We start from the raw sequence: 140838 nt of genomic DNA, 5'->3' as shown, positions 1-140838 counted from the left end.
GGGTGATTTTCGATGGAATGAGGGGGAAGACCAGTCCAGCCTGATGAAGGCCCCATGGCCCTAGTGAAGGAGATGAGATGTGTGACCTGAGCACCCTTCTGGGCCAGTCCCCTCAGGAGCGAGGGCCCCAGGTCACGATTCCCAAGGCATTCAATCATTCACTCACACACCGGTCTATCAAGTGGGGTTTTGAGTTCTTGCTATGTGCCGGTAGCTGAGGACATGGGAGTGGATATTGAGTCTGGGACTTAATGATTCCAGGAAGGTCAGATAACCACCATTTGTCTTGCAGGTTTTTTGTTTCTGCTCAGGACAAGCCAGGCTTGTCCCCATTTTGCAGTCTAGGTATCAAAAGTTGCCTCCTTGGAGCAGGTCCAAAGAGTCTCCGAGTGGGCGGGGTGCTCAATTTTCTTTTGCCCAACGGGAAGCTAGGAGCTCGATAAGGACTTTCCGGGAAGGCGGGTTGTGTCTGCGTATTGGGGGTTGGGGGTGCCCCCTTTCCCCGCCCCCTCCCCGCCCCGTGGCCGCCGCGCGGTTGGGCCCGGGGCGGAGCTGGCGTCGCCTAGGGGCGGGAGGGCGGCTGTGGGCCCGGCGGGGCAGGCAGGCCGACGGACTGGCGAGCCGACCGGCACGGCAGGGGGCTGGCAGGCGAAGGGCGAGCCGGTGCGCGGGGAATGTGACCCTGCGGCCAGAAGAGGACTGAGCGCCGTCCCAGAGGCGACCGGTGAGTGAGCTCCCGTGCCCCCCGCGGCCCAGCCTTCCTTCCACTTTCATTTCTTCGGCTGTCCTGGAGTGGCACCATCCGGAGGCGACCTCTGCCCGAAGGCAGGCTGGCCACTGTCCTCAGGCCGGGGTCTAAGACTCAGATCTTTGAAAGTCAGGGTTGGGGGTGGCAGTGTGGAGGGGGCGTGTCTCCGGGAGCGGAAATGTCAGGCCGGGCCCTCTGGGTCCTACGACCGACCCGTGGGGCTCTGAGAGCCGGGTTGAAGGTGGGGGTATGCGTGTGTGCGGGGCAGGGGAAGACAGGGTGCGTGGGGAGCTGGACGGGAGGCCCAGCGCCGCGCCGGCGGGGAGAGGAGAGTCTTCGCCTCTACTTTTAGATCTCTGCCATGTAGAGCGTCCCAGGCTGAATTCTGAGGTCAATCTGGGGCCATTCTTTGGCCCAGATGCTGTGCCAGGGTCAGGGAGTGGAGATGCGTCCTGGCCCAGAAACAGGCTGGGTCACCCTGTGATTTTCCTTTGGGAAGCCCAAATGCCCACCGAGGGAGTGAGCAAGCCACTGGCCAGCCACTCTAGGAATAACAGGACGTGCAGCATTAGGAAGTAGGGTCAGGAGGATGAAAGTAGTGGTTATGAGGGGGCATGAGGAGAGGTAAGTGGCCTGGATGGGAGAGTACCTCCCCTGTCCCCACCCCCAAGCTTACATTTCCTGGGAGTGGAGGAAGGAATGTGGGATTCTAGCTTACTGGTCAGAACACCCAAGTTGCTGTGGGTCAGGATGTTGGGGGCAGGAAGTCTGGGCTGTTTGGTGGGCAAGATGCTTCCCCCTCTCCCCCCACTTCCCTATTCTTCCCTATCTCCACCATACCAGTGACCAGCCAGTGCAGGAAAATGGTCCTTTACTCTTTTGTCACTAGCTGAGCCCCAACATGTCCCAGTTCTCAGTTCTGCTTGTAACTTGCTGTGGAAATGCAGGCTCCTCATTCTGGGGCTCAGTGTCCTCATCTGTGCAAGTGAGTTGGGCCAGTTGATTTCTCAGGGCTGTTAGGGTCTAAGCTTTTTGTAAAAGCTGAGCACTGACTTTGAGCCAAGCCCCGTCCTAAGTTGTGGGTCAGGTGGGGACAGCAATGACCAAAGAGCAGCCTCTCTCCAAGAAGGAGCTCTGGGTTCAGCAGCTGAGGCAATGGGAGGAGGCAGCATTCCTCCTGAGGATGTATGGTGGGGCAAGTGGAGGGACCAGCATGGCAGGAGGGGAGTAGGGGCTATGCTCAGGGATCAAGAAAAAGCCCAGGGTGGTTGGTGTAGGGAAGTGGGGTGTGAGGCAGGAAAGGCAGGGTGTTGTTGAATGCGAGGGTAAGGACCTGTTTGTAACTGTCAGTAAAGGGGGCCAGGAAAAGGTGGAAAGCCCCAGAACACCACCTAATTGCAGTATGAGTGATTTTCGAAGCACCTTCACCAACCAGAGTTTAAGAGATTCAGCAAGTAAAGTGTAGAAATCTCCTCCTCTTTGCCTACCCTGGGGACTTGTTTGGGTGGGAAGTTAAGTAAGGAGTTGGGATGGATGAGATGAACTTCTGCATCTTTGAGGTTTCTTTCAAGAGGACAAGATCCTGCCAGAAGGCCTGTCCCTACTCTCCAAACTCCTCTCATTTTCCTTCACTGTCTCCATCCTGGCCTGCCTGTTATGAGTACAAGGAAGGACCCTTGTTGCAAACATCTCCACTAGTTTGATTGTTGCTAGAAGTAATTCGCTCGCCCATCCCCATGCCATATGTGCCATGCCTTATGGTTAGACTCAGTTTTCACCTGTTTCCCACTCTCCCTTCTCCAATCCTGTCCCAGACTTACCAGAGATGTGAGAAGGGAAAATGCTCCAGTCAGCAAGTCAGAGGTCAAGCCCAGGCTTTGTCTGTGGCTGTAATCAAGGCTCAGTGCAGGGCTGAGGACTAGACCTTGAGCTCAAACTTACTAGAGCCCAGGTCAGAGTTCAGTCTGCAGCTAGAACTAAGTACTTAGCTTACACTCAGCCTTAGTGCTCTGTCTATGGCTAAACCCCAGTCTCAGCAGGTGCCTGGGTTTGCATTTCCTAGTAGCTCATAGATGAAACAAGATAACCACCCTGACAGTCTCAGAAACTTGGCTGTGTGGGGGCCAAATCCATGGTACTATAAGGGGTCACCCAGTAAGCCACTAATGGTACTGGGACCACAACTCAGGACTCTTGCCTCTTAGATCACTAACCCCACCCCCAGCCATACACACACACACACACACACACACACAAGGTCTCTTCTGAACCTGGGATCCTTCTGTTCTACAAGGCAAAGCAAATTTCTCTGAGCTGTAGATGGGCCGAGAAATGACTGGGTAGAAATGACTGTACTCTCCTACCTACCAGTGCTAGACTCATAGTAGGTGCTGTAGGAATGTCTACTAAGTGTCAGGGGCAGGAGAAAGGGACAATGGCCTGTTCAGGTTTGGGGCAAGAGGAGGCTGGCTTGGGAAGAGGGCTCTCCTGCCATTGTCAGAGGAAATAGCACCCTTCCAGACCTGCCACCCTCTTCCTCCAGCCTGCAGCCATACTCAGAGGCCTCCCAGCTGGCTCACATGAGGGCCTTTTCCTCTTTCAGAATGAAAAAAAAAAAAAAAGGAAAGGACATTTTTAGTAGAAAAGTCCCTCTTGCTCCCTGGGAATCCCCGGTGGCTGGATGGAGTACGGGATATCCCAGAGGAAGCTGAAGGCCAGGGACCTCCCTCTGCCCCCAGCACAATACAGCTGGGTTCTCCCACGCTGTACCAGCTGGCCTTTGGGGATCCCAGAGGTCATCTCATCCAGGCCCCTATCTCCTGGGCCTGGATGGAGCCTGCAGCAAGCCTCTGAGATCACTCAACAGCAAGTCTAAGTAGCACCTGTTTGGAGTCCAGGCCTGAGATGCAACGGAAAGCAGAGAGTAAACAAGATGGGAAGGCTGTGTGAGTCTAGCAGGGGAGATTGAGGTAGCCTGGAAAGGGGGCAGGCGCTGGACCTTCCGGGAGAGGGTTGAGAATCCAGACAGAATGTGCAGAGGTTGAGCAAGGGCTGCGAGGTGAAGAGGGTAGGATGTATTGGGAAGTCAGAGCCTAGCTGATGAGGCTCTGACAACCAGGTTCCCCCATGTCCTTGTTCCTGGCATCCTCAGGTCTGAGCCCCTGGACACCAGCCTCAGGCCTGACCTGGCAATGGCACTGTGCCTAAAGCAGGTGTTCGCCAAGGACAAGACGTTCCGGCCACGGAAGCGATTTGAGCCGGGCACTCAGCGCTTTGAGTTGTACAAGAAAGCACAGGCCTCTCTGAAGTCTGGCCTGGACCTGCGCAGCGTGGTGAGGCTGCCACCCGGCGAGAACATCGATGACTGGATTGCGGTACACGTGGTGGACTTCTTCAACCGCATCAACCTCATCTACGGTACCATGGCTGAGCGCTGCAGCGAGACCAGCTGCCCGGTCATGGCCGGCGGGCCCCGCTACGAGTACCGCTGGCAGGACGAGCGCCAGTACCGGCGGCCAGCCAAGCTCTCCGCCCCGCGCTATATGGCGTTGCTCATGGACTGGATCGAGAGCCTTATCAATGACGAGGAAGTCTTTCCCACGCGTGTTGGTGAGCACTGCTTCGCCCAAGGGTCAGGCCTAGCAGAGAGGGAGGGAGCCGCTGGGAGCCCATTCCACAGATGAGGCATGTGGTGCAATTTGGCAACAAGGGGTTGTGGGCTGATTTTCCCTATTTTGTAGAAGAGAAAAGTAAGGTTGACACAGGTTAAGAATCTTGCTCAAGGTCAACTATTTGACTAGGACTGCCTGACTCCCAGTTTGGGGCTCTTCTTGTCTGAAGTTTAAGCGTGGACCACTGTGGCAAGACCCCAGACACTATGATTCTCAGAACCTTCCAGAACAGGTGCCCCAAGATGTTCAAGGCAGGTTCCCCGCTGGCTGATCTAACCTCCAGCCTTCTGGAAGGTCCTGCTGACCCCTGATTCCAGGAGAGGGAGGAGGCTTGAGGTTGGACTGCCTGGATAGTATCTTCCCCTCAGACTGGGGCTCTGAGGGTAGAATTTTTCCTTGTTAGACTCAGGCCATGGGGCCTTTCCTTATCTTAGCTGGGCAGCCTGGTGAGCCAGGGAGAGGAAGGGAGATGAGTGATGTCACCCTGGCTCTGCTTCCCCACCCAAGCAGGAGGGGGGTGTCAGTCAGGGTGCTGAGCAGACATGACACTGTGTTCATCACAGATTCTCACCTGCACCTGGGCCCAGCCCCTACCTCGCCTTGTGTTTATCCCTGTAAGGCTGTGGGGAAAAGCAATGGGTGTGGCAGGGGGGCAAAGCCCAGAGGGGAGAAGTCTGAACGCTGAAGGAAGCTGGGCCCTGAGTCACAATTCAGCATCCACAGCTCCTCCCCAGCCAGTGGCCTGTCATTTCTTGCACTGTCAAGCCCAAGAATGAGTACTTGATATTACCTAGGAGGAAACTGAGACCAAGAGATGTACAGTACACTGCATTGGGTGGGGTTCAGAACTGGGGCTCAGGTGTCTTGGGGTCCAGGGTCCTAAGTCTAGGTGGGCAGAGTAATTCTGAGGGACCAAGGCTGGGTTGGCAGGGCTCAGCCCTACCTGAGAGCAGTGAAGAAGAGGAGCCAGGTAGGCCAGGCATGGATCTGACTCTGGGCTCATATTCCATCCTAGCCTGTGCGCCCCCTGGGGTGTCTTAACCCTGGGCTGACTTTGCCACAGCAGGAAGGGAGCATATGCCACAAAGATCTCCACCCTGGGGAGGGGGGGCTGTGTGGAAACTGGGCCTTTAACACAGAGTCTGAAGCTTCCTGTGGGCAGGGTCTGTATCATTTATCTCTGACAGGTGCAAAGAGGGTTTGAATCCTGCCTCCAGTTGTGTGGCCTTGGGCAAGCAGCTTCATCTTTGTGCACCTCCATTTTAGAATGGCAGTCAGACCCATGAGCCGAATTGTCATAAGGATTAGAGGCAGAAGATACAGAGGGCCCTGCACAGGACCTGGCTCCTGGATGTTTGTGTTATTGAATATTTGAAGGCATGAGTGATACCTGAACTAGTTCTTGAAGAATTAGTATTTTCAGGATTGGGGGGCTGGGACTACTGTGTCAATGTTGAAAGAAGAAGGACTTGGGGTTGGGGAGGGCTGGAGAGGGAGGTCAGGGTTAGATCATGAAAGACCTGAGCAGTACCATGCTGGGAAGTTAGGACACAATCCTGAAGGCCCAGGTTTTTTAAAACAGACCCAGATGTTGATGAACTCCCCTTGGAATCGTATACAAGGTGGTATGTAAGTGACCCTGCACATGCACACATTACTGAGGAAAGTTCGGATCATACTTTCATCATAGTCTGAGAAAGCTGGTCAGTGACCCCCTACAAGATTGCACAGCTGGTGGGAAGATGGGGAAGATGAGGAGTATTTCAGCTGGGAAGGGACACAGTCAGATGTGTGCTTCATTAGAAAGGCAAGTATGGGAGAAAGTGAAATCACTCTCTCCATTTCCCAAAGGGAAGTGTACTGAGAAGTGTGCTGGGAGAGAGCTAGGCTGGTGACAGCTGCCTATGTGTGGGAGAGCAGTGTCAGGCAGAGTTTGTCACCAACATGGTGATCTCACTCTCCCTTCTGCACCTCCTCAACCCCTAGGAGTTCCCTTCCCCAAGAACTTCCAGCAAGTCTGTACCAAGATCCTGACCCGCCTCTTCCGAGTCTTTGTCCATGTCTACATCCACCACTTTGACAGCATCCTCAGCATGGGGGCAGAGGCACATGTCAACACCTGCTACAAGCACTTCTACTACTTCATCCGGGAGTTCAGTCTGGTGGACCAGAGGGAGCTGGAGCCACTGGTGAGGCCAAACTCCCTCTGCCCTCCCCACCAAGGCTAGCCTCTGAGTTTTCAGATCCAAGGGCTACCTGCTTTAAGAAACCTCCAGTGCCCAAGTGGATAAATTCAGGGAAGACAATTCATTTAACAGTGGATCCTGTACTTAAATAGAGAAGTATCACTTCATAAACCCAAATATGCAGCCTGGAGTTAGAGTTAGCGGGTGGGAAGAGGCCAGGCTCAGGGAAAAGAGCAGCTGGGCCCTGTGGTTTGGGGAGGGCTACCCAGCAGGCTGAGCTCTGACTGATCCTTCCCCACCTTGTGTCTCTACAGAGGGAGATGACAGAGCGGATCTGTCACTGAGCCCAGGCCTGGACTTTGTTGCCAGTCAGATGGACCATCTGAACACAGGATGGCTGGGGAGGGAGGCCTTAGGTGTCTGGTGGTAGAAGACTCTGAAGGCCCAGGGAACCCTCCACATACCCAAAGCCTCTGGACTTCTGGTTCTCAGGAGTCTGCCTATATGTCCCCCTGACTGCTTGTGAAGGGAGAAAGGGAAGGCTTCCAGTGGGCAAACAGAAGGAAAAGGGAGTTAAACCTCTGGCATGAAGTGTGGAAGTGGTATAGGATAGAGGATTTCTTCTGTGATGCCTGACTTTTCTATGGTGGTTCCCAGGCTTATTTGAAGAATGTGGATGTGGCTGAGGTGATGGCAAGGAGGGTATAAGTGAGTGACCAGCCTGTATGTGAATGAGCACAGATGCCAGGGTGTGTGTGTGTGAGATTTTGACTGTGGGGTATATCTGTGGAGCAAGCTGCCTTAGACCCTCCATGGCACATAGTAAGCCCTGCATAAACATTGGGCAGATAGATGGACAAATGGGGAGATAAAGAGATCGGGGTCATCAGAGCTTGACCATTGTAAGAGGGATGACAGGTCAATGTCCCCATTCAGTGTACATGACCATGTGTATAAGTACACAAATTGTGATTGTACTTGCAGCTCTACATTTGAACCTTCCAGGCTACCGTGTTCCATCAGCATGAGTCTTGGGGAGCTGTGGGGAGGTGGGTGGGGGAAATCTTTTCCTGACTTCCTGCAGACACAGGTTCTGATTTGCTCAGCCAGAGATGCCCAAGAACTGTCATTTCATTCATCCCTTTGTCTCTAGGAGGGCCTGATTATAGACAGCCTCCTGGGGCTTGGGAATGATCCCTCATGTCCACAAAGGTCCCCTGACCCTTAAACTTGGAATCATACTCAGTCTAGCACTCAGAATCTACAGACATGGTTCCTCCAATCTGAAGCCCAGAACAAAATAATCCTTCAGCTCAAGGAGCTAGTAGAACTTGACTGGGAACTTGAATCTTGTCTCCCATCTCAGACATTGAGGATCATGTAGCTGGTGAATGGAATCTTCCAGGCTTGGAGAGCCCTTACTTAAAAGTACCTACCTTGGCCAGGTACGGTGGCTCACACCTATAATCCTAGCACTCTGGGAGACTAAGGAAGGTGGATTCAGGAGTTCAAAACCAGACTGAGCAAGAGCAAGACCTCATCTCTACTAAAAAGTAGAAAAATTAGCCAGGTGTTCTGGTGGGTACCTGTACTCCCAGCTACTTGGGAAGCTGAGGCAAGAGAATCACTTGAGTCCAAGAGTTTAAGGTTGCTGTGAGCTAGGCTGATGCAACAGAGTGACACTGGGCAACAGAGTGACACTTTGTCTCAAAAAAAAAAAAGTACCTTCCTCCTTTCCTCCCATCCCCAGATGGTTGGATCTCAGAACACAGCTATCTCCAAAGAGACTGGATGTTCATTCAGCACTCCATTACTCAGTAACTCCATGCCTGACCCTCTGCCCAGACCCACATACGGTGAAACTGAGGCAGAAGCTGGGTTCTGCCTTCCGAGAGCTTCCACTCAGGGAGTCCTGGATGGAGAGCCAAGAGTGAGATCATCCCATCTCACTCTCTTAATGTACACAGGAGGAAACTGAAGCTAGAAGAGGAGGGCAACCCTGTCCAAGCCTTCACAGTGAGGCTTTAGTGAAGCTGGAGTAGAAACCAGAGATCCTGACTTCCACCTGGGGTCTGTCGATTGCTACACAGAGATGCACATGGAAAGAGGGTTTGACAGGATACTCCAGGACACAGCTGTTCCTGCTTTAAGCAAGGATTTCTAGCCTGATGCCAGAATGCCCCATTACTCCTTAGGTTGGCTGGGGTTGTCTCCTGAGCTAAGCTTCCAAAGTTGGACCCAGCTTGATGGCTCAGAAGCTGCCTGCCCTCTGGGGAAACAGAAGGGGCTTTGGACCCAGCCAGGTGGGCCTGGGACTTCTACATCTGCTGTCTCCAGAATTGGACTGGGAGCTTTGCCAGAGGCTCTGGAGTGAGGAGAGGTGGAGATTCCACCGAGCTAGACTGTGGCAAGGACTGATTGGGGGGGAGGGGGAAAATTATTTTTATGAAACAGAGGGAAGACTTTATTGTTATTTTTTTGTAAAATAAAAGAGGCGAACGAAAGCAGCCATTGCAGGGAAACTGTGTCTGGGTGCCACATGGATCCTGGCAGACTGTGGCAGGGGCTAGGTCAGAATGGGGATGGGTGGGCCTTTTGTCCTGAGATCCTGGACTATGTAGAGGGCTGGTTGATATGGTAATGTTTGGCTCAGCTCTCTGCAGTGGGGACTCTAAGGGCTCTGGGAAGACCAGGCAAGGTGGGACCCTTAGGGTGGAAAGGGCCTTCCAGGAATTCAATCTGATGGGAAACTTTGCTTGTTTTAGCTCAGATCACCTGACACTGGCTATTCTCATTCCACTCCTTTAATCTTGGTGGTTTTTTGAGCTATGGTGGCAATACAGTCCTAACCCTAATTATAGGAGAGGAAGCTATTCTCAAAGAGGAATATACTGGCCTGGCTCAGTGGCTCATGCCTATAATCCCAGCACTTTGGGAGGCCAAAGTGGGAGGATTGCTTGAGTCCAGAAGTTCAAGATCATCCTGGGCAACACAGCAAATCCCTATCTCTACAAGAAAGTTCCCCCACCTCACACCAGAATTAGCTGGGCATGGTGGCACCTACCTATAGTCCCAGCTATTTAAGGGGATTAGGTGGGAGGATTGCTTGAGCCTAGGAGTTCAAGATTATAGTGAGCAATGATCTTGCCACTGCACTCCAGCCTAGGTGACAGAACAAGACCCTGTCTTGTTAAAAAAAAAAAAGAAGGAAAAGTACTTGTTACTGGCTGGAGCTAAAGTGGAGTTGGTAAGACATAGGGCTGATTCCCAAGCTTACTCTCCAGGAAATACCTGCATCTCTTGGCTCGAGTCTTGCTGTCATTTCATTGCCCCTGACCCACAAGTTGCCTTAATAGGAGTTGAAAAACAGCTTGGTTCTTCAGTGTCAGGAAAGGCCCACCCTTTGCTCTTTCCTCTACCTGCAAAGGGGCCAGCCTAGTTTTGTGCAGAGGCTCTCCTGGGAGGGAGAGGCCTGGGTTCTAGCCCTGTCCAGCCCCTAAAGTCTAGTCCACAGCAAGTCCTTTCCACCTCTAGACCTCAACTCTCCATCTATTTCATGATCAGGAGTAGAAACAAAGGATTACCTGATCTCTGCTCCTTTATTACATACAGTCTGTAAACTGTTAATAACAATAGATAATGCTCATTGTGTGTCAGGTACAATTCTAGTGTTTGACATACAATAGCTGTTGAGTCAAGTCTGTCTTTGGCCAACTGCCTACCTCTCTTCCCTCCCTTGCTCTAGAATCTGGAAGGTCCTCCACTCTGCTACCCTTTCTTCTGCCTCAACTGAGAAGGCCCAAGGCCAACATTCCAAATGGGTGCTGTTTGCACATCTCCTATGATAGATCGTTCACTAACTCATCCGTCACTGGACAGCTCAGACTGTTACAAAGTCCCTGCTGTAGTATCATAGTCATTTTGAAATACACCATGGCAGTGAGAATAGATTCATATCTGAATTTTGTGGCCCAAGGCGTGCACTTTACATGGGAATGCATGTAAATACATCAGGAAGCTGACACAAGACTACTTTGAGAGACTCAAGGAGTGATAGTTAGAGGTAGAGATAAAAGAGAAAAGACAGAGCTGGAGCCTGAAGAATGCAGAGAAAATAGCTGGGGGCAAAACCTAGCAGGATAGGGTCCTAAGAGAGGTAATATATTAGAGGTAGAGTGGCAGCAGCTTGACTGGGAACACAGACTGGGCTTTATTTTCCCATTGGAGCAGGGAATGAGGAAGTAAGCCATCTTCTCCACCCTGGAGCAGAGCACCTACCTGTTGAGGAAAAGTTGCCCTACAACTCTTGGCTCCCATGAGCACTCTAGCTTCTTTGAGGTTTCCTTATCCCACTCTCCTCCTTACCCCTCAAGGAGCTGTGGAATGTATAGTGAAAGGAACCACAAGCATAGCTGGACATACACCTGCTTTGGGGAAGCCCTCCTTCTTCTGAGCCCCACAAAGCCTTCATCCAATGTTAACTGAACTTCCTTGCCATGTGGGGGACATAGCAACTTTGAGAACCTGGAACATAGGTCTTGATTGACACAGGACCATCAAGCTATTGAGTCAGGGGACAAAGAGGGAACAGCATGGCCTCTAAGGATGTGAGGCTTGGGTGAACCTGGAAGGGAATGTCTAGGAGAGGTCCGGATATATAGGGCCCTCAGGTTGCAGAGAAGGAAGAAGCTTGGAAGAAGACTCTTCCTCTCCAGCCTTCTCCCAGATTGGGAAATCTAGCAAAGTCCTGCGCGTTCTCTAATATTTCCAACCTCCTTCCATCACACAAATAAACAGATTGAGCCCAGAAGGGGAAAGGGAACAAACGTTTGTCAGGTGGATGATAGGAAGTAAGTCCAAGAAGCTCTTTAGCATTGCTCAACAGACCCTCACAACAGTCCTGAGCCAGGCAGGGAACGGATGTTTACTTCCATCTAAGAGGGAAACACTGAGTAAGAACCTGAACTAAATCCAAGTCAGCACTCTCATCTCCTCGGTGCATCTCCACCCTGGAGAGGCGTGCGTGGGGGGACGCTGGTTAAGGTATTAATCTATTTACAGTTGTTTTTCTCCAAGAAAATTCACTTTTTAAAGTTTTTTTGTTTGTTTTTTTCGGTTCTGAAATACTGGGGGTAATATTTTAGTCATAGTGAAATTCTGGGCACCAAGACCTTTAAAGAAATTTTACAGAATTACCTCCTGTTTTAGGAAAGCAGCATTTCTCCATATGTAAAAGGTATTTCTTCCTGGCATGCAGAAGCGCTCAGTAAATATTAATTACACTTGACGCCTCCCTACCTTCCCAGCCCTCAGTTCGCGAGCCCCACCGGCTTGCTAATAATCTCCCCGCCCCTCTCCTATCGCGCCTGCGCAGCTACTTAGCTCGTCCCGCCCCTCCACTGGGTAGCGATCTGGGCACAGGCACAGCTCCGCCCTCCACGCCCCTCTCTGGCCCGGCCCTCAGCGTGGCTCTAGCACCGCCCCTTCCGCGGTCTCGGCGGAGCAGTCTGCCGGTGCGGGTGCGCTACCGCTCCCTCGGGGAGTCTGCGGAGGTGAAGGCGAGTCAGCGAGGTATCCCTCTGAGCCACCTCGGGCGGGGGTCTGGGAATGAGTCCGTGTGCCCGGGAGGGGGAGTCAGGGCCTTCAGAGGGGCCCGAGGTCGCGACCCGATTCAGTTACATAGGAACAGCCGAGGGGGCTTTTTTTAGGACTGTGCTCAGGGCTCCATTTGTGACCTGACGGGTTGCGGTCAGTGACCGGATCAGCGGGTAGCGAGTATCTCGGTAGAGGCTCAGCCTGTGCCCAGGGTCGAGGCTCTGGTCCTGGTTTGAGTCTCAGCTGTGGGCTCGAGGCTTAGGCAGTTCAACGTCGTGAGTAGTTTTTCATACGAGGAATTTATGAAATCTGTGTACTACGTTATTTTAAAGTTAACTGCTTTCATTTGTTTTTGTAGTGTTTAAAAGCTCCTGGCCTGTGCAAGTGGCTGTCCAGTGGGGAGAGGTAATAGTGTCAGGCTGCCTGTCAGTGACACATCCGAGGCCAGTGCGGGTCACAGAAATGAAGTGTGGTTGGAAGAGCTTGACTTTGGGGTCAGGCAGTCCTCGGATCAGATCTCGTTTTTGCCATCTCCTAGCTGTGTCTCTGGGCAAGTCACTTCCCTTCTCAGAGCTTCAAATTCTCTTCTATAAAATGGGCATAATAGGTCATTGTGAAGGTAGAATAGGATTATATGTAAGTCACCTAGTGTGGCACCTGGCTTGCAATGGGTGCTGAATACATGGTAGCTGTGATTTCCAGCAACAAATGCATTTTGAACAGGGATACTTTATCAAAGATGCATTTTGAACCTGGGCAAAGAGCTGATGTGACCTGATCCTTGAAAGCCTCAGTGGGATTTCCCAGGTGGAACTGGGCTTGCAGGATGGGAAGGGAACTAATGTTTATTGACCACTGCCTGTATGCCAGGCAGTGTGATGGGCAAGTGGTGTATAATGTCTCACTGGGTCCCCACCCACCAGCCAGGTGCTTTCAGCCCCTCTCAAGAGAGCTAGGCTGAAAATGATGTGAAGAGGAGACCCAGGGTTAGGTTTTATGTGAAACAGAGCCAGCTAGAGACTTTGGTGCCCCAACTGCTCCCACTTCTGTTCTTCTCTTCCTGTAATACATAGAGTTGTTTGGGCTCCTGACTTTGTCTGGAAATTCTGTTACTTTAGTACTTTAGCAGATATGGACAGAGCCTGGCAACTCGGGCTGCATGAAGCCAAACCATGGGGGAGAGAAATTCTATGAACAGGAGATGTAGAAGCCAGTATATGTTATGAAGTACATGTAGTCTCCTGTTATGTGGTCCCATAATACTTTTTAATAACTTGGTTCCTTTTGCATCCTCTTATTGAGTGCCCCTGTGATATTCCTGGGACACTCCTCAGAAACCTCATTGTCTACTATGTAGTTTGGACTATTCAGCCTCGCAGACAAGTCCCCATAACCTGTTCCCAAACCTCTCTCTGGCCCTCTTTCCCTTTGTTTCCCCAAACCTGTACCCTGTGCCCCAGTCAAAAGAGACATCTTTGTTACACACTCCCTGCCTGTTCTTGCTCCAGCCTTTGCTTGCATTCCCTCTTCCTGGAGTTCATTCCTCCTTCTCATCTTTCAAGGCTCATGTCTCATGTGACCTCCTTGGTGAAGCTTTTCTGACACTCTTGCTGGATTAGTTGCTCCCATTCCTGTCTTCTACAGCAGAGGCAAGGGACCATGGCTGTTTCCTTCCTCCTCTGCCTGGCATTTGGCTGGCACATACTAAGCCTCTGCAGTGTTTGTGGTTAAATGAGTCAGTGACATTTTTTATTTACACACTTTGGTCCTTGTTTTATGACCTGTCAGGTTCAGAATGAGACTTTGTTTTTCCACCTCTTTGTACCTAAGGAGAGCCCTAGTTTAGATCGATGATGCCCTAATTATAGGCATCAAAAGCAAGAAGGTGCAGACATTCTACACAAGCCACGATTCTTCATGGCTGTATGGTTTTCAGGTTCTTGTCTCACATTTACTGTGAGTTTTGTTGAGAAGGAGGTCGCTCTATTGAGAGATTCGCACTGAGGGTCATATCACACAAGCAGGGGAAAGCTCACAGGTGGTTTACTAATCAGTAACTCTGCCCTTGGCCTTGGGAAACAGTGATCCTTCCCATCTGGGACCAGCATCAACAAATTTACATTTTTCCTTGCCAGTACTCTCAGCATATGGACCAGAAGATTATTTGTTGTTGTTTTGTTGTTGTTGTTATTGCTGTTTTTTAAGAAAGTTATTTGTTGGGCGGTGCCTGTGGCTCAGTCAGTAAGGCGCCGGCCCCATATACCGAGGGTGGCGGGTTCAAACCCGGCCCCGGCTGAATTGCAACCAAAAAAATAGCCGGGCGTTGTGGCGGGTGCCTGTAGTCCCAGCTACTCGGGAGACTGAGGCAAGAGAATCACTTAAGCCCAGGAGTTGGAGGTTGCTGTGAGCTATGTGATGCCACAGCACTCTACCCAGGGCCATAAAGTGAGACTCTGTCTCTACAAAAAAAAAAAAAAGAAAGTTATTTGTTGATCATAGAAAAAGATACACGGCTTAAGATAGAAGAAGCTTGGGAACCATCTCATCCCTTAAAGAAGAGAAAGGACCTGGGGCCGGCGCCTGTGGCTCAAGGAGTAGGGCGCCGGTCCCATATGCCGGAGGTGGCAGATTCAAACCTAGCCCCGGCCAAAAACCAAAAAAAAAAAAAGAAGAGAAAGGACTTGATCAAGATTACACAAGGAATCAGCAGTGGAGATAGTTCTAGAAGTGAAACATCATGACTATTTTTTTCCTAGTTTACCACATTGTTAATATAACATCTGTCACTTATTGCATGTTTACTATATGCTAGACACTGTTTTAAGTGCCTTTAATTCTTATAGACTCAGAAACTGAGGCAGATCACTTAGATTTATTTTGTAATTCCACAACTCTGGTTTGTAGTATGTTTTAATGGCAGTCCCCTTCTAACCAGTGAGATAGAACAACTCTCCAAAGAGCTTATTCCCAGATCACCTACCTCTGTGAGGGAGAGACGCCTGTCCTCCCAGTGATATCTCCCAGTATGCTGGAAAGAGAACCCTGAGAGGAGTCCAGAGTGTGCTGGAAGGATGAATAAAGGAATGAAGCAAGCCCCTATGAGTAATAGTGGATCTTAGTTTGGGAATATTAATATACTTCAAAAAGTGCCTGTTGATCAAGTGAGGCAGTAAATGCATAGTTTTGGAATAAACTCAGTCTAGGTTCTTTCTGTAAAAATTCCTAGTCTAGGGTGGAAAGATTGGATTCGGTAAGCACATATTGAGCTCTTGCTATATACAAGACCCTGGTATTGAGAAATGTACACGGAGGAAAACAACACATTTCCTGCCTTCCTATAAATAATTGTCTTCCCAGAACCTTCTCCCTCTAGTGTAGTTGGGAAGATAGATAAGTACATAAATAACTGAAATCAGACTGACTATGGTAAATGTAGTAGGGAATGTAAACAAAGTGGGAGTTTGGGAGAAGAGAAATCAATCCCAACGTGACCAGAGGATTCCTGGAGGTGGAGAATTTATGCTGAGCCTTGGAGAGAGTTTATTCCTGGGAGAAGGAACAGCTTGAGAAATAGTCTAGAGGCAGAAATGCACTGGGGTGTGTGTGAGAGAGAAAATGCACAAATGTACACACATTGGGGTAAGGGAGGGGAGATGGTGAGGAGGAAAAACAAGCTGCAGTGGTGGATTGTGACCAAAATATAGAGAGGGCAGTGGGGAGAGGAGGAGAACGCCAACATTTACTGAATATCTCCTTTGCATTGTGGCTTGCAATATGCTAGTATCTAGACACTTTAATTTATTTAATCTGCACAGTCTTACAATATGAAGAAACCAGACCTTGGAAAGATTGAAGCGGCTTCCCCAAGGTCAGGTAGCTAGTTAGTGGCATAGCTTGGTTCCAAACCTAGCAGTGCTGGATTCCAAGGCTTGGCTCTTTCCCTTATCACACAGCTCCAGATGCTGTGTGATGGAGGTTAGTTACTCTGACTGCGGGATGGAGGTTAGACTGGAGCAAAGAATGTCCCAGAATGGGGACCTCAATGAGGTGCCTTCAACTGTGAACTACTGGCCAGTATGGAAGCTACCTGGTCTAGGTCTATTAGACCAGGTTTAACACATGAACATTTTGGCAGCTCCTGCAGTACCATAAATCAGTGCATTGCCATTGTTAGCTAGCAGAGTCTTAGAACCAGTTTACAGAGGCTGTGGACACTTGTGTTTCAGGCACAGATTATAATGTGAGATAGTGGAAGTTTATTACAAAAGTGTGTGTCCAGGGAGGCGACCCATTTGGCATATCCTGGTCCTTCGTTTTCTCACCCTCAGATGTGGTAAGAATCTGTAATGGAGAAAAGAGCATTACACTTGAAGGCAAGAGGCTGGCGTTCAAGTCCTGGTTGGCTCATCATCACTTGTGAGTCCTCAATTTCAGCTTCTTTTCCCATAATGGGGAGTATTTTGGTTCGCCTCTGAGGCCTTATCTCTTGCTAATGACCTCTATTACTTCCTTCATCCTGCTCGGGGCAGTACAAGGAAGTGGCTGAGAATATGAACATGACTCAGAAAGACTGGGTTTTAAATTCCAGCCTTCCATCATTATAGGGAGACTGCAGTTAGGCGAATATACTCCAGAAAATTACTGCGTGGGTTGAGTCCTGGCTCTGTCACTTGCTAGGCAAGTGACTTGGGCAAGTTATTTAACCTTCCTGAGTCTCAATTTCTTCACCTGTAAAATGGGGATACAAATATTACCTACCTTGTGGGGCTGTTATGAGAACTGAGCTAACTTATAAACCTGACAGTGTCTGGCACATGGTAGATGCTCAATGAATGTTAGATTTAGTAGTAATGATTTCAACAATTATATTAATGCCCACTTAAGTACTATTTTTTTTTTTTTTTTTTGTAGAGACAGAGTCTCACTGTACTGCCTTCGGGTAGAGTGCCGTGGCGTCACACGGCTCACAGCAACCTCTAACTCTTGGGCTTACGCGATTCTCTTGCCTCAGCCTCCCAAGCAGCTGGGACTATAGGCACCCACCACAACGCCCGGCTATTTTTTGTTGCAGTTTGGCCGGGGCTGGGTTTGAACCCGCCACCCTCGGCATATGGGGCCGGCGCCCTACTCACTGAGCCACAGGCGCCGCCCCTTAAGTACTATTTTTATAGAAAGTATATTTAAGGGCCATTTTCCTTACTCTGACATGGTTGCTTTCTCTTTCTTTCCATTTTCCAATCAGAAACTTTGAAATACTAGATTGTTCCTTTACAGGGTTGCGAAGCATGTCATGACAGAAAGTACCCATAGGAAAAGGGTCAATAGAGAGTCAGTGGCTTGTTAGAAAGTCTTACCTGACTTATTTTAACCTGCCTCTTTCCTCAGTAAACAGGAACAAAGCAGTGCATTTATTCCCTTTTGCCCATCGTTCATCAAAAGTGCTAAGCAAGGCCTCTCATTCACTTGCCAAAAAGGTCAATAAGTGTATCTCTGGAAAAGTAATGCCTAATTTGTTTCTTCTTTCTCTCCAGCTTAAACCCCTCTGGCCTTCACTTAAGCTTTTTCTTCTTGTTCCATTTTCCATGAAAATGAAGAAGTTTCTTCTGATTATAAAGGGAGAATGAGATCAAGATTTTCTCATGAGAACCTTTTCTGTACTTAAAGCCAGAATCCACTTAGGCCTCATCTCCACTTCTCCCAGCTAAACAGCCTTGATGTCTTTTACTTCACTCTTAAAACCTATTTTCCATTGCTTGGATCATATTGGTCATGCTGCTTTTCCTTCTTTTCATTTTTTCTACTTCCTGGCTGTGACTGAGACTGTACTCAGTCTGCAAATAAGAGCCCAACTAAAATAGCTTAAGGGAAACATAAGGTCAGGTGTTTTCACTCATTCATTAATGTTATAGAGTGATTGTCCCATGCCAGGGCCTGTGCTATGTGTGGGGGACCCAAGGATAAAGCAGACATAGTCTCAGCCCTGTCCCTAGCTCACGGTGTAGGGGGAAATGGGTGAAATAGTCTCTTTTGACTGGACTGCATGTTAAGACTTCTGTAGAGGAGTGGTGAGACATAATGAAGGAGGGGTGGTCTGGGAGCAAGACTAGAAGCCCTGAGTGACGGCACAGAGGCTCAGATATTCCAGAGGCAGGGGACACCTATTAGAGGTTTTGGAGCAGGGAAGTGACAGACACAGATCTAGCTTTTTGGGCTAAGGAGTTGGTAAACTATGGCCCCTAGGCCATATCTGACTTACCACTTGTTTTCATATGAACTGCAAACTAAGAGTGTTTTCTTACATTTTTAACTGCTTGGGGAAAAAAAATCAAGAGAAGATTAATATTTTGTGACACATAAAAATTATATTAAATTCAAATTTCATTATCCATAAATAAAGTTTTATTGGCATATGGCCACAGTCATTCATTTACATATTTTTTGTGACTGCTTTCAGGCAAAACCAAGTAGTTGTGTTGAAGACCATGTGACATAGAAAGTATAAAATATTTACTGTGTGACTCTTTACAAAAAATATTTGCCAGCTTGGAGCCTGTGGCTCAAGCGGCTAAGGCGCCAGCCACATACACCTGACCTGGCAGGTTCAAATCGAGCCCTGGCCCACCAAACAACAATGACGGCTGCAACCAAGAAACAGCCGGGCGTTGTGGCAGGTGCCTGTGGTCTCAGCTACTTGGGAGGCAGAGGCATGAGAATTGCTTGAGCCCAGGAGTTGGAGGTTGCTGTGAGCTGTGATGCCATGGTACTCTACCCAGGGCGACAGCTTAAGGCTCTGTCTCAAAAAAAAAATTGCCAACACCTATTGTAAGCAGCAAAATGAGACCAAATGAAGTTAAAGTTCAAAGGGTGTTCAGGGTTGTCCCTGGAAATGCTGGGCAATGAGGAGAGGGAATTTCACTCAAGTTTTCTTGGGCCCTGGAAATAGTTTCATTGGGCTGCAGGATTTGCTTGGGAATAAAAAGCACAATAGGGAGGACCATCCAAGATGCTGATGTCTCTATTGGGAATTAAGGAAGTATTTTGTGGATGAAGTAATTCATTCCAATTTCACTGGAGTTCCCTTCTTTGTGTGTGCCAGATGCTGTGTTAGATGCTGGTAATGCAGACTTGAAAAAGATATGTCCCTGCCTTTACAGAGCTCTTGGCCTTGTGGGAGTGCCACATATCAATGTGTACAGCCTACTCTACATGTTAGCCCTGTACACTGCAGGTTCCACTGAATGTTGGATGAAGAGCAGAGTCAAGACTGCTGCTGTAACTTACAAGGCTACCTTCAGTAATCCTTGAAGGACAAATAGGAGTTATTTTTTCAGGCGCTATACACCAGGCTAAGGGAGAGCCTGGCAGTGTGAACATTTAGAGTTTATGAGGATGGAGGAGAAAGAGACATTAGAAATGATTTAAAGGTTCTGTAGCTGGGTAACAGGCAGGATGACATGATCTGATAAAGAAGAGAAAATGGAGGAAGGAGGCAGTGAGTGGGGGTTGAGGGCAAGTCCGGTTTGGGACATGTGGTTTGAGGTGATGGTGAAACATAGCCAGCTTACCATTAGAAAGCCTTCTTAGAAATTTTGGCACAGAGGCCCAGAATTCAGATTTAAACTTCATTTTCAGAGTTTTTCCACTGAGAAAAGGGGAAGTGTAAACTTATTTTGTAGAGAAGGTGACAAAGCAAACTTGACTTGTGCTGGTGAGAGCCCTGGGATTAAAAATAGCAGTGAATATACAGAAAATGAAGTCATCAGATTGAAAACTAGCAGGAATCATGCGTTTGGCACACCACCTTGTTTCCATTCAGGCCACCTTCTGCTCTCAGCATCTACTTTATGTTTCTGGCTCTGTTACTTCTGAACTGTGAGACTTGGACCTGGTCACTAGGAGACACAACCAGTGTTCACTCATCTCTAAAAAAGTGGGCAGCAGAGAAATGTCAGCTTTTACCTTCTGCGTGAGACTCCTCAGAGCAAACAGAGCTATCCATCTCTGTCATCCACGTCTAGTTACATCCTTTTGGATCTGTAATTCCACAGTGGAATTGATCTATGTGAAAAATTTAACTCAGACCCTTGTTAAATATTCTGGTGTTTAGTGTCAGCATTTTCACATACTCAAATGTCTGATTTTAAAGTCTGTTTTGGTTACTGTAACCTTGTAACGCATTTTAAAGTCAAGTAATGTGAGGCCACCAGGTTTGTTCTTTTTGTTCATGATTACTATGGCTATTTGGGCTTTTTTTTTTTGGTTCTGTTGAATTTTAGGATTTTTGTTCTAATTCTGTGAAATAATGATGGAATTTTGATAGGGATTGCATTTGGGCAGTGTAGTTATTTTAATAGTATTAATTCTTCTGATCTGTAAGCATAGGATGTTTTTCCATTTGTTTGTGTCATTTAAAATTCTTCGGTGTTTTTTAGTTTTCTTTGTAGAAATCTTTAATTTCCTTGGTTAAATTTATTCAATTTATTCACAGGGTTTTTGTTTGTTTGTTTTGGTTTTGTAGCTATTGTAAATGGGATTGCCTTCTTGATTTCTTTCTCTGCCAGTTTGCTTTTGATGTATAGAAACACTACTGGTTTTTGTACACTGATTTTGTATCCTGCAACCTTATTGAATTCATTTATCAGACCTAAGACTTTGTCGGTGGAGTCTTTAGGTTTTTCTGCATACGTCTGTCTGTCTATCTTATCTGTCTATCTATGTGATTATCTCATTAGCAAATAGAGATAATTTGACTTTATCTTTTCTAATTTAGATTTCTTTTGTTTCTTTCTCTTGCCTGCTTGCTCTGGCTTGGACTTCCAGGACTGTGCTGAATAGGGTGAAAGTGAGCATCCTTGTCTTGCTTCAGTTCTTAGAGCAAACTCAACTTTTCCCCATTCAGGATGATGTTAGTGGTGATTTTATCATATATATATTTTTACTGTTATGAGTTATGTTCCTTCTTTTTTTTTTTTTTTTATTGGGGATTCATTGAGGGTACAATAAGCCAGGTTACACTGATTGCAATTGTTAGGTAAAGTCCCTCTTGCAATCATGTCTTGCCCCCATAAAGTGTGACACACACCAAGGCCCCACCCACCTCCCTCCTTCCCTCTTTCTGTTCCCCCCCCATAACCATAATTGTCATTAATTGTCCTCATATCAAAATTGAGTACATAGGATTCATGCTTCTCCATTCTTGTGATGCTTTACTAAGAATAATGTCTTCCACGTCCATCCAGGCTAATATGAAGGATGTAAAGTCTCCATTTTTTTTAATGGCTGAATAGTATTCCATGGTATACATATACCACAGCTTGTTAATCCATTCCTGGGTTGGTGGGCATTTAGGCTGTTTCCACATTTTGGCGATTGTAAATTGAGCTGCAATAAACAGTCTAGTACAAGTGTCCTTATGATAAAAGGATTTCTTTCCTTCTGGGTAGATGCCCAGTAATGGGATTGCAGGATCAAATGAGAGGTCTAGCTTGAGTGCTTTGAGGTTTCTCCATACTTCCTTCCAGAAAGGTTGTACTAGTTTGCAGTCCCACCAGCAGTGTAAAAGTGTTCCCTTCTCTCCACATCCACGCCAGCATCTGCAGTTTTGAGATTTGTGATGTGGGCCATTCTCACTGGGGTTAGATGATATCTCAGGGTAGTTTTGATTTGCATTTCTCTAATATATAGAGATGATGAACATTTTTTCATGTGTTTGTTAGCCATTCGTCTTGTCGTCTTTAGAGAAAGTTCTATTCATGTCTCTTGCCCATTGATATAAGGGATTGTTGGCTTTTTTCATGTGGATTAATTTGAGTTCTCTATAGATCCTAGTTATCAAGCTTTTGTCTGATTGAAAATATGCAAATATCCTTTCCCATTGTGTAGGTTGTCTCTTTGCTTTGGTTATTGCTTTGGTTATTGTCTCCTTAGCTGTACAGAAGCTTTTCAGTTTAATGAAGTCCCATTTGTTTATTTTTGTTGTTGCAATTGCCATGGCAGTCTTCTTCATGAAGTCTTTCTCCAGGCCAATATCTTCCAGTGTTTTTCCTATGCTTTCTTGGAGGATTTTTATTGTTTCATGCCTTAAATTTAAGTCCTTTATCCATCTTAAAACAATTTTTGTGAGTGGGGAAAGGTGTGGGTCCAGTTTCAGTCTTTTACATGTAGACATCCAGTTCTCCCAACACATTTATTGAATAGGGAGTCTTTCCCCCAGGGTATGTTCTTGTTTGGTTTATCGAAGATTAGGTGGTTGTAAGATGTTAGTTTCATTTCTTGGTTTTCAATTCGATTCCAAGTGTCTATGTCTCTGTTTTTGTGCCAGTACCATGCTGTCTTGAGCACTATGGCTTTGTAGTACAGACGAAAATCTGGTATGCTGATGCCCCCAGCTTTATTTTTGTTACAGAGAACTGCCTTAGCTATACGGGGTTTTTTTCGGTTCCATACAAAACGCAGAATCATTTTTTCCAAATCTTGAAAGTACGATGCTGGTATTTTGATAGGAATGGCATTGAATAGGTAGATTGCTTTGGGAAGTATAGACATTTTAACAATGTTGATTCTTCCCATCCATGAGCATGGTATGTTCTTCCATTTGTTAATATCCTCTGCTATTTCCTTTCTTAGGATTTCATAGTTTTCTTTATAGAGGTCCTTCACCTCCTTCGTTAGGTATATTCCTAGGTATTTCATTTTCTTTGAAACTATGGTGAAGGGAGTTGTGTCCTTAATTAGCTTCTCATCTTGACTGTTATTGGTGTACACAAAGGCTACTGACTTGTGGACATTGATTTTATATCCTGAAACATTACTGTATTTTTTGATGACTTCTAGGAGTCTTATGGTTGAGTCTTTGGGGTTCTCTAAGTATAAGATCATGTCGTCAGCAAAGAGGGAGAGTTTGACCTCCTCTGCTCCCATTTGGATTCCCTTTATTTCCTTGTCTTGCCTAATTGTATTGGCTAGAACTTCCAGCACTACGTTGAATAGTAAAGGTGACAGAGGACAACCTTGTCTGGTTCCAGTTCTAAGAGGAAAAGCTTTCAGTTTTACTCCATTCAGTAAAATATTGGCTGTGGGTTTGTCATAGATAGCTTCAATCAGTTTTAGAAATGTGCCACCTATGCCTATACTCTTCAGTGTTCTAATTAGAAAAGGATGCTGGATTTTATCAAATGCTTTTTCTGCATCTATTGAGAGGATCATGTGATCTTTATTTTTGCCTCTGTTAATATGGTGGATAACGTTTATAGACTTAAGTATGTTAAACCAGCCTTGCATCCCTGTTATGTTCCTTCTATCCCTAGTTTGTGGAAGGCTTTTTATCATGAAAGGATTTTGGATTTTATCAAATGCTTGTTTTTGAGATGATAATACTGTGTTTGTCCTTGATTCATTATGTATCACATTTATTGATTTATATATGTGGAGCCATCCTTGCATCCGAGCTATAAAACCCACTTGATCATGGTTTTTTTGTGTGTGTTTTTTTTGTTTGTTTGTTTGTTTGTTTTCTTTTTGAGACAGAGTCTCACTTTGTTGCTCTCAGTAGGGCATCATAGCTCACAGCAACTTCAGATTCTTGGGCTCACGTGCACGCCTCAGCCCCCTGAGTAGCTGGAACTACAGGCATGCACCACAACACCTGTTTTTAGAGATGACGCCTCTTCTCTAGCTCAGGCTGTTCTTGAACTCCTGAGCTCAGGCAATCTGCCTGCCCTGGCCTCCCAGAGGGCTGGGATTACAGGGCGTGGGCCACCTCGCCCAGCCCTTTATCTTTTTGATGTGCTGATGGATTCACTTTGCTAGTATTTTGTTGAGGAATTTTGCAACTATGTTCAGCAAGGATATTGGCCTATACTTTTCTTTTTGTGTTGTGTCCTCGTCTGGTTTGGTTTCAGGTTGGTACTAGCCTTGTAAGATGAGTTGGGAAGAATCTCTCCTTGATTTTTGGAGTAGTTTCAGGAGGATTTGGTATTAGTTCTTCTTTGTACATTTGGTGAAATTTGGCTATGAATCCGTGAATTTAGCTTTTCTTTGTTGGGAGTTTTTTTTATTACTAATTCAGTCTTGCTACTCATTATTAGTTTATTCAGGTTTTCTATTTCTTCCTGGTTCAATCTTGAGAAGTTGTATGTTTCCTGAAATTTACTCTTTTCCCTCTAGGTTTTCTAATTAGTGAGCACATAGTTGTTCACAGTAGTCTTGAATGAGCTTTATCTTTTTGTAGTATCAATTGTAATGCCTCCCTTTTTATTTCTGATTATATTTGAGTCCTCTTTTCTCCTTAGTTAATCTAGCTAGTGGTTTATCAATTTTGTTTATCTTTTTGAGGAACCAACATTTTTCATTGATCTGTTGTAATTTTTTTTAGTCTCTATTTCAATTTAGTTCTGCTCTGATCTTTGTTGTTTCTTTTCTTCTGCTAAGTATGGATTTGGTTTGTTCTTGCTTTTCTAATTCAAGGTGTGTCATTAGATTGATCATTTGTGATCTTTCTACTCTTTTATGTACGCATTTAATGCTATAAACTTCCCTCTTAGCACTTCCCACAGGTTTTACTTGTGTTGTCATTTTTATTTGTTTCAAAAAATTTTTTAATCTCCATCTTAAATTCTTCATTGATCCAGTGGTTATTCAGGAACATGTTGTTTAATTTCCAAGTATTTATATCGTTTCCATAGTTCCTCTTGGTATTGATTTCTAGTTTTTATTCCACTGTGGTCTGAGAAGGTATTTAATATGATTTAGATTTTTAAAAATATATTTAACTTGATTGTGACCTAACGTGGTTGGTTTTGGAGAATGTTTCCTATGCTCATGAAAAGAATATATATTCTGCAGTTATTGGGTAGAATATTCTGAAAATATCTATAAGGTCCATTTGGTCTCATGTCCAGTTTAAGTTCTGTGTTTCTTTCTTTATTCTCTGTCTAGATGATGTGTCTTAATGCTGTGAGTGGGGTGTTGAATTCCTTCATTGTTATTGTATTGCTGTTTAGCTCTATAGATCCAGTAATATTTGTTTTTTGAATATAGGTGCTCCTGTGTTGGGTATATATTTAGAATTATTATATCCTCTTGTTGAAATGATCCCTTTAATGGCCTTCTTCATCTTTTATACTATTATTGACTTAAAGTCCGTTTTATCCCATATAAGTGTAGCTGTTCCTGCTTGCTTTTCCTTCCGGTTTGCATGAAGTATCTTTTTCCATCCACCATGTTACTTTCAGTCTGTATGTGTCTATACAGGTAAGATGAGTTTCTTGTAAGCAGATATTAATTGGATCATGTTTTTTTCTTCATTTAGCCTACCTGTCTTTTAACTGAAGCATTTAATCCATTTACATTCGAGATTAATATTGATATGTGAGGTTTTGCTCCTATTATATTGTTAATTGTTTTGTAAATTCTTTCTTTTTCTCTATTGTTTGCAATTTGGTTTGCTGGAATTCTGTAGTAGTGTAGTGTGAATCCTTTCTCTTCCTCCTTTGTGTGATTGCTTTATTAGTGAGTTTTATATAATACTTTGTTTTCATGATGGTAAATGTCATCCTTTTGCTTTCACATTTAGGACTTCTTTGCGAGTTTCTTCTAAAGCCAGTCTAGTAGTTACAGATTCCCTCAACATTTGCTTGTCTGGGAAAAACTTTAGTTCTCTTTTTCATTTATAAAAGTTAATCTTTTTTTCTTTCTTTTTTTTTTTTAGACAGAGTCTCATTATGTCACCCTCAGTAGAGTGCTGTGGCATCACAGCTCACAGTAACCTCTAACTTTAGGGCTTAAGGGATTGTCTTGCCTCAGCCTCCCAAGTAGCTGGGACTACAGGCACCCACCACAACACCTGGCTATTTTTTTGTTGTAGATGTCTTTGTTTAACTGGCCAAGGCCAGGTTTGAACTCACCAGCCTCAGTGTATGTGGCTGAGCGCTGGAGGCATCTATTATTTTGTTAAAGAGGTTCTCTAAACTTTTTGATTTCTCCTTGTCCTTAGGGACACAGCAATTAGTAAATTCATTCACTTTATATCGTCCCCAACATCTCAAGACATTTGTTTGTTCTTTTTTACTCTTTTCCCTCCCTCCCTTCCTCCCTCTATCCATCCATCCCTTCCTCTTTCCCTCCCTCCCTTCCTCCCGTCCTTCCTTCCTTGTCTTTCTTTCATTTTTGAGACAGTCTCATTCTGTTGCCCTGGGTAGAGTGCCATGGCTTCATAGCTCACAGCAACCTTAAACTTCTGGGGCAATCTCTTGCTTCAACCTCCTGAGTAGCTGGGACTACAGGTGTCCACCACAACGCCCAGCTATTTTTTAGAGTTGGGGCCTTGCTCTTGCTCAGGCTGGTCTAGAAGTCCTGAGCTCAAGCAATCCAGCTGCCTCAGTCTCCCAAAGTGCTAGGATTATAGGCATGAGCCACCACACCTGGCTCTTATTTTATTTTATTTTTCTTAATTTTGTCTGGCTAGATTATTTCAAAAGCCCTATCTTCAAGTTTTTTATTTATTTATTTTTTAGGACACATTTAAAATTTGCTTTAATACTTCTTTGGGGAAGGGCGGTGCCTGTGGCTCAAAGGAGTAGGGCGCCGGCACCATATGCCAGGGAGGTGGCGGGTTCAAACCCAGCCCCAGCCAAAAACTGCAAAAATAAAATAAAGGGAAGAGAATAAATTTGTGTAGGACAAAAGCCAATAAAACAATTTTAAAAAATAAATACTTCTTTGGGGAAGAAAAATCACACTTTTAGTGAATGAACAAGAAACATTTTTACAGTAGCAGAAGGCTATTATTTTTATCTACCATGCCACGAATTCATAGGGAAGAGGTTCCAGCAGCTCAGGGAGGCACCTTGCCATTGAATGTGACAAAGCATTGATTGACTTTTGAATTCATGGGAAACAGGTTCCAGCACCTTGTATCATTGTTACATGGGGTCTATTGGTTATCCTGTGTGCTGTGCTGTACACCTATTATGCCATGAGCTCATGGGGAATAAATAGGTTCTAGCACCTAAAAACATGGGTCCACTGGTACTCCTGTGTGCTATGTTATATGCTTATTATGCCATGAATTCATAGGGAATGGTTTCCAGGAGCTCAGGCTCCTTTCCATTAGTTCTCACAAAGTGGGCTTCTTGGGGTGGAGCAGGCTGGCACTTCAGTTGAACCCAGTTGACTTCTTTCTTTTTCTGATCATTTTCCTTCACACGTTTCAGGAAGCTATCTCCGCTCCTGGAGTACTTAATATGCTCAATATGAACATTAATCCTCTTGGCAAGAATCTTGCCCTTAACTTGTTTGTTTATAACAATGCCAACAGCATGCTGGGTCACACAGTTTTGCCAGGATAACATTTGTGGCATGCCTCTTTGAACAGTACCCATTCCCTTGATGTCTACAACATCACCTTTCTTGTAGATTCGCATATATGTGGCCAAAGGAACAACTCCATGTTTTCAAAAAGGCCTAGAGAACATGTATGGGGGCCTCTCCTCTTTCCCTTTGTGTTTGTCATTTTGGTGAATTACTGGGAGATGGCGTCTCTGGCTGAAAGGAACCCTATCTTCAAGTTTTGAATTTTTTTCTTCTGCTTGGACTACTGTATTCTTGAAAATTTTGAATGTATTTTATATTTTCTTCAATGAATTCTTCAGTACCAGAATTTTATTTATTTATTTATTTATTAGAGACAGTCTCACTTTGTTGTCCTCGGTAGGGTGCCATGGCATCACAGCTCACAGCAACGTCTAGCTCTTGGGCTTAGGCGATTCTCTTCAGTAGCTGGGACTACAGGTGCCCGCCACAACACCCAGCTATTTTTTGTTGCAGTTTGGCCGGGGCCAGGTTTGAACTTGTCACCCTTGGTATATGGGGGCGGCACCCTACTCACTGAGCCACAGGCACGGCCCAGTTCCAGAATTTTTTGTTTGATTTTTTTTCTTAATATCTATCTCCTTTGTAAAATTCTCATTCATTCTGTGAAGCTAGTGAATGATGCCCCATGATCATATCAATGTACACAGCTATGATTTAATAAAAAAAATAAATAAATAAAAAAAATTCTCGTTCATATCCTGAATTATTTTAGAAAGGCTTTTATATTGGTTTTCTGATTTCTCTTGCATCTCACTGAGCTCCTTTAAAGTCAATATTTTAAATTCTTTATCTGGAGTTTCAAGAATTTCTTTTTAGTTAAGTTCTATTTCTAGAAAATTTATGTTCCTTTGAGAGTATTGTTTCCTTGCTTTTTCATTTTTCCTGTGTCTTTATGTTGACATCTGTGCATAACAGTGCTTCTTTATATTTTTTAATTTACTTTTGTGGTGGGGTAGTTTTTTCTCAAAACATGTCTTATCATGTTGGCTAGGTAGGGCCCTTTGGCTTTGTTTTTGGATGCAAGCAGTAGTGAAGTCCCTGCTGTGTGATGTCTTTGGATATAAACAACACTGGTGATAGCTGTAGCTTTCCAGGTGTATTATGTTGCAGTTATTAGTGGAGCCTGCGATGAAGCTGTGCTGGGGACTGGAATGCCAGATAGGCCCATCTTCAAGCTTCAAAGGTAGCAGTGATGGGCTAAGCATGTCTATCCCTGGAGTGGCATATGCCGATTGCTGATTCCACGTGGTTCTAGGCACGCTGATTCTTGGGCCTCTGGGTGGCTTTCTTGGATGCTAGATGTGGTACTGGTAGACCTGGTGGGTGACTGAGTACTTGAGCCCTGGCCAGTGGTGTGGCATGGATGATGGTGGTACCTCTGGTGAGAAGCTTTACTAGGTCCCAAGAGTTATGCACTTGTGAGAAGCTTTACTAGGTCCCTAAGGCAATGGTTGTGTTAGGCTGTGCAGGCCAACCTCAGGCCAGCAGGTGGCACTTGTAGGTAGGAGCCATCTGAGGTGGGGGAAGTAGGATGTTAAAGGCCCAACCTCTGTCCCACTGGAAGAGTGCTGTCCCAGGTGGTGGATTTTGTCTCAGGATCACCAAGATCCTGGACCTTACACTGTCTTAGGGGGAGTGAAGCTGGGTAGAGCCAAACCAGGCGGGCTCATGCTTAGGCGCCTGGTGGTGAATGCACACACCGGTGTGCAGTGGGGGCAGTGCAACCTGAAGGCCCCTGGCAGAATGTTCAGGTCAGGGGTGGCAGCCAGCACATGTAGGTCCCGCATGGCTAGGAATAGCCTCTTTGACCACAGCTTTGGGCAGCGGGTAGAGGACATGTGTCCTTCTCAAATCCCAATTCCAGTTGGGCTTTCTCCCCGGCCTGTCATAGCCAACCCAGCTGACCCATTAAGCCCACAACTCAGCACCAGGCCATAGGAGCCCCTACCCTGCTAAAGACTAAGCCTCCAGAGGAACTCACATCCCACTTAATTCCCAGTGCCAACACCTGCTTCCCACTATTGGAAACCACGGTATATGTCATTGTCATTTTTCAGTCCTGACTTTGGGAGCCTACCCTCACTCATGCCCCAGTTCTACAAACAACAGACAAGTTTCCCTAAGGCTGGCACAGCTGAGTCTCAGGACAATGCATGGTCTGTTGGAAGCTAAGATTATGGCGAGGCATGGCGGCTATAATCCCAGCACTTGGGAGGCTGAGGCATGAGGATTGCTTGAAGCCAAGATTTCAAGGCCAGATTATACAACATAGCAAGACCAAGCACTACAGAAAACAAAAAAATTAGCTGGGCATTGTGGTGTGCACTTGTCCCAGTTACTTGGGTTGCTGAGGCAGGAAGATTGCTTGAGACAAGGAGTTTAAGGTTGCAGTGAGCTATGACTGTACCACTGTACTCCAGCCAGGGCAACATAATGAGACCCTATCTCTAAAAGAATAACAAAGTAAGATAAAATTAAAAGAATAAAATAAAAGCTAGGATTGTAAATGGCATCTTGCTGTAACCACGTGGGTTTCAGAAAGGGCATGGTACCCAGGGCAAGTTCCCTTCCTGGAGCAGTTTCTTCTCGTAGTCTGCTGGCCAGTCCCTAAGTTAAATTCAGGCCTTAAGAGAGTCAAGGTGCTTTCCTATGACCTATACTGAATGATTCCTCAGTGGAAACGTGGACTGCAGAAAGACTCACCCTCTCCCCTTCTGGGGAGTCACTCCCAGTTCCTGCTGGTCCTAGTCAAACAGGCTGCCTGTTTTCTTCCTCCTTCCTAGTTTTTGGTGTTTCTTTTGCTTTTCTGTTGAATTCTCATGTTACCTCTGGGATAATACATTCAGAGTATTCACAGTGGAAGAGGCATGCATGAAATGCTTTTAGCCAGTGTGCTTACCGGTTTATTATAAAGGATATTACAAAGGAGAGGATGAAGAGACACACAGTGCAGGGTGAGGTGTAAGGGAAGGGGCAGGGAGCTCCCGTACCTCTCTAGGTGCACCACCCTCCAGGACTCTCCGAACTAAAGTCGGCATTTTGATATCCTTTCTATTTCTGCTTTTTAAAGGTTCTCATGCCAGAGGCCAATGGAGAACTGAAGAACACTGGCTACATAGAGAGGCCATTGAGACACTTGCTGTAGCTAAAAGATACCAGCCTCTTGACAAGAGCAATATTTCATTTGGAATTCCAAGTTTACAGAGGCTCACTTACCAGCTGGTAAGGCTGACTGTACATTTTATTTATCCCCTTAGATTACTTCAAATTGAAATGATCTGATATGTCTGGAGGAAGGGCTGGGTCAGAAGTTATCTAAGCAGATTGTGGTTTCCAGTATTCAGTTGGGCAGCTAGGCTTGTCATGCCTGAGACAGTTACTTAGTAAGGAAGAATACATTTCTTCCAGTAAGTAAGTAACTTCTTCCATGCAATAAGTAAAACGTATTTTTTTATCTCATACTTTTTTCTTTTTGAGGCAGAGTCTTACTTTGTCACTCTGAGTAGAGTGCTGTAGCATCATAGCTCACAACAACCTCAAACTCTTGGGCTCAAATAATCCTCTTGCCTCAGCCTCCCAAGTAGCTGGGGCTACAGGTGTCCACCACAATGCCCAGCTATTTTTCTAGAGACAGGGTCTCACTCTTGCTCAGGCTGGTCTCAAACTCCTGAGCTCAAGCAATCCACCCACCTTGGCCCCCCAGAGTGCTAGGATTACAGGCATGTGCCAATGCGCCCAGCCTTATTTATCTAATACTTTTAATTGCAAAAGCAAAAAAGCCACATCATAATAAAATACAGAAACAAACATACAATGGAAACATAACAAAATAAAATACAATGGAAGTATAAAAAGTGAAATTCTTGCATCTACCCAACCTCATTCTCCTCAAGTAACCAATGTTAATAATTCAGAATGTATCTTTTCGAGTTTTTTTTTTTAACATACGACATACACGATATTCACATTTTCAAGTGTTCTGTGATACATTCTAGGCTGAGGTTTTGTCATGTCTGACAGATTATGAATAATACCTCATTTGTAGATTTGGATCAGATGAGGGCTGGGTGAAAATGGTTCTACCCTGATCTGTGTTTTTTCATAGTTTCGTGCTGTTGGGCCTTCTGCATCTAAAGCTCCCCCATCTCACCGCTGTCTTCCCTGCTCGCCAGGCAGCTCCACTTCCTAAATGACACTACGTCAGTGCTACTGCAGATCTTATGGCTACCTCATTTTAGTCAATAAATGTGTATTGGTGAGTGTATATTGAGGCCCCCTCTGTGCCTGGCTCCATACTAGGCAGTGGAGCTAGAGAAAAGTTACACACGCTCCTCCCTTCAAGGAGAGCAGTGGTCTTGCTTCCCCACCTTCTGCAGTCAGCTGGCAGGATAAGACCACTCTGTAACACACCATGCCTCTTTCTTTTCCTTGCTATCTCCGCTGTTCCTGCCTTATTTGAAGGTCCTCCTTGCCTTGCCCCAGGCTGTCCCAGCCTCCAGTTTGTTCTGCACATCATAGCCAGTTCAGTAGCCACAAGGCACAGCTCTGGTTGTACCCAGCCCCTCCTCATCACCTAGAACAGTTGTTCACAGTGTGCTCTGCAGACCTTCAAGCTCCCCGAAACTCTTTCAGAGTATCTGCACAGTCAACACAATTTTTGTAATAGTATTAAGATGGTATTTGTTTGCTGGTGCCTCGGTCCAGGCAGCGGCCCTGAGTGTGCTAGTAGTCATGTGTTCTTCACTGCTGGGCACCCATAGTTTCTTTAAAATGCCACTTTTGCTTCAGATTGTTCTTGATGAAGCAGCAAAAATTATTAATTTTATTGCCTTTCAACCCTTGATTACACGTCTTTTTAATATTCTGTGTGACAAAATGGAAGTGCTCATAGGCACTTCTGCTGTGTGCCACAGTACAGCGCTGTCTCAGAGAGGAGCACCTGTGGGTTTGGTTAAATCGTAAGCTGAACCAGCCACTAGTTTCATTTATCATGAACGAGTGACTGACCGTTGGTGTTGAGGCTGTGTCAGTAAGCTGGGGGGCCCTGACCACAGCCTGACTTTCTCGGTTTTGTACCTGCCACTCCTCACGCAGATCCAGTCCTGTACTCTGCTCTCTGTATCTTCAGCACGTTGCCTTTTTCCTTCCACATCCTTCCTCTTGTTAATCCTTCCACCAAGAGATGCAAGGGCAGCTCTAAAGTCTGCTCTCAATCCTAGAATCAGAACAGAGGAAGATGAGCCCGAATTGAGACCTTTTGCCTCTGGGACTCTCACTTCCCCAGCCCCATTTAAGGCCTTTGTGGATCTCCTGCTGGCACCTCGCTGGCCTCGCCTGCTAGTTTCACCACAGCTGAGCGAGCCATCTGCAAGACACTGCCCAGCCTCACTGGGAAAGGCTGCTTCAGTCTCACAGACAGACAGCTCTGTGACTGAGCTGATTTTACAGGGGACTCCTTTCATCTAGCATCTGTTAAATTTGACTCACGCCAGGCATGGTGGCATGTGCCTATAGTCCCAGCTGCTCAGGAAGCTGCAGCAGGATTCCTCAAGGCTGCAGTGGGTGTGATGATGCCTGTGAATAGCCACTACATTCTAGCCTCAGCCACATAGTGAGACCGGCTGCTGTTTGAGGGTAGCCTTTCCTTGACCCTCCATCAGAAACCAAATCAACCAGTAGGTCCAGCAGAAGAATGTAGCCATGTTCCTGATTCCAGGCCTGCCATGAAATAATGGACTGGACTTTGGTTTCTAGCTCATTTTTTTTTTTAGACAGTCTCACTCTGTCAACCCTGGGTAAGGTGCCATGGTGTCATAGCTCACAGTCACCTCAAACTTTTGGGCTTGAGCAATCCCCTTGCCTCAGCCTCCCAAGTAGCTGGGATTACAGGCACCTGGCTAGCCACACACCTGGCTAGTTTTACTATTTTTAGTAGAAACAGGGTCTTACTGTTGCTTAGGCTGGTCTCAAACTCAAGCTGAAGCAATCTGTCCGCCTCAGCCTCCTAACGTGCTAGGATCACCACACCCAGCCTGTAGCTCATCTTTCATATTATGATAAAACACAAAATACAAAGCCATCTCAGAGCAAGAATAATTATCTGACAAACTAGATTGTAGATGAATAGAATATGTACAATGTGGTAATAATGCCTTTGTATTTACATGGTATAGAGCAGTGCTGTCCAGCCTTCTGACATTGTAGCACACACCAGAAATGATACAGTTCTGCCCACTTGAGTAACAGTGAGCCCAGGGATGGGAGGTCTGGTGAGGGAGTTGATAGCTCATTCAGAGCACATCAGCAGGGAAGCTGTGTGCTCAGATTTAGGAACTAAAGCATTCTGGTTGGGGTCTGGTTAACCTTTACTGGTTGCCCCCTTCTGCCCTTCGTCATTAATGTTTAAATTTAGTGCAGTGGATTAAAGCTTGAGTTATGAGGCTGGCGCCTGTGGCTCAGTGAGTAGCGCGCCTGCCCCATATACTGAGGATGGTGGGTTCAAACCCAGCCCCTGCCAAACTGCAACAAAAAAATAGCCGGGCGTTGTGGCAGGTGCCTGTAGTCCCAGCTACTCGGGAGGCTGAGGCAAGAGAATCGCCTAAGCCCAAGAGCTGGAGGTTGCTGTGAGCTGTGATAACACAGCACTCTACTGAGGGTGACAAAGTGAGACTCTGTCTCTAAAAAAAAAAAAGAAAAGCTTGAGTTATGAACAGGCTGTCTGGATTTAAATCCCAGCTCTGCCACTTACTATGTGATTATGGGCAGATCCCTTCATCTCTTTTGTACCTCAGTTTCTTCATCTGTAAGATCTAGATATAATTCTACTTATCTCACAGAGCTGTGAAGATTGGATAAGTTTGTATTTGTAAAGTGTGGTGTGTGTTAGATTTTTGGGGTGTTGCCTGGCGTAGGTTAAGTGCCGTGTGTGTGCTGTAACTCCTACGGTTACTGCTTCGAAGATGTGAATGTTCTGGGCTCAGTCTCCCCAGCCCACTGTCATCGTCTCCTCCTTTGTCTCACATTTCTGACTCTCAGCCATTTGCTTAAGAGTGCCTATCACACTTCCTTTGGGTTCCTCATTTTCCGGTTCTTTTTCTCAGCTAGCTGAGGACCCTGAGGGCAGGTGAGTCAGCAGCTGCACCCCTCAGCTTGCTCTCACCACTATTTGTTCTCAAGAAAGCTCTTGAGAAGGTTGGGAAGACCCTGAAAAGAACTCTGAAGTGGCTGAGAGAGGAGGGCGAGCTAAGTCTGCAGAGCCGAGTTGGAGTTAGCTGGCAAAGCTGTGTTCTTAGTGAGGAAGGGTGATCATCTCTGGTATCACACACCGATGTGAGAGCTGGCAAGTTCTCTCTAGGCTCTGTCAAAATTTGGAGTATAGATCTGGTGACTTGGGGTCAGTGTGACTCATAAGAGTTTACTTAGAAATGACATAGTACTTTCAGAATATGGGCCTTGAAGTCACTCTGAGGCAGCTTCGTGGAGGAATTGCCTATCAGGAATATCTGTTGCTGTTGCGGTCCTAGGCTGGGCTCCTCAGCCTTCCTCTCTGTGAGTGCTCTGGACCTCTCCCCATGCAGGGCCCAGGTTGATCCTTGGATCTGTATCTTTAATACTTAATAAGCTTCTAATACAATTACTTCTTGTTGACAGATTTTGCTAGGAATCAAAAATGTGCATCCCCATTTTAATGGAGAAAACAAGATAATTATGTGCCTAGGAATAGAAACTTTTATTGTTACTGATGATGATGAGGCTGCTTGTCATCTGACTCATTTGGCAGTGGCCCTCACCGGTCCTGCCACCCACCCCTGCAGGTCTCAGCCCTCACCCACCCTCAGTCTGGGTCACTCTCTCCAAACCCGGCCCCGCCCATCCCATTCCTGCTCCTCAGCACCTGCCCCAGCACTTGTCCTACTGTGTTAAAATTGTTTCACATGTCAGCAGATTCAGATGCCATCAGGGCAGAGGCCAGGTCTCTTGTATTCTAACCATCTGGCCGTGGGTAGTCAGGAGGTGCCCAGTAAATACAGAACTGTTGAATGAATAAGTCAGCGGTGCTTTCACATCTGATTTATTATTTGATCCTCACGGTGGCCTTGTGATTAAGGCGGCCAGGGCCCTCCTCTTACCTCATCTCGAGTGTAAGGAAACCAGTCCTCAGAGAGGCCAAGCCTCTTGCTGCAGCGGTGCAGTGGGGCGAGCCGCCGGCCCCAGGCGCCAGTGCTCAGTGCATCTCTTCGTTGTTTTTACAAAATATTTCCTTCTAAAAAGATGAAAATAAAAATAGAATGTGTTGGTTTTTATGATTATAAAATTAATATCTTCAGGGCACCAATGTTCCTTAAATGTTTTTTATCAGTGAATGTTTACTTTCAATATAGTGAAATCTAGATACAATTTTAAAAACTCTAGTCAGATTTTAAATTCCAGTGTGTATTAGAGCAAGATTTTATTTAAAAATCTTGTATTTTATTACAAAATAAAGCTCGATTTAAACAATAATAGCATCAATTTTATTGTGTATGATTTAGAGAATACTAAAAAAATAAAGAAAAAAATAAAAATTGTTTCTTCACACAGAGAAAACTATAGATTGGAAATGGTCTGGACTCCAAAGAGCATGGAGTCTGAATCCCATTTAAATCTCTGGATGTCTGGGTTCAGGCAGGTTTCCTCATCTACCAGCTACCTGCTCTGAGGCTGTTTCCTTACCTGCAATGTGGTAAAATATTTACCTTTTGGGACTACCACAAGAATTGGGATAATGTATGCAAAATACCCAGATGGTACCTGGCACATAGTTGGTTCTCTTTAAATTATAGTGGCAAGCTGGGCATGGTGGGGCACGCCTATACTCCCAACTACTTGGGAGGCCGAGACAAGAGGATTGATTGCTCAAGCCTAAGAGATCGAAGTTGCTGTGAGCTATGATGTCATAGCACTCTACCCAGGGCGACAGAGTAAGATTCTGTCTTAATCAATCAGTGAAATTGTAATAGCATTGGCAGCTTTGTGCATTTGTCAGGTCTTTCTAGTCTTTCTCCTCCGTTGTGTATTCACATGTGTGCATACCCACCTGTGCATATGCATATGTTTTTGGAACCACCTTTGAATTAAGTATATCAATGGGTCTTTACAGCAACCCTATGAGGTGGACAGGGCAAATGTATCTTTAAGCCGATTTTATACTCGTAGATGAGGAAACTGAGACTCTAAGAGGCAAAGTAACATGGCCTTGGTGCTCTGTCTGCTGACACCGGAATGGGGCCTTTTACCTCGGTCTGCTGATGACAACCCCAGTGTCTTCCCTGTCAGCCATATGCTTCTTCTCCAAGGCTACTGCCACCAACATGCAGACGTGGCACACCACCAGGCCCTGCCCAAGAGGAAGGCGTGGGCTCGGTGCACTCACGTACCCTCTAAAATAACAGACGCGATGTCCAGTCCTACAGCAAGGAGTAGGTGTCCGGCTAGAAAGTTACGGGTCTTTTGTGACATAGGCTTTTTTTTTTTTAGAGGGAGTAAATCAGGGAATTGATAGAATTCCTGAGCTGAATTCCGACTGAACAGTCCTACTCCGCATCATCTGCAGGGAAAGGTGTGCCCGCCTTTCTCTCAGCATGCGCACTGTGTGCTGCCGGCCCGAGACTCCCTGCACCCGACACTGGGTCGGTGCTGATGTTCATGTCATCTCTGTTTCCGCACCCAGTTGCTGACGGCTGGTGCGTGTCTTAACCCTGTGCCACAACTTGTAGGGGAGACAGAGCCGAATCTCGGCCTGAGGAACGTGGGGGAGCACTCCAGAGAGGGTAAAACGAGCGCCCAGCTGAGCTGCTTGCAGGGTGTTTGGGAGCAGAAGGCGAGGTACTGACTGCTAGTTCTGTTCAGTCATACCCTCTGTTGGCATGGTGCCTAACTGATTTCCCAAACCTTAACTCATCAGGAGTTATCAGGGAGCTACAAAGTGGTGGGGATGGTTGAGCTGGGTTGTTTTTTTTGTTTGTTTTTTGTTTTGTAGCGACAGAGTCTCACTTTATGGCCCTCGGTAGAGTGCCGTGACCTCACACAGCTCACAGCAACCTCCAACTCCTGGGCTTAAGTGATTCTCTTGCCTCAGCCTCCCGAGTAGCTGGGACTACAGGCGCCCGCCACAATGCCCGGCTAGGTTGAGCTGGGTTTTGATAGCTAAGAAGAAACCCAAGGCCTAGGGACCCAGGTGAGGCAAGGTGCAGCCTGCTTGTGGGGCCTCACAGCCTGAGGAAGCACTTATCTGGGGGGACATTCACGCGCTGACTTCAGGTCCCACACACCTACCTGCTGGTGGATCCTGCGAGAGGAAATAGAGCGTGTGGCCAGACTGCAGATGGGGAACCATCAACCCCTTGCTGAGATTACAACACTGCTCCCTCCCCCCACATGTAGACAGGGAAGTTAGGCACGTCTCTCTCACTTCAACATCTTCCTACATTTTTCCTTCCTAGTTTCAAATACAACTCTCCTTCAACAAGTTCTGTTTCCAAGGGACGTCTTAACCATTTGGCCCTTCTGGCGTATCCTCTTCCACTGAAATCCATGCAGAATAGACCAGGTACTCTATCTTTTTGTGTGTGAAACCATAAAATCTAATATTGAGTGTGCGGCGTGCTCGGAGGTATGCTTCTTGCACAGGAGGCTCCCTCAGCCCTGCTGCGGGAAAAGCCAAGTATAAATTGTCGCTAACAGGGTTTTCTAGTTGGAGTCGTAAGTGTGTCTGAGCATCCCCTGTGAATTGTAATGCTGCCAGCCGTGCTGCCTGCCTCTTGGCTGTCTTGCTTGTCCTTAGGCCCTCCATCAGAGTGTGGACGGGGAGGGGGAAGAGCCGAAGCCAAATCTGTGTGCTGTACTTGGCCTGCAGTGCTGATGAGAAAACAGATGTGGACAGGGTTGCCACTGGACTGCACACAGTCCCAGCCTCTCGGCCTGCAGCCCCTGTGGCCAGGGCCCCCTCCCTGAGCTTCTGAAGATGAGTGAGCCTGTGTTGTATTTCTGTAGAATTTCTCCCTGTGTTCAGTAAATACATTTGAGCAGCTTTTTTCCCTTTACTTACCTTGGCAAGGGTGGGTGTTTTGATACTTAAGTGCTGATGGTTAATTTAATTCTTTGAATTCATAGAGTGTTGCAGTTGGCTGGAGTAATATTTTGAGATCCTGTGTGGATTTTCCTTTTATCCAAGTGTTCTAAAGTATAATTGAAAATCCGCTGTCCTGAGCTTTCCCAAAATGGTGGAAGAATCAGCTAAACTGGACTGGCAGACGCTTGGCTGCTTACCCTGCTTCCTGGATTGTGGTGTTGAACACGCCCTTCTGTGTGCTTTCTCCTGATGACTGCTGCATACTCGGCTCTGAACAGCGTGCGGGCAAGCTTCAGCACTAATCAATCTTCCTGGCAGACTTGCCATTTCTCTGGTCATGTTCAGCCTGATCCTCTGAGAAGAGAGCGGGCCTTTCCTTTCCATGGGCAAAGAGCCAGCTTCCATTTTAAAATCTCTCAGAAAAAAAAAAAAAGGAAGGAAAAACACTCCCAACAACCCAGAGCCTGTGTTTATTGAAGACTGGTCTAAAAGTCTGTCACATCGTACACCCCATCAGCACTCGAGTGCCTCTATTTTAGAAGGATGTAAAGGTTTAATCACTCTGGTGGGGATTTAGACCCAGAGACTTGAGAGAAATCTTATTATTTCTAACTGCAGGCAAAGAGTATTAAGGCTCCACTCTGATCAGGGGCATGACATGTTCTATAAGTAATTTATCTTTAACAGGGGAAGGCCCATACTAGAGTGTCTCAGAAATGGGACTGTGACTGGGCACTGGCTCACGGTTCCTCCTGTTCTCCTTGCCTGTCTCAGTGTCGGGCTTATTCTTTCTGTCCTGACCCATCTGTCTAATGTCTGAATGCCTGCCTCACAAATCCCCCCTTAAGATGGGGAGCCAGGTGCTTGCCAGAAAGAGATAATAATGTTTTTGCAGTAAATGACCTCATCCAGCAGCCTGGTGCAGAACTGTCAATGGCAGACTTCTGAATGGGCCCTACCTGCAGCCTTTCTAATCCAGGAGTGGGGAGGGAGAGGATGCTGTACACTCCCTAGGTGCATGAAGTACTCTGGGGCCATTTTCAATCCCATCTCCAGCCCTGTTGTTACCTTCACAGAGGCAGCCTCCACCGAAGGCCTTTTGCACCCCTGCATGCAGCCGGGGGTATTCCTCAGCCTAGGATTTCTTCTGCATGGTCCCCCACTTCCACTCTCCTCCTTGCCTAGCTCCTCCCAGGGGCCTACCTTTCTGGCACGGAGGCTGGAGGATGTTCCAGGTGGGGTTCTACTTACAAATTCATGGTTCTGTTTGGGGAATATGGTTCGACTGGTGGCTGATCTAAATCCATGTGCTAACGAGCTTGGTTAAAGCAGGCTTCTACTATCCTCTTTTAATCTAACCTGCCTGTCTGAGCGCCTTTCCTCAGTTAATGATCTATAATGATTTTGCCTTTAGTTTTCCCTCCTGGGTCAAAACAAATCAATAGTCTTCACAGATATTTAAAAACCATCAGTGTAAAGCTCCTCTTGGGTTCCCCAGCTCCCCTCCCCACCCACCTTTTTTTCCGTAAATTTACAGCTTGATTAGAACAGTGATGTTTCCCTTACGTCTCCTCTTATCTCCCAGAGATGGGCAGCAGCGAGCCCCTTCCCATCACAGAGGGTGACAAGAGGAAGAAGAAGAAGCGGAAGGCCCGGGCCACTGACTCCTCGCCAGGGAAGTTTGAAGGTCGTTCACACAACTCCTAGATCTGGGCCTGTGGCTCCCAAACCTGGGAGGAGCTTCCCCCTAGTCCTTGGATCCAGACCCACAAGATGCATCATCTCAGAGCCAGCTCCTGTTATCTGTGTGACAGAGAGGAAAGATGGAGTGAAGGAGTTCATGCAAGGGGGGCGGTGACAGAGAGCCAGAGTGGGAAAGCTCTCAGATGACACACTGGCCTCATCAGTGGGCTGCAAGAGCAATCTGTTCAAGTCGGAGACGGAGTGATGTGCCTGTGGTGTCCCAGCTCCTTGTCAGATGTGACTCTTCCCTCAGCTTTTCCTGTAGGGCTGCTGAGGGGTAGAACAGCCACGTATGAGGAGAAACATGAAGGTCACAGCTGCTCAGTCTCCTATAAGGAGAGAATGTGCCTCTCAGAGATTGCAGCTACTTGTGCTGTATGTGTTTGACTCTGCGTTTAAGAGTGCATATTGCCTGTGGCTCAGTGAGTAAGGCGCCAGCCCCATATACCGAGGGTGGCGGGTTCAAACCCAGCCCCGGCTGAACTGCAACCAAAAAATAGCCGGGCGTTGTGGTGGGCGCCTGTAATCCCAGCTGCTTGGGAGGCTGAGGCAGGAGAATCGCGGAAGCCCAAGAGCTAGAGGTTGCTGTGAGTCCTGTGTACATCATGGCACTCTACTGAAGGCGGTAAGGTGAGACTCTGTCTCTACAAAAAAAAAAAAAAAAAGAGTGCATATTGCATTCAGGGAACATGCTGTTGCGCCATCAGCCAGGTTTGGACATTTTACGTGGGAGACTCTAGGCCAGTGTGGTCCTGTTATCACTGGGGATGTGATGGGTGAAGTGAGTCACTGGGCACATCTGCAAAGGACTGAAAGGATCAGTGGCCACTTTTCAGAGTAGCACGTCCCCTCCACCTGTTTTGTTTCTTTCATCATGAGACCTGAAATAGCTTCCTCTCATGGTCCTCTCTGCAGCCTTGTAGACACACGAGTGAGTTGATTGTTCTGTAGGCAGTTCTAATAACAAGTCCTTTATGAATCAGGGATATTGGACCTTGAACCACCTACCTATTCTGGTATGGGGAAAGAGCTAATGCCAAAGCGTCCGCTGGGAGAGAAGTATGTTATTTAAAACACTCAGTGTACCATCTGTTCTGTGAGCAGCTGCAAGACCATGATGGGACCAAGAAGGGGCTTCATGCAGGGTGTTTTTGTTTGTCTTTAACTCAAACAGTAGATGTGTGTGTGGTGGGAGGGTGGGAACAGGAGCAGGGGAGACAAAAGTCCTAAGGGTTTTAGAATAGTTTCCAGATCAACAGGTCTTTTGCTTTTTTGTTGAACACAAGAGAGTATTTCCTGTTATTTAAGGACCACTTGTGCAATGACAGGACTTTTGACTAAGAGTGATAAAATCTAATTCCATGGTTTACCAGTCTGCTCAGGCTGTGGGTTTGAATGCAAGGCTGCCTCAAGAAGAATAGTCAGTCTGCAGAGTGGAGGAGGACAGGTCAGCTCGGCAAGGGCGGTGATGGAGACATGGCTTCCTTTGTAAGGGGCTCCAAGAGCTGTGCTGTTAGTGAGCTCGGGCAGGTCACCTAAATGTTCTTTCAACCAGGCCTATTACTCTGTTAGAACCGTTATGAGTCAGCACCCTAAAAACCTCAAGGCACCTTTGTGTCCTACGTCCGTCTCTTATTTCCTGTAGGTGACTTCTGGAAACTTCTCAAAAACATCCAATGACTTCCTTTGTATGTGGTATAAATTAGAACAGTGTTTTATTCCCTTCGGTATCACCAATGCTTAGCACAGAGCTTAGCACATAGTAGGTGTTCAGAAAATGAGTCAAAGAATGATGTTCCTTCAAATCGCACCCCTTCTCTGAGGATACTCCAGATTCCCCGGACAAATTTAACACCTTCCTTCCCCTGCTTTGTTTTTTAAACATTGTCCCTCTGTGATAGTACTTGGTAGTGTCTGGTTTATTCTGGGGTCACTGCGTATGCATTTGTCCTTTCCACTCAACTGTGACCCTTACAGGGGAGGAACTATATTTTATTGCTCACCCTGTCTCTGTATGTTCTCCAGCACATAGTAGGTGCCCAGGAAGCATGTGCTAAATTGAAATCTGTTCACTGGTCTCATGTCTAAAATGAGAACAAGGTGCCTTCTGTGCGGTCTTGTCGAGAAACTGAGTGCTGAGGTGGCTGAGAAGATAACGTGAACTCCTTGTCCCTGAGTGCTGCAGCCTTAGCAGGTGCCTGACTGAGGATGCTGAGTGACAGATGCTCTTCATCCCCTCTGAGCTTGCAATGGGGTGACACATCTCATTATTCCTCTCACCCATTTCACCTCTAGATGTGTACAAGCTGACATCTGAATTGCTCGGAGAGGGAGCCTACGCCAAAGTTCAAGGTGCCGTGAGCCTGCAGAATGGCAAAGAGTATGCTGTCAAAGTGAGTGTCCCATCTGAGTGCCAGGCTACTTTGCAAAGAGTCATTCCTAATTTATCTCAAACCAAATGAATTTTTTTTTTTCTTTGAGACAGAGTCTGACTCTGTCACCCTGGGTAGACTGCTGTAGCATCATAGATTGCAGCAATCTCAAACTCCTGGGCTCAAGTGATCCTCTTGCCTCAGCCTCTCAAATAGCTGAGACTCCAGGTGCCCACTATAACGCCTGGCTAGTTTTTTTATTTTTAGTAGAGATGGAGTCTTGCCGTTCCTCAGCCTGGTCTCAAACTCCTGAGCTCAAGCAGTCTACCCGCCTCAGCCTCCCAGAATGCTAGGATTTCAGGCATGAGCCACTGCACCTAGCCTAGCCAAATAAATTTTATATTCCGTGAGAATGGGAGCTTCAAAGCTGTATTCGCTGTATTCATATCTTGGTTTCTCTACTTGCTTGCTTGTTTTGTTACCTTGGGCAAGTTACTTAACCTCTCTGTCCTTCAATTTTCTCATCTGTAAAATGGGTGTAATGATAGAACCTTACAATAGAATTGTCATAAGGATTAAATAAGTTAATATGTGTAAAGTGCATAGAACAATGCCTGGCTCATAGTAAGCCACTTATTCTGACAAATGAAGTTAGCTTCAGGGAGTGGACAACAAGATTTGGAATTAGAAGGCCAACCTGAATTTTCTCTTTTGACAAACTGTTACTGTTTGCCTTTGGTCAAGTCATTTGAACCTCCTTAGGCCTTAGTTTCTGCATCTCTAAATGGTGATACCTGTTCTTTCTGCCTCATGAGGTAGTTATGAAGATAAAAATAAAAATACACCGATAGGCTCAGCACCCGTAGCACAGTGGTTACAGCACCAGCCACATACACCGAGGCTGGCGGGTTTGAAACCAACCTGGGCCAGCTGAACAACAATGACAACTACAACAAAAAATAGCCAGGCGTTGTGGTGGGCACCTCTAGTCCCAGCTACTTGGAAGGGTGAGGCAAGAGAATCACTTAAGCCCACGAGTTTGAAGTTGCTATGAGCTGTGATGCCATGGCACTGTACCGAGGGCAACATAGACTCTGTCTCAAAAAAAAAAAAAAAAACGCACTGATAGAGACAGGAGCACTTTACAGATTGCAAAATGCTATCAATATTTGTATTCAAGTGATATACGTTATCATGACAATGAGGATTAAAAACTGGAGTGACCAAGCTCTCAACTCTGGGGCAGTAGACGTGGCTTCCAGCCTCGTTGTGGACTTTTTAACATGCTGCATGACCTTGGAGTGGCGCATTTTCCCCCTCAGTGCTTCCATTTTCTTGCTCCATATGGAAGGAGGTCTAGATCTAGAACAGTGTTTTTCAACTTTTTTTTTGTTTCACAGCACACTCACTTGAATCTGTAGTTAAACTTCTATGGCACACTTAAATTGTGTTGATCAAAAAAAAAAAAAAAGTCAGCTCCGCGCCCGTAGCACAGTGGTTACAGTGCCAGCCACATACACGAAGGGTGGCAGGTTCGAACCCAGCCCAGGCCAGCTAAATAACTGCAACAAAAAATAGCCGGGGCTGGGCGTGGTGGCTCACGCCTGTAGTTCCAGCACTGTGGGAGGCCAGGGTGGGTGGATTGCCTGAGCTCAGAGGTTCGAGACCAGTATGAGCAGCAGTGAGTGAGCCAGAGTAAGACCCCGCCTCTACTAACATCAAAGAGCCGGACGTTGTGGTGGGCGTCTGTAATCCCAGCTGCTGGGGAGGCAATGGGAAAGAGCATCTCCAGAGGAAGAAGAAAATGAACAAAAAAAAAAAAAAGAGTACTTCAAACGAAGAAGAATGAATAAGCAAGCTGAAATTAAAAATAAAAATAATAATAATTAAAAAAAAAATACCTGGGCATTGTGGCGGGAGCCTGTAGTCCAGCTACTCTGGAAGCTGAGGCAAGAGAATGGCTTAAGCCCAAGAGTTTGAGGTCGCTGTGAGCTGTGACAGCAATGCACTCTACCGAGGGCGACATAATGAAACTGTCTCAAAAAAAAAAAGTGAAAAAAAGAATATACTTACTATGCCTTGAACTTCTTTAAAAATGTTCACAGCACACCGAAGATCCTCTCATGGCACATCAGTGTGTCACAGCACACTGGTTTAAAAATCAGTGATCTAGAACATGGTTCTCAAAATTTGGTTCCTATGCCAGTAGCATCAACATTGCCTATTAGCTTGTTAGAAGTACAAGTTATCTGGCCCTATCCCAGACCTCCTGCGTCAAAAACTAGAGGTGAGCCCAACAATATGAATTTTAACCAGCTTCCCAGGTGATTCTGATACTCACTAAACATTGAGAACCACTGACATAGGTAGGGTGGTTTAGACTTTAGTGTATACCACAGTCACCCAGAGACAGTCAACCCAGAGCCCAGAGTTCCAGGTTTCTCAATATGAAATTAGGCTAGATCTTTTTTTTTTTTTTGTAAGACAGAGTCTCACTTTGTTGCCCTTGGGTCGAGTGCCATGGTGTCATAGCTCACAGCAACCTCAAACTCTTTGAGCTCAAGACATCTTCCTGCTTCAGTCTCCTGAGCAGCTGGGACTACAGGCACCTGCCATGACACCCTGCTGATTTTTCGGTTTTTAGTAGAGACAGGGTCTTACTCTTGCTCAGCCTGAGCTCAGGCAATCCACCTGCCTTGGCTTCCCAGAGTGCTAGGTTTACAGGCGTGAGCCACTACTCCCAGCCTAAGCTGGGTCTATTATAGTGATTCTGATACTCACCATAGTTTGAGGGCCACTGATTTAAAGAATAGGTCTTATTAGATCCAAGGGGGCAATTCAGGATTTCATTTCAGCAGAACATCCATCTGAGCTACCTGGTCAAAGTACAGCCTCCTATAGGCTCACCAGCCAAAGTGACTTCTGAAAGAAATGTTTCTCTTCTGGGCAGCGCCTGTGGCTCAGTGAGTAGGGCGCCAGCCCCATATACTGAGGGCGTCAGGTTCGAACCCAGGCCCCACCAAACTGCAACAACAAAAAAAAATAGCCGGGCATTGTGGTGGGCGCCTGTGGTCCTAGCTAATTCGGGAGGCTGAGGCAAGAGAATCGCCTAAGCCCAAGAGCTGGAGGTTGCTGTGAGCTGTGATGGCACAGCACTCTACCGAGGGCGACAAAATGAGACTCTCTAAAAAAAAAAATTTTTTTTTTGTTTTCTCTTCTGACCAGCCTTCCACATTCCCAGCTGTGGGTTATAAAGGAGAAGTTTCTGCTAAGCTATGTTCCTTTTTGCTGGAGTATTGTTTCACCTGCTCACAAAAGAGCTGCCTTCATTTATTATTTAGAATCAGATCAGTGTATATTATAAGTATTTTTTTTTTTTTATTGTTGGGGATTCATTGAGGGTACAATAAGCCAGTTACACTGATTGCAATTGTTAGGTAAAGTCCCTCTTGCAATCTATTTTAAGTATTTTTTAAGAAATATCCCTAAGGGTGGCAAAATCACAATATCATAAGTAGATTTTCAAAGGGTTGAACTCATGTATGGATGAGAGAGATCTGTTTCTTCAAGGCTGGATCATGGAAGGAAAACTTGGGCCTCAAGCCACATGTCTCTGGCATCTCTGGGCTAACCATGGACCCTGGCTTGGCAATTCTTTGGTGTCAGAAGGTCTTCCCATGTCTTTATCCTTTGAAAGCTCCCCAGAGGTGGGCTGCTTCCCCCACTATGGCATCCAGCAGGGAATCCTAGAGTCTTAGGGCTAGAAACAGTCATCCTTGTCCTGCTCCCCCATTGCTGGTACCAAGAGTCCATTGTCTCCTCAGAGAGAACTGTGGTGAAAAGCTTGCCTGCTAGAAAGTTCTTCCTGACTTTGATCTGAATGCTTGGTGAATAGCTTGCAATTGAACAGCTTCTGTTCTCTAACACTACACTTCTGTGCACAGAAAATGGGCCCACCATGGTTTACTAACAGATGCAGACTTATTTAGAAAATTATAGTTGGTCACTGTTGTTTTGCTACAAACATACTAGATAAGTTTGCAGTGTTCTCTGTAGCAGGATGTGATCGTCTGTGCTGTGCTTTGCACACGGGGGCCGTGAGGCACAACCTTGCTCCATTTGCCATGGTTTGGAGCTCTGGCTGGGTCCAGAGAGGTTTTCAGAGGCAGCCAGTGCCCATATAAACCATCTGCTCATCTGTTGGCCTATCTGTTCCTTCAGTGAGCATTTGCCAAGCATCTCCAGGTATAGGGTGGAGAGAGCAGTGCAGTGTCATGGGAGAGACAAAGCCTCTGGGTGCTCTAGGAAGCTGTGCAGGGTCCGAGCATGTGTATGGTAGTAAGGGCTTTGGAATCAGTGCTGGACTGTGGACAGAAGTTTCACATCTTCCTATCTCTTGATGTTGTTGTAAAGGTTAACTGAGCTCCTGTAAATAAATTACTTCATATTTTAAGTACTGCCAAAGAGTAAGTTCTCAGAAGAGGAAGAATGTGCTTCTGCTGGGGGAGATTGCAGAGGCAGCATTTGAGCTGGGCCTCAAAGCTTCAGCTCCTGTCCAATACTAAAAGATCTTTCAGCAGACATGGTGAGTGCCTTCAGGAGTAGGAGCTGAGTGGAATGCTCTTTTTCTAACTGGCTGCCTTAGTCTCCCTGGGCAGCTGGGGGCAGCAGCCTCATACACTTCCTTGGTGTTGTGGTTGGCCAGAGTATCAGCTGGCTGGAAAGCCCTTGGGCCAGTCTCTTGCTTTGCTGACAAAGCCACAGTGCCTGTGTTACCAGAGCCCACTCCAGACTTCTGCTCCAGCCTGGATTTGGTCTGAATTTGGGTTTGCATCTCTCCGGGGGCTGCTGCTGAGGGGCAATTTTGAATTCAGGTGGGTGTACATGACAGATTTTATTCTTCCCACAGATCATCGAAAAACAAGCAGGGCACAGTCGGAGTAGGGTATTTCGAGAGGTGGAGACGCTCTATCAGTGTCAAGGAAACAAGTGAGTAGAGAGTGGGGTTACTTGCTGCTTCTCTGCCGGATGCTTAGCCACACACAGGACGTTATTTCTTACCATCTCCTGACCCCAGCAGTTCGCTCTTAACTCCTGCTCCCCAGCTCCCAACGGCATGTGACTCCTTCCATCTTCCAGTGTGGGAGAGTGGAGAGGAAGCAGTAACAGCACAGAAGCTATGATCTCTTCTCTTCTGAAATGCTGTATCAGCAATTCAGAAGAGTTGAATGCTGATCAACTCTTCAGCATTGAGTTGATCAGCATTCAACGGATCATTGAATGAGACAGCATTTCAGGCAAATTAGAGAGTGAGCAATCTGAATCAGTGTGGGTTTAGGGAAAAGATAGGGATTTCTTTCTTTCAAGTACCTGTAGAAACTAGGCTAGGTGTTGCCTGGTAAAATCTTTAGGGCCCTCCTTTAATATTGAGATGAGGATGAAGCAAACTATTAGGATATTTGTGCCTGTTTTCTGTCCCTAGCATGTTTGCATAGGTGCAGATACTGCTAAAGTCCTAAAACCTAGTCTGACACTCTTCTTGATAACTGAGCCAACGTATCTCTAGATCTGCCAGGACCAGTTCCAAATGAGCGTCTCTCCCACTGTGGCTTTAAATCAGGGTCACCTCCAAGGCGCTGCTTCCCCCTCTCTTTCCCTCCATGGCAGGTCAGCAGGGAGCCAGTGGCCTGGTATTGATGGCTTTGTCATTAAGCTTGTGGGATAGGGCTGCTGTTGGTTTAACTCCAGGCACTGCCTCTACAATATTCTTTCAAATTAGGCCATTCCGCCCATCTTATTTGGACGCCTTCACACTAATAAAAGCCTAGTATCTCCCAAAGTGGTCAGCAGTTTTTTATGAGGAACAGGTTTTTATTTTCAGCCCTACAGCTTCTTAGTTCAGCATTAGAGACTCTACTTGGTTTATTTTATTCTTTAAAAGGAAAAAAAGCCCCCAACACCTCCAACATCCAGGCTGGTGGCTTCCCTACTGAGCTACAAGACGACCTTGTTGGCAGAGCACTGAAATACTCAGGCAGACAGAGAGTGCTCACCGGGGAAGGCCACAAGTGCTACCGTGGCCAGGAACGCGGCCATTTCATTAAGCAGCGCTTAGCAGTTAGGGTCTAGCGGTGCCCACGTTCGGCCCCAAGTCTATTTGACAGATGTTTCCATTTTCTCCAGGCAATGTAAATACTGCCCCATGATTTATGGGCAAGAGGGAGGGCAAGTAATTATTTGCTGCTTGCCTCCAGGACACACACCTACTATTCAGTGTTATTAGCCGCAATTGCTTCCAGTCCGCTGCAGATTTTATTCAGTTTAATGTGACCGGGACTTTTTTATAACTCTACCTAGTGGGTTTTAGGGCTGGGGTTTGACAGCACAGACTTGGTGAAAACACCAGAGACTAAACATTATGGAAAGATAAGGTGACCTGAATCTTGCTAACACCATTGGCTGCTTCCACACGTGGGTCTTTAATAAGCATTCTGATTTCAAGTTGATTTCTGCCCCGCTACAGGGTATTGTATAATTTTTTCGTTGTATATTTGTAAGTAAGTAGACTTTAATATATAACACCATTTCCCCCCCTTTTCCCTCTCCTCCTATTTTCCCTATTTAAGGAACATTTTGGAGCTGATTGAGTTCTTTGAAGATGACACAAGGTTTTACTTGGTCTTTGAGAAATTGCAAGGAGGTACTTACTGTCGAGTATGTGTTTGGACTTCTGATTAAGACGCAGGCTGGTGATCATCCATCATGAATCCCAGAGACTTCTAAAACGAGTCAAGCTAATAAAAAGGATGAAGGACTTAAAAACTGCCCTTGATTTGGGAGAAGGGAGGCCGGAGGGAAGGATGATAATTAGCATTTTGCAGAGCTTAGAATGTCACCTGTGTGAGCATTTTATAAATGCCTTTTCATTATAATAGGAGTCATATACAGATACATTTAGTCATCGATTTATCAATCCCCTGTTTTTGACACATTCACTATTTAAATTAATTATGGGGTAGAAACTCTCAAATATAGTGTGAAGGCTAGAAAGGCTAAAATGGAGGAAAGGAGGGTCCCATTGTTTGGGACACAGACCCAGGATGAAGGGGAGGCCTGAGACTGTGCCATCCTTCAGATGGAAAAGCGCCACCACCCCACACATATAATCACTGGGTATATATTTAAGTTGCTTTTCTGACATGATGAAGGGGATAGAGAAACCCTTTCCCTCCCATCGCTCCCCCAACCCTAGGTCGAACTTGCAAGGTAAAGGATTCAGAGATGTCTAGAGCTGAGCAGAGAGCTACATGGAGAGGCTTGTTTTAGAAGCCAACCAGGCTGGGTACAGTGGCTTGCACCTGTAGTCCCAGCTAGGAGGGAGACTGAGGTAGTAGGATCGCTTGAGCCCAGGAGTTAGAGACTGTGGTTGAGTTGTATCACACCGCTACACTCTAGCCTGGACAACAAAGTGAGACCCTTTCTCTAAAAAATTTTTTTAATAAATTAGTTAATTTTTTTAAAAATAGGAAAGCAGGCGGCACCTGTGGCTCAGTGAGTAAGGCACCGGCCCCATATGCCGAGGGTGGCGGGTTCAAACCCAGCCCTGGCCAAACTGCAACAAAAAAATAGCCAGGCGTTGTGGCAGGCGCCTGTAGTCCCAGCTGCTCGGGAGGCTGAGGCAAGAGAATCGCGTAAGCCCAAGAGTTAGAGGTTGCTGTGAGCCGTGTGACGCCACGGCACTCTACCCGAGGGCGGTACAGTGCGACTGTCTCTACAAAAAAAAAAAATTTAAAAAAAAATAGGAAAGCAACCAGTACAGCTAAACTTTAGTCTGGCTCTATCTCTACCAGCCTTGTGACCTTGGGCAAATCACTTAACCTTTTCCAAACAGTGCTCTCATCTGTAAAATAGGGATATTGATAGCGCTACCTCATGGGGTGAAGATTAAATGAGATTATCCATATGGAATACTTAGCACAGTGCCCAGAAGGCACTAAGGATTCAATAAATGTCAGCTGTTAATATGATTACAACAATTGAGTATGCCGGGGACTGTCTTCGAAGTTTGTAGAATGTTACTCTCTGCCTTTCCTTTTAACAAATTTGGAAATATGAGTCTCACTACAGCAGAGCAAGCTAAGGCCTTATGAGGAGCTGGTTTTCTGGAAATGTTCCCTAGCATATTGGGTTCCTTTGATTGTTCAATCTGGCAAGTAAAAGATTCTTGGCAATTCTTTTCCCTCTTCTCTCATCCCTTCCCTTTGCCAAAAAAAAAACTATAGTAAATAAACATGTGCCCTTTTTAGGACATAGAGATGGTGCCTTCGGCTAAAAAATGTTGGCTTCCAGTAGTGAGTATAGACTACTTGAAGCCAAGCCACATGCTCAGGCCTGTGTCTGACCCCACACTGCCCAACAACCCAGTACTGTCACGTACACGTTTGAAATGATAGATGCAATTGGGGTCCCTCCGTGGCCGTATCATGTAGCGTAATTCTACACAGGCCAGACCCAGGGTAAAGAGAATATGTGGCTCAGGACATCCATCCCCTCTGCAGTCAGATCACAAGTCCTGCTAAGGATAAGTCTGCACAGACTCTGAGGCCCGACTGGACTGACCCCACATCCTTGCTTCACCACTTACTGGTCTGTGAGTTGGGCACATTGCTTAACCATTTTGGCTTCAGATTCCCCTTCTATAAAATGAGGATGACGGTACTACCCATCGTGTACAGTCGTGGTGAGAATAAGACAATTTATTTAGAGAGTGTGGCATAGTGCTTGGCACTAGTAACTACTCAATAAATGTTAGCCATGGCCAACAAAATAATAATATGAATAATAAATGGGAAAGCTCAAAGCAAAAAGCAGTTTTCCCTCTTTTTCCACATATCTGGTAAGGGTGTGGCATTTCCATTTGAAGGTGGGTGCTCTTTTCTGGATATGAGATGAGATGGAGAGGAGAAAATTTTCCTACAGAGAGGCCCCATCAGCTCCATGAGCTTTCCTTTTTAGCCCCTTTGGGTTTTAGAAGCCAAATCAGCCCCGGCAGTGTTAACATTTTTTGGCTATATAAATAGTCATTCTCTCTCTTGTGTGAGTTCCTCACAGACAGGTACAGAAGAGACCAGTCCTATTCTGTTCACCAGACACACGCTGACCCCCCCTCTGTGCCAGGCACCACACATGTTGCTGGACATTTAGCAATGAATAAGCCTATGTCCCCACCCCAAGCCTATGAAAACTTGGTCTCTAAGAAGTTATGCTTACTAAAGCCTGGAAAGGCATTCTTCTGTGTTCCTTCTGCTCCCCAGGCTCCATCCTTGCCCACATCCAGAAGCAGAAGCACTTCAACGAGCGAGAAGCCAGCCGAGTGGTGCGGGATGTTGCTGCTGCCCTTGACTTCCTGCACACCAAAGGTGAGCCAACCTTGGCCTTGATGGGTAGCTTGGGCTGGCCAGCCTCTGGGTCCCCAGGGAGTGGGACAGCCAGGCAGAAGGCTTTGTCCAGGCCATGGTGATTTGAACGTGCTCACTCAGAGTGGGGGTGGGCAGGCCCAGCCTTCCAGGGTGCTCCTAGGCCTCTGCTGTGGATGGAGGGTAGATGGTAGAGCTATTAAGCAGGATAGGGGTACAGGAGAAAGAGCAAGAAGGAAAAAGAACAAATTTCACGTTGAATAAGGTGTGTTTGAGTGTGTGTGTGTGACTGTGCACATCAATGATGCTCCTTTTCCTGGTGGAAAATACAAAACTCATGCATAATATAACCATTCTAGTATAAATATGTCAATGTTACTCCTTCTTGTCTTTTAAAATACATCACCTGTATCTCTCTTTTCAAAACTGGCATGGTGGGATATACATAGTTTTATACGTCTTATTCACGGGAAATGAAAAATGCATTTTTCTGTTAATATGTAAGTTGGAGGCATCTGTCGAACATCACAGAGGTAACTAGCCGGCTGCCTTTGTTTGAATTCCACTTTGGTTTACAGCCCCTTTCCTAGGACTGATTACTCAAAAACTTCTGTAGTCTTTTTGTAAATTAAGTGTTTTTGTAGTTCCATAAATGTTTAACTGTTAACATACATTCAAAAAATTTTGCCTCCCTGCAGTGCATGGAGAAAACCTTCCTTCCAGCAGTGTGCTCTGTCACTAGTAATGCAACCCCGGTGAGAGCTGAGGGAGGGAATGATGTCATCCATAGTAGTTAACACACATGCAGCACTTGTTATGTGCTAGGTGCCATTCTAAGCCTTTTAGAGATACAAATTCGTTTATATAGTTGTGTCTGTCTTTCATATTGTATGTGTCCTTATAGATGGAGCATAGTTCCAAGCACACAGGAGTTCATCAACAAATGTTATCTCCTCCATCCTCCATCCCCTACTAGGCAGAAAGCATTTTTGTTCCTGACATTAGATCCCTTAAAGTATTCTGCCTGGTGGGGTGGGGGGCAGGGGGAGCAAATAATTGGTCTACTCCCCCCACTTCGTGGGCATTGGCCAGCAACAATAGCTGTGGGTGCTCGGAATCAATCCTAGGCATACCGCTCGCATATCTGACGCTGGGCTGGCAGTCGAGTGCGGGCATGGTGTGGCGGAGGTTCAGGTTCCTTGACCCCCACCTCCTTTCCTCCAGTGGCTGAAAGAGCTCTGCACAGTGGCAATGTCCATGTTAGGGTCCTAACTTGCACCTACAATGAAAACTCCTAGAACCGGGGGGGTCTGTACCTTCCACAGCATGATGAATAGCAGCAGTTCTGTTTCTGAAAGCTGGATGCATGTAGGTAACACCTGCCTGACAAAGATTTACAACTGCTCCCCAAGCTGCCTCTGTAGATTGCAAAACTGGGTCACGCTTTTTACCAGATCCATACCTTGGAGGGGGTGGTAAAGGTGGTTTTATTATTTATTTATTTATTCACAAGAATGCACTAAAGGGAACAGAGGCTGGCGGTGTCTTAGGGGGTCCAAAGTGCTTGTTAACTTCTAACTGGCCAGCTGCCCGTGTGACTAGAAGTTGGAGGGGATGAAAAACGATTTCCAGCTGAACTTGGCTGTTTTCTAAATAACTTCACACTGGGAAGATGAATTGGGCAAGAATGGGTCAGGCCTGAAACAAGTTCCATACTTTTAAATACTGGACACACCACAGCTTAACCTCTGGGAAATGAACCAGAGCAGCTCGATGGCCAGTGTGCTCACAGCAGCAGATCCATTATTACAGCCAGGCTCTCTGAGTTCTCAGGCTGCAGGACAACTGGGCCACAGGCACCTATTTGGAGAGTAAGGCTCCGTGCGTGGTTCGTGATCCTTCTGTGGGAGCACTTGCTGTAATGGAAAATATCTTTCACTTCTAGTGCGGCAAGCTGCAGCCCGACTCAATTTGTGCAGCCTGGACTGAGTTGCTCTGGGTTCTCATTCAATTAGGTGACTGATGAAGTTACTGAGCTCAGTGGAGCTACGGTTTGCTTCTCCAGTGAGGTGCCTCATATGGGCGGGGCTGTGCCTTTGCCTTCCAGTAGGGAAGAAGTTGATCATCCAGGGAGTTATTAAGAAGCAGGAGGGAGAGGGGTGGGGCCTTGGTGTGTGCCACACCTTCTGGGGGCAGGACATGATTGCAAGAGGGACTTTACCTAACAAATGCAATCAGTGTAACCTGGCTTATTGTACCCTCAATGAATCCCCAACAATAAGAAAAAAGAAGCAGATTCTTTTTTTTTTTTTTCTAATTATTGTTTCAGGTTAATTCGAGGGTACAAAGAGTTAGGTTACAATGTTTACATTTGTTAGGTAGAGTCCCCCTCATAATTGTGTCCCACCTCCAAGAGGTGTGCCATATGCTCTAATGTGCCCATTAAGTGGGAGCACACCCATCCCCCTCCCTTCTACCCTCTCTTGCTCTCTTGTTCCCCCTCCCACCATCCTTAATTGAAATGAGTTTTTCTCTCACGTGGGCGTGTATTATTAGATCATCTACTGGCTTCATATGAGTATTGGGTCCATTGGATTCTTGCTTCTCCATTCTTGTAATACTTCATTAAGAAGAATGTGTTTCCCCCATGATCGCATTAATGTACACAGCTATGATTTAATAAAAAAAAAGAAGAAGAAAAAGAATGTGTTTCAACTCCATACAGGTTTTCTTTTTTTTTTTTTTGTAGAGACGGAGTCTTACTTTGTCACCTTGGTAGAGTGCTGTGGCGTCACAGCTCACAGCAACCTCCAGCTCTTGGGCTTAGGCGATTCTCTTGCCTCAGCCTCCCAAGCTGGGACTACAGGCGCCTGCCACAACACCTGGCTACTTTTTGTTACAGATTGGCAGGGCCGGGTTTGAACCTGCCATCCTTGGTATATGGGGTTGGTGTCCTAGTCACTGAGCCACAGGCACTGCCCAACAACTCCATACAGGTTAATACAAAAGCTATAAAGTCCCCATCTTTTTAAATGGCTCAATAGTATTCCATGGTGTACAAATACTACAGTTTGTTAAACCATACCTGGATTGGTAGGCGTTTAGATTGTTGCCACATCTTGACAATTATAAATTGAGCTGTGATAAACAATCTAGTACAAATGCCCTTATGATAAAATGATTTTTTTTTCTCCTGGGTAGATGCCTTAGTAGTGGGATTGCAGGATCAAATAGGAGGTCTAATTTGAGTTCCTTGATGATTCTCCATACTTCCTTCCAAAGAGATTGTAATAGTTTGCAGTCCCACCAAGTGTAAAAGTGTTCCCTTAGAGAAGCAGATTCTGTCTGTCCTTATTGTCCTGGGAATCCTTTGCCACTTTCCAGTAACTTCCAAGCAGCAGCTGTTTGACATTTGCTCAGCCTCTGCCAAAGGAAAGAGGAGACAGAGGTTTCTGTGTCCTCCACGAGAACACCATGGCCCTGTGACTCGATTCATTGTCCCTTTCTTTGGTTAGAAGAAGGTTCTCCCCAGCTTCCTTCTCAACCAGGTCAGCAGGTTAAAAGCTTACCCTTCATGGGCTAGGCTACTATATCCAATCTCCTTCAGGAGGCCTGGCCAAAGTGTCGGGGAATCTTCTCTTAAGAACAGTAGCCTTGGGTCAAATCAGTCCTTGGTCCACTGTTGGCAGGGCTGCCATAGGCATGCAGAGCAGGGGAGGAGGGAATGGGATAAGCTTTGGGAGATGGGTAACTAATACTTGCTCCTCTGAACTTGCAGGGAGTCACACTGAAGAATTTTTTTTTAACTGGCCACACAAGAAATGAGGTAGAGCAGTCTAAGCCCCCTGAGATGCCCTTAAACAAGGCACTAATTATTTCTGCATTGCTGTTCCAAGCACTGCCTTTTGCAGGGCTCTCGGCTCTGCTTTGTATTAGGCTTTCTGGTAGGCTGGCTGGAAGTCATTTGGCCCTTCTTATCCCTGCCCAACTTCTAAAGCCTCTGCTTCAAAACAACTTGCTTTTGGTTTGTGTCTCTGGTTACTTGTGCCTCCTGCAGCTCGTTGATTTTTTTAATGTACCATAATTGGGAATTAATCTGTGAATAGCAGCATTTGGAAAAAATTAATTGTGTGTGGAATGTTTTGATAATTACGTGCATATGTTAACCATTTCTTTATTCTTTTTCATTTCAGGCATTGCTCATCGTGACCTGAAGCCAGAAAATATATTGTGTGAATCTCCAGAAAAGGTACTTCAGGCTTGATTTGGGCTGTTACAGTTTATACTGATCTGGGAAGCCACCCTTGCTCTCAGTGTGAGTTGTTAGCCATTCTCATGGCCCCAGGTACAGGCTCGAAGTGATGAGCACAGACACATGAGAGTGTTACACCTAATATGTTAATAGGATCCAAGTGGGTTAATCCTTGTCTCTTCTGTGCTCTTCATCATCAGTGTGTTTGGCTTAAGTCAGAGTTTGTAGAATATGAAACCTGTGCAAAATGTACCTACCTTTAGGGCAGATGGTGAGAGTCACCATCATCTCAATCTAATGTGCCACAGATCTCTACCTATGAATGTGTTATTGTGTACACACCAGATGGTGTCTACCACTGGAGTAAACAGTTAGGAACAGGTTCTTGAAAAGGAATACCATTCCCATTTTTATTTCCAAAGGTGCCCATGAAAAAGAAAACATTTATATTCAGTGTTGAACAAATTCAGCCTGTTTTAAATGTTGCCTTAACTCAATCTACTAGTAACTGGAGTATTTGCAAGTTCGTAAGAGTGTATGAATCTAATAAGTTCTGTGTTTTTTTTTAATTATTAAAAGAACAACCCAGAAACATAACAAGTATTGACTTACTAACGATAAACTGTTATATAAAGGAGAGCCTTAACCGCTTAGTAAATGGGAATATAGTGTAAACAGGCAAGAAAGGAGGTGAACACTTAAGGACTTAAGGCTGACCCTGAAGCTGTATACAACATTCATATATGGCTTATAGCAATAAGATGTTCATAATGATGTATATGACATATATCCTTACTGGTAAGATGCTTCCTTATTTTTTTTTTAAGTTCTGTTTTTAATAGAAGAGATTTAGGCCCTGGTGGTGGGGGACCCACATTCACACCTCTGTATGTATGTGCACATGTATGTATGCAAGAGCCTGTGTGTCTTGGTCTGGACGAATCTATGGCTCATAAATAAGGGGGTCTGGGAGTGAATATGTGAATTCACCATCTACTCACACTCTTCTGTGGAGAATAATAATGGATAAGGTCAAAGATGATCATGTGACTTCCTGTCACTGGTCTGGCATAGATCTTTATAATTTTTCTTTTTTTTTTTTTTAAGAGAGAGTCTTACTTTGTCATCCTGTATAGAGTGCTGTAGTGTCATAGCTCACAGCAACCTCTAACTCTTAGGCTCAAACAATCCTCCCGCTTCAGCCTTCCAAGTAGCTGGCACTGCAGGTGCCCGCCACAATGCCTGGCTAGTTTTTCTCTTTTTAGTAGAGATGGGGGTCTCACTTTGCTTAGGCTGGGCTTGAACTCCTGAACTCAGGTGATCCAACCGCCTGGGCCTCCCAGAGTGCTAGGATTACAGGCATGAGCCACTGTGCCTGGCCTATAATTTATCATTATTATTTTTATTAATTACATTTAACATATCTTAAGTGCTAAAATACTATGAGGTAAAAATTATTTAATTATCTTCATTTTATGAGTGAGGACACTGCAGCTCAGAGAGGGTAAGAAACTTGTACAGAGTCACTCAGCTGGTCAGAGGAGCCTAGATTTCCATGGGGGCTCTCAACCACCTGCTGTTATCTTTGACGTATAGCGTACTTTCATGGCCTTTGTTTCATTCATGGCACAAGTTGTAAATCCCTTTTCATGGTTGGAAAAACTAAAATTAAGAGAATGGGAGAAATACATTGCAGATAATGTATCTGAGAAGGATTTAATGTCCAAAATATGTAAGGGACTCTTAAAATTCAACAACAAAGGCGGCACCTGTGGCTCAGTGGTCAGGGTGCCTGCCCCGTATACCGAGGGTGGCAGGTTCAAACCCAGCCCTAGCCAAACTGCAACAAAAAAATAGCTGGGCATTGTGGTGGGCGCCTGTAATCCCAGCTACTTGGGAAGCTGAGCCAAGGGAATCACCTAAGCCCAGGAGTTGGAAGTTGCTGTGATGCCACCACGGCACTCTACCGTGGGTGGTAAAGTGAAACTCTGTCTCTACAAAAAAAAAAAAAAACTTAACAACAAAAAAACGCCCAATTAAAAAATGGACAAAGGATTGAACAGACATTTCTCCAAAGAAGATAGACAAATGGCTAACGGGAACATGAAAAGATGTCAGCATCCTTAGTCATTAAGAAAATGCAAATCAAAACCATAGTGAGATACCTCCTTATACCTACTTGGATGGCCATAATTTTAAAAATGGAAAAATAACAAATATTGGTGAGGCTATGGAGAAACTAGAACCTTAATACATTGCTGGTGGCAATGTAAAATGATACAGCTACTGTGGAAAACAGTGTGACAATTTCTCAAAAGGCTAAACATAGCATTACCAAATCCACTCCTAGGTATGTACCCAAAAGAATTGAAAACAGAGACTCAAACAAATACTTGTTTGTTCACTAAATGTTTATTACAGCATTATTCACAGCAGACAGAAAGTAGAAACAACTCAAGTGGTCATCAACCGATGCCATAGATAAATAAAATGTGGTACCCACATACAATAGAATATGTTTCAGCCATGAAACAAGATGAACTTTTGATACATGTTACAACATGGATCAACCTTGAAAACATGCTAAGTGAAGCAAGACAGACCATAAAAGGACAAATGTTATATGAATCTACTTATGTGAAATAACTGGAATAGGCAAATTAATAAAGACTAAGTAGATTAGAGTTTACTAATTAAAGCCAAGGAGAAGAGGAATGGGAAGTTATTACTTAATGAGTGTAGAATTTCTTTTTATTTTACTTTATTATTACTTTTTTTTTTTTTGAGACAGAGTCTCACTTTTTCGCCCTCAGTAGAGTGCCATAGTGTCACAGCTCACAGCAATCTAATTCTTGGGCTTAAACGATTCTCTTACCTCAGCCTCCCAAGTAGCTGGGACTACAGGTGTCTGCCACAACACCAGCTATTTTTTTGTTATAGTTGTCATTGTTGTTTAGCAGGCCCGGGCTGGGTTCGAACCCACCAGCCCCAGTGTATGTGTCTGGCACCTTAACCACTGAGCTATGGGTACCAGGCTGAGAATAGAATTTCTGATTGGAGTTACAGAAACATTTTAAAAACAGATAATGGTAATGACCACTTAATGCCAATGACTTCCCCCCCCCCCCCAGACGGAGTCTCAAGCTGTCGTCCTTGGTAGAATGCTATGGCATTACAGCTCACAGCAACCTCAAACTCTTGGGCTTATGCAAGTCTCTCGCCTCAGCCTGTGAAGTAGCTGGGACTACAGGCGCCCGCTACAATGCCAGCTATTTTTTTTGTTGTTGCAGTTGTCATTGTTGTTTTAGCTGGCCCGGGCCAGGTTTGAACCTGCCAGCCTCGGTGTATGTGACCGGCACCCTACCCACTGAGCTACAAGCACCGCCAATGCCAATGACTTTTAAGTGTACATTTTTCATATATTCTTAAAAATGACTCAAATGAGCTGGGCATGGTTGTATACAACTGTAATCCCAGCTACTCAGGAGGCTGAGGATCACTTGAGCCCAGGAGTTTAAGGCTTCAGTGAGCTAGGATTGTACCACTGCACTCCAGCCTGGGAAACAGAGTAAGATTTGTTTCTTAAAAACTAATAATAATTAAAAAGACATAGTTTATATTTAATACAGTGGAAAAGAGAGGGTCTAAGTGAAAAAGAAAACAAAAAGGGAGCAGAGGGAGGAAGGAAAGAAATTGAGGAACTTGTCCAAGCTTCCCAGCAGCAATGGATGAACTGGGAGTTACAGACCAGCATTTCCAGCTCTGTGCTGTTTCCATCATGGAGGCTGGTCTCAAGTGTGCACCTCAACTGCCCTCCAGGATAGTTCTGGATTTGAGTCACCCTGTCTTGGTTTCAGGCATAACATCTGCTTCTGGTGGGCGTGGCTGCTGTGTTGATGCCACCTAGAGTGACCACCATCCCAGTTTTCTGAGAACTACAGGTTTCCCAGAAAATAGGGCTTTCAGCACTTAAACTGACAAAGTCCCAAGCAAGCAAACCAGGATGAATTAGTCCCCCTAAGCCACTTGACATGACCAAGGGTTTTACTCCCAGCTACTGTGGAATGGGCTGTGAGGAGCCTGTCTTTCAGGAATACATATTAACCTCTCCAGTTTCCATCTTGCAACCTGTACCATTATTTGCTGGCCAGAGTTCCATACTTAGTTTATATTAAGGTCATGGCAATCTAACACCCATTTTTCTCTTATTTGGGAAATAAGAGAGCATGGGGAAGAGGACACCTCAGAAAAATCCCCTGGGGACTACCTGTTAACCCAAGGAGAGCAAATACGGCCAGATAGCCAGCTGCAGTGACAGTCATGCCGTCTTCCTCATGCTTTGTGGTCCTTTTTTTTTTTTTTTTTGTGACTCACTCTGTCACCCTCGGTAGAGTGCTGTGGCGTCACAGCTCACAGCAACCTCAAATACTTGGGCTAAAGCAATTCTCTTGCCTCAGCCTCCCAAGTAGCTGGGACTACAGGCACCCGCCACAACGCCCAGCTATTTTTCTTGTTGTTATTGTTGAGGTTGTTGTTTAGCAGGCCCAGGCCGGGTTGGAACCTGCCAGCCACAGTGTATGTGGCAGGTGCCCTAGCCACTGAGCTACAGGCGCCAAGCTGTGGATCTCACTCTTTACTGGGACTACAGGGGCATGCTACCACAGCTGGCTAATTTTTTATGTTTTGTAGACAGGGTCTGTCTCACTGTGGTGCCCAGTCTGATCTCGGACTCCTGGGCTCAAGCGATCTTCCCACCTCTGCCTCTCAAACTGCTAAGATTACAGGCATGAACCACTGCACACAGCTCCTGTAGTTCCTTATACCTGTGACCTTGGCTTATGTTTTCTTTTTTAGGTATCTCCAGTGAAAATCTGTGACTTTGACTTGGGCAGCGGGGTAAAACTGAACAACTCCTCTACCCCCATCACCACACCAGAGCTCACCACCCCGGTATGTGTGGCTAGGTAGCTTCTGGCTCCTGTGCCTTTGGAGTGCCCCCTGAGCCACAGCTGGGGCGTCTAGACAGAGAGCGAAGGAAGGAAAGCCCTGGCATCGAGTCCATCCTTGGTACTGAGAGAATCTATATCACTTCCCACTGCCCAAGTTGTCATCTGGCTCATGGGCTCCGGGCTTTGTACTTATAGCTCCCGAGCCTGTCCCCTGCCCCTTAGTTACTAATGAAAATAACATTAGGGCTTTTAGTTTGGAGCGGGTCCCCTCTGTTGATCAAGGGGCAAATTATATCTATAAGCATAGGCTAAGCCCTGACTCCTGACCCAGGTGAAAATAGGTTCGACGCCCAAGCCAGTCTGTTTGCGCATGAGCATGTGGATAGCTCTGTTAATCCCATTCTCGCTGCTGAAGTCATAGCCCAGCCCCACTGTGGTAGAGGAAGGGGGGCTGTCTTCCCCCACTCTGGAAAGGATAGTCTCTCTCTAGAGCAGTGATTTTTAACCAGTGTCCCATGGGAGGATCTTAGGTGGGCTGCGAAAATTTTTAAAGATCATTAACTAAATTATTTTTGAAAGAATTTCAAAGCACAGTAAATATATTCTTAACTTTTTTTTTATCAACATAATTTAAGTGTGCACAGAAATTTAACTATAGGTTCAAGTGTGCCATAAGATAAAAACAGTTGAAAAACACTGCTGTCTGAGGGGTGCTGTGAGGTCCCAGACAACATAAAGGTAGGAGGATCATTAGGCTAAATTGTCCTGTGGCTTCTTTCACATTTCACACCCAGATGGTGCTCCTGGGAGCTACCTCTTCCTAAGACATCTTGTACACATACTTTATATTCTATCATTATGATGATTCTTTTGAGATTTGCATGTTTCACAAGTAAATTTTCCCAGTAATGCTTTTTTTTTTTTTTTTTTTTTTTGCAGTTTTTGGCCGGGGCTGGGTTTGAACCCACCACCTCTGGCATATGGGGCCAGCGCCCTACTCCTTTGAGCCACAGGCGCTCCCCCCCCCCAATAATCCTTTTTTAAGAGATGGCTTTTATGTCTATATTGTTTCTGACTCTAAGCAACATTTTTAGGAATGTTTCTGAATTAGCTTCTAACATGCTGGGCTACCTTTGTTCTCAAAGTCATTAACACTAATTGTCAAGAACAAAGAAAATGTCCTTTTTTGAGAACACTTAGCCTCCCAATCAAATTCTTTTGAGAAAGGGTTGTTTTCTTGGTGAGCCTGAAATAATGAAGAGGGGAGAGGAAAGTATGTGTCATGTTCTTATCAGCAGTCTTCTATGAGAGGTTGGGAGGAGGGAATCCTGGGTTCTGGTCCTGGGTCTACCGCAGATGTGCTCAAACAGATCCCTGTCCTATTGTGAGCGTTGTCTTTGCCATCTGTACATGGTAGGGGTGGGAAGATCAGATTTGTTCTAAGAGCTCCTCTAGCTTTGATGAGCTCTTAATTCTAAATTCTTACACATACTTGTTCTGAGCTAGCAGGGGAGCTTGGTAGGATTCACTGTAGGAAATCTGCTGTACAGAATTGGATCTCCACAGATCTCTCTCCCAGAGCTGTATTCCCGGTGTATTTAAGTACCTGTGCATGAAGTGTCTGTTTATGGGGAGCTGAGGCAGGGAGAGATTCCTGGAGCTTCTCTGCCAAAGGTCTCTGCCAACTGGACAGAGACCTGAAAAGATAAGGAGGCTGCTTGCAACTGGTCGTAGGAAGTGATGGGGCTCAGTTAACAAACATCAGGTTGGCCCAGCTTCTTGAGGTGCCTTGGTGTCATCTGTTGAGCTCTCTGGCTGGCCCTCCGGAAGTCTTCTTGCTCTGTCCCCCAGCCCTGTCCTCTTGCTCCAGCCCCAGTACACTGTGCCCTTGCTGTGTGCACTTGGTGACTAAGACTTTCTCTGCCATCCCTCCTGCCAACCCTGGCCCCCACAGTGCGGCTCTGCAGAATACATGGCCCCCGAGGTGGTGGAGGTCTTCACGGATCAGGCCACTTTCTATGACAAGCGCTGTGACCTGTGGAGCCTAGGTGTGGTCCTCTACATCATGCTGAGTGGCTACCCCCCATTTGTGGGTCACTGCGGGGCTGACTGCGGCTGGGACCGGGGTGAGGTCTGCAGGGTGTGCCAGGTAAGTGCGGCCCCAGGACTGCTGCATAGGCCTGCTGGGGCTCAGCGTGGCTGTGGGACGCCAGCAGGACCGGGCTGGGAGTGTGCCTCTCACCTGGAAGGGGCTTTATAGTGCCCCTCCCTTGTCTGTCAGGGCAGCCACAAGGCAAAAGGATGAATCTTGCAGGGGAAAGAAGGGTGAAAAATACAGAGACAGGGACATGTGAAACAGCTACACGTGCACAAGGAGGAAACATGGCATCTAAGGCAGCCGGTGGTGGGAGATGAGGCCTGAAAGGTTCACAGAGGGCCCTCAAGGCAGGATCAAGGACTTGGGCTCTGTGCTATGGGTCATGTTCCCACCCATCACTGTCCAGTCCTCCAGGCAGCACAGTCATCCCAGCCTGTCAAGGGCATTCTGTATAGTTTGATGATTTTTTTTGTTTGTTTTTTTGGTGTACAAAGAGTTGTTCTTTATTATGACATTAGGCAAAATTAATAAATTGTTATTCAAGGAATTTCACATATGATTCTCCTTCTGCCGTCCATCAAGGGAAGCCCTAGTGCCTCAGAGGCTGGAGTCACTGAAGATTTACCTTCAAGACAGCCCTTTTTAATAGAACAAATCCTCAATCCACAGTTCTCCTGTCAGCCAAAAATTTGCTTGCCAGGATTATTTTTCCTTTATTTTGGCTTCTTTTATCTCTACCTTAAAATGGACATACTGATGAAAACTTAAATTCCCCACGTATAACCCACACATAACTTATGCATGGGGACTATTTCAGGTAGTAGGTTCTGTAGGTTTGTTCTTGAGTTTGTATGTAAGATGGAACAGCAGGTACATTTACCTATCTTGTTCATAGTTCAATGACTTAAGGGAGGAGGGGGCGTAGAATGGGAAGGGGCCCGAGGCTGTGGCAGCAGCCAAGCCAGGAGCTGCAGCTCCAGCTGAGGTTGATTGAAGCTGGGTGATGAGATCAGAGACAGGTACGTCTTGCCCATCCCCAGCCAGTGTGGCCTCAAGAGGAATCTTCTTTACCTAGGACAAGCTGTTCGAGAGCATCCAGGAAGGCAAGTATGAGTTTCCCGACAAGGACTGGGCACACATCTCCGGCGAGGCCAAAGACCTCATCTCCAGGCTCCTGGTTCGAGATGCAAAGCAGAGACTCAGCGCTGCCCAAGTTCTGCAGCATCCATGGGTGCAGGGGGTGAGTGACTCCAGGCCTGTGGCATGGCCATGAAGAAGCTGTCACACCAGTGAGTGCTGAATGCCAGCCAGGTGTCTGACCTCAGCTGCAAAGAGGTCAAGCAGCAGCTTCTATCCTGTGGGTGGACAGAGAACTGATTCCTTCACCCAGGCTGAGCCCCCTTACAGGCCATGGCCTTGGCTCTAATCTTGGCGTAGACTAAACCCCAACAGAGCCCTCTGGGGGATTTGGCCCATGCATCCCACTATCAGAAGAGGCACCCAGCCCAGGAAGCAGTGTGGTGTCATCCTCTGAGGCCTGTACTACCATCCCTTTTACACAAAAGCATCATTAGCTAAGAGCACCCAGAAGCAAGCCAAGGCCTTGTGTGGCCATGTAGGGCACATAACTTCTCCTTAGGGCCTGGGTATAGCTGACTTAGAAGACAAATGGTAGTGCTTTTCCCCAGGCTAAGGATCCATACCTTCACCAGAAAATATTTTTTAATCATCCTTGGTTTTAATCTCTCCAAGAGATCTGCCAGGCTCCTTGGTGACTTATTGTGTCTCTGTGGTCTGCCAGGCCCCAGCTGGGCTCCGTGGCCCTGCTAGTGGAGGGAGGCAAGCATTGCCAGCCAGTGTTACAGTCAGGGACCAGGGACCTGATCCAAGAGTGTCTAAGTGGCTAATTCCCAGGAACCCAAGAGTGAACACCCACTACACGCCAGACACTGGCAGTACAGGGATGAGTAAGACCTAGGCCCTGTCTCCATGCTCTAATAGAAAGAGGTAGACAAGGGAATAAATTACAGGACAATGATAAATTCTTATTAAAGAGGGCTCTGTGGGGTGTGTCAGGTGAGTGTGGCCCCAGGGACACAAAGGGACCAGGATCCACCTGAGCTCAAGTGGGTAGGCGGGTGACGGGGAAGGGAGAATGCTTCACAGGGGAATTGACCCTTGAGCTGGTTCTTGGAACATGATTGGGACTTTGCTGAGCAAAGGTGTCTCTCACATTACACAAGCCCTCCATGCAGGTTGGGGCTTTATCTTCAACGTGTACTTTTCTTGCTGTCTTCTTAGAAGGCCTGGCCCTGCAGACAAGCTTAGCCAAGTCCCCATGCTGGAGACTACCTACTCTGTGCTGGTTTGGTGGGGTGGGCAGCCCTTGGGAGGAGGGAGCAGCGCTTAACCCACGTATCTGTCCTTCGTATTCTAGCAAGCTCCGGAAAGGGGACTCCCCACACCGCAAGTCCTCCAGAGGTAAATGCTCCAGCCACCCCAAGGTTCTTCTCTCTTTGAGGGGGTGAGAAGGGAGAGGAGCCCACTGCAGGCTCAGGTAGCCTGCCTTCTGCTTCCTCTCCTCACTCTCCTTCCCTCTGCTCTAGATCTGTCCTTCTCTTTTGTTCCTCCACCTGGATTGTTTCCTCTGCCCTCATACCTTTAAGGCCCCTCCTTGCACTGTTGGAGGGAGGAAACCCTGTTTTGGCTAACCACTTGAAATCACCGCTTACAGCCCAAAGACAGACTTTAGCTGTGGGATTTTCCCACTGAGGCTCCCCCTGCTCTTTTTTTTTTTTTTTTTAATTTTTTTTTTTTTTTATTAAATCATAGCTGTGTACTTGCAGGAATAGAAGCAGCAGGAGTCAGAGCACCATAAGGGGTGGGACCTGGTGTCTCTCACATTACACAAGATAGTAATAATAATGGCCACCTGTCAAGGGTGCTAAGGATTTTGCATATGTTTTGTCTCTATTATCTCCAGATGAGAAAACTGAGAAATAGATCTGGGGATAACTTGCTTTGGGCCACACAGTAGCTCTGGCTTTTAACTCCAGAGCTTTTTAACCACCAGGCTGCATTCCTGGTCCCAAAGGGTGAGGGTTAAGTTTTAGGTAAGCCTCTCCAGAACCCACCTGTGCCTACTTTTCAGGCACTGCCCAGGGAAGTCTTACACTTCCATAGTCTCAGTTTGTGCCTGTGAGTGCTGTTGCCCAGCCTGGGTCCCACCTGATTCTCCAGAGCCACCTCCAGATGCATTGAGGCACCACACCTGAGATCCCACTTGGAAGGTCTAGGCAGCACACCCAAAGTGCTTGTTACATGCCAGCCCTGAGCTAGGTTCACAGGCATAAATGGCACTGGCCTGGCTCCGGGAGCTATGCCTTGATGGGGGAGAGGGAGTGATGGGAGAACTCTGTGCAGAGTTGTGGGAATCCCAAGGAGGGTGTTCTGAGCAGAACAGGTTGTTTGCTGACTATTAAGTCCAGGGACTGCACTTGGAGCTAAAAGGCTGTGCTAGCTTCAGTAGAGCAAGATTTCAAACCCAGGCAAGAACTGCTTTGGAGAGAGCCCATGCTGGCTCAGGGGGCGCCAGGACCACGGCAGCAAGCAGGAGCGCCCAGCAGCTGGCTTGGCTGACCCAGGTCCTGCCTCCCTCTTTTCTGGGCCTTTCCTGGCCCCTGCAGGAACAGCAGCACAATGGACCTGACGCTGTTCGCAGCCGAGGCCATCGCCCTTAACCGCCAGCTGTCTCAGCATGAGGAAAACGAACTGGCAGAGGAGCCGGAGGTGCTGGCTGCGGGCCTGTGCTCAGTGAAGCTTTCCCCTCCCTCCAAGTCACGCCTGGCCCGCCGGCGGGCCCTGGCCCAGGCAGGCCGCAGCGCAGACCGAGAACCATCCCCCACACCCTCAACACTCTGAGCCATTCCATAGGCCCTGGGTCTGTCTAGTCATCATCCCTGTGGAAATCTGTGTGGCCAAAGTCTGCAGAGCAGGCAGCGGGGCCTGCTCTACAAAGGCCCTGAGGTTCCTACTCAATCCCCCATTTCCTCAGGGTCCTAGAGGAAAAAGCTTTTTCCAAAGGGACTTTGACTAGGAAAGCAATCACTTGTCACTTTGCATAATTGCCCATGGCGGGAATATCTCTTTGCTGGGTTCCACCTGCTCACCCGCCTGCCTGCGGATCCTGGATCCAGCCTGCAATCACTGCTGCCCTGTGCTGGGCTGCAGCCTTCAGGGAGCTGGCTTCGAGAAAGAAGCATCGGTTGACAGAGGCTGCCACACAGGCCTCTTCCCTCTCTGCCCTATCACCCTCCTCTAGCAGTCCTCCCACCTTCCTCTGTCCTCCGCATGTCCTCTTTGCCCGTCCTCTCCCTTGGCTGAGCAAAGCCATCCCCTCGATTCAGGGATGGGCAGGAGCCATTGTCATTCAGGAAGCCAGATCAGTCTTCCAGTGTGTAGCACAGAGAAGCACATAATCTTTCTTTGCCATGACCTCGTTTGTCATCCTCTTCTCTGTGGTTGCTGCTAAAGTTGGTATGTCATTTTTAAAAAGTTTGTTTTTACCCACGATCCTCCAACAAACATGGGACTTTAAGCTCCCACTGCAAGCCCCTGGACTTTCCGGCTTGTTTTTCTTTCAGGAAGGTCCATGAGGTTAGGTTTTAATGAGTTATTCACTATTATTCTAACTGGTTTTAAGCTGTTACTATGAGGAACAACTTAGAGACATTGGAGACCACATCAGTGTCTGCTGCTGCTCTGTCACTCAGATCTTGTAGGGAAGGGAGGTGGCATAGGTCTGAGCGTGTAGGTAGAGCTGAGGGGAAGCCAGATCAGAGCAGCTCTGAGAACATGAAGGTACAGCCAGCGTCATAAACACCAAGCTATCAATACACATAAAGAAAATGGATTTGCACATGTCAGACGTTTATACAACACAAGAATGCTTTTATACATTGTGCTTGTTTTAATAAAACTTAAATTCTAACTCTGGCCTACTCAATGGTCCTTTTTTTTTTTAATTTTCTATTTAAAAAAAAATTTCTTTTTGAGACAGAATCTCACTCTGTCACCCTGGATAGAGTGCTATGGCATCATAACTCACAGGAACCTCCAACTCCTGGATTTGGCCAGTCCTCTTGCCTTGGCCTTCCCAGTAGCTGGGACTATAGGCACTCACCCCAATGCTCGACTAATTCTTTTCTTTTCTTTTTTTTGAGACAGTCTTACTCTGTTGCCCTGGGTAGAGTGCCATAGCATCTCAGCTCACAGCAATCTCCAACTCTTGGGCTTAAGCGATTCTCTTGCCCCCAAGTAGCTGAGACTACAGGTACCCACCACAACTCCCGGCTCTTTTTTTTGTTGTTGCAGTTGTCATTGCTGTTTTAGCTGGCCGGGGCCAGGTTCAAAACCCCCGCTCTCAATATGCCCTACCCACTGAGCCACAGGCACTGCCCTCTTTTCTACTTTTAGTAAAGATGGGATTTCACTCTTGCTCAGGCTGGTCTCGAACTCCTGAACTCAAGCAATCCTCTAGCCTCAGCCTCCCAGAGTGCTAGGATTACAGGTATGGGCCACTGCGTCCGGCCTCAGTGGTCCTTTCTTTACCTGCAAATCTGAGGAGGAGGCAGGCCTTCTGGTCCAGGACTGCGTCCAGCCAGCTGGGGAGAAGAGTCCCATCAGGACCCCTAAATATAAAACTAAATTGGATCTTCACAATAAGGTAAAAGAGACAATGCTTTTCTTTTTTAAATGAAATTCATTTATCAATTACTTCTGTGCCGGGCCCCCAAAGATGAGTAAGAAACCAGCCTCTGCTTTCTAGGAGCTCCCTATCAGGTGGTAGAAGTGGTGTCAGCTACCATGACACAGGTAGACTTCAAAAAGTGCTTTAATACATGTCCCTCGTACCCATTCAGCCCATCTGCCTCAAGCAAGAGAACAAATGTCCCCTCCGTCTGAAGCATTACTAAGCCTTTATGGAGAGCCTTTTGTGTGCCCAGGACTATGCTTGTCCTGCTGGAGTTGACAACAAAGAAAAATGGTGCCCCCCAGCCACAGCCCTCATGTACATAATGCAAAGGAAATTTTCATGTCTGTTGTTCCATGTAATCCCCAGTGCCATCCGAGAAAGGGCTGGGCTGGAAAGGACCTTTATAGATTCCCAAGGAGGTGGCAAGAGGAAGGTGAGACTGAATGCTAATGATAGCGGCTTTCCCTGGGAGAGCCGAGAGGGGAGATGGGGATTAGGGGCTCTTTCTCTGCCCTACACCATGATGCCTACACATTAATGATGACAAACTGTTTTTGACAGTCTTCTCTTTGCAGTAACATTGACCATCCTGGCATCCCTTCATCTACCTGGGGCAGGAGCCAGCTAAAAAAATAGACCTTTAGCGTGTGAGCTTTTTGGCCCAGTCTCCTAGCCTGTGGGGATCCAGGATGTGAGAGGAGGTCAACTTAGGACTCCAGCAGCAGCCTGGTCGGTCTTCCCCCAGGCTGGCCCAACAGGAATATAACTTCAAGGTGCCTCCTGGGTCAGGCGCTGTCCTCCCTTCACCCGTGGCCCACACCCTACTCTGCTGCAATTCCCCTGGGCTTTCACCCCCCTGTGCCTTGGCTCCAGCTGTGCCCTTTCCCAGCCACCTCCTCACTCTGGTCATCCTCCACAGCTCTGCTTAAATGCCACTCTGTCTACTTTGGTTTTGCTGATGTTGTAGTGTGCTTAATAACAAGTACTTTCCAAGAAGTTTTCAGGCATTAGCATTTAATTCTCACAGCAGTCCTGTCAGGTGGATACTATTATTTTACCCCACTTAACATGAAAAACCAAGTAGAGAAAGGAAAAATAGTGTGCTCAGGGCTGGACAGCAAGGAATGGTGCAACTGGAATTCCTTCCAGAGAGGCTTGACCCAGAGTCATCCTGCCCATTTTCAAATCCCAGCTCTGCTATTTAACTAGCTTTGGGCCTTCGGCAAATTAATCTGAGAGTCTCAGTTTCTCATGTGGTGGCTCACGCCTGAAATCCTGGCACTCTGGGAGGCAGAGGCAGATGGATTGCTTGAGCTCAGGAGTTTAAGATGAGCCTGAGCAAGAGTGAGACCCCATCTATACTAAAAACAGGAAAAAAAAAAAAAAAACTAGCTGTATGTTGTGGTGGGCACCTGTAGTCTCAGTTACTCAGGAGGCTGAGGCAAGAGGATCACTTGAGCCCAAGAGTTTGAGGTTGCTGTGAGCTATTATGATGCCACGGCACTCTAACTCAGGGTGACAGAGTAAGACTCTGTCTCAAAAAAAAAAAAAAACTTCTTCAACTATAAACAGGGATGATAGTGCTTACCTCATGGTACTGGGTAAAAGTTACAAATTAATAAACAACATAGTGTAGAGAGCAGTTCCAGGCACATGTAAGTGCTCCAAAAATATTAGCTATTACATTTTAGTTATAGAGGAGTCCTGTTTATGCATGGTGCCAGTTACCTACGGTCAACCACTATCTGAAGATAGGTGAGTACAGCACAGTAAGATATTTTGAGACCACAGTCACATAACTCTTATTATAGTACATTGTAATTTTTCTATTTTATTTTAGTTACTATTAATCTCTTACCATGCCTAGTTTATAAATTAAACTTTCTCTAGGTGTGTATGTATAGGAAAAAACATAGTATATAAGGGTTCTGTGTTACCTTCAGTTTCAGGCATCCACTGAGGGTCTTAGAACGTACCTCCCTTGGATAAATGGGGACTGCTGTGTTTACTGTTGTCTCCAAGGGCAGAATCAACTCACTCAACTCAGTGGTCCTGGTGTTGGAGGGAAGGCCTCCCCCTTTCCTTGGTTCAGGGAGCCCTCTGCAGAAGTGCTGTGTAATGTGAAGATGGATCTGGGGCTTTCAAGATGAGCCAAGTCTTTGGCCCTCTGGGGGATCCTCCTATGGATTGGCTGCCCTGCTCCTCTGGGCTCCTCTGTTCTAGAGGGGCAGCTTGTGGTGCCAGCAGAAGAACCTGAGCTTGGGGCCAGGGGTCCTGGGTTCTAGTCCTGCCCCTGCCACTGACCCATGGGAGACCTTAGGAAGTCCTGGCTTGGCTGGCTGGCTGGCAGAGGTGGATAATGGGAGATGCACTGCGGGTGGCTCTGGGACCTGCTGGGTGGAAGCCAGTTTCCCAGCTCTAGGGCTCAGCCTTTGGCTGGGCCTTAGAAGGAAAGAGCTAGTCCCAGCCAGTTGGAGTGTCTCAGATTTCAGGCCTCTTTTTGTCAAATGCAGTTAGGAGGTCTTGGCCCCAGTCCCATTCCTGGTTCAATTGGACCCTTGGGACTCCTGTTGGAGGGCTTCTGGGCACAGAGATATCTGATATTTGCCCCTCTGTATGTCTACTTGCCTGAGCTCTGGGGGCCCCTCCTCCCTCCTGGCCAATGGCCCCTCACAAGATCCAGCTCCACAAACTGCGGTGCCTTGCCCCCATGCCAACTCCTCCAGCTGGGCCACGTCTGGAGGGGGCCAAGGAGCAAGGTCCGCCCCCCCAAGGCTGGCACTCTCGTTGCCATGGTAGCAGTTGCCTTGGAAGCGCTTCCCTGACTTCAGCTTCTGAACAGTCCAAGAAAGCTGCCCGTCCCCTGGGGGACTGGTAAATTAATCACACTCTTTTCCAGGGTTCTTAACCCTCAGGAAAATAAACAGAACCAAACCAAGCCAGGACCTTTTCATCCACTCTTCCTCCCCATCCCCCACACCACACTTGGAGTTGGTGCTCTGAGAAGGGAAGAGCATAGGCAGCCACCCTCCAGCCCTTGCCTCCCTGGGAGACACAGAAGAGAGAGTTCATGATGGAACTCAGCAATGTGTCCATGGCCATGCCACACTTACACACTGTGGCCTCCAGGAGGGCCCAGGCTTGGACGAGGAGGTGCTCATACTTGTGAAGGGGGAGGGGATTGGTGGCGTGGTTGGGCTGCCGTGCCTTTGGTCCCCTTCTCAGGTGAGGCCCACAGAGTTTCCTTAACTCATTTACTTATGGCTATAAGTACATCACCCAAGACAAGCATGTACTCTCTTTTTCAGAGGTGATACAGCCCATATTGAGGGAAGAACTGACAAGCTTCCTCTCTACATTTGTAATCCGCAGAAGAGCCTTTAATGATGCTCCCTGGTCATGAGGGAAAGCTGCAGGCCTTAATACATTCTTTGGGACACAGTGTCTCCCTCTGATGCTGGGGTTGCCAATCCTACCCTCCACCCCCACCTCAAATTAAGACTCTGTAGGAATTTGGGGCAGGGATATGCTCAAGGACTTCACAGCTGACGGGTCCCAGGGCACACAGGTTCCATCAAAGACTCTGGAGCAACTCCCTCTGTCCTTGTGTCTTGGTTTCCCCATCTGTCCTGGAAAGGAATAGGGATGGCTCTGCAGCTCCATGATCTTGTAACTGATAATGGTGTAATGTATCTCTCCATATTTCCTTCCCTGAAGGATTGATGATGTCAAAGAAAAACTAATTTAGAATTTAGTGTCCAGTTTGGGGAGGTTAGGGTGTTTTCTGGAATCTAAAACTGGGCCCAGCATCCCTGAGCCACCAGCTTGGGGTCACCAGATGAGGGAGGTATGCTCAGCCGGGAAGGATGGCTGGCCCTAGCTCCACAGCATGTGGGTGTCGTGCTTATGGTATGCCTTAAATCATGAGAGAAGCCAGCATGGGCCCTGCCCAGCACAGAGTCACACAAACACACAATGAATAGGAATGGGGGTGGAGACATTGTGCAGGGTGCTCAGATCCCCAAAGCTGAACCTCTGGGGAACACATTTTCATGATTATTTTGGTAACTCCTTTTAAAATTAGTCAGTGGATCATTACATGTGACAGAGACATGTCTGTCATTTGGTGCTTAATTAGAAGAATACTCAGACCTCATCCTGGGAGTAGGCACAGGTGATGTTGGCAGCCGCACCACAGCTGGGGAATGCCCAGCTCTAGGGGCTTCTTCTATATGGAGACCAAGAACAAAGCCTGAAGGCCTATCTGTGCTTTGCACTCACCTCACCTCACCTCTCCTCTCCTCACCCAGACTGCTCTCCACCTTCCTGGCAGTGAAGCTGAAGCTCCACTTGGGTGACCCTGGAGACTTCTTCAGCCCCACTCCACACCCAAGGAAAGCCTCTTTTGAGCTTCCTTCTTACCCACTGCCCTCCTCTTTGATGATCCAAGCCCTCTCCCTAAACTCTGTCCTTACATCCAGAAGCCTAGCCCAGGTCCCATCTATCCCTGACATTCTGTGGAGCTCATTCCCAGAACCTGGAGGGGCTCTCAGTCTACAGAGAAGATAGAACGAGGGCAGCAAGTGGCGCTTCAGCACGGGGCTGCAGGAGCAGGGGTGAGCAGCTCAGGGTGGTTGGTAAGGGCTTCACAGAGCTGGGGCTGGGCAGGCAGGCCTGGTGGAAAGGGAGGTGTTCTCTAGATGGCAGAGGGCAGGAGAGGAGAGGCCAAGGGGCAGGGCCGCTGTGAAGGCAGGAGGCGTTGAGCCTGGCTTCATGAGAGCACATGTGGTAAGAGAGAGGGAGCATCCAGAGAGAGGCCAGTGAGTTTGGTGATGGGAATATGAGCAAGAGGATGGGACCCTGGGAACTGTGCCTAGGGCCTTATCCTAGGATTAGAGAGGCCCTGATCCATAAAGGGCCAAAGAATGCAATTATTGATGAAGCCTGGAACCAAGTTCTGGGGACAGGGCCCAGGGCTGGGTCGGATTGGGTTACCGCTGCCCAGCCTCAATGTGGTAGATCCTGCAAGTAGGTCAGACAGGTTGGGGAGAGGTACTCAGTCCAGGAGGACGGAAGGTGCCAACCAGACCCCTGACTCCTGCTCCTGCCTCCTGCACCCTCCCCCAGGAGCCAGCCTCTGCTAATTCCTCTTCCCAGCTCTCCCTTTCTGTGGATCCCCCTCATAGCCACCTCTGCTATTGCTCTTTAAAGTCAGTGCACAGCCGGGGGCAGCCAGGGGGCTCAGCCTCTCATTCCACTGGCAATTAAAAGAGGTGCATACTGGGGCAGCGCCTGTGGCTCAGTCGGTAAGGCGCCGGCCCCATATACCGAGGGTGGCGGGTTCAAACACGGCCCCGGCCAAACTGCAACCAAAAAATAGCCGGGCGTTGTGGCGGGCACCTGTAGTCCCAGCTACTCGGGAGGCTGAGGCAAGAGAATCACTTAAGCTCAGGAGTTGGAGGTTGCTGTGAGCTGTGTGAGGCCACGGCACTCTACCAAGGGCCATAAAGTGAGACTCTGTCTCTACAAAAAAAAAAAAAAAAAGAGGTGCATACTAAACCCCACCTGAAGAGAAGGGGTCCTCCAAGAATGAGCCTCAAACTCAGATCTCTCTGACCCTCCTGGGAAACCAGAGGTGGACAAAATTGGGGATGGAGGGGTCATGGCAGAGCCAGAGAGTGGACTTGGAGGGATACCTCTGGTTTTCCTCTTCCTACCTTAGTCATACTTGCTGTCTCTGGAGCTGCATCCAAATCCCCTTCCATATCTCCATCTCTGAACGCCACACACAGGACCCAGGTGCACCTCAGGTCAAAGGGCAGAGGACAGCAGAGGGGCCCTGAGCGTGTGTCCAGAAGTCTCTTCACATCCCTGGCTTCTGAGTCCATGTGAAGCCACAAGCATATTCTACCCCCTCAGAAACCAACAGTGGAACCTGGCTGACTGCCCAAGTGGCCTCCAGAATCCAGGTGGCAGCTCACATTGCAACCTCATAAATAACTCATCACCTCCCTCCTGCCCACACCTCTGAGGAACCCATGTCCCCTGGACCAACTCTCCCTTGCTCCGCCTCTCATGGCTTTAGGCTTCCACGGGCCAAGTCTCAGTGGCAATTGAGCAGGTTCCAGGGAGCAGGGGAAAGGATGTCCTGGGCAAAACTAGGGCTTTCCTGGATAGAGGCAGGCAGAGAAGGATCCCCTGGGGATCCTTAGAACCCTGGCAGCCAGAATGTGTCCAGGCAGGGGTCCCAGGATTAGCCTACAGCTTTAGAGGCCTTAGAGGCCAAAGTGGCTCTGGGGAGCCCTGAGAAAGCTGTGGGATAGGACAACAGACTAATCCCAGATTTCCCAACTCAGAGTCTTACTACCCAGGAACTCCCACCCTGAAGGTGGAGCTCCAACGAGGAGACATCTGAGAAGGCAGAGACTTCCAGGACGTCTCAGGGGACAGGCCTCACCAGCTGGAGGCAGTGCCCTGGGCAGGCCTGCATGGATGACCCCAGCAGCAGCAGAGACCTTTGCTACCTGCAGATGGCCTGTGTGGCCCTCAGCCTGGTGGCTGGCAGCATCATCATCATCGTCTCCGTGTCGAAGGCTGCAGCCGCTGTGGGTGGCATCTTCATCGGGGCCGCTGGGCTGGGTGAGCAGGTGCTGGGCTGGGCTGGGCTGGGGGATTCTGGGGAGAGGAGCAGGGGCAAGGTCCTATGAAGGAGAAGTGGAGGGAAGGGTTGGGGAGAATGGAAACTGGAGGTGTGAGTCAGGGGGTGCAGGGAGGGAGAAGGGGCTGGAGGGAAGCTGCTGTCACACTTCTTTCTGGCTGTTCCTCTCTGCTCTTCTGGGCTCTTGGGTTTGTGATGGGATTCCTCAGCCTCTGATGGGGGCAGGAGTTCCCAGAAATCCTCTTTGAGCCAAGGCAGGCTCCAATTCAGGGGTATTCCTCTTCTTTCCCTATTTGTCTCCAGAGCAGCTCTGTCTGTCTGTCTCTGTGTCAGGTGCACTGATATCCCCACAGTGATACTGAGTGCTATCCTTCATCCCGCCCTGGGCCAAAAAGAGAACCAGAAGCACCAGGCAGGGGGCTCTGGGCAGCTGCACCTGTAGATTGTGGCAGATATTTGGTCTGGGGGTAATGTGGGAATAGGCAGGACAGAACTCACTCTGCTGCTACCCCGTCCCCAGGTCTGGGTGGGGAAGGGCATGCTCAGGAGCTCCCAGGCTGCCCGAGGGGCCCTGGGGAGGGTGACGTGGAGAAAGAGTTGGAGGTGGTGGCCTCTGGGCCCATTTCCAGCAACCTGCTCTCCACTTGGGTGGGTGGAGGCAGCCGTAGCCTCTTACTCAGACAGACAATGTCCCCCAGCCCAGGCTGTGAGTCAGGTCCCCAGAGGGCCCCCCATGCATACACCCACAGGTTCATACTTACACACTCACAGTCTCAGCCCTGCACACTGTGCTCTCCCACGCACACCCGTATCACTTCACAAACCACCCCCAGGCTCACAGCCCACCCACAGCCTCCTGGTGCCCGACACTCACCAGGCCACCTCCCCATCACAGAACCCCTCTGTGCCCCTCTTCTCAGGGATCTTCATGTTGGCCTACCCCTTTCTGAAGGCTCGGTTTGACCTGGACCACATCCTGTCTGCCATAGGTGAGTCCTCCTCCCCCTATCCCAGCAGACTCCTCTGCCAAGGACAGAGTGAGACCCTTTATGTGTAAGTCTGTGACCCACGGTGTGGCTGGGCCGAGACCACGTGTGAGACTGCTGCTGGCTGGCTGGTTACAGTGGCTTATGTGTATTGTGCAAGCGTTGCCATGACTGCAGCGTGGCAGAATCCAGCCTGCTGTGTGCTACAAAAGTGCCTGAACCAGCTCAGAGAACCTGGAGAGTCCACCTCTCTTGAGGGACCTTCCCTTCCCCACAAGCCTCCAACATCTCCAGATAACTCCCTGTTCATCCCTGAACCCCATAAATACCATCCATCTCACTGAAGATCCTACAAACTCTGCCTAGCTCCCAACCTCATCCCACCTCCCCACACACAGACTCCCATCTCCATCCATCCTGTGTGGCTTTACATATCCCCAGTTCTCCCCAGGACCCCCACCTCCCTAAAAAACCTGCCTTCTTCTTCTTCAGGGGCCCATTTCCTCTGTCCCCTACCCCCAGCTCAGCCCAGATCATGTGAGAGAACTAAAAGAACACAGTGGAATAAAGACACAGCAAGCAGCAGGGATGGAAATTAGACACCAGGAAGGACTTCCCTTTCTAAGTAGGGTTTGATTTGGGAATGATTTAGTAACCAGGAAGCCTGGGATGGTCTCATCCTGCAGGGAACCTAAGAATCCACCCCCATCCAGGGCCAGACCATGGGGAAGGAAGACCCAGTATCAGTGGAAATAAGGACGGTAAGTTCCAGAATTCCAGGGTCCCTCCTCATCATCCCTGTCTGACTCTGTGGGGCCCAGGGAACAGCCTTGCAGGGCACGCAGAAGGGCTGCCCCAATACAGGGAGCAGGGCAGTTGGGTAGTTCTCCACCTGTTCCATCACACCCATCCTGCTCCACGCTGAACTGATCATCACTTGTTTGTCCAAAGGCTTCTAAATCAGGCTCAGCAGGACACTGAGACAGGCACCTCACTGCTCCTCCCACTTCCCTGCCCCAGTTTATCTTTCCGTGCCCCTCCCCCATTGTGGAATCCAGCTCTCTAAGCTGGCACTTGAAACTGGGCATCTCCTTGTTCCCCTATCTGGAAAATTCCAGAGCAGGAGTTTCTCAAGATGGGCCCAGCCCAGTCTCTGCCCCCAGTGCTAGAGACACCTGATACTCAGCAAAAGGTCCCATTCCAGACACTGTTCCAAGCACTTTACGTGTGTTAACTCTCTTAAGTCTCACAACAACAGTATGAGGGAGGTATATAATAAACTTCATTTTATATGTGGGACAGCTAAGGCACAGGGTGAGTAGCATCCAGAGGTCACACAGCTAGGGAGTAAAGGAGTCAGCAGGCAGCTCCAGAGCCCTGCCTCCAGCCCCAGCCCCTGCTGCTGTCCTCTTGAGGAGCTGTCCTGACCACAGCTGCCTCTCTGAACTGGGCTGAAACTGCCCCTGGGATGCCCCCATGTCCCCATTCTACCCCAGCCCTGCCCTGGGGTCACTGGGCACTCCAACTCCAGGTCCCTTTAGGTTCCTCCAACCCTGATAGGTCTGTGGGAAACTGACAGTTCAGGAAGCCTTGTACCTGGTCTCTCCCCCAGAAGCCCGCAACAGCCTGTCCACTGTGAGCAGGACCCTGGAGAAGCTGAAGACAGGGGCCCGGGGGGCTGAGGAGTCCTGAGTCAAGGGCTGAGGGCCGCCCCTGCCATGCCCGGCCTCCTGCCTGCTGCCCTATCTCAGAGCCCACCCGGATTAGAAGATCCAAACCATAGATGAACCAGGCCCTGGAGCCACCAGAGCTGCCTTCACCTGGATTCCACTGGCATGGGTGGGGCCTCAAGCAAGGTGTCACCAGAACCCCTCCACACACACACACATATATACACAGAGCTCCCGTTTCAGATCTTTGGGGTTGGTTGGTTGTTTGTTTGCTGGAGACAGAGTATCACTCTGTCACCCTGGGTAGAGTGCCGTGTCACCCTGGGTAGAGTGCCGTAGTGTCATAGCTCCTAACAACCTGGGACTACAGATACCTGGCTATAAGACTTGGCTAGTTTTTCTGTTTTTAGTAGAGACCGCATCTCACTCTTTCAGGCTGGTCTGGAACTCCTGAGCTCAAGCAATCCACCTGCCTCAGCCTCCCAAAGTTCTAGGGTTACAGGTGTGCACCACCATGCCTGGCTCCTGTTTCAGCTCTTAACCTGGCCTTTCTTTCTGGACTGCAGCTCAGCTTCAGGCCCTTTGTGATCTACTGACTGGTTTCTCTGGAATTTAAAACCCATGGTCCTGACTACAACCAGGATGCAACAGTGCTGTGCTTCATCCTGGTTACAGAAGTGGACCACAGGCCCATGGGGAACCATAGACAGGAATCCTCATCTCCCTTGGCCTGGCGCTGGGGTTCTAAAGCTCTCTAGCCATGTAGAGGGACTGGGCTGCATTCTTTTCAGAATATCAAAAACTTCTGGGCAGTTTCTCAGGAGCAGGCTCTGAGAGGCAGTGAATCAGACAGGAGAACTTGAGGGGCTCCTGGCCCCTGGAGGAGAGAGGCTCACAGAGGGACAGACAACCTGGCCTAGGGGTCAGAGGAGGCAACTTCGGAATTGAATTCTGGGACTCTTGTTCTAAGTCCCCCACACAAGACCTCCAGCCCTCCCTCTTCCCCTATCTTCTCACTGCTCTCTGAACCTTTTAAACACTTCCTGCCTCAAAGCCTTGGAGTCCAAGTGGCCCTCCCTGCTCCTCTTTGCTTATCAAAACTCCCCACCTTTGAAAGTCCCCTCACCACAACCTCTTCTCACTCTCTTCCACTGGCCACCCCAGACACCCTCTCCAGGAAGATCTGAAGTCTTCCTTTTCACAAAACAATTATTAAGCCCATTTAAACATACTAAATATTACCCCTTTTCTAGGTTGTAGCACCAGGCAAGACACACAGTAGGTGCTTAATAAGTGTTAATGGCTTAAATTTAATGTAAAAACAATTACACTTCAGAGCCCCATCTTCTCAGAGTTTGGAGCAGGAGGCCTGGGTGTGTGGCCATACAGAAAAGAGGGCTCCTCCCTCCATGCCTGTACCCTCCTGGTGTAGCAGAATTGTTTGACCTCTACAGAGACACCCACTCCCTGTGATCTCACCCTGTTTGGTGAGCAGAAGGTAAGCTAGGAATAGTCTTGTTCCTCTAGGATCGGAGCTGATGATGCCTCCTCTTGGAAGCCTCCCCTGACTACACTGTGTTCCCATAACCCTAGAGCTTCCCTCCATCACAGCCTAGTCACAAGTGGCCCTTGTCTATTTCTTATTTCTTCTCTTGAGAGTGGGAACAGGGCAGCACCTGTGGCTCAAAGGAGTAGGGCACTGGCCCCATATACCAGAGGTGGCAGGTTCAAACTCCGCCCCAGCCAAAAACTGCACAAAAAAAAAAAAAAAAAGAAAGAGTGTGTGTGGGAACAGAAGCCCAGGCAGTGTTGGAAAATCAAACCAAAACTAGGAGAGCCTATCTCATTGTGCAGATGGGAGAGCTGAAGGCCTGCAAGGAAAAGGACTCATGGAGTGAAAGGTCTTGAGCCTGGCCTTGAATCTGGGTCACTTATCTCTCCCCACCCCAGGCTCTAATCTCCACTGTCTGCTGCACAGGCCACAGGGATCCACTCTCTGACCACAGTGGAACAGACCTCCACTAAGGGACTGAATTTAACAAATGCTGGCCAGTTGTGGACACTTAGGTTCCTCTGGCCAAGGGAAATCTGCTTCCTCTCTCCTTGAATTTCCCTCCTCTTCACCTTGTTCCAGCCATTCACTGCTCCTTCTCCTTTTCCTCAACATCATCACCATCAACAAGAACTCAGGCCTGGTGGCCTCTCCTTGATCAATGAGGAAAGCCTTACCCCATCCTCACTTCAGTACCACAAACAGAGCCCCAAGGGTGGAGGGGGGCATGGAGCCTGAGCTGTGGGAAGGGCAGTTCCCCACCGTCAGCCACTCTCAGCCATGATTTCCCCAAGGCAGGGCTATGGAATCCCAGGTGCCTGGCAAGGCAGGCAGAGAGGTGCCAGGGATCAGTGTGAATTAAAGTAAGGAATGAACACATATAAAAGCCAGAGCTAAATCCATTGAGGAAGACTTGCTGAGTGTTTAAGGCACCTTGGGAATTGGGTGAGAGTTCTCAGGGCCTGGGCCTTTGGTTCCTCTCTTGTCCCCTGTTGTGGCCTTCCTGATGCCTCTTTCCCTCCAGTTCAGACGAAAGTCCACATACACCTTTCCCAAGTGTATCTCCACCCTCAACCCTCCCACTGCCTCCCTCAGTCACAGGAGTGGTCCCCTTTCATGTTTTGAGAAAAGGTGAGGTGGGGCCAAGCTGGCAGGTAGGTAGTGTTAGAGAAACATGCCTTCTCACTCTGAGCAGCACCAGAACCCTCTGGAATTTCAGCATGAGAGAGGGTGTGGAGAGGGACAGGCCATTGTCTGTCCAGCCCTTCCAGTGCTCTGTTCAACAGATGGAATTGGTTCTTTCCAATAGCCATTCTGACATTTCAGCCATGTCTGGCCTGGGCTGGGTATGGAGAACACAGCAGTGACCCAAAAGTGGAGAATGCTTGGTCTAAGGAGCCACCTTGAAGCCACATCCCTGCTGGGCCACCCTGCAGAAGTGCCCAGGCTGGGGCTGGAGTCTGGAGCTACGGCTCACCCCCTGGTTCACCTGTGGGCTTGGGGAGAGAGGCTGAAGGACTATGAACATGGATTTCCTCATCTGCAAATGGAGGGTGGTTGTAACACCTCCTGCCTCCCTGAAAGGACCACGGTCAGGAGGAAGGCTGCCTGGCACATGGTCATGACCAGTAGGGGTTTGAATGGATAAGTGAATGAAGGCAGAAGTAGGAAGAGATGCCGCCCGGGAACTGCAGTGTCTGGAGAGTCAGCACCGCACGCAGGTTTCCGCCCGGCCCTCTCTGCGTCTAGCCTGGGAGCGGGTTTCTCCGCCCCTCACCCCCATCATGCTCCTACACATCCCACCAGGAGATAGTCACCCCCTAGTGGGCTCAAGGCCACACTCTTTCCTAGGGTGCAGGATTGGTGCTGAAATCAAGCCCCATCCCTGGAAAAATCCCCCTGACCCCCGAGCTCCAGCCCCGGGCGGATGTGGCAGAGCCAGCGCGACCTGCGCTCCTGGTCTAGGGAGTTGCAGTGTATCCACGTGGGGCTCTAGGAAGGTGTGGGCGGGCTAGGTGTTATTTGCAAGGGTGCTTGCAAACCGGAAACCTAGACAAGAAGGACCGCAGGGAGCTGGAGAGGCGAGGTAGGTGGTGAGAACGCTGCTCCCGCCGCCACCCCATGGCGGGGACATGACGCTCCAGAGGGGCTCCGGTAGCCGTGGCAGGAGATGGCAGCTGCCCCACCCCTCCTGCCTGTCGCCAAGGTGGGCGCTGCTCCGAGAGAGCCAAGGAGCCAAGCGTGCCGTGCGCGAGGGGAGCCCAGGGCCCGACGCCCCCACCCACTCTCCAGTGCCTCCCGGATCTCCAAGCAGCTCGGCCCAAGACCCCCGTGCAGCCAGGCTGCCTTGGGGCGGGGGACGACCTGGCCACTGCCCCCACCCCCACCTCCCGTGGTCTGCTGGCCCAGGGAGCTAACCCCGGCACTCCCCTGGTGGAGAGTCCTTGCCTCTTGCTGGCCCAGGGTGCTCAGGGTCAGCGGGTCAGGACACGCAGGGCAGCATCTGTCCGCGGATGGCTCAGGCAAGTGAAGGCTGCAGGAGTTGGGGGAGGCTGGAGGAGGCTGAGGAGGGGACTCAGTAAGGAATGGAGGGGTTACACCATCAGGACCTGAACTCCAGGGGAAAGGAGTGCCCAGACAAAAGGTCAGGAACTGGTACCCTAGATAAAACAGAGGTGAGAAAGCAGGAGAGACTCTGGCCAGAGGGAGACACACCAGCTGGACAGCTGCCTCGGGCAGCTCTTACCCTGGTCCCTCCCTACCCTTGGTTAACTGGGTGAGGTTCTGCCCCAGAATCCACCTCCACCCTGCACTGCCCAAGGCCCAGAGTGACAAGGGAATCAGAGAGGAGTGGGCACAGAGCTGCTTCAAATCCAAGAGACAGGGAAGACAGACATCTGTGGCCTCCATTCACCGTTTAGTTAACCAATATTCACGGGCCCCTGGGGAGAGCCCCCCTCCCACTGGGGATACTGAAACAAAGTGGACATAATCCGGCTCCTCAGGGAAGGCAGTCCTCAGGAGCCTGCAGACCTGGGCACAGCAGTCACGGTGCCATCAGGAGTTTGGGAGCCCTGATTTGGGGAGTTTCAGAAAGGGAGGGAAGGAGGGAAGGAGGAAGGAGGGAGGGAGAGAAGAAGGAAGGAAGAGAGGAAGGAGGGAGGGAGGAAGGGAAGGGCATCCCGGCTGCACTCTGTAGGTAGAGCTGGGGTTAGCCAGGGGAAGGGAAGGTAGACTCATGGCTCAGGGCAGGCACCTCACACACCTGGGAAGCCTGCTCTCCCAGACAAAAATCAAGAGGTGGCCCAGAGGGATCTGGGGCTGGGGCTGGGCCAGCAGCAGAGAGAATCCTAGGAGGATTCTAACAGTTGGGAGAGAGGGGAGAACTGCTCAGCAGTGAAACTGGGGAGGAAGGGATGGATTTGAGAGAGACTTGGAGGAGAGAGTCTGCAGGGCTTGCTGATGGGCTGGAAATGTGTGGGAGGAAGCCTAGGGGAGAGGAAGAGCTGAGGGTGAAGCCTGGGTTTTCTGGATGGGTCTGTTGGCTCTGTGGAGGAAGGTGAAATTTAAGGAAGCTATACCCCAGGGAAAGAGATTGTTTCCAGAACGGGGTTTTGGCAGGACGCAGGCTGTGGAGAGGTCAAGGTAGCTAAGAACCAAAGAGTGTTCACTGAATTCAGTGACAAGGAACCTGCTTTGGCCTTGGTAAGAGAAAGATTAGAGTGTGATGGGACAGAAATCAGATTGGAGTGGGAGTGGGTTACTCTTGAGAAGGAGGTGAAGTACAGAGCGTAGAAAGTTTTTTGTTTTTTGTTTTTAGAGACAAAGTCTCACTTTATCACCCTGGGTAGAGTGCCATAGAGTCACAGCTCACAGCAACCTCCAACTCGTGGGCTTAGGCAATTCTCTTGTCTCAGTGTCCCAAGTAGCTGGGACTATAGGCACCTGCCACAACACCCAGCTATTTTTTTTGTTGTTGTTGCAGTTTGGCCAGGATTGGGTTTGAACCCACCACCCTCAGTATGTGGGGCCAGCACCCTACCCACTGAGCCACAGGGGCCACCTGTAGATAGCACTTTCAAGAAGAGGAGGGAATGATAGCTGGAGATAGATGTGGAGTCAAAGGAGAGGGAGGAGAGGGGAGAGGCTTTGGTCCATTTGATTCTAAGATAGGAGAGGCTTAGGTCCATCCAGGAGGAGCTGTGGTCTCATGAGGGACTTACTGAGCTCAGACTAGGAAGGCGGAGGTATCCTCCAGACCCTTGAGGCCTCAGTGATGCCAGAGACATAATGCATGGAGGCCTGCACTGCCTGGCTGTGGTTTTCTTTTCACGTACAAGGCTAAGCAATTTGGGCACAGACTTGAGGCAGAAAGCTGAATCAATGCAAGGTTGAGGCTTTTGTGGCAGCTTTGGCAGAAGGACAAAGGGACGGGTCAAGCTGCAAGAGAGTAGCTGCAGTAAGTCATTGTGGGTTCTCTGGTGGATGCAGAAAGAAGTGGAGGCCAGAAGACAATGGAGAAAATGTAGATTTCCAGGGATTGCATGAGATCAGAGAACTCTTACAGCAAGAGGCACTTTGGAGTAGTGGTGAAAAGCACAGATTTAGGAGACACAGCCTAGCTTTGAATCCCAGTTCTGCCATGTGCTACTGCCGTGTCTGTGACTTTGGGAAACTAACCTCTCAGGACCTCTGTTTCCCCATCTGTAAAATGGGGATAGATGACAGTAATATCTACCTAAAGGTTGTCATGGGGTTTAAATGAGTTAATATGTATAAAAGGCTGAAAACCATGTTTGGTGCTGTACAAATATTTGTATAGGGGTTGCAGTGGGGTCACAGTCAAGAGTATAAGGTCTGGGTTTCTCAGAGGTAGAATGGTTCAGGGTGATAACAAGAGTTAAAAGGTCTTGGACAGGCGTCCTCAAACTGCGGCCTGCGGGCCACATGAAGCAGCGTGAATTGTATTTATTCCCGTTTTGTTTTTTACTTCAAAATAAGATATGTGCAGTGTGCATAGGAATTTGTTCATAGTTTTTTTTTTTTTTTAAGTATAGTCCGGCCCTCCAACGGTCTGAGGGACAGTGAAGTGGCCCCCTGTTTAAAAAGTTTGAAGGAGATGGTAGCTGAGGGGGCAAAGGAAGAACCCGGCACTGGAGACAAGGAGTCAGGGAGCTAGGATGGCAGAGGGCTCGATGGTCCACATACAAGATGCTGGCGTCCCTAAGGGAAGTAGGACTTAAGCTAGAGGGGATACTGGAAGGAGATGGATGGAAGGGCAGTTCCACTCCAAATGGTCTAAAGTCCTCTCCCTCCACCCCTCCTGCTGGCCCCAGGCAGCTCAGTTGCTTGGGATGGAGGCAGAGGCCCTGGCTGGGGATCCTAATCTGAACACATGTATAAGCCCTACTGGGGACTGTGGCCTATCGAGTCTGGTGGGGGAGTCTGAGAGCAGCGGAAGGACCAGAGGGGAGCAGAAGGCCCCGGGGCAGCTGGACGGGTGCAGAGGTTTGGTCTCATGGACACAAACCTATAATTGCTACAGAGCCCTGTGTCACTGGGGCCCTTCAGCTCTGCCGGAAGCCAGAGTCTGCCCTCAACAAAGTGAGATTCTGTCTCTAAAAAAATAATAATAATAAAATAAAATAAAAAAGGGACAGGCTACCTTAGCCCAGTCTGGGATTACATTGACTGGAAACTTCATTATAATCTTTCTTCTGAGACTAGCCTAGTCTATATTTGGTTAACCATTACTTTTAGGGGTTGCCCTCTGGGCTTCCCAACTAAAAGCTAGAGGTGTTTAATAGGATCTCTCCTCCTTTTAAGTCCTAAATTCTATTTTTTGGCTTCTCAGTCCCTTCCTAATCTGCCACCTCCTACAGAGCAGAAAATGCCTTAAAGGAAAAGTGACACCAAATATTCTCTCAAAGATCTTGGACCCCTCCTTGGTAGTTCTCTCATGCTCACCCCTTGCCTTCCCTTCCCTTCCCTTCTCCTCCCCCTTCCTTCTTCCTTCCTTCCTCCTTTCCTCCCTCCCTCCTTCCCCCTTCCTCCCTTCCTTCTGGCTCTCTTCTTTCTCTCTCTCTCTCCCCCCCCCGCCCCACTCTCCCTCCCTTCCTCCATCCATCCCTCCCTCCCTTCCTTCCATTTTTGAGACAGAGTTTACTCTGTTGCCCTGGGTAGAGTTCCATGGCATCATAGCTCACAGACACCTCAAACTTTTGGGCACAAGTGATCCTATTGCTTTAGCCATCCAAGTAGCTGGGACTACAAGTGCCCACCACAGTGCTGGGCTAGTTTTTATGTTTTGGGTTCTTTTTGCAGTTTTTGGCCGGGACTGGGTTTGAACCCACTACCTCTGGCATATGGGGCCAGCGCCCTACTTCTTTGAGCCACAGGCTCCATCCCTAGTTTTTCCGTTTTTAGTAGAGGATGGGGTCTTGCTCTTGCTCAGGCTGGTCTTGAACTCCTGAACTCAAGCAATCTGCCCACCTCGGCCTCCCAGAGTGCTAGAATTACAGGCGTGAGCCACTATACCTGGCCATGGCTATTTGTTTTTATTTCATTGTGGGGCAGGGTGTCTCTCTGTGACACACACTGGAGTGCAGAGGAGCACTCCACCATAGCTCACTGGAGCCTTAAACTCTTGGGTTCAAGTGATCCTCTCACCTTAGCCTCCAAAGTGCTAGGATTATAGTCAAGAGCCACCATGCCTAGCCTTCCCATACCTTTAAACAGATTTCTTAAACGCTTTATGGAGCTTTTTAAAGTTATCCTTGGTGGGTGAATTGGTTTGATATAATACAACCTAGTCTACTCAGCCAGGTTTAGAAGTCTAGATGAGAATCTGAAATTAACACTTTCAGATCAATAACTAACTTGTGTTATGCTGAGCACACACAGTAATATCTAATTTAATTTTTATAACATGTGATTAAGTATTACTATTACACCCCCATTTTGTATATGAGGAAATTGAAGCACAGAAAGAGTAAATAAATTCACCCAAGACCACTCAATGGCAGTGGTGGTGTCAGGATTTGAAACCTGACCCCAAAGCCTGAGTGCTTAACCTAGCACAGTGCTAGGCTTGAGAAATGTTTGTAGAATGAGATCCTGCAGACAGCGCCTGAAATTAACACTTACACTGTTCAAATGTCAACAGCAGACAACGACAGGGTATGTTTTCTCTGTCTCAAGGAAGGTAAACTTACTTTGCTGCTTCCTTGATTTAGTACACTCAGTTCAAAGGAAAGCAAATTCCTGCCCAGGGTCCGAGCTTTTGAGTGTTCTAAAAGAAAAGCTCATGTTTTTTTTTTTTTTTTTTTTTTGAGACTGAGCCTCAAGCTGTCGCCTTGGATAGAGTGCTATGGCATCACAGCTCACAGCAACCTCCAACTCCTGGGTTCAAGCGATTCTCTTGCCTCAGCCTCCCAAGTAGCTGGGACTACAGGTGCCTGCCACAATGCCCAGCTATTTTTTGGTTGCAGCCGTCATTGTTGTTTGGCAGGCCCGGGCTGGATTAGAACCTGCCAGCTCAGGTGTATGTGACTGGTACCTTAGCCGCTTGAGCCACAGGCGCTGAGCACTGGCTATTGTTTTGTTGCAGTTTAGCCGGAGCTGGGTTCAAACTCGCCACCCTCGGTATATGGGGCTGGCGCCCTACTCACTAAGCCACAGGTGCCACCCCTGTCCCTTTTTTAGATGCTTGTCAGAAACCTTCCCCTCTGGGAGGAAGATTCTATCATCCAGAGCTTCATACTGTTTCTATAATTTTTCATACACAATGTTGGGCATATAATAAAAAATTATCTGGCATTCCAGGAAATATGACCAAATGGCCAAAAACCAAAAGCAAGAAAACAGACAACAGGAACAAGCCCACAGAAAGATCCAAAGGTTGGAGTTTTCAGACATGAACTTTAAAGGGTTTAATATGTTCAAGAAAATAGATAACAAGGGTGACAGCCTTTCAGTAAAAAACTGGAGTTCTATGAAAAATGATCTAGTGAAAATTCTAGAACTGAAGAGTGACGACAACAAAAACTGAGAACTCAATAGGTAGAATTAGCAACAGAGAAGACATGTGTGAAGACAAGATTAGTAAACTGCATAATAAATCAGTAGAAAAATATCCAGACTGAAGGGGGGGGCTGTAGTATACGGAATAAAGTGTAAGAGACATGGGGCAATATCACTGGTTGAACATATATACAATTAGGGTCCCAGAAGGACAGGAGAAAGAATGAAGAAAAAGATAATGACTGAAAACTTCCCAAAACTGGGGGGAGAGATAAAGATTGTAGAAGTTCCAGGAGGAATACATATGAAGACAATACATACAAAAAATGATAAATACAAAGAAAAAGCACCTAGGTGCATCATAGTACAACTGCTGAAACCCAAATCAAAGGAGAATCTTTCCTATAAGGGAAAAGAAACAAGATCCTTGTGCTCTCCAGCCACTAAAGGCCTCCCTGACGCTTGTCCAGTGGCAGCGTCAGAGTCCAAGTGAAGTGAGGTGACAGGCCAGACTTCCCCCCCCCATGACCACCCTTCATCAGCCTCAGAGTTGAGCCCTCCCACAGGAAAGAAAACCCTTCCCGTGTCAGATAACGTCAGAGGTGGGGAAGAGGTTTAAAAGGAGAAAATTGGGGAATCCCACAGCCCTTCCTGAAGATCAAGCCCTTCTCTTTAAAATGAAGCAAGATTGTGTATGTTGTGAACCAGATCATCTGCTCTCTGACTCTGGTCCCAGGATGTCTTTTCTTTCTTTTACAGTAGCCAGCAGAGCCCCAATCCACCTGCCTCTCTGAGCCTCACTTTTCTCTTTTATAAAATGTGATTATTAATAAGCATCAACCACTTTTAGGGATTCGGTAATATTGTACATGTAAAAGTGCTTTTCAAACTGTAAATTGTATACTCCTTTCATGGTTGCTATTCCTGCCTGGAAGAACCGTCAGCTGCAGGTTAAAGAGCAGAAGGTTCATACAAATATGGAGCTTCCTGGGGAACCTGTGGTCTATAGATGCCCTCAAAGGTCAATACATGCTTTCTTTGCCAAGGATTTCTCGCTTCCTGCCAGCTTGGTGCGGCAGCAAGGTGATTTCTGGCTGGAGTCCTAGTAGAATGCTATTTCTTAGCATGGTGCCGGGAGAGGGAGCCTTGGAGTCAGCACATCTGGACAGGCCTGGAGGTGGTGGCCTTTCGGGCCCTCTGACCTGCTTGGGCCAGGCTGATTCCAACCTGTGTCCAGAGTGAAGGATGTGAACTGCTCCTCCCTGACATGAGCTCTCATTTTCACTCCCGTAATCATCAAGGTTTCTCCAAAGGGTGCAGGCTTTGGATACTCAGGAAGGCATCTCCACCTGGGGGACAGACCAAACTGTTCTATTCCCAAACCCCAGATGTGAGACTTCACAGCCCCCTTCTCTGTCAACCACAACAATGACGTGGTTAACATTTATTAAATACTATTTAGCTTAAAGTATTTAACTATCACTGTACCCTTTGAAGTAGGTTCTGTTGTTAACCCCACATAACAGATGATAAGACTGAAGCACAGGGCAGTGCCTGTGGCTCAGTTGAGTACGGCGATGGCCCCATATACTGAGGGTGGCGGGTTCGAACCCCGCCCCAGCCAAATTGCAACAAGAAAATAGCCAGGCGTTGTGGCGGGCACCTATAGTCCCAGCTACTCGGGAGGCTGAGGCAAGAGAATCACCTAAGCTCAGGAGCTGGAGGTTGCTGTGAGCTGTGTCATGCCACAGCACTCTACCGCGGGTGATAAAGTGAGACTCTGTCTCGATAAATAAATAAATAAATAAAAAAGATGTTTATAGCTGGGCCTTGTGGTGGGCACCTGTAGTCCCAGCTACACGGGAGGCTGAGGCAAGAGAATCGCCTAAGCCCAAGAGCTGGAGGTTGCTGTGAGGTATGACACCATTGCACTCTACTGAGGGTGACAAAGTGAGACTGTCTCTAAAAAAACAAAAATAAGACTGAAGCCACTTGTCCAAGTCACACTCTTTGTTCCCTACCCTACGTACTCTCTTCCCTCCTGTGCTACCATCTGATTTCTCCCCTTTCATCTCCATCCAAGACATTTTTCTAACTTTTTTTTTTCATGATTCAGACACAGCTCACTATGAACCTAGCTATGATCTCATCCTTTGAGGGTCTTTGCACCAACTATGATTTAATGTTGCAGAACAGAGTTCTCAAATAGAAGTCATAAATCCCTAGATTTATAACATTACTCTTGCTTCTGCACGCATTTCCAGAATTCTAGACTCCGGTGATACACTGCAGAACCAAAGACACCTAGAGAACCCTAGAAAGGAATTCTGTGGCTTTTGGGTCCAGGTTCAAGGGTAGAAATCCTGAGAGTTGTAATGAAGGTGTAATTGAAATCTAATAGAACGCCCAGTCTAGAAAGGGTCAGGGGGCTTGGGTGGGATCCAGCCAGCCCAACCCAGTCCTTGTGGGGACTGTCTCCTCTCACTGGCTGTCAGAAACATGGAACATCATCTGACGTTCAGGAAAGTTAATGTCACTGCTACCAGTTAATGTCATTGTCTATTAGAGCTTAGTGTGGGGGACAGCTAGGCTAGGTGACAGGTCACCTATGTCCTGATCTGAGCTTCAGTTTCTTCATTTGAATAAGGAAGGGCTGGATCAGATTATTTCCAAGCCCTCATAAACTTGGAGGAGGGGGTTATCTAAATCCCAGGAGCTGCCACCTGCCCTCCAAATTAGGACTACTGAGGATGATAGATGATCATTTAATGTGTATGGTGTGAACCAGATCATCATCTAGCACCTACACAGGACTAGACTCCATGCTGAGCACTTTACAGCCATTCACTGGCTTAATTAACCAGGTATGCTTCCTGGAAGAGAGGGGGCAGAGGGGCTGTGTCTGGAGGACAAGCGGAATGGGTTGGATGGCAAGACCAGCCATGAAGGACTCCAGCACCTGGGTGGGTTAGCAATAGGCAGACTCTTCCCATTTAGGATGGGTTATTGCTTCCCAGAGGCAGAAACGGGGCTGGCCAAGATGACTGCTGCGCTGCCAGAATGCAGCCACAGAAGTAAGCCTCCACGAGAGGCTGAGATACCGTGCTGACCCCTTCCTCTTGCTGTATGCCTGCAGGATAACCGCGAGCTCAGTCTCTGACATGTGGGCTGCTAAGGGCCGGCTGCAGCAGGGAGCTTGACGCACGCCGATGCCACCCGCAGAGAAGAGCCAGGGGCCCCAGGCCCCGGCGCCCGCAGGTCGTTTTCAGGGCCGGTTACCGGGCCTGCCGCCCGGTCTGCCGTCGCCCGCGCTGTGCTGCGCCTGCGGTCTGTGCGTGCTGCTGGCGGGCGTGAACGTGACGCTGGTGGGCGCCTTCGCCTCCTTCCTGCCCGGGCACAACGCGCCGCTGGTCGTGGGGCCGGCGCTGCTCGCGCTGGCGCTCGGCTTCTTCGCCGCCTGTTGCGTGTGTAGCCGCTGGGGCCCCACGTCGCGCTCGGCGGCGGCGGCCGGCCCGGGCCAGGGCGGCCGCGCCGGGCCGGTGGCGCTGGAGATGGAGAGCAGCGAGCGCACGGCGCAGGACACGACGGCCGTGCAGCTCAGCCCCGCCGCCTCGGCCGCGTCCTCGGGCCGCTCCAGCCCCGGCCCCGGCGCCTTCGCCCTGGACGCGGTCTGCTCGCTGCGCACCGAAGGGCTGCCGCTCAACCTGCCCCGGGAGCGGGCCGCCCCCTAGCGAGCAGCGTCCAGGCCTGACTCCCCGTCTGAGTTCCCTCGATTCAGTGGCATTTAAGAAAATAACAGAAACAAAAGAAAAAGAAAACTTTTCCCCTAAGGGTCCGCTGCTGTGCACAGGTGGCCTAAGCTGTCCCATCTCTTGAACTTCTGGAGAAAAGAACGTGGTGAGGGGGTTGAAGCTTACACCCTAAAGAAGGGAGGGTGGCGCCTGTGGCTCAAGGAGTAGGGCGCCGGTCCCATATGCCGGAGGTGGCGGGTTCAAACCCAGCCCCGGCCAAAAGAAAAAAAAAAAGAAGAAGAAGGGAGCACAGAGTGGGCCCCTTAGACGGGATCTCTGGTCCTACTGCACCTCATCCTCCAGACTTGAAACTGGGACCCTGGATCCCTCACTCTGCCCTCCCTCGTGGCATTTGGGCACTATAAACCAAGAGGCATCCACTCTTCACGGGCTAACTACCAGCAAGGCCTGCACCCCACCACCACTACCCACCCCCAGGAGATGGAAGGAAGAGCTGGAAAAGGGAGGAACAGGCCAGCTTGAGCTGTCTCTGTCTCTGCACACTGTGAAAGGCTTCTAGCTCCCTCCCAAGGCGATCTTCGGGATTAATATGGAGGAGGGTGTTCTGACTTGAGCCAGGATGGTCCCTGGGGTACAGCTGGGTTAAGAACACCCCATTCTTCTGAGGGCAAGGGGAGGTAAGGCTAGAATCCTGACAGGGGTGAGTGGTGAGGGAGCTTCTCCCCTCCTGAAGATCTCAGTGTGAGTTTCATTGCCATCATCCTGCGCTGCCCACCATTCATTCCCATGGTGCCTCACCCCTCAATAAAGCACCTTTGGAGTCTGTCCTCTGTACTGGTGCAGGCCAGGAGGGAGGGGCTGGCTGTGGGGCCTCTGGCTGAGCCCACTGGGGTCCTCCCAGCCTGTGGCCAAGCGCTTCAGCACCCTAGCATGAGCCCCTCTTCGAGGTGTAGAAAGCAGCCCCAGTGGAGGGGAATGTGTGACACTGCCTCGGGCTGTGCGCATGTGATTGTCTGTGGACAGTGTGTCGGATTGGGGGCTGGATGAACATGGGAGTGTGACCATGGCTGCAATTGCCTGGCATCTGTAAGAGATGGAGATTGGCAGCAGACTGTGGGTAACACTATCTGATGTCACTCATGCGTGTGGGGGTGGCAGTTGTGGCTGAGGGCAGCAGGGATGGTGAGGGGCCAGACTTTTACCCAGGCTGACTGGTTTGCAGACTTTGGGCCCAGCCTGTGGTCTGGGTGAGGATGTCCAGTAGAGGGGGCTTAGGACTGAGGGAAAGTCACTGCAACTCCAGGCCAGCCCTTGCTGTCCGTGCAAAAACACAGGCAGGCAGTGATGGTGGCACATACCGACACCCCCCCACCCACCCTTGTTGGCCATGACTCCCAACCCATCCACTCTTGGCTTCATCACCAGTCTCTCTTTCCAGGTCAGGCTCTGATGCTCTTCAACCATGACCTGGGTACTTTTCCCACCCACCCTGGGGTTGTCTTTCCTCCTCTGCCCCTGCCTCTCCTGCTGTCTCCCTCTCTCATTGACCTAGGGAAGAGCAGACCTGTCTCAGAGGTGCTGAGCAGCTTGTCTAATAATTCACATGGGTTGACCGGCCCTAACTGTTGAAGCATCTAACCCCTACAGCTGATGACCTCTTCTCAGAGCACCTCCTCACCCTGACCCTGGGCATGTGTAAAGAAGACCACCTCCCCAGGCTCCAGTGCTATCTCTTCTGTCTGGTGCCTTTGTCTATAGCCTCAGATGCCACCTACTGCCTTGGTAGAGTAGGAAGTGAGAGGGGCCAATGCTGATGCTGCCCTGGGGTGTAGTCTAGACCACCCCACTCAGCAGCATCTTGGGAAGAGATACCCTGGATTTTAGTCCTGCAATGAGAAACCCAACACAAACCCCTCTCCCACCTGCTGACAGATGCCTGGAAATACAATCTCAGGGTTGCTTCCTCTTCTCCACCCATAAGACTTCCAGATTCTGTTCTGGAAGCCTGGCTGCTGGGGAGGAAGAGTGAGTATGCAATCAGGGCTCAGGGGAGAGGGCTGTGGATTACTGGTGTGAGTGAGTAGAATGGGGCAGGAGAGTGACATTGGGTCCTTGGAGTTCCTTCCATTGCCACCCCCAGATGAAAAGCATCCATCATTTACCTCACCTGTGCCCCTCCCCCTCCATAGGCCCACCAGGAAAGATTCCACACCAGCATCCACTCTGCACTCAGCCCCAGCAAAGCACGGCCAACATCTCTCCAGGCCTGCCACGTGGGAGATTTCCCCTCACACTCTTCCCTACTTAGAAGGCCCTAGGGCAGCCCCACTACTAAACACAGTGAGGCTGCTCTGTGTTCTGTCTCCACCCCTCTGCAGGCCCCAGGCCCTGAAGATGTGATTCTGGTAGGCAGTGAGGAGCCGTGAAGACAGACAGCCCATAACCCAGACTAGTCTAAGAGAGCCAGGTTTCTGTTGAAGGTGAAGATGTGATTCTGACAACACAGGGCATCAAGCTCCCTGACCTTGGAGAATTTGAGCAGGAACTGAAAGCTCCTGCAGGGATGCTGAGGACTAAAGCCTCTCATACCCACCTCTGTCCTTGAAAGTTTAAGAACTAAGGCACCAGGCCTTGTCCTCACAGGTCCAGGAGTTGCTGAAGAGGACACAGAGCTGTTCCTTCTGAAAAGAGGGGTGTTGCTGAGGGCAGGGGAGCTCCAGGGTGCTACAGGTAGGGAGCCCTGCCCAGCAGGCTGTGCTACTACTGCTAGCCTGGACAAGGGAGTCCATGAAGGGGCTAGGAACTGGAGTCCCCTCCCACTCTTCCTACTAGAACCATTTTTTTACTAGCCACTTACAACCATTTTTTACTAATCAATTCAACAAATAATTCCTGGGCCCTGCTATGTGCCTGCTATTTGGGAATGTAGTGGTGAACAAGTTCTCATGGAGCTCACATTCCATTTGAGGGAGATAGACAATTAAAGAATTAAATAAGTAAGACAGAAAGGAGTAGCTAGTGAACAGTGCTATGCAGAAAATTACAATAGGAAGTTGTAATGGAAGGTCTTGGATGGTTAGAGAGGTCTTCTCTGAGAGGTGGTCATGGAGCTGAGGTCTGAATGACAAGAGTCAGCCATACAATGGTCAAAAGCAGGAACATTTCAAGCTCAGGAACCGGCCAGTGCAAAAGCCCTAAAGTGAGAATGGGCTGGCCTCGGGTCAGAACAAAAGGAAGGGCTGCTGAGACTGGAGTTAGAGAGGGAGTTGGAGAGGTGGGGGTGGGATATGGCTCAGCTCATGGAAAGCTCAGTAAGCCAGGGTGAGGAGTTGGGATTTCATTCTTGGTAAGATGGCAGCCACTGGAGGGCTTTAAGCAGGGAAGTGACATGATCTGATTTATGATCATAAAGATTGCTCTGCCTGCTGTGTGGAAAATAGAGTGTTGAGGGATGAGAGAAAATAAGGGGGTGGTAGGGAGGTCATTGCAATGAGATCCACTAGAGGCTGGGACAGGGGGCCGCTGCCAAGAGGACAGATTCTGCACCCATTTCTGAGGTAATGGGACAGGTCTCCTTACTGGAAGAATTTAGGAGGAGTGAAGAAGAATCCAGGAGGAAGTTCTAGAATTTTGTTTGAGCACTTGGGTGTAGGGTGGGAGATTGGGTTTTGGAGGAAAAGTGAGGACTGTGGTAAAGCAAAGTCCTATTCACCTGTAGGACTGCCCTGGAGCTGGAGCCACAGCCCTGAGTTCTAGAAAGCCGAGGCACTGGGAAGCCGTCAGCATGCAGGGAGTGGGCAGGCAATGAGGAGCCATGAAGACAGACAACCCGTAACCCAGACTAGTCTAACCTCTACCCAGTTCTGAATCATGGCCAGCCTTCTGCTGAGGCCCATGCCTTTCTGTTGAGAGCTGTGGATAGTCTGGGACTTGGGGAGAAGTAAGTGGGACAGGAGCTCCAAGAGATTGTGACTTATGTCTTATTCACCATTCTACCCTCAGTGTCTACCTGGCATGAGATAGGTGCTCAGTGAGTATCTGTTAAACGAATAAGGAAAAGTTGTGAATCTTTTCATACAGCTGAGATTCCAGGTCCCCGGCAATAGGGTTTATCAAGATACCTGATTCTGGGCAGAAAAGCAGAGAATCTCTTTGTATGTGTTGGAGTTCCCACAGTCACTTGCTCAGTTCTCTGCTTCTCTGTGGGTAGGTGGCACTGGAGTGTAGAGCTGGCTAGATGAGCATTGATGGACCACAAAGGACAAAGCTCTCCAATGAAGGAGATGGCCAGATGGAGGGACCCAGGCTGAGGAAATAGCACTGCTAGAGACTGCCACCAGAGGGCACCCCGGGAACATGACAGGGAAGAGGCTACTCAGCCCAGCCAGACTGTGCACAATTTTGCCTTTTCCTCTTTTGAGAGCCAAGGCCCTAAGGGATAGGGAAAGCTGGAAGGGGTGTGGGGTGGGGTGGGGCGGATGTTGTTACCTAGATTTACTAAGTGACTAATCCAACCCTGGAACCTGACATTTTAATGAATGAGGCTTGACCCTAGATATATACCTAGCCAAGGTCATAGGTAAATCTTGAGTCTGGTTGTAGACAGCACCCATAACCCTGATCTTAGACTGAGTTCTCACCCCAGTCCATACCGAATCCTGACCTTGATCATATACTGAACGTGACCCTGGTCATACTCTAAACCAGTGGTTCTCAACCTTCCTAATGCCTCCTAATGCTGTGACCCTTTAATATAGTTCCTCATGTTGTGGTCACACCCAACCATAAAATTATTTTCGTTGCTACTTCATAACTATAATTTTGCTACTGTTATAAATCGTAATGTAAATATCCGATATGCAGGATGTATTTTCATTGTTACAAAGGGGTCGCGACCCACATGTATGGTTCATGATCCACACATAAACTCTGACCTTTATCATAGACTGCGCTCTGACTCTGGACTATAGACTAAATCCTAATTTTTTATTTTTTTTATTTTTTTTAATTTTTATTTTTATTTTTATTTTTTTGTAGAGACAGAGTCTCACTTTATGGCCCTCGGTAGAGTGCCGTGGCCTCACACAGCTCACAGCAACCTCCAACTCCTGGGCTTAAGCGATTCTCTTGCCTCAGCCTCCTGAGTAGCTGGGACTACAGGCGCCCACCACAACGCCCGGCTATTTTTTTGTTGTTGCAAACTTGGCAGGGGCTGGGCCTGAACCCGCCACCCTCGGCATATGGGGCTGGCGCCCTACTCACTGAGCCACAGGCGCCGCCCCTAAATCCTAATTTTTACCACATATTGAACTTTGACATGAACACAGACTGAACCTTGATCATGGACATACATTAGCCCTTATTTCGACCATGTACTGAGCCCTAACCTTGGGAACAGACAGGCCTGGTTCATACACTGAGTCCTCACTCTGATAACACATTGAGCCTGACTCTGACCCTGCTCATAGAACCCTGAATCTGGTCTTAGCCTGAATTATGACCCTGATCCATATGTATTGAATCCTGACCCTGGGTGAAGACTGAGCCTTTATCATGATCACAGACTGAACCTTGACCCCAACACTTACTCTCTCAACAATTCATTGAGTTAAGGACCTTCCAGATGAGGCTCCTGTCAGGCCAAACATCAGTCCCAGAAGGAAGTCACTCCTGGAAACACTTTTGTTAGGGAGAGAAGGGATTCTAAGTCCTCCCACGATCCAGAAGCTCCTGGGAGTTGGAGGCCTGAGAGGCCAGTCAGAGAAAGACCAGTTCCAGGCTGCCAGGATACCAGGGAACAGGGGCAGCAGGGCCTTCTCAGGATACTGCCAGACCTGCAGGGGTGGGGCTTTTCTGTCTGCCTGTGTATCTGGGGGGCTTCCAGACTGAGCGCCTCTTCCATCTGCACTCTGACTCCCCTAGAAGTGTGGGCAGTTCTCTTCCGCTCACTGGGCTGTGATTCACTCTTGCTTACCTCTCAGGGGAAATGTGAGAAGGTGACATTCCATGTAAAGGGAGTGTGACTAGGCCATGACTGACAGCTCCATGTCCCCAGTCTGTGCCCTGGCAGGAAGAGAAGTCCCCTCCCTCTGGGAGCTCACTTCGGCCACTTCAAAAAGGCAAGAAAAAGTGAACCATGCTCAAGGTGACTCCAGCTTAGGCCTCAGGTTGGCAACAACCATGACACAGGAGCAGGCAGTGTGGGAGGAAGTCCCGAGGTCCCTGCGAATTACTGGAGTCTGAGGGTCGGTAGATGAGGGCAAAGGACAACACAGCTCCTCCCCCAGGCACACTGAGTGACTAACTCCACTTCTGCCCTCCCCAGGGTTCACGCTGGGTGCCCTGCCAAGCTGGCCTCCACCGGGCTCACCTAGGGAGGCTCGGAGGGCGGTGGGGGCTGAGCCAGGCAGGAGCTGGGGCGGGGGAGGGGGCGGCTCGAGTCAAAAAACGCTGACGCGGAAGACAATGAGCTCTCGGAGGCTGAGGCAACTCATTTGGTCCCGGCCACGCTTTATTAAATTCTCATAAACCTGTCGGGGGGACAGGGCTCGCTTCAGTTTACCTCATTAGCCCGACACAATGACAGTGGGAGGGGGAGAGGGAGGAGGCGGCAAGTGGAGGCTGACGCTCAGCGCTGAGAACGAAGCCAGCCGGGAAGATAATTGAATTAAGTGGCTTTTGTTAATGGTTTTTAAGACTCCGAAGTGTAAATAACATTTAGGGGCTTTCTTTTAATGGGGCTGGGGTTTTAGAGACCCAGGGAGCTTAGGGGAAGCCCAGCCTCATCCCTGCCTTCTCCCCCACACTAGAGGAGTTCCTGAGGGAGCTGCCGGGTTGCGTTACAGTTAGCCTGAGAGGACTGAGGGGACTTCCCCAAAGGGAAAGAGCGACAGACACATCAGAACTAAAGAGGGTGACACAACTTCCTGCTGGGTCTTTGAACAGAGACAGAGACGTGAGCAAAAGATTCCATAGGTGCGGGGGCTGACTGCGATCACCTGCTTAGTCCTGGAATGCCACCATTGGACAAAATGGCCAGAAATTACTGGAGGGCATGGCTTGCGAGTAAGTGTTCAGGGTACCTGGTCTCCTGGGGTCAATGTCCATTCCGCAGGAAAAGATAGTGAGAGTCGGAGGTGATGAGCTCCCCATTGCTGAACATGTGGGGAAGCTGCAAATTGGGGTTTCTAGCCTGCCATGGGGCAGTGGATTAGACCAGACCCCTTCAGGCTTGCTGAAGGAGACTGAACCCAGAGATTAGCTGTAAGAGAAGCCTGTAAATGTGAGTGGTGAGCTCACTTCTCTGGGGACATGAGGGTCTGGAGGCGCTGGGTGCCAGAAAACAGAGACACAAATAGACATTGTTTGAGAATCCATTCCCTGTTTCTCTTCAGTCCTCCCTCCCTGTAGGCAGGATCAGGTCTGGGAGTTGGCTGGATTGAAGGCAATGGTCTCTGGACTAGGTCCCCAGGGCTGGAGGTGAGATGGGGCAGGGCTGGCCTTAGGCCAGCTCACAAAGGGTTAAGGCGCTAATCGCCCTGCATGTGACAAAGGGAAGTGGGTTTTCTGATCCAGAAAGGATCAGTCCCTAGGACGCCCCATCAGGCCCTTCAGCGTGAAATTACACCCCAGCAGGGGTGCTCCCCTCCCCCCCCCACACTACCTGCCTAAGCCTGGCAGAGATTAGGGCCTGGAGCTGTCACTTTTAGAGATCCCGTCTTCTGCCCCATCCCTTCCCCCTCAGTACTGCCTCCAGTCCCCGGCCAGCCTCTCCTCATGTCTGTCTACCTGGCTGTTGATCTGTCTGGTCTTCTCGTGGTCTAGTCATTCCATTTGTCGCCTCCAGCCATGCACTGAGCCCTGACCTCAATCCCTACTACAGTTTCTTCATAACCCTTAATCAGTACCCCAAATGCACATATTTCATTGCTTAGCTATTTGTCATCCATCTCTCCACTTGCACGTAAGCATGTCAGGAGTAGGGACTCTCTCTTGTGGGCACTGTATCCCCAATGCCTTGGCTATCTGGCACATAGATTGTGCTCAGTCAACATTAGTTAGCTTCCACCCACCTCACGAAGACTGGGGTATGGTCTCTAAATGCTGGTGCTCAGAACTGAGAAGTGGAAGCTAAAGCCTGTGCCAGGACTGGGCCATGTCTTTAGGAAGAGACAGGGAGCTGTGGCATGGCCTCTGCCTCAGGCCCAGCCTCAACCCCTAAGGATGTCCTGAGAGGGGCGGCGCCTGTGGCTCAGTGAGTAAGGCGCGGGCCCTATATGCCGAGGGTGACAGGGTCAAACCCGGCCCCGGCCAAACTGCAACAAAAAAATAGCCAGGTGTTGTGGCGGGCGCCTGTAGTCCCAGCTACTCAGGAGGCTGAGGCAAGAGAATCCCTTAAGCCCAGGAGTTGGAGGTTGCTGTGAGCTGTGTGATGCCATGGCACTCTACCGAGGGCCATAAAGTGAAACTCTGTCTCTACAAAAAAAAAAAAAAAAAGGATGTCCTGAGAGAATGGCCCTGCATGGACAGAAGATGCTCACTCATCTTTGGGTGCCATCCTGGGAAATCATCTTTGGGTGCCATCCTGGGAAACCCTTTCACCCCACCTCCTTAGCTGCTGCTAGACCTTTGCCACATGAGTGCCTCTAAGCCCCATCTACACCCACAGCTGGGAGTACAGTGTGGGTAGGAGCCCTGGATGAACAGCTGAGGAATGAGGGATATTATCACATGGAAAAGAAAACCAAGTAAGATGCCAAAAACCAAGGCAATCAGAGGCAGGCAGCCTATATGGACCATCCTGTCTGACTTCTACACGAGACACAGAGGCCCAGAAAAAGGCAAGGCTTGCCCAAAGTCACACTGCAAAGCCATGGCAAGAGTCAGGTTCCCAGAGGTCCTTGGCAGAGCTTGTCCCGCACACTGCTCTCTCATTTCATTTGGGAAGTTCAGTATTGCAGCTCTGAGCCAGGCTCTGTGCCACGACAACTCCTGCTCAGGAAGCTCCATCTGGCAGTGGACAGGACCTGTACATAGTGGCAAGAGGGGTCAAGAGAGGGAGGTTCCCTCCCCTGCCTCCCCTGGGGTAATCAAGCAAGTCTTCCTGGAAGGAGTGGCATGTGGATGGGTTGTGAAGAGTAAATAGGCTTCCCCCCAAGGACCAGCAAGAGCAAGGACAGGTGGGAAAGGGTATAGCCAAAGTGTGAGGCACCACGTGGTCCAGTTAGGTGGCACATCCCAGAACAGAGTGAATAGGCGTGTTCTATTCATGTGACTCCCAGGCCAAGCCAGGCCTGATAAGGAGGCTGCTGGGTGACAGATTTCAGCTCAATATGAGAAAGAACCTTCTAACAGTCAGACCTAGAGTAGACTGCCCTGGAAAGTAGTGCGCTCCCCCATCCCTTTGAGTTTCTGGATAAAGCTGGGTGTCACTGACTCCTTTTCTTGATGGGGCTGAGGATGCCTGGTCTGAGAAGCTGAAGCAGGACTCCCCAGACATCAACAGGCCTGGCCCTGCGGTGGTCACACTCTTCCCTGCCTTGTCCATTCCCCAGGGCTCTGTAGCACCCTGGGAGAAGGAGGTGAGAAGGCAGGCAATTCTATACTAGCTACTCAAGATTCTGCCTATATATCTGTGGCTTCTACCTAACCCAGTCCAGGGACTTACGTCAGGGTCAGAAATTGTTAAGATCCAAGCCTCTGACTTGAAAATAGGGACCAAGACCCTGAGTCAACTTTTACAATAGCTCCACAGTCTGCGAGGCAGGTTGGAGCTTGCTGGCTGCACAGTCCTTCTCTAGGTGGCTTGCCAAAGGCAGGCTGAAAGTACACTTGATGGAGGCCACCCCTTCAGACCACCTCACTGGTCCTGCCTCCAGAAGGTTGAAGAATGCTCTGCCATAAACTCCTTTTCATCTTTCCCCTACTACCCAGTATCCACCTCAGCTAATATGGATTCTCCCTGAGGTATGGGGCTCCTATTGCCTAGATTTCTCTCCTCTGGGAGAATTTATTTATTTATTTGAGACAGACTCTCACTCTGTAACCCTGCGTAGAGTCCCATGGCATCTTCATGGCAGCGACTTCAAACTAATGAGCTTGAGCAATCCTCTTGCCTCAGCCTCCCAAGTAGCTGGTACTACAGATGACTGCCACCAACACCCGGCTTGTTTTTCTATTTTTCGTAAAGATGGGGTCTCGCGCTTGCTCAAGCTGGTCTCAAACTCCTGAGCCCAAGCAATCCACCTGCCTCAGCCTCCCAGAGTGCTAGGATTACAGATGTAAGCCACCGTGCCTGGCTCCTCTGGGTGAATCTCAAGCTCAAGGTACAAAAGAATGTGTCCCCTCCCTCCTGGCTGCCCAACACAGGCTGTGTGGAGGCCAGTGGAGGGATAGGGTGACCTGTGAAGGACCCAGGCTTGCAGGTCTATTGGCTTACTGAGGTGGAGCCAGCAACAAAGAGCAGCTTGTGTGCACATGCTCACACCCACGCACACTTGCACACGCCCACTCAAGCTCTTTCCAAGAACAGCTCTTCAAGCCTGGTTACCAAGATAAAGGAGCCACTGGGCTGTCAGCCCCCAGGAGGAAATATCGCTGCTGTGGCCTTTGTTGTTCAAAAGGCTTTGTGAAATCTCCAGACTCCTCTTGGAAAGGGTCCCAGGTTGAGGTGGCAGTTTCCCACAGCTGGAGACATGCGCAAGGGCCAGATCCCCAGAGGACCAGGCTTAGAGTCATTAGTAGTGGCAGCCAAAGTTTAATCCTTCACTTCCATTATTAGTTCACTCAATTCCCATAAGCCTCTGGGTAGACAAAGATCTCCCCATTTTACAGATGAGGAAACAGAGGTTCCCAGAAGCCCAGCAGTTTATTAAACGATTCACACTGAGTCAGTGCTAGAAATGAAACTATGAAACTGTGATTGACTTGGCACTAGTCACAGGCTAATCCCCCAGCCCTGCCTCAAATTGAGTCCTGCCCTGCCCCTGTTCTGAGCTCCAGCTCTGACCTTTAATCTAGCTGTGACTTGCCCTAGAGGGACTCCTGATCCTATCCTCAGATGGCCTCTCCTGTTAGCTGTAAGCCCTTGCAGGTCAAAGAAGGCTTCTCCAGATTTACCCCTAGCAGTGCACATTTATATACATGATTATTTGAGTAATCTCTCTTTCATTCAGCATTTAGTAAGTGACAAGCCTATGCTAAGTGTTTCACAGATGTTGACTCATTTAATCCTCACAAAGAACCCTGAAGTGGCATTATCATTAGCCCCATTTTACACATGAGGACACTGAGCCCCAAGGTGACAGTGGGAAGCGTGGGAAGTATAGGATGCTCTCAGCTGCCTGGTGAGGAGTAGAGATGGAGAGGGAAGCCTCAGCTGCAAAGGGAAGTGGAGGAATTTGGGCAGGTGGGAGAAGTCGAAGGCTTTCCATTGACCTTGGGTTTCTGAAACCACAGAAGGCCTGGGTGAGTTGTGGGGGGAGATCATGATGGGGGTTGGGGTGATACTAGCTACATAATCTGTGGGATCCAGTGCAGAATGAAAATTCAGAGCCCCTAGATAATTTTATACATTTTATTTTTTTACAGATAGGGTCTCACTGTGCTGTCCAGTCTGGTCTTGAACCCAAGTGATCCTTCCATCTCAGCCTCCCAAGTGCTGGGATTACAGGCGTGAGCCACCATGCCTGGCTCCCTTGTTTAAAGCTTAAGGATTTCAAGGCTGGGCACCGTGGCTCATACCTGTAATCCCAGCACTCTGGGAGGCCAAGGCAGGAGGATCACTAGAGATCAGGTATCTGAGACAAGATTGAGCAAGAATGAGACCCAGTCTTTACCAAAAAATACAAAAATTAGCTGCATATGGCAGCATATGCCTATAATCCTAGCTACTTGGGAGGCTGAGACAGGAGGATTGCTTGAGCCCAGGGGTTTGAGGTAACAATGAGCTATGGTAATACTACTGCACTCTAACTCAAGCAACAGAGCAAGACTCTGTCAAGAAAAAGAAAGAAAGAGAGAAAGAGGGGGGATGGAGGGAGGAAGGGAGGGAGAGAAAGGAAGCAGGAAAGAAACAGAGGAAGGAAAGAAGGAAGAAAAGGAAGGAAGGAAGGAAAGAAGAAGGGAGGGAGGAAGACAAAAACTTAAGGATTTCAAGATAGTGATATCAGAACATTATGGGGCCCTTTGGGCCCAGACCCTGTGCCACCATTTGGGTCACATGCTCATGAGGCGGGCCTGGAGGGAGGATGCTCTGTGAGGAGGTGGGCCCTAGGCACCCCCATGGGGAGAATGTGTGGGTCACTACATGCTGGTGTGCAAGTGGCCCTAGGACCAGCATGTGGCTCTCACTGGGCATTTGGGCTGTATCTTCAGCAAGCCCAGGGCAACAATCACCGTAGGCACCAGACTGGCAGTGGCTTGGGAGGCTTGTCTGTAGTGGGGAGCTGGTTCCACTCTCTGGGGGTTCAGGAGCTGTCTGGAGCATCAGCCTAGAAGAATGAGTGTCTGGGGCGGGGGCATGGCTGTGTGTCTGACGGAGTGTAGGAGCTGTGTACGTGAGCATGAGAGACAAGGAGACAGACGCCTGGGATTGTGTGAGCCAGTACAGAAGTCAGCACGTCCCAGTGTGTGAGAGAGAGAGTGGGGGGCGGGGGGCTCTGTGTGCTATGAACGTGTGTCGGATATGTGTGTGTGTGTGAGAGAGAGAAAGCCTGAGTGTCAGTGTGTGAGGGAACGTGCACATATTCCGGCACCAGCCCCAGCTGCCTTCCCTCTTGTAAAGGTCTCCCAGGTGAAGATGCCCCCAGGTTGCCCCCAGGCCATTGTGGGGCCAGATCCCTTCTCAGAGCCACATTCCTGCCTGCCATAGGGTGGTAGGGTGGGCAGAGCCACAAAAATACCTCCTAGGCTGCTGGTGTGATCCTGGCCGGGTGGTGTCAGGTTCCCAGTGCCTGAGCCCTCCCTCCACAGCCCTCTGAGGGCCTTTGTTGGAAGTTCAGACACTTGTCAGGGGGGGCGGGCAGGAGGCCGCCTCCTAATCGGCTTTCCCAGAAGCAAAAGGAGAATGAGAGATTGGGTGTAGGGGGATCCAGCCCAGGGCAGATGGGTGGGAAAGAGACAAGGGGGGCCCAACCCTAAAAGTGTCCAACCCCTAAGACCTTCTCAGCAGAGGTCCCTAAAGAACCAGACCCCTGAGCTGAAAGAACACTACAGCTTAAGATAAGGGGGAATGGGGAAGAAAGCATCCAGAAGACCCCACTTTCTCATTTCACCCTTCTCCTGCATATCCCCATTCCCCACCCCACCCCTCTTGAGCTGTCTGAGCGCCTACTGTGTGCTGGGCACATAACCACTCAGCTTCTCATCCTCCCCAGTGTCTTCTCTTCATCTCCTCTGAGCCTCCCCAGAAGCAGGTTGGACATGGTTAATGATTCCCATTCTACAGAAGAGGAAACTGAGGACCAGAGAGGGGCAGTTACTTGCCCGCAGCAAACACTAAGCTGAGAACCCCAAGGTCCCACTCTCCACTTCCCTCTGTGAGATCTCATTTAGCAACATGACTTCGTTCACCATCACCCTGTTGACAGCAGCCAAGGTTAACAGCAAGGATTCTGAGGCTCGCCAAGTTCATCCATTGATTGACCCATTACCAGCTGTGTGACCCTAGGCAAGTTATTAACCACTCTATGCCTTAGTTTCCTAATTTGTGAAATAGGGGTAATAATAGCACCTACCTCATAGAATTGTGTGAGAATTAAGCAATTTATTATTTTGCAAGGTGCTAGGCAAAGAGAAAGTGCTATGTATTTGTCAAAATCTATATCCGCAGTAAAGACAGACACAATATGGAGCTTTGAATAAATCAAAGGCTCCTCAAATGCAAGCAAACAAAACTAACCTAAATTCAGGATCGTTCCATCAGTAAAGCCCGTTCTGCCCTCCTACCCACCCTCTTCTAGATTGAATCCACTCTCCTCTCTCCAGGACATGACAATGGCTTCCTCTCTGGGTCCCTGCCTCCGGCTTCTTCTCATGAACTACTACCCAATAAAGGCATATGTAGGGGGTAGGGGTGACAGAGGGGTGTTACTAAAGTACGAGTCTGATCACCCCTCTCCCCTACTGGGAATAGCTTCCAATGCCTGCACAGCCCTGGCCCTTGGGGTTAAATCCAAGCTCCCGACTTCCCTTTCCATCCTCACCTGCCGACATAGCTCCCATTGTCCTTGAGCCCCATCCAGAAAAGTCCTTTATCCTTCTAGGGCTCAGGGGTTCACCCAGCTAGCCCAGTCCTGCAGCTTTATATGTTTTGTATGTGCTGTGCCTCTCCCTTCTCTTTGCCCTCCTTGTGAACATTGGACCTTTGAGACTCAGGTCAAAAATCTCCCTCCCAAAGGACCAAAAGCTAGAGACTCTCTTCTGTGCTCCCACAGTTCTCTATTTTCTGAGCCCCAAATCTCCCTGTGTTATAACTGTTTGGGGACGTGTTTTCCTTACTTGTTTCTAGGTACCCACTTCCTAACACAGGGCTAGGTATACAGCAGGTGCTCCGTAAGTGCTGAGAGAATGAATGATTTGAATTGTTGTGTTACCAGGGCCCCCTCTATGCCAGGAAAGGTGTGTCCCTTGAGGCTGAGGTATGTAGGAGGCATTCGGTGGCTGTGGGTGGGGGCAGGTGACTCAAGGAAGGGAGCAGAGGGTGTTGGGGCAGACATTTGATCCGTCAGCCCCTCCCAGGGAGGCTGGGGGCAGGTAAAGGGGAGACACGCCCTGTCCTAATCCTCAGCCCCACTGGTGAGAGAAGATTGTGTGTGCTGGGGTCAACCTGGGCAGTGGGGGAGGTCAGGACCCTGGGAAGACCATGCAGCAGCTCCTTGCAAACATTCAGGCCAGCTGAAGTTCTCCTGCCAGGAAATCCTCAGGCAGAAGGGACTGTCACCTCTCCTCCGAACCTCAGCCAGGTGAACACACAGCCCCTTCTGGCTCTCACACCCTGTGTAGACACACTGGAACTCCAGGGATGGAGGTTGAGCCAGAGCAGTGAGGGCTGAGTGGTGCAGATCTCTCATCCTCTTCTTGAAATGCAGTAGGAGGGACCAGGACTTTGCAGCACGAACTTAGTTGTGCCTTTTTCCTACAATTGTCGCAGATATATCCAGGCTCACAGTCTCTCTTGTGCTCTCTCACAGATGCACGAATATGCTTAGAATTCATGGCACAGGACCTATAATACCACATACACACATACCATTCACCATAGCAGAAATCTTGGGCTTGCTCACCTCTGAGGACCGAGAGCTCACTCCCGCTGAAGGTTGCCCATTCCAGTGGAGAACAGCTCTGGCTTTAGATCCAAATGTGCCTTCCTATCATTCCCCTTTGGCCCTAGCTTACTTGCAGTTTCCCACAGAATCTCCCACCTGACCCATCCCCCCAGGCAACCCTGAATACTCCCAGGTATCCCTGAATACTCCCAGGTATCCCCTGCCCTGGGCTGCCCTGCCACCTGAGCTAGAGCGAGGTCCAAACAGCCTAGAGATGAAGGAGCCCTCTCCACCATCTGCTGCCCGGCCTCCACTCCAGAGTGGCAGGCTGGTAAGGGCTCTGGAGAGAGCCACATGGCCAGTGAGGCAGTGGCCAATTCTGCAGAAGGCTTGCCTCTCTCCCCACTGGCCACAGAGGTGTAGGGAAAAGACACTGCCTGCTCAGCCCACTGCAAACACTTCTGGAAATGAACATAGACCAAGGTTTGTGCCGCTGGGTTCTCTTTTATTAACCAAATAGGACACAGGACAGGTCATAACATCACAGGAAGTAAGACGGACAAATACACAGGCAAAGTGTCATGCTGCGCTACATAGGGAAAAGGGTGGAGGGGTGATTTGAGTCTTGTTTTTTCAACTAACAGAATAAATAAATACAGTACACAGTGTTTTTGCCACGGGCTGGCACAACCTCTAAGCACAAAGGATCACAAAACAGCTGGTTTGGAAAGCAGTCTGTACTGCCCACCAGCCTTGGAGTTGGGGTGGGGACATAGACCCCCAGACCATGCTCTGGGGGAGTGAGGAAGCAGGGAAAGGGAGACCTCAAACAGGAGGGACAGGCCAGGCATGAGGTCTTCCTGGAAGGGATAGTCAGAACTTGAGCCCCAGGCTCTCAGCACTCAGGTTAGCCCAGCAGGCCTGGGCCAGGCTCTCCAGCTTCCATGCCAACTAAGGTGGGCCCACCCACACCTATACCCTCTGCCTCCTGAGGATATGTGTGGTGCTGTTTACAAGTACACCTCCCCTGCTCTCTAGCTGCCCTCAGTCCCTGAAGCTGGTGCCCTAAAATGGCTTGAGAGCTGCCCAAGGGCAGGGTCCACATACACCTTCCCTGCCTTCTCGGAGCTTATGTATTTGGGTCAATGGAGTAGGAAAAGTATTGACGATATCTGAGGGAAACTGGGCTGAGCCTAACGTGGGCCTGGCTCCTCCCATGACAGAACACAACTCTAGAAGGGTTTGCCCCTTTGGAGGTCAGGGGTGGCTTCCTGGAAGAGGTGGTAATGTCTAGGGTTGGTGGATTCCAAAACTCAGTGACAGTCACTCACACCCAGGGACAGACAAAAAGCTTCAGCCTCCTGTGCCTGGTTCAGATGAGATTTTGTTTGTTTTAGAAACAGAACTTCCTGGGGGCTGATCCCAAAGGGTAGTTGCTGCACCGTGGGCCACAGAACCCTTCCTGAGCCAAACCCCTTCCAAGTCTCCTGGAGTCTTTGCCGACCTCCCAGGCTCCTCCTGAGTCTCTCCTCCTCTGATGCCCCATAGCTGTTAGATTCACCTTCCAAATTCCAGACTCCAGCAAGACACCTGAGGGTTCTTGTTCAGTTGCCTGTCTTGGTATTTGCCATGTGGAGGTGAGGTCTTTGGGCTGGGTTCCAAGCCTCTCAGCCCTGCCTCTCATGAAGTGAGCCATCTCCTTCCCCATGGTCCACTTAATCTAGCCTCCATAGGTTTGTTCAAAAAGGTTTCCTGGCCCCAACTATCATCCACCTCACTTTATTCCTGTCCAAAGCTTTCTTCATCTGCCCCAGCCCAGACTGACCCCCCAAGGATGAAGGATATTGACTGCTCTGCCAAACTATCCTACCAGGGCACCAAGAAGACTTCTCTCTTCCTACTGGAAATTTTCAGATCAACTTCTTAGGTGGGGATGCTTAGTGGTGAGCCACAAAGGGCCAGGGATCATGACCAGGAATCTGTCCAAGCTGTCCCCCTCCCGCTGCCCAGAGCCCTAGAGACCATGCAAAGGCATGGAAATGGGATGACCTCAGAGGCCAGCACCAGAACTCAAGAAAAGCAGTATCAAATACAGATCATCTGAACTCCAAGGGACCCATATACTGATGGGGAAACTGAGACAGGGTCCACAGAGAGGCTTGTGCATACAATACCTCTTCATCCACAACAAGGCAATAGTAATTTTCTAAGTCATACATTCTGCTTCTGAGAGCTTTTTTGTCATGGCAGTTGTTAATTTAATTAAAAACTTCTGTCCTGCAAGGTTATGAGCACAGAATGCAGAATATAGAGCTAAACAGTACCTTACAGGCCATCTAACCCAGATGGAGAAATGGGTCGAGAGGCTTGAGACTTGCCCAATGTCACACAGCTTTGAAAGGAAGTTGGCTGAGCTGGGTTTCCTGGCCATAAACAGGAACACACCTTTCCGTGCCAGTGACTAGTTGAACAAAGGCCCTTATTTCAATTGCCTCTGGGAAGCCAACACAAGCCTGTGACTGTGTGCTGCTGTGGGGGCAGCACTCACCACGACCGGGAGCCAGAGTTCAGCCTTGATGCCTGGCTCAGATGCACTCCCAGGATGGACAGTACCTGCTGACCTGGAGGCTGCATGTGGAATAGGAACACCAGACCTGATCCCTCAGAGGCACCTCTTCCCCTGCTGCCTCCCTCTGACCAGCAAGTTCTCACCAAGGAGAGCTCTAGGGCCCTGTGATCAGTCCTGGGTGAATGCCAATGCCAGGCCTCTGTCCTTGAAGAATTTATAGGCAGGGACTCTGCATTCTGTCGCCTGCCCTAGCCTGACTACTGCCTACTCAATCTAGGGAACTGGGACCCCAACACTGAGAAGAGAGAAGAGAAAGTGACCTATGACTCCTTGTAGAAGCCAGGCCTAGGGGAGTATGGGTGTGGGGGCATATGCCACCCCCTGCCTTATAGCTCCAGAGCTATAGGGCCTCCAGCTAGGGCCTTGTTGCCTCTAGAGCATGGAAAGGAACAGGGCCCTGGAGAGGAGACAGGCACGCAGGAAAGAAGTGGAGCGGGAAGAGGAGAGGAACTGGAAGAAACAAAATTACTAAAACCAAAACAGCCACAACCCCAAACAAAACATAGCTTAGGAATTGACAACACCGACACACTCAGCACCAAGGGAAGAAACCAGGAGCCGTGGGGAGCGATGTGGGAGACCAAGGGCAGGAAAGGCAGAGCCTGGGCAGAGAGGGGGCCAGGACCAGACCCAGGCAAAGAGACGGAGATACGGAGAGGAGAGAAAGGAGATGAAGTCAGAGAGAGAGAGAAGGGAAGGCTGGGGTGAGCTGCAGAAGCTGGAGGCCAAGGCAAGGGTGGCAGCGGAGAAGAGATGGGAGCAGGGCAGGGGCCTAGGGCAGGGGCCTGGGGCAGGCAGGTGCCTGAAAATATAGCTTTATATATTTATATGTATATCTCACATTCCACACATTGACTTACTAGGGGGTAGAAGGGGAGGAAAGGCAGGGAGGAGGCTCTGTGGAGGTGGGGATCTAGCCAGTGAGAGCCTCTCATCTCCCAAAGGGAAGCTGGGGCATCCCAGCCTCTCACCTCCTCCCCATTTGTCCTTCACGGGGTCCAAGCAGGGCCATGCGGAGGGTGTGTAGGTGTGGGCTTCCCCTTGGGCTGGGGTCTGGAGAAAGGGAGCAGGGAACAGGACGAGAGCTTAGGATCCCTGGGCTCACAGAGCTAACTCCCTGAGAGCCATCTGGGATAACCATGGGGCTGGGAGAGGGCACCCAAGACTGGCTGGGTTGGAGGTCAGTCAGTTGGGCAGTGTATCAAGTCCCAGGGAGGCTGCATGCTGCTTGGCCCGGAGCCGGAGGTTCTCAATGCTTGTGGTTTTACTGTTCAGGGCAGCCGAGGCAGGTGCCAGGCCTGCTGGGGGTGCAGGCAGCAGTGGGGACCCCCACACACCCTGGTGGGCAGCAGCAGCTGCTGACAGGGACTGGTAATAGGACTGGCAGTGCAGAGAGCCCAGCGGTGCCATGTTGACGCCCAGGTAGGGCACAGCGGCAGCAGCAGGGGCTGGGCCCCCCACTTCAAAGGATGAGTAGTGCACCAGGTTGTTGGTGGCCGCCATGTGCTGGCGGAATTGCTCCTGCAGACGGAAGAGGCTCAGCGGGGATGAGGAGTAGGAATGGGAGGGGCTCAAGAGGCCGCCCCCTGGGGCTGCAGGTGCTATGGCCAGGCTGCCTGGGGAATCTGCAGAGAACAAAGAACCAAGTACTTAGGACAAGGCTGTTGGGCTGCCAGGAGAGGCGCCCTCAGCCTTCCCACCCTCTTGGCATTGCAGAAAAGACAGCTTTGCCTGAAAACATATCCACTCCATCTCAGCCAGGGGTCCCCCGAAGCGTTGCTCAAAGCCCTGTTTGGGAGAGACTCAGACTTCCTGACAAAGCTCCAGAGACCCTGCCAAGCTCCCATGTCTGTCCTTGGGGAGACCCTCTTTCTTTCCAAGAGCTGTTACTTTGCCTTACTCCCTCTGTCCATGGCTCCCATCCTGTCCCTCCAGCTCTTAGCTCATAGTCCCTACACGCCCACCTGCCTGGGCCTGGGTTTGCATCTGAGATATGCCTCACCCAGGCTTTCCTTCTCCAGAAACAACAGCTTCACGGAGTCTCTGCTGCATGTGGCAATCTCTGGTACCGATACGGTATTCACTCGATGTGCACCGGTACATCTGGACCGATTGTTAAAATATTGGAGTACTCCCAAGTGGTTGAAAATAATTTTTTTTTTTTTGAGACAGTCTCACTTTGTCACCCTCAGTAGAGTGCTATGGTGTCACAACCTCAAACTCTTGGGCTGAAGTGATCCTCTTGCCTCAGCCTCCTGAGTAGCTGGGACTACAGGTAACCACCGCAAAACCCAGCTATTTTTAGAGATGGGGTCTCACTCTTGCTCAAGCTCTGGTGCTCAGGCAATCCATCCACTTTGGTCTCTCAGATTGCTGTGATTATAGGTAAGAGCTACCTTTCCCAGCCAGATAAATAATTTTTGCCCTGAGCTCCCCAAGTGCTCCTCCCCTGCCAACCAGCCCCTCCCACAGAGCCCAGGAGCCTTTTCATGACTCGGCAACCCAAGGTGGAACAGTCCTTGCTAATTGGTGATGTTCCTGAGTGCCACTTATTCTCCAACCCCTGCTCTGGCCCACCTCACATACCCAGGCGCCCGTTAGGCCCCAGCCTGCCCCAGCCTGCCCCAGCCCATCTCAAGCCTCACCTGCCTTGGGGCTGCCCCTCTTGCAGCCCAGTCCCTTGCTCTCAGCCCCAGGGCTCTTCTCAGCTTTGGGGTCCTCAGTCCCCGTCCGGGGGTCCTCCTCACGGTCCAGCTGATCCTCGGGGGCTGACTCACTGGCTGACTGCTCAGACAGGCTCAGGTGAAGCTCAGCAGCAGGGTCACCACTGGGCAGACTGGAGGGCTGGTCAGTCTCCAGCTGGGTGTCTGGGGTTGGGGCTTCAGTCTTGCCTTCCCCGTGGGAGCCCTCAGCCTCCTTCTGCTTCTGGAGCTGTTCTTTCTGCAGACTGCGCTGCTTCTTCCGGAACTTTGCCCGGCGGTTCTTGAACCACACCTGGGGACAAGAGAGAGGCAGTCAGAGGTGGAGAGGAAAGAAGGCTTGTTGTAGAGCAGTGTGCTCGGGGAAAAGCTGTATATGGTAACATTGCCCCCCTCCCACCCCAAGAAACACACACACACTCTCTCTCTCTCTTCCAAAACTCCCCGTCCGTCACAGAAGGCTTTACTCCTTGGCACAGGGATGACATGTTGGCTGCAGGATAAGGGAGGCAGATGGGTGGGCTGGTGCTTGTCTGCAAGGCCTAGTTAAGGGAGCTAGGCCGTACCTGCACCCGGGCCTCAGGAAGGTTGGTGCACATGGCTAGCCTCTCACGCATCACCACGTCTGGGTAGTGAGTCTTCTGGAAGGTCTTTTCCAGGGCTTCGAGCTGCTGAGCTGTGAATGCCGTGCGGCTGCGACGCTGTTTGCGGTGCTGGGAGCCATAGCGGGCCTCCAAGATGATGTCTTGAAATGTACAGCCGTTGGAGAACAAGGAGAGGGGGCCCATTTAATTATGGGAAATAGGTTTGACTTTTATCCTTCTCTGACCTACTGTGGACACCCTGGCTGCTGCCAGAACTGGCCTCTGGCCCCTTGTCCTTAGAAATCACTCATTCCCTTCCCATATGGCTGGAGTTTCAAGATCTTTCTACCCTTTGATCCACTGTCAGGACTACAGAGGTCTCACTCAGCTTTATGAATGGCTATCAGGCATGTGACAGAGGGGATCATCCTTATTTGGCATTGAGAGTGGGTAGGTGGGTATGCCCTGAGGTCTGTAAAGTCCCAGGATACTATAATATTCTAAGACTATATGATACTAATGATCCTTTAGTCTATCAAAGATTCTAATTCCCTATATCCCTCGGGTGCTGGACTCTATGACTTCTTTAGCATCAGAATCCTGGCCCCGACCATGAGAAGCCAGGCTGTGGGCTGGTTCTCATCTCAAGGCCCAGTTAGGGGAGGACTAACTGGACAGAGAGAATTCACTAGCACTCTATTCTCCGTTTTCTACACGTAAGTCTCATCATCCGAATTTCCCTATGTATCTCTTATGGCAGGACCTGAGGCTCTTGCTCTTATACTTCCTGAGCTGAAAGCCTGGCTCTGGCAGGGCCCTCAGGTCTCAGGAAAGGCTTGTTACACTCAGTCTTGACCCCATGAGCTGCCTCCTCAAGGACAGAAGGACAGAGAGACCGGATTCCAACACCACAGGTGTGGAGGGGAAACAGGGCTGGGGACCACTACTTCCACGTCCTGCCCCCACGTCTGGTAACATGAAAGGCCTCAGGCTGGTGTCCACCTGCAGCCCTTCTGCTTGACTAGTCCCTGCGAGTGGTCAGTAACCTCACTCCACACTGCCTCCCATCACCTCGTTCGAGGATCCTGCCTGTGTATGCTGAAAGCAACCCATGTTCTCAGAGGTCTCAGCCTCTGCACAGGGCAGCCAGCATCCTTCCCCTGCACTCCAGGGATTGGGGAGTTATCTTAAATAGGAAGGAAGGGGCAACTGGGTGTCTAGGAAGCCCCAGACTTTGGGATCCTCTTTCTTCAGTTTAAAGAGGGAGTCCTGAACCCCTCATAAACTGGCCTTAATCCCAGCCCTGACTAAGCCCTGAGTTCATGCTGACCACCCTGGGACAGGGGAAAAAGTTGGGACCACTCAATAAGCCTACCCTGTTTGGGGGAGCAACAGCTCAGAGTCTACTGCTGGCTCCAGGGACTGCAAGGGGTGGTCACAGGGAGGCCAGGTGCCCTATACCATGGGCAGAACCTCTGCTTGGAAGGCCCACATGGAGCACTTGTCCTGTGGGGACTAGGCTGAACACCCCAGTTCCTCTATCCCCACCAGCAGACAAGCCACTATTCCTGACTGCTTCTCTCTGTGCTCTGGTCCTTGGGTTCTGGAACATTGTTAGGAGCTGATGGGGGATTCACTCCAAACCAGGGAAGTAGCCACAGCCAGATTAGGACCACATCCCCCACCCCCCCACTGGAGACTAACACCACATACTGATCTGGAGGATCTACCCACTAAGTCCTTGCCCAGAGGCCCAGTAGCATGTAAATGGGTGCTGGGACCAGCCACTCCCCACCTGCCAGGCTGGGTCCTCAGATCCCACCTCACCTCTGAGCCTTGGCTTATGCTGGTCCCCACAACTTGCCATGCCTTTTTAAGGCCTGATTCCTGCCCCGTGGACTGCAGAAAGTCCTCCCTTACTATACCAGCTGATCCTGCTTCTCTGAGCTGCTCCACCATTTGACCCTGGCTGCACTCCTCCTTCCATGCTATCTTATGTGTCTGTGGGCACCTGCTCTTTCTAGGAGTGCCCTGAAGTCTTCTGAGGGCTGCCTGGCACAGGGCTGGGGCCACATGGGTTTACCAAGTTGTCCTGGACAAGATGGAGTGAGTGGCATTATTTCCCAGGAAATCAAGCTCCCCGCCTATGTCACCAAATCTTGCTTATACCCACCAAGAGTCTGGCAGAACAGGACAATAATCAGGTGACCCAGGAGTGGGGGGGACGAGGCTGCAGCTCCCTCACGGGTACTGACCTTGGACTTTGGATAATTATGACTTCCGAGCACCTACAAGGCTCTGATGACTACTTTTCATATGTTACCTCAAATGACCTGCCAACCATCCTATCGGACAGGCCCAGCCGTTATGTCCTTTTTATAAAAGGGGAAATGAAGGCTCAGAGAAAAGAGAAGTGAATGGGCAGACCCTGCACTGATCACATCTCTATGCCTTCAGAGTTCATATTTTTAGCTGTAATGTCGCTCCCACATAGATTTAACTTGTCTGTGCCTCAGTTTCCTTAAAATGTCCATTAAAAGGAGATAATAGTCTCTCCTCATCAGAATTGAATGGTCTGATGCCTTGCACAGTGTCTGGTCCACAGCTGGTGTTCAAAACAAGGGAATCATTATAGTTATGATTCCTTGTGCTTGGAATCTCCTCCCCTGGGCATTCCAGGCTCCTTCCAGCTACTCCCAAGCTATAAAGGACCAGTCTCTTCCTCTCCTCAATTTCCTCATCTAACAGGACTAATGAATACCTCCCTCACAGCTTCCTGAGAATTTGAAGGCAGAGGGAAGCCAGTGCCCTGAACAGTGCTGGCAAACAAGGAATACTTGGGACATATGTGCATAGATGTCGAATGACATCTCTCTGGGTTTCTAAGTGACCTGAGTCTTTCTGAGCTGCCCAGAACAAGCTTGGCCAGTGCTCCCTCCCCTCTTTGCCTTTCAGAGCCTCCTCCCCCAGGCCACCCCTCCTCCCCAGGCCCCACAGTCCTATCCCCCTGGTCCCATCCCCACGGCCCTTACCAGCCAGGCGCTCAGCTAATGTGAGGGCGTGCACTGAAGGCCGATAGTCAGCTGCGTGCTGGGCCTGCTGGGCCGCCTGCTGGTGCAGGTTGTACATGGCGCTGAGCGAGTTCATGGCGTGCAGGGAGTAGCCGTTCACCCCATAGTGCTGCATGGTGGCATCCGCCTGCCGACAGGGAAGAGAGGACATGGGGCAGGGCCGTCAGACTCTACTGTGGGGGATGCCCACCTGCCTATGGGGTGGAAGCTCCCCACATCAGGAAGTAGCCTGTCTCGCCCATGACTTAGAGTGTGAGGGCTCCTGCATCTGTTCCTTCATTCACCCACTCACGCACTGATTCACTCAGCAGGACCAGTGCAGGGTTTAAGGTTCTGGGCTCTCGAGTCAGACTGCCTGGGCTGGAATCTCTTTATTTCTCTTTCTCTCTCTCTATTTTTAGTAGCAACTGGGTCTCACCCCTGAGCTCAAGCTATCCACCACCTCAGCCTCCCAGAGTGCTAAGATTACAGGCGTGAGCCACCTGGCCAGGCCTGGGCTAGAATCTCAACTCCCCCACTGAGAAGTTTGTAGCTTTGGGTACATCACTTAACTCCTCTGACCCTCAGTTTCTCCATCTGAAAAACAGAGTTAATAATAGTACCTATCTCTTGGGGTTGTTGCAAGGATGAAGAGAGGCCTTTACAATAGGGTCAAATGTGCTCAAAGGTGTTAGTCACTGTGGCTTACAAATCCATTTGCTGCTGTGCGCAGTCATACCTTCTTTAAATTACCCAGGCACCTCCTCCCTATTTGTACACTCCTCAATTTACTCACACACTTATTATTTATATTATTTATTCAACAAAGATCCATTCAGGACCCCTGGAGCCAAGTCCAGAGCTGGATTCCCCATTGAGGCATTCGCTATGATGAAACAGTGGGTTCAAACCCTAATGTCCTCCAAAGACATAAGAGCGCTATTGTTATGACTGTTAGATATTCACTGCCCTTACCTCCCTCTATTCTCACCATGCCTCCAAGAAGTTAGCAGGCCAAGAACAATGAACCCTGTTTACAGATGAATCTACTGAGGCTGAGAGAAAGAATAGTGCCATGTTGAGATCACCCAGCCAGTCCAAGGCCCTACATTGCTGCCTCAATAGTCCTCAGCTGTGCACTCACTCTGCATCAACATGAAGTGCCATTTTTGGAATGTGACCCCGTGTCTGCAGTCTCCCAAAGACACAAAGATGTCTCCTATATCCCAGGTGCAGAAGGAAGAAGGGGAAGATTGTGACAATGGCAGGTCCATTGGATGAGAGGAATACATGTCCTGGTGTCTCGGTTCCCCACTCTCACTGAAATTGACAGAAACCATTCTTAACCAACCCTCCTCACAAACACAGTCACAGACAAGCACACACACCTTTCATACACAAATACGTGTACACAGACATTCTTGGCAAAAGTCACAAAAGCCATCCTATTCACATACACAAATTCAACGTCATTATCCCCACAGTTCCATACACAGATATTCTTACAGGTATAAGAAGCAGACACATTTGTATATTACACATATTCATTCAAAGACATTTTGGTTTTTTTGAGACAGAGTCTCACTTTGTCACCCTGAGTAGAGTACCGTGGCTAATAGCTCACAGCAACCTCAAAATCTTGAGCTCAAGCAATCCTCTTGCTTTAGCTTCCTGAATAGCTGGGATGACAGGTGCCCACCACAGTGCCCTGCTAATTTTTCATATTTTTAGCAGAGACAAGGTCTCACTCTTGCTCAGGCTGGTCTCAAACTCCTGAGCCCAAGCAATCCACCTGCCTCAGCCTCCCAGAGTGCTAGGGTTACAGGCATGAGCCACTGCGCCTGGCCTTCAACAGACATTTTTTAAGCACCCAGCTACTAAATAAAGTCCCTAACTTCATGGAATTTACATTCCTAGATGGGGGGGATATATAACAACAAATAAAAATATGTGTAATAGGGCGGCACCCATAGCTCAGTGGGTAGGGCGCCAACCACATACACTGAGGCTGGTGATTTTGAACCCTGCCCAAGCCAGCTAAAACAACAATGACAACTGCAACGACAAAAAAAGAAAATAGCCGGGCATTGTGGCGGGTGCCTGTAGTCCCAGCCACTTGGGAGACTGAGGCAAGAGAATCACTTGAGCCCAAGAGTTTGAGATTGCTGTGAGCTGTGACGCCATGGCACTGTATCCAGGCCAACATAGTGAGACTCTGTCTAAAAAAAAAAAAAATGTGGGCGGCGCCTGTGACTCAGTGAGTAGAGCGCCGGCCCCATATACCAAGGGTGGCGGGTTCAAGCCCAGCCTCAGCCAAACTGCAACCAAAAAATAGCTGGGCGTTGTGGTGGGCGCCTGTAGTCCCAGCCGCTCGCGAGCCTGAGGCAGGAGAATCGCTTAAGCCCAGAAGCTTGGAGGTTGCTGTGAGCCGTGTGACATCATGGCACTCTACCAAGGGCGGTAAAGTGAGACTCTGTCTCTACAAAAAAAAAAAAAAAGAAATGTGTAATAATGTCAGTCAGGAATAAGTGCTCTGAGAAAAATAAGGCAGGGAAGGAGAACAAGAGGGAAAGGAGAGACCATGTTGGAATGTGTGATTGGAAAGGGCTCTCTGGTACTTGAGCAGAAACTTGAAGTTAGCCACATGATGCTCTGGAAAAAGGCTTTCTGGGCAGAAGAAGCAGCAAGGACAAAGGCCCTGGGGCATGAACAAACTGTGTATGTGAAACAGCAAGAAAATCAGAGTGGCTGGAGCACAGAGGGAGAGAACCGTGGAGGACATGAAGCTGGAGAGAGAGGAGTTTAGATTTTATCCTAGGTGGGATGTGGGAAGCCCCCAGAGGGTCTTAAAAGGGGATGTAACATGGTATGATGTGTTTTTATTTATTTATTTATTTTTGAAACGGAGTCTCACTATGTCGCGCTTGGTAGAGTGCTGTGGCATCACAGCTCACAGCAACCTCAAACTCTTGGGCTTAAGCGATTCTCTTGCCTCAGCCTCCCAAGTGGCTGGGACTACAGGCACCCACCACAATGCACAGCTATTTTGTCGTTGTTGAATTTGTCATTGTTATTTAGCAGGCCCAGGTTGGGTTCAAACCCACCAGCCCCGGTGTATGTGGCTGGTGCTCTAACTACTTAGCTACAAGTGCCGAGCCTATGATTTGCTTTTAAAAGCTCATTTTGGGGGCCACCCATGACTCAGTTGTTAGGGTGCCAGCCACATGCACTGGAGCTAGTGGATTCAAAGCCGGCCTGGGCCTGCTACACAAACAAACAAAAAACAGCCAGGCGTTGTGTCAGGCACCTGTAGTCCCAGGTATTGGAGAGGCTAAAGCAACAGAATTGCTTAAGCCCAAGAGTTTGAGGTTTCTGTGACCTATGACACAACAGCACTCTATAGAAGGCGACAAAGTGAAACTCTGTCTCAAAAATAAATAAATAAATAAAAGCTCATTTTGTCTGCTGTACAGAGAGTAGACTGCAGAGGGGCAAGAAAAAAAGCAGAGTCGAGGCTGGTGAACACACCGCCTTCACCGGGCCAGGAGGAAGCGGTGAGAAGAGGCCAGATTCTAGACACAGTGTGAAGGTAGAAGCAGCATGATTGCTGTTAAGCTAGTTATAAGATCAAAAGAGGGCTAAAAAAAGGATAACTTGAGTTGTTGGCTTGAGCAGCAGACTGGAGATGAGCAGAGCATTGGGTTGGAGAAGCAGGTCTACAGAGGGAGAGACTGGAAAGACTCTTGCCTCTGGGGACACAGCAAGAGTGAAATATAAATGCAACTTCCAAGTATGAATTTTGAACTGCCAATTGGATATAGGAGTCTAGAGCTGAGGGCTAGATTTATAGATTTCAGAGTCACTGGTTTATAGAAGCTCACTCTATGCAAAACAACCATGACCCCAAGGGCAGAAATCTAAGGGGAAAAAATGACAGACATGGTGATAAAAATTGTTAAACATCAATATAGCAGAAGACCATAAACAAAGAGAAAAGGTAGACAGCAAATCTGAAAAACTATTTATCACATACTATATGTGACATAGCAAAATTTATTTTAAAAAAGAAATAGCACAAATAAAGGTAAAAATATAAGAGAAGATAGGTATGGTGGCGTGTACCTGTAGTCCCAGCTACTCAGGAGGCAGAGGCAGGAAGATCTCACTTGAGCCCAGGAGACCATCCCGGGCAACAAAGCGAGACCGTGTCTCTCTCTCTCTCTCTTTTTTTTTTCTTTGAGACAGAGCCTCAAGCTGTCCTCCTGGGTAGAGTGCTGTGGCATCACAGCTCACAGCAACATCCAACTGCTGGGCTCAAACGATTCTCCTGCTCCCGCCTCCAAGTAGCTGGGACTACAGGCACCCGCCACAACACCTGGCTATTTTTTCGTTGCAGCCGTCATTGTTGTTTGGCGAGCCTGGGCTGGATTCGAACTCACCAGCTCAGGTGTATATGGCTGGCACCTTAGCAGCTTGAGCCACAGGCTCCGAGCCAGAGACCGCGTCTCTTAAGAAAAAAGAAAAAAGGAAAAAAGATGATCACTTTAGTAAAAAGATGGTCTAAGTAAATAAAAAAACAACTCATTAAGGAAGAAACACAATAGCCCACTGACACATGACAAAAGCTCAACCTTACTTATAACCAAAGAATTAAAAAGAGAAACAATAAAATATCATTTTTTACCAAGTAGATTAGCAAATATGAAGAAAAATTATTACCCAAGGATATCAAGGGAAGCGGGAAATGTCCTTCCTCCTATTTCATTGATGAAAGAGCTCTTTATTTCTTGCATCAAAAGCCTTTAGAAACTATTATCGTCTTTGACTTAACAATTTCATTTCTCGAAATTTATCCTTCAAGTGTGCAGAGATATGTGTACACATTTATCACAGCACTGCTTATGAAGGCGAAGAACTGGAAACCTAACTCTCCATCGAGAGAGGATTAGTTCAGTAAATGAGGGGAGAGGCGTGCCCTGTCACAGTGTACAGTGTCACAGTTTAAAACAATGATGTGGTGTCTGTATGTGCTGATGTTCAGAATATATTGTTGAGTAAAAGAAATGGGAAACAATATACATGATATGATCCCATTTTTGTAATGTATGTATAAATATGCATAGAGAAAATGTCTGGAAGGCTATATCCTGAAACGTTAACAGAGGTTATCTCTGGGAGATAGCAGAAGGGATCACAGGTGATTTTCACATTTATATTCTTTCCTTCTTTGGGGGAAGGGAGTGTTGAGAAGGAGGTATCCAATGGATGTGGGATGGAGCCAGGCTCCAAAAGGTGTCTCAAGCTCCAGGTGGGGAAGGGAGAACAGAGTTGAAAAGTAATTTTATCCTTTTCCTCCCCAACCCCTGAGGCTGGAATGTCCCCCACCCATCAAACTCAGGGGCTTTGTTGCTTTAAAACTCACTGCTATTAATGTGGTAAGTGACATTTTAATTGACTTAATTATTGCTGATCTCACAGTTTTTGATGCACAACTGTGTCTTTATTAACTGAAGCCAGGAACTGAAGCCAGCACAGACCACAGGCCTCCTGCAGAAGCAGGGCTCAGGAGATAAAGACCCGATCAATGAACTAATAATAACAACTATTTATGAAGTGCCTCTGATACATCAGAAATCTCCATGAATACTCCCAACACCGCAGGAGGTAAGGACTCTTATTATCCCCTTCTTAACAGATTGGGAAATGGAAGGTGAGAAAGATTGATAATTTGCTAAAGGCCGTGCAGCTAGGAAGTGGTGGAACAGGTTTCCACAGGTGAAGTTCCCAGCCCCAGTCATGGAGGTTTTACCCAGCATATTCTGTTCCCTCATTTCTATCATCTCTGATTTGACCCAAGGCACTAGGAGGAGAGCAAAGAAAATGCACATTCCACCTGGCATTTATGCTTGAGTGTGCACACGTGTGTGCATGTGTGTGTGCTGTCAGAGGAGGCTGTGTGTGAGCCCAAATCTTCCCAGCTGAGCTCATCTCTCTCCAGCCTTATCATCTCTTCCTCACTGCAGCTGGACATCAGGGCCCTGGGTCTTCTCTGAGGCCGTACAGCAGTGGTTCTCAACCTTCCTAATGCCTCCTCATGCTTCGACCCTTTAATACAGTTCCTCACGTCGTGGTGACCCCCAACCATAAAATTGTTTTCGTTGCTACTTCATAATTGTAATTTTGCTACTGTTATGAGTCATAGTGTAAATATCTGATATGCAAGATGCATTTTCATTGTTACAAAGGGGTCACAACCCACAGGTTGAGAACCGCTACCATAGAGGGACCCTCGTCTGTAGATGCCATTTACCATCCAATCTGTACACATGAGGTACCACACTGCCACATGTCTGCAGCTCACCTCAGTGTCCCCTATGAAAACATACATGTATGCAGCCCAAGTGGGACTGGCCACATGACTGTATGTGCATCTGTTTGTGTCTGTAGCTCTTTTATACATCTCAGTGAGTTTGCCTGTCTGTGAGCCTGTGCGTGCAAATGATGTGTGTGCGAATGTGTGACCAGAAGAATGTACACTAAATGGTGCCCTAGGAAGTCTTATGGACCCCCTCCCCTGTTTCTAGGCCAGTGTATCCTGGCTCTTCCACCCTTGAACAGGCTCCGAGACAGGAGAACAGAAAAAAATACAAAAAGAGAAAGAAGAAAAAGGAAAACAAAGAGATAGAGAAAATAAACACATTAGTCTTACTCGTTTTTATCTGGGCAATACATGCCTAGCACAGAGCTTGGTCCACAGTTGGTATTTAGTAAATAACAAATGTTGAATGGATGAGAAAGAATTTTAGATTAGAGATGATGAGGGAGGCAGGACTACGACAAGCCTCTATGGTCCACAGGGAGGAATGGAGACTTCGAGTCCTAGCTCACTACCTCCTCTGTCCCCAGGACTACTGGCCTAGATGGGGGGACCTCTGCACAGTGGGCCCTTTCCCAGCCGTAGGAGCAGCCTGAGCCTTCCCCTGAGGTCCTCAGCCAGGGTTACTAGCTAAAGCCCCACCGACATCCAATTTTGAGTGCTGGTGGCCCTACAAGGAGGCTGCCCAGGCTGGAGCCCCTAAGGGTCTGCAGGAGCCACTAAACAGGGGCCCTGCACTCCCAGCCCCAGGCCAGGCCCTGCCTGGGATCAGCCCACTGCACACTCCAAACAGAATCAATTACATATTTAAAAGGTGCCACCCCGCAATTCCTGGCGAGCCAAGAGGGCCATCCATCATGGCACGGCCGCGTTTCACAAGCTGTCGAATTGTGCTTACATTGGTTAAAAGAATCTTTATATTTCATTAAGCAAGCAGATCGGCGGATCTCCTGCCACAGGCGCCATATAGATGGCTTTAATTTTCCAAATCTGCAAATGCATCCGTTATGTCCCCGCGTCGCTGCTGGCTGCAGCCTAATGCCCAGCCAATCGAAGAATCAAGCAGAATTTTATTAGGGGGCATTTTTTATAAATTAACAGCAGCACTGCCAGGAAACTGCATGCAAGGCGTCTTTGATTAAAAGGAACATGGACCCTTCCCTTGGTCACATCCGGCTTGACCACTCCACGGGCCTGCCTCATTGCTCTTTGCCTCACCCTCTCCTCTGAACTTTTCATTCTCCCTCAGTTTCTTCTCATTCTCACCAGGCAGAACAACTTTGTTTAACAGAAAGGAAAGAAGCAGGAGTGAAGAAACCAACATCTCTGAGCATTTCACCTCCTCTGTCCATTCCAGGCACAGCTCATTAACAACAACAGTTACATTGAATTTTTTGAACATTAAAAAATATATATATTGAACATTTTACCATGAGCCGCGTCCTATTCTATTCACTACAGGTATATCACCTAATACGCTTCAGCACAGACCAACTAGTAGGTATTATCATCATTACATAGATGAGAAAGTAGAGACTCGGGGAGATAAAACCTCCTTCCCAAGGTCCCACAGCTAGTAGGCAGAGGCAGGACGGAAACCTGGGTCTCTGTCTCTGAAGATCTATCTGGTTTTACTTCCAAAGTATAGCCAAGAGACAGGCCTTGCCGAGGACTCACCCTGAGTGTCAGCAAAGGGAGGGATTGAGGGTAGCCTGCAGCCATGGGCTTCCTTCCCTGAGAAGTCCTACTGCCCCTTTATCCCTGGAAATTCTCTGGGGATCCTCTTGGAGAGGAGGCTTCTGTAGCTGTCCTTCCTACCTCACAGTTTAGAGTCCAAAAGGATTTTCACTCAGGCAGGTAGAAAATCACAAATACACGAACCCAGGAGCACAAGGCCAGGGCTCCTGCCCCAACTCCAGGCTGCTGTGTGACCTTGATGAGGGTCCTACCATCTCTGACCTCTTCTGACATGACAATGATCCAATGGGCTGCCTCAGCAGGGAAAATGACTTCTATGATGACAAGTGTATAGCCCAGGCTGACCAGCCACCTGGGAGGTGGCCAAGAAGGAGGGATTCTTTCATACATGTGCATGAGTAAGCACGCGCGCGCGTGTGTGTGTGTGTGTGTGTTGGTTGTGACCTCGAAGTCTTCCACCTCTGAGCAATTGGGCCCAAGATTTCAAGAGAGGCTCTATGCCTGACACATGCCAGACATTCAACTTCAGCAACCTCACTAACTTCTTACTCCCATTCTCTAAGAGAGGGAATACTATTATGTCCACTTTACAGTTGAAGATTGAGGCTCAAGGAAGGTGAATCACCTGGCTAAACTGCTTGGGAACTGTGAAGGCCGAACCCCCATCCCAGGGTTGGGGGTTCATGTGCCCCATATCCACATCTGTCCCAGATCTGCATTGCCAGGAATTGTCAGTGGAAGCCTAGGGTGAAGGCACAGAGATCCCTACCCTACCCTGACCAAGTACGCTGCAAGCACACAGTCTGCAAAATATCATCAGATGCTGTTCATTTTACAGGGACTGCAAGAGCCCTAGATCAATTTTGGGCCCAACTCCTGAGCCCTCCAAGCTCTCCAAATCTCCCACTGTCAGTATCAGGTGCTTAAAAGTGCAGGAATCCAGGGACTGGCCGCTTCCTCCCACTGCCAAGGACCAGATTCTTCCCAGCCATGCCTCTCTGCCAAAGGATTCAATATGGCCAGCAAGATCACAGGGAATGGTTAAAGAGAAACACCCACCTCCCTCAGATTCTAATTCCTCTGGGTTGCCAACCTCTGCTCCCATTACCCCATCAGTGCACACTTAAACCTGTTTCTATCTCCCCAATTTGAAACAAATGAACCTGTATCCCAAACTAGTAATCTCTAGCACCTTCAAAGCCAATTTTGTTGGTTTTTTTTGAGATAGTCTCACTCTGTTGCCTAGGTTAGAGTGCTAGAGTGCTGTGGCCTCAGCCTAGCTCACAGCAACCCCAAACTCCTGGGCTCAAGTGATCCTCCCACCTCAGCCTACTGAGTAGCGGGGACTACAGGTACCCACCATGATGCCTGGCTAATTTTTCTATTTTTAGTAGAGACCAGGTCTTTCATTTGCTCAGGCTGGTCTTGAACTCATGAGCTCAATCTATCCCCCTAACTTGGCCTCCAAGAGTGCTAGGATTAAAGGAATGAGCCACCATGGCCGGCCAAAGTCAAATTTCTTGAAAGGCATATCCAAATTTATCATCTTCTCTGCCTTCCCTCTGGCCCACTCCTCCACCCACCACTGAGACATGGCTCTCCAAAGCCACCGTGTTGCTGCCTCTCCTCTGGGAATATTGTTCTTCCACCAGCATTACCTGGAGAACACTTGATTCCTCACACTAAGCTTAGGCACCTCCTTCTTCAAGAAGCTTCCCTGATACCCAGGCTGGGTAAGGTGTTCTTTATTTTCTACCACAGCATTACCTTACTGAATTGTAGCTACCCATTTACCTGCCCTTTGGCAGAGATAAAATCATAACTGTTTTTGCCAGCCATCCTCATAGAGACCTGATAAGCAGTATCCCATTTAATCCTCCCAACAACCTCAGAATTCCCATTTGCCTGAAAAGGAAGCCGAGACCCAGAGAGGTAAAGCGACCTGCCCAAAGCCACAGAGTGAAGCAGCTTTAGCCAGGATGGAATCCAAAATGAGAACTCAGTGTTCATCAGAGGGCTTATAACCTTGCTAGTCCAGGGCCCCTCCAGGCTCCCCAGCCAGCTCTCAGTACCAAGTCTCCAGCACATTAAACATACATTCCACAAATAAAGATACAGCCACTGCTTGTGGTACAAGGAACTCTGGGTTAGCACAGTGAGTCCCAGCTCAGATTGTAGGGGCATCACAGATGATCAGATGCCATGGGTGAAGGGAAACCAGCTCTAAAACATGTGAGAAGGGCAGCAGGGCCCAGAACCGAGTCAGCCAATGCCCACAGCCTCATCCCCACCCTGCCTACCCTACCCACTCCTACCCAGCAAGAAAGATCCAGTGTCCCTACCAAAAGCCAAAACACCAGCCACAGTTGTGCCCCTAACCTTGCACAGACTGAGGTCTGCCCCACCCCACATTGAGCCCTGGCCACTGCTCTCATGTTGGCTATGCCCCATCCACCAGTGGCATTTGATATAGGCACCATGACACCCCACACTGCCACCATTAGCCCCATGTTGCCTGATCCACATGGGAAGGGAATGGGCTACTGAGGTCAAAGAATCGCCAGGTGAGGGCTGAACATGGAATTGGAGCCAAGGTCAGCACACAAGGGTGGGTTTGACAGTTTGTGGCTCCCCAAGGGTCAGGTTGGACAGGGTGCTGGACTTTCACAACAGGCACCTAGAACTCATAAACTCCTCAGGGGAGATTTTCACCCATCCTCTCAGCTCAGGGGTAGGGACTGAGCCCAGCTGGTTGGAGGAGCGCCAGCAAGGAGAGCTCCAGGGTCTGGGGTGGGCCCTTTGGAGGAGCCTGAACGCTTAGTTCCCAGCACAAACTGTTATCCATTAACATCCAATTATCCCTTGGTCCGAGCCATTAATTATAAATCAGCTGCTAATTGGGGTAATTAGCCCCCCGCAGGCTAATGGGGCCAAACTGAGGGAGGCCCCTCCACCTACAGTCCTCCAGTTTTCCAATGTCCTTAATGCTGGGGGGACAGGGTACAGAGAAATTAGGCGGCTGGAGTTAATTTTTTGTACGACAGCAAACTGAGGCCAGAGAGGGGGAGAACATGAGAAAAGCCAGTTTGGGTTTTTTTTCTCCAGTCCAGCGTAGCTCTTGAGGGCAGGCTGGCAGTGGGGGAGGCGGAGGGGCCTGACCGCAGGCCATAGAGTTGTCCCTGTTACTGCTCAGATTTTCTGCTTCCTTCATTCTTTGCTTACTTTCTGGCTTAGATGAGCTAAAGCAGCAGAGACCAAAACCAATGAGACTTGGATGGAGCTGAAATGTAGCAGGGACAGTGCCCGACATCAAAACATTCCTGGCCTCACAAGGACTCAGAGGAAGTGGCTCCCCACCAGGTTGGCCCTGGCCTGGACTCCCTTGGGGACGAACTCCCGCTGCTTTGGGCTGGTGCAGATCCAGGGCTGGCCCTAGAAACAGGGACTACAGAGTCCCCTATGGAGCAGAGCTGCTCCAGGCTCAAGTTAGGACCTCCAGACAACTGAAAAAAACTCAAGGGAAGGTCTGTTGTGTGGGAACAGAGAGCACAGTTTCCTGCACTGTGGATGACAAAGTATGGTAGATGGAGAGATGGAAACAAACTCTGGTGGATGGAGCTGTGAAGGCTGGAAGGAGCCTCAAAATCCACTGGGCGCCAGTGACCTTGGGGCACATTGAAACAATCCCAGAAGTCGTGACCCATCCAGGAAATGTGCTCCAGACTGTCGATCTCGATTTCCAATCCAGGGGACTCTTCACTTTGCTGGAGGTAGCCTGGCCAAAATCCGAAGAGTTGGGGCCAGCAGAGCTGGGATTCTGGTCACATTGCAAGGTGAGATCTCCACCCACTAGGCAGTACTGGGGCCAAGTCAAATAACTTGTCGGAAGAACAGATAGGTGACAAAATGCAAAGAGTAGCCATTGGATGGCGAATGACCAAGGAGGATAACGAAGAGCAACGGAGACTCACTTGACGAGGGGTGCTCAACGCAAGACAAATGTGCCGACCGGAACACACGCCCCACCCGAGGCTCATCACCCCACAGTACCCCTCCCTATCCAGCCCGCTGGTTTGCTTGTTTGGTAATGGGCTTTCGTTGGCGTCAGCAGCATCGCCTAGGGCCTTGATTAGATATTTATTGCTATCATTTACATGGGCACAACGGACAGAGGGCTGAACCAGACAGTGGGGTTGGGATGGGGAAAGGGTGGAAATGGGCTCCTAGAAGACCTGAGACCATGTAGGGGGAGTGAGCCCTGAAACCAGAGATAGCAGCAGGATAGGGGGAGTGAGCCCTGAAACCAGAGATAGCAGCAGATAGGGAGCTCAGCGGCTAGGTGAAAGTGTAGCTGCGCCTATGCTTGGGGTGCGTTGGGCTTCTGAGGAAAGGGTTGGCTGTGGCACCTCTGAGCATTGCCTTAGGGGGTGTCTATGTGTGTTCAGTGTGAATGTCCTTGTGAGTTTAACCTATGAGTATGTAACTGTTTATCAGAGGGGTTTTATGAGTGTGTATTCAGCAGATCTGCCTGTGCCACTACCTGTGTGACTCTTCACCTGAGCATGTCTAAGTGTGTTACCCATAACCCAGGTGAACCCATGATCAGCCTACATATGTGTCTGTGTGTGGCCGTCAATCTGGACAACCGTCAAATATGTGTGTATACAGATTTATTTCAGAGATGGGGGGCTATGCCACTAGGTCTGGTTCTCCTCCTTAGCCCTAAAACCCCAGGGTAAAGTCCAGGTGCTCCAATTGTCAAAGCGCTAGGAAACTGGAGGGCCATGGCCGATTCCAGATGTCCCAGACACCCAGTCAGACGGAAACTTTATTTCTTGCTCAAGATCAGCAATGTGTGGATATACACTGCCCAGTACCCAGTGCTGGTGTACCCAGCAGAGAAATGCTCCAATTTTGCGAGCACACAGGATTGTGTGTGAGACAGTGGCAGGCGTGGGTGGAGGGGCCCCCCAGGTACTCACCAGTTGCCCATGAAGCTGACCCGTGAGCCCACTATCCCGCACAGCCCATCCGGAGACCTGGGATGTTTGCTTCGCCTGGGGCGGGTTTCCAGCCTCTGCACCTTTGCTCTTCTGTTCAGCACTTTATCAGGGTCTGTGCAGCGGCAGCCAGGTTCCAATGACCTTGCAGGAGTCCCACCCCTAAGGTCTGAGAGGTGGGATAAATTGTTTACCCCTCTCCTGAGTAGGCTTCTTGTTCCAAAACTGTATCTATGCCAGCCACAGAGGAGATAGATTTGAGCCAATTATCCAGATAATTTGCTCTCACTAGGTAGTAAATTCTATTTTTTTCCCCTAACAGTCTACACACATACATAAACACAACTGGTTGGCAAGAGGGAGGTAGGGACTAAATTAACTGGTCCTTAGGCCAGAATGCCTTTCCTTTTCTGGGGGAACAGAAGATGCCGGGAAATGCAGTGCCATTCCCCCAAAATGGAAACAACTCTCACTTTACCATACCTAAAGCTAATAGACCACAGGACTTCCTAGAAAGACAGAGCAGAGCCAACCCGCTTGCAGCGCACGGGATCCGCGAGGACTAGCAGGGAAAAGGACCCGGCTGCCCTGCCTTCGCGGCCGGGAACTACGGGTAGGTACTTGCACCATTTCTGAAGCTACGGAGCACACAACCTCCGCGGTGCCAACAAGCCTCTTTCCCCTACGGCCCATCGAGTCAGTAAAGCCCTCCTCTCTTCTCAGCGTCCAACTAGAGCTGTTCCCAGAAAAACAGCAACAGTCGGCCTGGTCCTGGCTTCAGAAGACTTTTCTAAAACCAAAAAGACCTCCCCAGGCCCCAGGCAGAACAACGCAGAGGCTGCGCTTGAAGACCCGTGGGTTCTTGGCTTGGAGATTTCCAAACTGGGTAAAAGGATGAAAAGGCTGAGCATCTCAGCCTCCCTGCACGCCCCAGTCGAGAACTCCTTCCTCCTACAAATCACAAGCCTGAGGGGCCCACCACTCCAACACCAAGTTTGGTTGAAATCTCAGGGAAAGAATAGGGGCCCCAAATTCGGTGCGATTTGGGAAAGGAGTGTACCTTTCAAGCCCCTTAAGTTCGTAAGAGGAGGGCCGCCGCCTCTGCACAAGTTGCCAGGACTTGTGACCCTCAAGAAAGTTCAGCCAGTGGTAGGTGCCCAGGCTCCCGCATAGCCCATCAGGGCACACGGCCTGCCGCTGTCCGGCACTGGGTTACGGCCACTGTGTGTTGGAGGCCCAGAGAGAAGAGACTTAGGCGGTCCCACCAACACTTCGCTCTCTAAGAGCCGCTCCGGGAGCTGGCCCCGGCCTGATTTTCTCTGCCAGAACTCGCCTGACCCAAGCCAGCTGAGGCTTCGGGAGACAAAACGAATTCCAAGGGACGAGGGCCGCTGCGCCCCAAACACTCACCTGGAGGACCCTAGCCCGAAGCTGCGTCTACGAAGTCAGAGGCTAAGTGAGAGCGAACCACCCCCAACTAGAAAATTCATACCGAATCGCAATCTCGAGAGAGAAGGCGCATTTGGTGGCAGCTGAGTTTGAGCGGGATCCGTATCGGCGGGACTACAGCCGGATCCCGGGCAATGCCCCGGCATCGCGCGTTTCGTTTATCTAGGGAGGGGTGGGCGGCCCAGGGCTCCAGGAGCGGGACCTGGGCCTAGGGCCGCGACTTCTCCCCAGCCTTCAGCCCCAGGGCTCCGCGACGCCTTGGGCAGCATATGCTCCGCATTATTCTGGCCATCTCCCTCCTTCCCGCCGCCCCACTTCCAAACCAAAAAGGATTTGTCTCCGCGTAATATCCAAACCTTTTTTGTATTTATTTTTTTCAGGGAAGAAGTAATATCTTCCAAATGAGGCAAAACCGTGACGGATCCAAAGCGTTCTCTGCGGGTGCCTGCGCCTCCGCGGGCCGAGGCTTCCGTCTCCGCCTCGGCGCGTTTCTGCCCACGGCTCGCTTTCCTCTCTCTGCCTCGGAATTTGGGGTTCTGCGGTCTTTCTGTCTCCCTGGCTTGCTAGCTCCTTCACTTGATTTTCAGCCCCGGGAATCGCTGCGTCTCACCTGGTCTGTCTTCCTCTGTCTCTCTCACTTTCTGATTTCCTCTGTCCCTGCGTTGTCTGTCTGTTGGTTTCCAAGTCTTTGGCCCTCTGCAAACTTTCTGATCCTCTCAGTGGGTCCCGACTGCAGGGTGGCAAGAAAGGAGGCTGCCCCAGGATGTCACCGCCCGTGTCCTCCCCGCCCCGACGGTCCGGCGCCCCTCCGGACTCGGCCTCGCCAGCCCCGCCCGCTCGCACCTGGTCTCTCGGGCCAGCGCTGCCTCCGCCGCTGCCATCTACGCGCGCCGCTGCCGGGGCTGGAGTTTTAAACGACGTTTCCAGGGCGCCCCGCGCGGGCCCGCGCGCTTCCCAGTGGCCCCGGTGGCTGCCAATCACGCTCCACTCCCGCCCCGCCCCGCCGCGGGTGCAGCTGCACCGCTCGCGGCCTAGGCGGGTTAGGATAGTTTATGGGTCCATGGGCCCAGCCCGCGTCCTGTCACCTGTCCCGAATCTCGGTCCCTCGGTCTATAGCTACTGGTGTAGGGATCTCTGCCTCTACCGGGACCGCGGAAGCCGCAGGCCAATCCCTGGAACTATGAGAGGTCCGAGAAACCTCCTCCTCCTCCCCTGTCCCTCCCTGGGGGTTTAGCACCTGGAGTCCGTAGAAGTGGCAAGGGACACCGGACTGACTACCATCACCGAGCTGCCCGCATACAAACACTATCCCTACCAATTTCACACCACCAGCAACACTGTCACCCCTCGGCGTCCTCCCACCCACCCCCCACCCCCGCGTTCCACCACTTCGCTCCATACCCGCACTCAGACCTCACCCTCCACACAGTCAGCCGATACGTTGCTCCTAGCAGCTGCTCACCTGTCTAGCGGCAGAATGCAGCCCAGAGAGGCCGGAAGGCCACCGGCGTGGAACTTACGGCTTCACACGGCACAGGCACCTGTCGTGGGAAGGGAGGGAAAAACACCGCGACTGGTCCACATTAGGAAAATCCTGGGCCTGGGGTTCTCCGGTTCCTGCCAGCGCCCTGCTCCCTCCGGTTTGCAGGAAAAGGACTTCCTGGAGTCGTCTCAGGGACCGGGCAAGGCTTGGTCTTCCAAAAGGTGTGTGTCTGAGGTGTGTGCCAGGGGCGCACTTTAACACCCACACTGCTTGCGATTCTGGGGGTGGCAAGTTACTCTACAGAGGCTCTGTGTGTGTGGCTTATGGAGGTGGATGGCCATTTTGTGCTTGGCCAAATGTGTGGGGGATGAGGAGAGTGTCCCTGTGTGGCCCAGATTCTATGCAATGTGTCTTTGGCCTCAGTGGCTGCTACTGTGATTCACATGTGGAGTGTGTCCTTGTGACTGGTGCTCCTGTGATCACCAATTCATGTGTAACTGTGGGGCTTCAAATGGCCATAGTCCTTTGCGTATTTGTGTATGTGTGCATGTAATGAATCCTTGTGCACTTGTCGGCTCAAGTGTAGTTGTGAATCCAAGTGGTTGGGCACAGGGTGGGCAAAAGTCTTTCACTTGGGACCAGGGTAGCTGAACCCTGGTTCTGGCACCCCCTGTGTCTGTAAAGCTCTCAGGTCTAGCTCCGGCAAGCTGAGCAGTTTGCTTAGGGGCTTCGCATGAAGAAGAGATGGGTGCTGGCTGGCCAATACTGCCAGTAGATTTTAGAGTCCCAACCTGGGTTGAGGGAGTCAGGAATTTTGGCCTGGGTGGGGCAGAAAGGGCCATAGGCAGATTTGAAGGTCGGCCTCGATCTTCAGTCAGAGTTAGGGGCTGAGGCCTCAGTGAGGGTGCAGGAGGAGCAGTGGGCCTCAGGAGGGAGGGGAAGGGAGGGGGCGGTACGGTAAGAGGATTAGACCGTTTAGACCCTTCTCTCCCACCAGGATCCCCCCACCCCCACCCCAAAGCTCCAGAAAAGATTTCTTCTGCCAAAGCAAAACCGTTTAGGCTCGATTTAAAGGGACAAGAAAGGCGGAGGCAGGGGCTTTAAATAACCTTTTAATTTCTCTTCAGGGATTCCGGCCCTGTGAGGGAGGGGAGTAGAGAGGAGGGAAGGGGAGTGCAGGCTGCCTCTTTGGTTTAGATAATCGGGACTGCCACAGTAGCTCCACACAAGCAGGGAAGCATGCTGCGCCCCCACCCGGCTGCCCTCCACACACAAACATGCACCCTGATCATCCCGGAGAAAACTGTAACCCCTTGCGCACACATCAGTCATTCAATCACACACATAGATACGGGCACAGGGGCACATGTGGAGCCATCATGTATAGAGGCACATAAATGAGGGGGCACAAAGCCCCTTTCATGGTAGCACCATGTGGAGTCCCTCCCTGCTCCTAGCCATTCATTTTTTTTTTTTTTTGGCAGTTTTGGCCAGGGCTGGGTTTGAAGCCGCCACCTCTGGTATATGGGGCCGGTGCCCTACTCCTGTGAGCCACAGGCCCCGCCCTCCTAGCCATTCTTAATTGGTAGCCTTGTGGGGGGGGGCAGGAAGGTTTGCTGAGGTAGGCCTTGCCCCCTCCCCTGCCCAAGAGGAATGGTAGCCCTAAATAGAAAGAAAAGAACATCATCTTTCTTTGCCCCGGAACCTAATTCCAAACCATTCCTCCCTAGCTAGTTCTCCCATAGCACAAAGCCTGCTGGGCAGACTGGAAGGATAATGACCTTAACCCAGCCTGGGCCTGTGTGGACCAGACTGAGAGGACAGGGTGTTTGAGGATGGCACAAGTTTTGCTGAATGTCTAAGGAGTACTAAGGGATCCAAGCAGTGGGGCACAGGACCCAACCAGGCACTGGCTCTTGGAAGGAACTTGTTGCCTCAAGGACTCTGAGTTCAGTTTGTTTTGCCCCCTCTGCCAGGTTGCCAAGGCCCCCACCTATGCCAGCTGTCCCAGTGTCATCCTGGAGGTGGTGGCAGGGTGGCGTCATGATACAAATGAGACCTCTGCAGATATGGGTTCCCAGACACCTGGAGAAACCCACGCTAGCAGACCAAACATACCTTCACAGGGACACAAAGGCCTCCATGCCAGGGACACTGTGAGCAGAGAGAGCGGCCCTCATTCAGTCACATTCCCACCCCCCAACACACACACACACTTCCACAGACATTGCACTGGAAGAGCTGGGCTCTAGGCCGGTTGTGAATTCAATGGGGTAGGGGGCACAAAATCCTTGACCAGGCTTGGAATGGGAAGTCCAGTAGGAAAACAAGGTAGGATAAGGAAGGGGCACACATTCTTTATCCAGGCCTGGGGTGCCACAACATGGGTGCATGTTATTGATTTAACAAAACCATTTCAAAAGTGCCACTGTCTAGACAGGAGTTAAGAAGTGGAAATAGTTCAGGGCCTTCCTCCTAAGGCTGCCACTGGAGTGTCCCCATTGGTCTGCCCAAGGTTGTGGCTGACACCTTCAAAGGGTTTAAGAAAAGGCATCCCCAGAGAAAATGCCTCCCCGTACACTTTCCTGGGTAGCTGAGGGTGGGTTGCAGGCAGTGGTTCATTTCTGGTGTAGGTGTAAGTTTGTTCAAATTCTACATTTGTGATAAATATGTGTGCACACGTTTAAATATGTACATGTATGAATGTAGACTGTGCTTATATAGATTGTGTGCATTTATAAATTCCTAGGGGTGTGTGTATAGGACGGTGGTTAGAGGAAATATTTCCAAATTGGACCAAGGGGAAGTGGTCAAGGGACAGGTTAATGTAGAAGTCTGGGAAAACCAGGTGCTCACAAGTTTCCAGCTGGCCTGTAAACTCAAAGAACACAGGGTCCCACCTGTCTGCGCTGAAAGATCTGGGAGGTGAGGGGCCCCTAACGTCCTAGAGCAGGCCCCAGTTCTGCCACCTCTGGTCTCTGAGCTCCATTAGACTGGCAACGCCAAACCCAAACCCCTATCCTCCCCCAACACACACAGATACACTCCAAAGGAGAGTTTTGAGCCTCTCCGGCTGCTCACAGCGTGGGCCTGGGTCGCAGGAGTGTGGGGGCAAATATGCACCTTCCCGAAGGGCGCAAACTGAAAGAGCTAGAACACCCGGCTGCTAAAACCTAGCCCCTCCCGCTCGCACCCCAGGAGCCTCATTCTCCTCTGGATCCAGAGGATCCTGGGTCCAAGTTCAGGGGGTAGGGGCGCGGTTTTCATTTCTTGTACAGGCCCGCTCACACTCCTACGGCTGGCGCTCCTGCTCCCCGGGGCAGTGGCTGGGTGGTGGGCGGCTTAGAGCTAATTCGGGAGTTAATGGCAGCGGCAGGGCCCCCCGCGGCCCCCTCCACCTCCCACCCCCTACCCCGGGGCCGGGCCGTGGGCCGCCCGCATCTGCGCCTTCCGCGGCGATTCATCATCTTGATCCATGGCGCGCGCTGACGGCGGCCCTGGCCGCGCTGACAAGACTAACAAAGCAATTTGCCACGAGCCATCTCTTGGACAGGTTATTAGCGCTGCCGCCGCTTAAAGAGCCCACCCCACCCCCAGCTCCAGTCCCAGCGCGGGGCAGCTACCTGCTCTGTCCCCTCCCTTGGAAGGGCTTCCCCTTCCCTCACCGCTTAAAGATACCCGTAGGTGCTCCTGGCCGTCTGGGACCACCTGAAAGTACCCACCCACGCACACCCTGTTACTTGCCTCCCTCCCCTAGCTGGAGCTGCCACTGCTCCACCCCTTCCTCCGTGACCACTGTTCCCCCAGTCCCGTGCCTCCCACCAACTCCCAGCCTTTCCCCCATTATTGCCTGATTTACCCCTAACCTCCAGAACTTCCTTACACCCAGTGGGTCTCCCCGCTTCTGCCCTCTGGCCCACCCCCTGACACTCACCTCCCCCCACCCACCAAGGATTGGAAAACCCTATTTATTTTCAGCTTTGGATGTGTGGGGGGTGGGTTCCTGTAGTGTCTTTGAGGACACCCAGTTTCTTCTGACCACTTTTGCCCCCACTCTCCCAGTGCCTACTGGGGGCTATGGAGCAGAGACTGCTGAGAGAATCTGGGCAGGCTGCCTGCAGGAAGGGTCCAGCCTGGGCTCCATCTTTGTCTGCATCCTCCTGGCAAGTAAAGGAGGACAAGAGACAGGGAGCACCCACTAGGCAAGTCCCCTTTAACCTGCAGCCAGGAGTAGGGCAGTGAGGTGGATGTGTAAGTGGGTGCCTATTTGACTAGACCTGTGTATCTAATAGGAGGATGATACAGATCTTGATCCCCAAAGGTTACTTGGTTATTTCAGACAGTCATTTTTTGAAGGACTCTCTGGGCTGAGTGGATGGTTGCAGCCACTAGCATGGCAGATCCGTGTGAAGGGACTGGATGTGCATTAGGTGAGCTCCTGACTGTGTGAGTGCATGTGTAAACCCAAGTGTCACACATGCATGTGTACATGCATATATGGGGGGGTGTCAAGTGTGTCCCTTTATGTGTACAAGGAGGCCTGTGAGACACCTAGGGTAACTGGTTTTCACACCAGGAAGGACCCCCCACTCCCATTCACTCTTGTCTTAAATCCAGCCTCAACATTCCCATACTATCAGCCTCCAAAGCAGAATGCTGGGGAAAGACATGGCCCTGCTCTGAGAGCCTAGGAGAGCTCTTTCTGAGGTGTCTAGACCTAGGAGGAGCGCTCTACCTGCAGGGCAGGTGGTCTTTGAGCTTCTACCACAGCCAAGGTTGGTGGTGAGGGTTCAGGATGGGGGTAGAGGGACAGACCACGTGTCAGGCACCTGGCTTTCTTCTTTTCTTCCAGCCAACCAGGCCAAGTCTTCACCCGCAGGGAGGACCAGCTCTGCCGCTGCCTGCACCACCACCACGTCCCTGACGTGAAATATGGGGGGCGCAGGCCGCACTGGGGAGATTTGTCATCTGTGCTCAGCGGGTGACTCTATCTGCAGACTATTAGAGTATAAAATATATTTTACAAGAGTTTTAGCTACAGGTGACTTGCTCTTTATTACTAGATGTGGGCAAAATCAATACTTCTGTAACTAAAAGATCATTTATTTTGCTTTTTGAAACATTTTTCAACAGGGGCACTGGCTAAGCTTGCAAAGCTATGATTAAGAGTTATGGAGGTGCCTGTTTCCCTTAACCCTTTGAGGACCACAGCTCAGGCATTCTAAGGCTGATGCCTGAACGTGGAAACCCAGACACCCAGACACACATTCCAAAAGCAGCAAACAGACACGTAGACAAAGTACATGGGCCCCTACCCTGAGAAAGTCACCGTGCAGATACGCATAGTCTCATATATGCTCTCCCTGATACACATAGCAATATACCTACATACTCCTTCCCACCCAAAGACCAACAAATGCATGCCACATGAAGGCCACCAGCACACAGATATCTCCTACTCCATGTCCTCACACACTCACATGTGCACACAGTGACTCTGAGATGTTCATAGTCACATTGTGCTAACTTTTGACAGTGGGCCAATGGCCAGCCAGGGGTAGAGACTATGAAAGGAAGTTGGAAGATGCTGAGGGCAGGGAATGGAGAGAACCCAAGAAGTAGGATCTGTGGAGACTGAGCCCTACTCTGACCAGAGCCAGGTCTCCTCAGTCCCTCATCCCTGTGACAGTTGCTGTAGTGTATGATTTAGTTGGTGTATGATTCCAAGTAAAGCAGGGGGTGGTTTTTCAGGGAGAGAAGCTGCCATGTAGGAAAACTGTGAATGTATATAACTCCATCAAAGCTGCTTGTTAGTGACCATCCCTGGCCCGGCCCTGGGTACGCTGAGAATGATTAAGTGCCCACATACCATTTTCAGAATGGCATCACCTACCATAGTGGAGGTGTTGCCTAGTTATTATCTAAGTCAATAAATCAGCATAGCACAGCTGGGGAGAACTGTAACTGTCAGATTCCAGACAATGAAACTGGCCAGGTGTATTAGTTATCCATTGCTTCATAACAAATTACCCCCAAACTTAGTGGCTTACAAGAAACAGTCATTCATTCATTCATATAGTAGAGACAGAGGCCCAGGCTGGTCTTGAACTCTTAGCCTCAAGCCATCCACCTGCCTTGGCCTGGAAAAGTTCTGGGATTATAGGTGTGACCTGCCACACATAGCCAGCAAACATTTATTATATCACAGTTTTTGAGAGTCAGAAATCCATGAACAGCTTAGTTGGGTGGCTCAGGGATTCTTGAGTGTGTTGGCTAGGGATTAGACTAAAGGACTAATCAGCAGTCAAGCTATTGGCCAGGACTATATCATCTCAAGTGTTGATCGAGGCTGGAGGGTCCTCTTCCAAGAAAGTTCACTCATGTGTCTGGCAGTTGATGCTGACTATCAGCTGGGGTGCCTCAGTTTTCTTCCATGTAGCTTCCCCAGCAGGGTAGATTTGACTTCTTTATATGGTAGCTGGAATCAGAGAGAGAGAGGAGAGTGGTGGGGAACAGAAGCTATAGTCTTTTATAAACTAATCTCCAAAGTGACATCTCATCATTTTGCTCTGTTCTATTCATTATAAGCAAATCACTAAATCTATCCCATATTCCAAGAGAAGAGAATTAAGTTCCACCTCTCAAAGAAAGAAGTCTCAAAGAATTTATGGACTTATTTTTAAAAACTGCCACAACTAGGCAAGAGGACACTTCCATTTTACCCAGTGTTTGCAAGATAGCAAGCACCTCTTGATGTCTGTAAAACCCAGGTAAACCAAGGAGTTATCTAGAAGTGGGGGAGGTCATAGTTAGGTGACAACAGGAATTAACTTTTACTTAGGAACACAGATAGCTGTATAGCACATGTGGTAACTGAATGCATGGACCCTAGAGCCAGGCTGCCTGGGTTCAAATCTGGGTGTGACTTTGGGCAAGTCAGTTAACCTCTGTCCCTCAGTTTTCTTATTTGTAAAATGGGGAAAATAATCATACTCCCTAGGGTTGATGTGAGGATAAAATGAATTACTATTTAGCACAGTGACTGTTGTATGGTAAATGCAACATGTATATCAGCTATTACTGTTGCTTCTTATCTCTCATTAGCAACTCTCTCCCTGTAGACACTTTCTCTCAAGGGATTTATTGACCATCTTTCATGTTCCTTAGGCTAATCCCATATACCCATCACAAACTCACCAATTATCCTGGCCCCTTCCTGTAACTAGCTCCACCGGCAGACCCAGCCAGGGGGCTGAGCAGAGGGGCTGCCCTCCATGAGCTCCATTCGACCCTGCCTGACCAGCACTGCCTTTTGTGGCCTCTCTGGGAATGTTGTGCAATATGTTGGCCACAAACATTTTATGAGCAAGAGGACAGGAAGAAATTTTCCTCTATCGACCTGTAGTCGAGGTTATTCCCTCCCGTCTTCTTTGTAAAGTCTCCCTGGAAATGATGAGAGGGCTAAGGCCAAGACTGGCCTCCCAGAGAGCCCCTAAACCAGCATCTTAGTCACAGGAGCCCCTTCCCCCAGCCTTCCCCAGCGCTAGACCTGAAACAACTGCCCCCAACCACCTACCCCTGGTATGAAGGAGTAGGCAGAGCTCCAATCCAGGAGACCTGGGTGCACTGGACCCAAGACCCCTGGCCCCTTGGGGAGGGCCCCTCCTCCCAGTTTACCTAGCCTAGGAGTCCCAAGATATTTTCACCTAAATACTAATGAATAAGAAAAATAATGTTTTCATAGGAAATTTTTCATAAAGCTACATCTATTCCATTTGAAGAATTTTTCATAAAGCTTTCTATTCCATTCTATCCTCTCTATTCTGGGATTATGTCTTTTCTGCTTTTTGATGCTAAAATATCCTTTTTAAAAACGAAATGGTGCTGACAGCAGTTGGTAGTTTTTCCTCTGTGCCCTTATATGGCAAAATTAATGGCTGGAAATTTTATTCTGGAATCCACATTTGAAACATTTCTTTGCTGGCCCATGAAATCCAAACACCACTTTCTCCTGTGCAGGAGGTACAAAGCCAGTCCATCCCCATGTAGAACACCTGCTGACCAGCAGCCTGAATTTAGAGACCTGGTAAAAAGGGGGAGCTCCCTACTTTATTGCCTCAACTCCACTAGCAACTGGCTGTGTCCCATGATAACCCCCTTCCTAGCCCAAGCCCTACTTAGTCTCCCCATCTGCAGAGTAAGCAGGGAAGGCCGATGTTCATTCTTAGTCTAAGGTCTAGACCTGATCCAACCTCTACCTTGGGGCTCTAGCCCTCCCTGCCCCACTCCCTCATCCACCTCCACCTTGAGATGACCACAGGTGGATGCTGACACTCTAAGGGAGGCAGGCTAGGCCTGAGATGCCCCCTCACCAGGCTCTGAGCTAGGGGCAAAGGGGTAAGAGGGGTCTTCAGCCTTTGGCCTGGGGGACCTTTGGGATGCACCAGGGACAGAGAGAAGGATTTATCTCAGGGGCTCAGCCAGCACTGAGCTCTTGGGATTCCCTCCCCTTCTTGCCCCTAAGGATTGGCTGGAGCACAAGGGGCCCCTTTGTGGGGCCTAATCTCAAAGCACTTCGGGCTTTAGCAGCCTTCAGGGATGAAAGCACCAGGAGCTAGCTAGCGGCTGGGAGGTGGTGTGGGGGCAGCCCTGCTAATCCCTGGGCTTTCTCCAAACAAAGCTGCCGGGAGGGGCTGG

At 49.1% G+C, this 140838-nt stretch overlaps 4 protein-coding genes and 1 long non-coding RNA gene across 17 annotated transcripts; 4 read left to right on the top strand and 1 right to left on the bottom strand.

Moving 5' to 3' along the window:
• Positions 1-511: 511 nt before the first annotated feature.
• Positions 512-67438, top strand: LOC128574950 (MOB kinase activator 3C). 12 transcript variants are annotated; one of them, XM_053576035.1, is made up of 13 exons: positions 513-724; positions 3900-4357; positions 6406-6608; positions 40268-40369; positions 47707-47786; positions 49424-49497; positions 52112-52216; positions 56407-56462; positions 61320-61415; positions 63369-63563; positions 64588-64752; positions 65950-65993; positions 67199-67438. In XM_053576035.1, exons 2-13 carry the CDS (start codon positions 3940-3942, stop codon positions 67431-67433), a joined length of 1773 nt encoding a protein of 590 aa, XP_053432010.1. In that variant the 5' UTR covers positions 513-724; positions 3900-3939; the 3' UTR covers positions 67434-67438. The 12 variants fall into 12 exon arrangements, with proteins under 12 accessions (XP_053432020.1, XP_053432010.1, XP_053432011.1 ...); XM_053576036.1 differs by lacking the exon at positions 513-724 and adding an exon at positions 727-853; XM_053576039.1 differs by lacking the exons at positions 513-724; positions 3900-4357; positions 6406-6608 and adding exons at positions 12073-12176; positions 38054-38160; positions 42721-42818.
• Positions 67439-74958: 7520 nt separating this feature from the next.
• KNCN (kinocilin) lies at positions 74959-78962 on the top strand. Its single transcript, XM_053576627.1, has 4 exons — positions 74959-75906; positions 76846-76914; positions 77598-77672; positions 78524-78962. The coding sequence occupies exons 1-4, from the start codon at positions 75756-75758 to the stop codon at positions 78601-78603; spliced, it is 375 nt and encodes a 124-aa protein (XP_053432602.1). The 5' UTR covers positions 74959-75755; the 3' UTR covers positions 78604-78962.
• A 12402-nt stretch (positions 78963-91364) lies between these two features.
• TMEM275 (transmembrane protein 275) lies at positions 91365-91886 on the top strand. The gene has a single exon (XM_053575057.1). The coding sequence runs from the start codon at positions 91365-91367 to the stop codon at positions 91884-91886; it is 522 nt and encodes a 173-aa protein (XP_053431032.1).
• A 6983-nt stretch (positions 91887-98869) lies between these two features.
• Positions 98870-123842, top strand: LOC128575378 (uncharacterized). The gene is made up of 3 exons (XR_008376987.1): positions 98870-98972; positions 121649-121799; positions 123781-123842. It is a non-coding gene; the product is annotated as an uncharacterized LOC128575378 (long non-coding RNA).
• On the bottom strand, positions 110988-116280 carry DMBX1 (diencephalon/mesencephalon homeobox 1). 2 transcript variants are annotated; one of them, XM_053577011.1, is made up of 4 exons: positions 116118-116280; positions 113068-113246; positions 112448-112796; positions 110988-111427 (listed from the first exon to the last, which is right to left on the bottom strand). In XM_053577011.1, the coding sequence occupies exons 1-4, from the start codon at positions 116269-116271 to the stop codon at positions 110988-110990; spliced, it is 1122 nt and encodes a 373-aa protein (XP_053432986.1). In that variant the 5' UTR covers positions 116272-116280. The 2 variants fall into 2 exon arrangements, with proteins under 2 accessions (XP_053432986.1, XP_053432985.1); XM_053577010.1 differs by having other exon boundaries at positions 113068-113263; positions 116120-116271.
• Positions 123843-140838: the final 16996 nt, after the last annotated feature.

Source organism: Nycticebus coucang, chromosome 22 (genome assembly GCF_027406575.1).
Source record: "Nycticebus coucang isolate mNycCou1 chromosome 22, mNycCou1.pri, whole genome shotgun sequence".
NCBI classification, from domain to species: domain Eukaryota; kingdom Metazoa; phylum Chordata; class Mammalia; order Primates; family Lorisidae; genus Nycticebus; species Nycticebus coucang.
Note: the sequence above shows the minus strand (reverse complement) of the source record. Positions and strands in the feature narration are given on the sequence as shown.

Excerpts from the sequence above, each read along its gene's own strand:
- TMEM275 (XM_053575057.1), top strand. The coding sequence starts at position 91,365 with ATGCCACCCGCAGAGAAGAGCCAGGGGCCCCAGGCCCCGGCGCCCGCA.
- KNCN (XM_053576627.1), top strand. The coding sequence starts at position 75,756 with ATGGATGACCCCAGCAGCAGCAGAGACCTTTGCTACCTGCAGATGGCC. Across the intron at positions 75,907-76,845 it reads CATCGGGGCCGCTGGGCTGG|GGATCTTCATGTTGGCCTAC; the intron begins GTGAGCAGGTGC and ends CCCTCTTCTCAG. Across the intron at positions 77,673-78,523 it reads TATCAGTGGAAATAAGGACG|AAGCCCGCAACAGCCTGTCC; the intron begins GTAAGTTCCAGA and ends TCTCTCCCCCAG.
- LOC128574950 (XM_053576035.1), top strand. The coding sequence starts at position 3,940 with ATGGCACTGTGCCTAAAGCAGGTGTTCGCCAAGGACAAGACGTTCCGG. Across the intron at positions 4,358-6,405 it reads AGTCTTTCCCACGCGTGTTG|GAGTTCCCTTCCCCAAGAAC; the intron begins GTGAGCACTGCT and ends CTCAACCCCTAG. Across the intron at positions 65,994-67,198 it reads ACACCGCAAGTCCTCCAGAG|GAACAGCAGCACAATGGACC; the intron begins GTAAATGCTCCA and ends TGGCCCCTGCAG.
- DMBX1 (XM_053577010.1), bottom strand. The coding sequence starts at position 116,271 with ATGCAGCACTATGGGGTGAACGGCTACTCCCTGCACGCCATGAACTCG. Across the intron at positions 112,797-113,067 it reads TTCCTGAGGCCCGGGTGCAG|GTGTGGTTCAAGAACCGCCG; the intron begins GTACGGCCTAGC and ends TCTTGTCCCCAG. Across the intron at positions 111,428-112,447 it reads GAGGGGCAGCCCCAAGGCAG|ATTCCCCAGGCAGCCTGGCC; the intron begins GTGAGGCTTGAG and ends TGTTCTCTGCAG.